General features: G+C 42.0%; 1 protein-coding gene across 6 annotated transcripts; it reads left to right on the top strand.

Annotated features, from left to right (window-relative positions):
- The first annotated feature begins 78,996 nt into the window (after positions 1-78,996).
- On the top strand, positions 78,997-123,787 carry pax2a (paired box 2a). 6 transcript variants are annotated; one of them, XM_054799472.1, is made up of 11 exons: positions 78,997-79,416; positions 80,773-80,938; positions 81,545-81,742; positions 86,232-86,317; positions 86,384-86,503; positions 88,170-88,214; positions 97,847-98,022; positions 100,907-101,027; positions 113,687-113,788; positions 121,157-121,243; positions 121,382-123,787. In XM_054799472.1, the coding sequence occupies exons 1-11, from the start codon at positions 79,374-79,376 to the stop codon at positions 121,501-121,503; spliced, it is 1,266 nt and encodes a 421-aa protein (XP_054655447.1). In that variant the 5' UTR covers positions 78,997-79,373; the 3' UTR covers positions 121,504-123,787. The 6 variants fall into 6 exon arrangements, with proteins under 6 accessions (XP_054655447.1, XP_054655445.1, XP_054655446.1 ...); XM_054799470.1 differs by having other exon boundaries at positions 121,363-123,787; XM_054799471.1 differs by having other exon boundaries at positions 80,761-80,938.
- Positions 123,788-144,179: the final 20,392 nt, after the last annotated feature.

Below are 144,179 nucleotides of genomic sequence, written 5' to 3'. Positions count from 1 at the left end.
ACAAGCTGCTAACAAAGATGTCCTGTAATAAAAAGTACATTATGTTACCAACACAGTTGGACTCACGCAGTCTTTTAGTAACGCAACAAAACGCACACCCTATTGGACGCTAACCAGGAAATGTACGCAAACGTTTGCGGAAACCACAAAATACGCTAACCAGGGCGTGTGCTAACTTTGTATTTACAGTCCCAAGGTGAAACTTGGAAATATCCAGACAGCGTGGACATACTGGACTAGCAAGCTTGCTGCTGTGTGGAGCACGGCGTCGTCACTCGATATCATTATCGGCAGAAAGATATCGATATGAGCTGATGTGTGATTTTTATGGCGATGTATTGACATCCCTACTTGTTATTCTTATTTAGAAGTGTTGGCACTCGTTGGCCCGTCACACCTTCATCCTTTTGCAGCACATGAGGATTGTGAAAGGGGAAGCACAACTCGTGTCAGCGGCCAACCCCCACCGCCGCCCCATGGGTCCTCGGGGGTGAAGAGGTCTTTAGGACCACCATAATGACTGCTAATTACGCTACCATGTGGGGGGGTTGCCTGTGTTATGTAGACACCTGTTCATTAAGGAGGTGGAAACTTGCGGTACATCCAATCACACGGGAACCACATGAAGCTACCACAAGCGCTGCAGAAAGGAGCGAGCTCTGCAGCGCTAATGATTGAGTGAACTTTGCGTGACACCTTTCCAGCTCTGGGAGGCATCGCCAAGGTTAACCAGGCCATCGGGCAGCATTAAGAGCGACGTGGGGGTGGGTAGTGGTTGGTGTTTGGAGCAGGAAGCCAATAAAAAGCTCTCAGATATCTGCTGAGGGGGAGCGCAGCCTGTCGATGGTGTGGCCCCAAAGAGGTGATCTGCCATTACTGACTCTTGCAAGACTAATGAGAGGCGTTGTGCTGCCAGCTCCTTGAATAATATGTCGATACTCATTCGGCCGCTGCTCAATGCAGCCTGTTTTACTTCTTCTTGATGGGGAAACAGTTGCCGACTCTTTCCGCTACTTTGGAGACGCTGCATTCAAGTAAACTGGGAAAGAGCGCCTCCTTGCAAACTTGGGACAAATTGATCTTTCACCCACGGAGCAGAAACAAAGCTGAAACCTTTCATGCAGAACCCAGCAAAGCAGATCCAAGCGTACCTACGCTGGTAGACCTGCAAAACACTACACGCAGCCACACTCGCTTTCAACACAACAATACAAGTGTGTGACGGGGGTTAAACCGGTGCTGGCCAAACTTTTCCAACGAGGGCCACATGGTAGGGGCACTCTGTGTGTATGCTAGCGGCCCCGCCTCCACCCACTGGGACAAAGACACTGTAAGACTGACTAAAGGGCTCACTCATACATTACAATATTTTAAAATATAATATATATTTTAAATATGTTGCCTGGAGTTATATGCCCCTGCTGGGGTCTCCCATGGCAAACAGGTCCTAGGTGAGGGGCCAGACCAAGAGTGATTTAGAAGACACTATGAGGGACACCAAGGAGAGGGAGCGCACCTCACCCTGAGGTGCGACACCGAGGCCTCACTCTGGAACCTGTGGGACCTGGCCAGGCCCAGCCGGAAGAAGCCACACAGGATCGTAGACCCACCGCCTGGGGGGGCAAGCATTAGGGTCTGAAGAAGTGTGTATCGGGTGGTGGGCAAGGGCGAGCAACTGGGTGACCTGGTCTTCGGCAGCCAAATATAGTAGAAGTCTGAGGGTGAGCAGCTCAGTCATCAGAGTAGAGCCACTGCTCCTTCACACGGAGAGGAGCTAGTTGAGGTGGCCCAACGTCCGGACGCCTCCCAGACGCCTCCCTGGTGAGGTGTTCCGGGCATGCCCGACCGGGAGAAGGCCCCAGGGCAGACCTAGGACACGCTGGAGGGATTATGTCCCACAGCTGGCCTGGGAACACCTTGGTGTCCTCCCGGTGGAACTGGAAGAGGTGGGAGACTGGGAAGTCTGGGTTTCCCTACTGAGACTGCCACCCCCACGACCCGGACCAGGATAGCAAAGAACTACAGAGTCACAAGGACGTTTTGTGATACAAATATGCAAGAACACAGTAGGACTCACGGCAACACAAGAAAACGTAACATTTTGGCGTAAAACCGAAAAACATGCGAACCGGGGCGTACACTAACCGAGGTTCTGGTTTATTGACATCAGGTGGACGTAGCCTTATTGTGGTCATCGGCCAGGTTTTTTCTGTTTGTTTGGTTGTGGTTGTTCCAAGTGGGATAATTCCAATTTCCCAGCAGTTGCAAATGCAGCATAAGGGATGAAAAAAAAGATGAAATCCATATATTTCACTTGAACATTTCTATCAAGAGATGATTGCATATTTCAGCACGGCCTCATGGCGCTCATGGGTCCATTTAGCCCGCACAGCCATCACACGCTCAACACCAATTAGGATGTTGACGGATTGATTTTGGAAGACAAATTTGGGGATGTAGAAGGCTGACGTAGCTGCTGCGTCTCTTTCAGCGTGTGCGCCGCTTCCAATTAAATGTGGGGGGTGGGGGGGGCATCCCTCCCCCTCGCTCTCTTTCACTCCAGGATCAGAGCGTCTCCCTGACGGATGAGTTGCTAATGAACACAAATCTGGCTAAATCCTCAAGAAACGTGATGAATGGAATCACGCTCGCCCCGTTCATTTGTCGTGTTCACAGATGCAACATTCATCTTGTCAACAAATTGCTTATTGTTCATGTACACGCGTTACAATTCCTTTCTATCTTAAAACCAGCAGACAAATGATAGATGCTCACTAGCTGCCCTCACCATGTGTATCTGTTATTAGACACCCAGCAGGACAGTTTAAATGACCAACTCCAACCCTAATTGGCCAGTTCTGCAGACGGCGTTTAGCGGCCGGGCTTGGGAGTAGAATCCGACAGATGGCTTTGTCTTATGACTTGTATTAACACCTTCCACGTTTAATGAAGTGCTAATTGCTTTGCTAATACATTAAAGAGTGCCGCAATGCAAGCGATAATGCAAACAGATGAGTTTGGAGACAGTCTCGTTCAATGTCACCCCTACCTAGAAACGTTCACACAAGAGGGAGGACAACAGAGGCCAAAACATGACTTTAAGAGATAATCAATGCTTTGGCTAGCAAGAAAATGAAAATATTCTGTATGTGCATGACCGATCAAAAGTTTGGAGACACTTTCTCATTGAATAGCATGAGAAAGTGTCTCCAAACCTTTGATGGTAGTGTATACACTTACAGTCGTCCCTCTTTTAGCCGTGATGAATGAATGTCCACGATACAGGATTCAATGTTTCTGAATGGAATATTTTCATAGTTATGCCATAGAAAACCTGTTCATGACTTTCTAAAGATTATTAGAGCCCACTGGACATGAAATAACACCCCTATAGTCAGCCATTATTTACTGGTTGCAACACATTCTTATGCTGCAGGGACTCTAGCAAGCTAACCAGTTAGCCATCCATTCATCCATCTTCTATGCCATTTATCCTTGCTAGGGTCACAGGTATGCTGGAGCCTATCCCAGCTGACATTGGCCGAGAGGCGAGGTACACCCTGGACTGGTCCTATCCAGTTAACGTCAAATTAATTTCTTCTAAACTTAAGAAGCCAAAAACATACCACTTCCACATGGAATGGGAGGAGAACATTTTTCCAGTCTATGATGTGGGACACGCCATGGCTGACTTCATGACTTCATGCAGTGGTAAGGTAATGGAAGGTAAGCTAATGATTGATTCTAAATTAAGGCAAACTAAGGCCCGGGGGCCACATCCGGCCCGCCAAGTGTTTGAATACGGCCCACCAGTTGCTTCCAAAGTATTTCATTTAAACTTATAACATACAAGCTTGCAACATGACTTGCAAGTAGTCAGTGTCAGTCAAACTGAGACAACCTTTTGATATTGTAAGTAGCTTTTCACATGCAGCAATCCAGACAGCTACCTCACCCACGGTGCCAAACAAACATAAGTCAACAACTATGTGACGCACAACTTAACCTACCCACTGCACTGTCTGGGAAGTAAAAAAGGAGGTACGGTCAAACCTGTCTTAGCGGCCACCTTTATAGAAGGGCCACCTGCTTATAGCAGCCACTTTTGCAGACTCCCTCTAGTGGCCGCTATAGACAAGTTTGACTGTACGTTCACATACTCTGTAATTGTCAATGTTTTATCGTTCATAGTTCATATTGTACTGTATATCACACATCCTTTATTATTATATTCCGGATGTCTTATTCAGTTTAAAAAAAAAAAAGTAAAATGTTGTTATTTGATGTGGTCTGATGGTTAAAGTGCTCCTGAAAAAAAGGGACACAAGCATATATAATAGATTGTATGACACTTTTACAGATAAAATATGACAAATAACTCCAAGTGGACTATTGGAATTATAAGCTTGAACTCGTGTGCGTGTATCAAATATATAGTCTGGCCCCCCCTAGCAAAATTTTGTTAACTCAATGCGGCCCGCGAGTCAAAAAGTTTGCCCACCCCTGTTCTAAAACATTTCTCCCCCAAAGATTGTCTCATTCACTGCTTTGACACTACTTTTAAAAATGTACCACACACCTTAGGTGAATTTGCACAGTATCGGTATCGGATCGGTATTGCCGATAACAACCTGAATTTTACTCAGTATCAGATCAGAAACAAAATCAGTGGTATCACACATAACTCCTGGAAATACTTGAACACAAAATATACCCTTGACCTTTGATTTCAAAAATAATAGTACCTCTCCAGGCAGGTGCAGCAACGTGAGCAAAACATCAGAAAAAAAGGATTTAATCCATTTAATCCATTTAATCTATTTCATCTATTTAAATCATTTAATCTAACGTGTCCACTACATGTGAAAGGCAAAGGATCCATTTTTAGATGCACGTTCTCAGAATTGACCTTATACGTAACCCCTTGGAACATACTCACATAACCTCAAATATTCCTAAAGCAGAGGTTTTTCCCTTTGAGGTGCCAGAAAACATGAAAGGAGGTGCAGCAGCTTGAGCAAAATAAAGATGAAAACCTACTCTAATGTCAACGTGTTAACATGGAATACAGTCATCCCTCGCGGTTTAATGAATGAATCATCACTGGTTTGGTGTTTGAATACCGACTCTTTTTAGTCAAAAATACGCATGTTTTAGCAAGTTTGACATATTTCTGTCCTAAATGTAGCATTTTCAAGCCTAATAACGATAAATGAAATCAAATACAAATAAAAGGAAGACGCATCCAGCGATGTTGCGATGATATGTCCTATTCCACACTGGTCACTAGGTGTCAGTAATGTTGCACTGATGAGACAATAGCTACCTCAGGAAGTACCCTACAAAACAGGAAGTAAAAAAATGAAGGACAACGAACTCTCCCAATGCTAGCATGTGTGAGTCTTTATTATGTCTTGTACTGCATGTCTTATTTTGTCTTATTATGTCTACTATATTGGGTAACAGGAGTGTAAATGTGAGTATAGGGGTGTTATTTCATGTCTAGAGAGCTCTAATAATGTTTTAGAAGGTGGTAAAGAGCTTTTTATTAGGAAAATGTTGCATTTATAAATAAGGAATCCTGCTTTGTGGAACTGTACTTATCGGGGTACGCTGCGGAACCAATTAACCGTGATAAAGGAGGGATTACTGTACTGTGATGACAACAGTTGTGTTTGTTTTAGCGGCGTGGATTCCACTGGAGCAGGCGTAATTGCTCTGCTTACTTCAGGGGAAGTACTTTATTCAATGAAGCCACCTTTAAGGTCAATATCCTTCTGTAATGACTTGTCTCTTTTGATCACGAGAGGTGAGTTCCTACCTCGCTCCTCATTCTTTTTAATGCCCGCTGCGCCGTAGCCGCGCTGTGCCGTAACGTTGGTGTTTTTATACTCCGGCTGAGACTCAAGTAATGCTTTGCATGCTTAAAAGCCATTTCCATAACTAAGTGCAACCCCCGCCCCCCAGTTTGTTCTTGTTTAATGAGGTGAAGTCTTGTTTGTGTGCTTCCCAATGTCACCGCAAAAGTCGTTCAAGCAGCCGACTGGGAATGAAATCAAACGGGAATCGCTACGCCGCCGACTTACGTGAGAATATCGGTTTAAAAGTGTTGTGCTCTGGTCACTTTTACACAAAACGTGTTTCTGTCCTCCTGTGTGGCTCGCCACGCCTTGCAAAAGTCTTGAGGGGCGCTAATGATGGAATGTGTAAATGACTTTGGGGGGTGGACGCGGCGAGGCGAGCAGTGATAGCAGGGAGGAAAGAGAAAATGACCAACATTGATTTATCCTGACTGTTCTCTTGTCTGCTCGCTGCAGTCAGAACACCTCGCTGCATCCCATTCCCTCCCATTATCTCCCCGCCATCGCCGCAGTCCAATGAGTTTCCTGCAGGGTCATAAATACTTCCCGTGGACCCCATACTGCTTGCACATCATCCTCCAGACGCCGCCTAATGACAGCCAAAGACAGACAATGCATCGTGAGTGCCAGGCTGGGCTCGCATACATTATCCAGTGGCTGGACAAGGTAGGCACGGCGGCGCCACGAGAGGGCCGGCTAGCCGCCACGTCCGCCACACTTTGCATTTAAAATGGTACATTAAGGAAACGTGTCGGGAAACATCCAACGTGATTGATGTCTGTAATGACTGTGTTTTCCTGGTGTGAAAGTCACATATGTGCTTTTTCCTCCCGCCTTTTCGCTACATTGAGAGTTTCCAGGCGAAGAAGAGGAGCGCTAGTGTGGCTACCAGCTAGGACAGCGGGGGCCATTTTTAGCCCGCATCTGTTTTATTTATTGGCCTTCTGTGGTGCAGATGACACCCTAGCTTCTACCTTCTTCAGCTTCTACCTTCTTCAGCTTCTACCTTCTCCAGCTTCTACTTTCTTCAGCTTCTACCTTCTTCAGCTTCTACCTTCTCTAGCTTCTACCTTCTTCAGCTTCTACCTTCTCCAGCTTCTACCTTCTTCAGCTTCCTCCTTATTCAGCTTCTACCTTCTTCAGCTTCTACCTTCTCTAGCTTCTACCTTCTTCAGCTTCTACCTTCTCTAGCTTCTACCTTCTCCAGCTTCTACCTTCTCCAGCTTCTACCTTTTCCAGCTTCTACCTTCTTCAGCTTCTACCTTCTCCAGCTTCTACCTTCTTCAGCTTCTACCTTCTCCAGCTTCTACCTTCTTCAGCTTCTACCTTCTTCAGCTGTTCCACAACCATTGATTTATCGATGGCAATGATTAAGCGTAACACGCCACACTTTTATTTCAGACATGTTGTGTGTTTGTAATTGTACTTCAGATCGTGATGTGTGATACCACTCATTTTGTTTCTGATCCGATACTGAGTCAAATTCAGGCTGGTATCGGCGATACCGATCCCATACAGATACTTTGTGTGTGGTAAATGTTAAAAAGTCGTGTATTTCATATCATAGCATAAAGAATCCAGACATCTAATGAATGCAGTCATTAAACAGAGCAAACCCATCACATTCATGTCAACTGTGGGAAATTCAGTGTTGATGAACTCTTTCAGTCCCAGCCATCTTTCAAAAGTAGCGGCCATGTGACACCGTTTGGACTGATGTTTCGAGGCACAGAATATTGTGTTGTATGGCGACAGAAACATGGAACCTACCAAATTCATCACAAAAATACGTTTGTTTCTACCATTTTGCGTTCTTTAGTAATCAGCAGTACACCATGGGTACGTTTCAGGAAAATAGCAGTTCCTGACTAAAAGCAGCTTTTTGTGAAAAAGATACATTTCAAGCATAACTTTCACTTTGACACGAGTATGTTTTGCTTTTGTGACAGCTGAGATATCTAAACAGCTATAACAACTGTACCAACACAAAAACATGAAAATACACGATGTCTGCAGAGCACGTCTGCCACCTTCTGATGTGTGAATACGTTGTTGGGCTCGGGCGTTCAGGTTTATAAAAACCTGTAAAAACATTGTTGGTATTAAAAGAGTTTATTGAAGGAAGGACTTGAGTGCAGTTCTTTCCTCCAACCAGCAGAGGCGCTGTTACTTGAGCATCAATGAGTTTGCTCCATCCGTGCTGAGCTGTCAATCAAGTGCGCAGGCGGTAAAAGCAGTCGGCATTGAGTGAAAGACGCCAGCAGACACAATGACTGCGATGAATTGTGGTCATTTGTTGCATCAATTAGAGAGCAGCACAATGAGCCCCCAGCATAAACAACTTCCTTTTCAGCACAAACATCCAGGCCTATTAGGGGGCAGACCACATGCATGTGGCCTTTAAAACAACAAGAGAAAAAGAACATTGAGGGAAAAAGAGTTGTTATTCATGAGGCCGGGTCAAGTGGGTCATTGAGTCATTGTGTTGCTGGCGGGTTATGTGTACAGTAAACAGCTAACGAGCAAGCGGCAGGCAAAAGCTTTTCATTTGCTCCTTTACAGCCTCAATTAATGACCTCTTTAAAAAAACACTTTTACTAAAAACTCGCCTGCGTTTGCCTTCAAAGGGACTTTTGGATGTTAAAGGCAGCGAAAAATTGAATAAGTAACAAATACAATATTATTAGCTCATAATCCAAATAGAAAAGCCAAGACAATTGAGTATGATTATCTACTAAATGCAGCTTTTCCATTCTCTTGTCTTCTTCTCCTCACATTCCAACACCTTCCGGTGAATTGAATCAATTAGAAATTTACTGAATAGACGTCAGGCAGACGCTACAGGAGTTTGAAGTCCAGGACCACAAGGCTGGCAAACAGCTTTTACCCACAGGCCATCAGGCTTCTCAATGAAGCACTCACACACACATTTTCTTGTTTTCTTTCTTTTTTTGGGAGAATGAACAATAATTTCATTGCATAGCAGAACTACCTGTTTTACTGTGCACATGACAATAAACTCTTCAATCTTGAATCTAATGTGTGTGACAATCTTTCTACTGTTGGTTTTACAAAATATTCACAAACATTGTACTCACTTTTAATGACATACTTTTTATTATGTCAAAAATACATGAACTATTTTTTATTTACTATTTTTATATGTATAAAATGTATGTACATATATACATACAGTATATGGTCATGGAACCAATGATTATACCAAACTTGTTTCTTCACTTTCTTGTTGATTTGAATGCCTGATGCAACTAAAGCCAGCTTTGTTTGGACAAATATTATGATGACAGCAAAAGTAGCTCATGAAGTTCCATTTTTTGGCAGTACAATGCTAGAGTTATCCATGTAAGAACGTACGTGATTTTTGGTTATTATCAAGAATAAGAGATTATATACAAATAGTGTATGTCAAAATCTCTTTCCTGTTGTTTAAAATTTTGTATTCACTTTTACTCCTCAACAATTTGTATTGCTCTTTATTTTATTCATGTCAAAAATACATGAAGCATTTTTGAAATGTTATGTGTGTGTATAAAGTGTGTGTGTGTGTGTGTGATAGATGGGTGAAATGTAAAAAAGAAAATGTAATAAATTGTCAATGACAAGACAGGAATATCATTGCCACGACCATTATTGCATGTGCTCGTATTAGCATATGCTGTAGCATTTGATGCACTTTATGTACATATGATGTATGTTGTTTGTCATTATTGTGAGCATGTGTTATTGTTATTGTTATGATATCTACTGTAGATAGATAGCATTTTGAGGCACATTTGATTTGTTGTCTTTAATGTGAATTATTAATATGTGTATATTTTTTACAATGTATTGATTCCATTTTGCTTCAATGTCCCCACTAGTTCCATTGAATCTGCAGGAGATGTGAACTATCATGCCAACATGTGCCCGCTCCCTTTTATAAATGCGTAACAAATGGGTGTATTGACACGTGCACCCATGTGTTATTTGGCACGCAGGGTGGAGGGACAGTGAGTTGGCCACCCACAGATCCTTTGCATTGTAAAGCTGCCACATGCTCTATTAGCCCCCACTGTTCCAACGTGCGTATATATCCAGCCAATGAGACAGCACTCGGTGCCATGAAATTACCACAGCATCCTCCTTTTGGTTCTCCATGGCGGGGGTGCCAGTCTTGGCTGCGATGCCTTTGAGTGACTGCTAGCATGTAAAGTGTAATATATGACCCGGTGATGAGCGTATTCTCTAGCGTGGGTCTCACTCGGGAGGAGACACGATTGGCTGAGCATTGCTCTATGGAGTACGCCCTCTAATAGAACGCCGTGTTCGGGCCCGTCATTGGAGGAGGCCTGCTAAATGAGCGCTTTAGCAGGCATGGCTAATGTCTGCAAACCTGCAGTGTTTAGCTTGCAGTTAAGGGTGACATTAGCGCACACACAGACGTGGGATGCCCATCCGGAGGAGCCTGAGGTCCTAACACATTGCGCCATTGTGTTTCTGCCTCATTTCATGCGCCGTAATTAAGGCTATGTGCTTCTTTCTGAAGAGATGAGCGCTAATTCTCTCCAAGTGTCATGCTGATGTGCGTCCATCACGCCTCTGACGGCAGCAGCTCATCACGACACCCACTTAGAAGTGAGACTGGGCCAAGCTGCCAACATTTGCACTGGCAAATAAGGCGCATTTTTTTAAAAAGAAGGGAAAATGAGGAAAAGTTACCACCAGAATGTCCCAAGCCACAACATTGCACCACAGATCCTTTCATTGCTTTGACTGCTTCCTCCTGCATAGACTAACCCCAAATACACGCAAGACGGGTGTTTTTTACGATACATGAACATGGATTGTCTGCTTGGTGATTCATGGATAAAAAACAAGGCAATCAAAGTAACAAATTGGAGATATGGCCCAATAAACGTTGTGGAACAGTAAAACCACAGCCTTTTTTTAAGATGCTTTCATCATCGATGTATTTTCATTTGATATGACTTGTGTTTTAGATGACACTTAGGCAGGATATCTTCTTTGTTATTTCAGTATCGTGTCCGTTGTGCTCTCATGAATTGGCTTTACTATTTGCACAAATTTTGATTTGCTTTTATTTCCAACTGTGGTTGTTTTAAACATGCTACACTAATCTCATTTGAATTGAATAGAATTTGATTTATTATTCATAATTCATTATTGAGAAATGCAACCAAAAAAGAAGGTATTGAACAGCAACTAGGCTGTACTGTACAGTTGCAATCAGCACCCATTTTAAATGACCAAAAATACATTTATTTATTATTCACAATTATCTATGAAATCATTTAAAAATATACATAAAAAAAGACAAAGTATAGAATAAGAAATATAATGTAAAGTTGCAATGAAAATTGTTTAACACGCATTTTAAATGATATTTATGTAAAAAATGTAGTAACTTTGAACAAATGGCCACTTTCAAGACCACGTTTGACGTTTGTTTCAGTAGAAGTTCATGTGGTACCTGTATGCATATACATATACATATATATATACTTGTATACATATACATATACATACCTGTATACATATACATATACCTGTATACATATATATACCTGTATACATATACATATACATATACATACCTGTATACATATACATATACCTGTATACATATACATATACATATGTATATATATGTATATATATGTATATATATATATATATATATATATATGTATATATATATATATATATATATATATATATATATATATATATATATATACACTTGTATACATATACATATACATACCTGTCTACATATACATATACATATACATATATATATATACCTGTATACATATACATATACATATACATATACATACCTGTATACATATACATATACATATATATACCTGTATACATATACATACCTGTATACATATACATACCTGTATACATATACATATACATATGCATATACATACCTGTATACATATACATATACATATACAAATACATACACATACCTGTATACATATACATACCTGTATACATACTGTATACATATACATATACATATACATACCTGTATACATATACATATACATATACATACCTGTATACATACCTGTATACATATACATATACATACCTGTATACATACAGTATACAGTACATGTACATATACATATACATATACATATACATATACATACCTCTATACATACCTGTATACATATACATACAGTATACATACCTGTATACATATACATGTACATATACATATACATATACATATACATATACATATACATATACAAACACATACACATATACATATACATATTCATATACATATACATATATACCCATACGTGTCCAGCTTCAAAAGGAGGTACCGTTTGGAATACTGCTTGCAGTTAAAGCACACACACACACACACACACACACGCACACACGCACACGCACACGCACACATGCGTGCGCTGCCACAGAAGAGAGGGGTGCTTGTAGCATGCGCAGCACAAAGTATCCCGGCCTCTTGTTTACGTGTGTGCGTGTGTGCGTGTGTGTGCGTGTGTCAGTGCGTGTGTGTGCGTGTGCGTTACTGCACAGCACTCTCCCGAGCGACAGAAACCTTGTTGTGATTTATGCAGCCCCTCGTATGAGTGCTGGTTACGCCGTAGCAAGACATCGATCTGACAAAGCAAAGCAAACAATAAAGAGGCGAGGAAGATGATGTGCCCAGTGGAGTGGAGAAATGGAGAGTGTACCTATAAGAGCTAATTATCTTCGCACATAATTCCTTCACGTTAAGACAGCGGTGGGCAGGAGGTGGGGGGTGGGGGCCAGCCACATGAGAAGAGGCCGGGCCGAGCCTCGTTTGACTCGGCCCCTGCAAGGTCGCAGACTCTGCTCCGCAAACACACATTGACTGAACAACGCCATTTGGCAGCAGATAAAACTTCCAATTGGCAGGCTAACGTATTTCAAGTCGGCTGGGATAGGCTCAAGCTTGGAAAATGAATGAATGAATTAACAGGACAAAAAAAGGTGCATGCATACGCCCCAGATGGTTGTGATATTTATCAATCTTTGGAGTAAAATCTGCCTTAAAAGTCTAAAAAAAACCCTTGGAACTCAACCTCTGACATCACATTTTGGCAAATCACACAAGACTTCAGCAAATCTCACAACACTTGACTAGAGTTCGGCTCAGCTGCCATCTAAGCAGAAATGTGTCTTTTTTCTTCATTTTTGTAGCTTTTTATCACCACGTTTTGTGATCTACATAGAGTAGATTAGAGTAGCTAATGCTAGCTGCTATTCCCCTGCTTCGTGCATCATTTGTCATCAAAGAGGAAGTGATTTATTGCTTTACGTAGCCTCCTTTTACATTTGGGAGAAGTGAAGAATGTGAAAAGAAATGTGGTGATGCGACATACCACCCCATCCCGAGAGTTATGTTGTTTTAAAGTCACTGTTGCAGCGGCTACATTGCAGTATTTCTACACTTGAGAGACAGCTACTATGGCAGACGGATAGACGCTTTGGATGACAGATGGGCGTACAAAGACAGACCAACCGACAGACCGACCTACTGACCGACAGATCGACAGACTCAATGGACAGACGGATGGACTCAAGTGACAGACCAACCGACAGCGTAAGTGACCGATCGACCGACCCTGTCAACAGATTGACAGACTCAGTTGACAGATCAACCAATGGGCTCACAGTGCCTAAGTTACTGAGATACGTTTGTCTAAAGCAGTGGTTCTTAACCTGGGCTCGATCAAACCCTAGGGGTTCGGTGAGTCGGTCCCCGGGGTTCGGCGGAGCCTTCGCCACGGATGGTTAAGACACACCGGACCCATCGTGTCAATTAGTGATGACACACCCACTTAGCCATCACTGGCTGCAGATAATCACATTACATTGCTTGCCTTGGCCAATCAGTGCTGCGAAGAATTTAGCGCGCTCATGGTGCGTTCCATTTGTACTTGGAAGTCGGAATTTCCCAGTTCCTAGCGGGAACACCCGACTGAAACGCCCCCCGAAGTCGGAATGTTCAATTTGGAAGTCAAAGCATCTACACCACCTCCGAGTCAACAATCAATAATGGCTGCCTCGTGTGTAAACAATAAATAATCAATAAATAATTTATTATTAAAAAATATTGCTATAATGTGAAGTTTTTCTGACTTGGCAACTGGAATGTTTATAACTCGGAGCTCACGTCACTCTCACTCCGACTTCCCAGTTCCGAGTACAAATAAAACGCACCATAAAGCAGTCAACGTGTGACTGATGTGGTAGCACGTCGTGTGATTTCCTTCTTAATATTTGAATCCATACTAACTACGTCGAGCAAAAAAGAAAGTGGTGGGACGAAAATGTACAGCATGGATTCACATGCATCACGGACCGTGATGGGAGGCAGCGTCCTGTCTCCGTCATTTTGTGCACCAGTAAACAAACATATAAACAAATATATACCTATAAACAAACATATGCCTATAAACAAACATATACCTATGTCTTGAATTTGAAAAAAAAATGATATTTTATTTTCACTAAAGAAGGGTTCGGTGAATGGGCATATGAAATTGATGGGGTTCGGTACCTCCAACAAGGTTGAGAACCACTGGTCTAAAGAAAGTATGACCCTTTGCATGTTTTTGACTTGGTTCCAACTGAAACATCTCCAGCGTTGTTTTAGATCAAACAGGAGGATTATGAGTTGCGGTCCGAAGGTTAAAGACCAACTCGATCTTACCAGCACAGCCGTTCCGTTTTTTCTCCAAGTCGCAATTCCCCATGCAGCCACGTTCTCCCGACCCGTGTCATTTCTTTACAAGCCGCCAGAATAATAACATTTGCAATTATTGTTTTGTGACTAGCGACCTCCTTCTCTGCTCCTGTAAGCAGAGATCTTTTAATTAGACACCAGCAGCAAAGGCAAGCAAACACTCCTCAGACCGGGGGCCACTCCGTGCTGGCTGCCATTAATAACGCCGTATAAAAGCAAAGGCAGACAGCCTCTGACAGTTTTAGTAGTCGGGGAAAACAAGATGTAATCTGTGCTCAGTGCCAGGAGCGGCCCGTGGAGAAAGAAAGAGTCAACACAAACGGTGCATGCATCAATTATGAGAGCATTATCTCTCTAGAAGGTTCTACTCACACGGACAATGGGGAAGGACACACTAGTCATTCAAAGCATATGAAAAATACTGACGGAAATGAACACAAAACCATTTTCTGGTTTGTTTTTGTTTGGTGCAGCCTTTCTGTCTGTTATATTGCAGCCTTTTTTTTTTTATCTCGGCCATGAGAGGGTGCCGAGGATGAGAGAGGCGCTCTGGTTAGTGGCACCCTTGGCACCCATCTAAGCTTGGCATAGTGCTGAGACACGCTCCGCTGGCCCTGAACATGCTGAGGTTTGAATCCAGAAATGCCTTTGTGCAGCACCGGCCCACCGGAGGAGAGGCGCTGCGTGAGCTTGCTAAGACGGGTGACTGGTGGTGGATCGCACTTCTGCTGCTAACACTAAACACGCTCATTTTAGACAAGGAAGCATAGCTTCACTTCAGGTCGAAATAATTGCTGGGTAGCTTTATTTCAACCAATCAGTGAAAAAAGCTGAGATATGAAATATCCGAAAATATCCGAATACACCGAATTGAGCGTGATAATAGTGACTGTATAATAATAAGCTGTATATTTGTGTGTATTTCTATTAGCTGGATGGTAAATATTATAGAATATTCCCAATTGAGCATGATAATAGTGACTGTATAATAATAAGCAGTATATTTGTGTGTATTTCTATTAGCTGGATGGTACGTTTGCACCAGCATGACAGTGGCTTTTTTATTAGTGCATTGGTGGACCTAGCTGGTTGCCTCTCATGCCGTGTTAGCGTTAGCATAGGTGCTAACATTACACAAATAAAACCAGCATCGTCGTGTGTGATGTCACATGGTTAGCGGCAATGGCGAAGAGGAAAAGTGTGATGCTAAACTGACACATTTATTTTAGCAAGCAGACGGTTTCCCCGTCCAGTGTTGAGTAGTTCAACTTTATTTTGGTTTTGTCACATGGTTCACATCTCCTGTAAAGGGAACAAAAAGACAAATATTCCTTACTGCAGCTTTAAAGTTATACAGAATGTCCCCCTCGCAGTGTGTCATCGTTTACGTGTGTTTGTTTGTTTAATATAAAGCATGAATTCTAATTTTGGCATCCGGGCCGCATTAAGCATGCATTGCAGTCTGGGATGGGGTCCAGCTGGAAGAATTGCACCCCACCAACAAACCAGCAATAGCTGAGTAGTTTCGTATTTCCCAAGCGGTATTTGGAATACAAATACAAACAATTACCAATTCAATGGCAAACATTTTGGAATTACATTTGAAACTTTTATTCCTGAAATCTATCAGACGAGTACGTAGCGCAGATTTAAGGGTGTTTATCTTGCATGCGCCAAGAATCACTGATGGGGGAGGGAGTGTCTCATATTTCCATTGGAACATAGCAGATATGGTAATAATTTACAAATCCTATTATGCTATCTATCTCCTCCTCTCACTTGTCCCCCCCCCCCCCCCCCCCCCCCCCTTGTAGGTTCATCTGTTAGTCTAACAGTCTAACAGGGTTGAGTTCATCTTAAGTGTGTGTGAGGGGGAGAGAGAAAGAAAAAAATACATAAGAACAGAAAAAAGCTAGAATTAAAGAATATAGAAAAACATACATAAGAATAGAAACAAAGACAGAATTAAAGGATATATATAAAAATACATAAGAAGAGAAAAAAGATGGAATGAAAGGCTATGTTATAATTGTGTGGTTTGCAGTGCAGCTAGAAAGCGAGAAGCATCAACAGGGTGAGCAGTGTAGTTGATGTAAACAATCCAACCTCCACATCAAAGGGAGCGTAGGCAACTCGCTCCAAGTTAGATTTTTTTGAAACCAGAAAATACAGGACCACCACCACCGGCTAGCATATGTTAGCAATACTGTATGTCCATAATAATGTCTGTCCATATTTTCCCAATTACAAATTACACTGCATCAAAATTGCCAGAACTGTACTTTGGGCTTGAATAAATGCTAAATGGACCTTCACTTGTACAGTTCTTTTCTACCTTTAAGGACCTTTAACTGCACATTTACTAACTGACGACACAGCATCAGGAGCAAATGGGGGTTCAGCATCTTGCCCAAGGACACTTTGATACGATCAGGGGAGGACAGAGGATCAAACCAGCAATCTTCAGGTTGGGAGACGACCACTCCCCCACCTGAGCCATGCCCTCCCCAAAGCTGTCGTACATTTCTGATAAGCGCAAACAAAATAATTGGCGTTCATTCTCAGATGCGTGCACTTGTCCGTAGTGCGTACAAGAAGCAGTCCTAGAGAAGCCACCTCCAATTTGGAGTTACTGTGTGGTTCTACATTTGATGATAGCTGACGTCAGTAGCTAAACTTTGCCAAACTGCCATTGTTAGCTTACAGCAAACTAACTAAAAGCTTAAAGCAGGAAGAGGACGTGTATGTTGGAATGTTGGCGCCCTGTAGGATACGCTTTATTTGTACGAATAGTGAAGACTCCCTGAATAAAAGTCCCATGAGTACCAAGTATAACAACACTGTGACCTGAGTGAAAAAATGACATCAGAAGGAAAAAAAAGGTTGGTTCTTTAAATGATGGAAAATGTCAATGGAGTTTTGAATGGCAGCGTATGCGCGGTAAAAGGTGATACTGCAGCTGTACACGCGGCACTAATCCTCGTTGGACTCTACAGTGTACAGTGGCCTTTCTCTCCCACTTTCATCAGAATCCCATTTCCAGCCCCCCCCAACCCCCAACCCTGGAAACTCTACCCTTCTTCTCCCCAGCATTTCAGTCGCCTCGTGACGGATGGCCGCACCTCAGGTCCTCTCAGCCTGTCCATCAAGCCCGGCGATTAAAACACTCGGAATGACCAACATTTTTCTCCGCCTCCCTCCCCTCCGGTGCCACCCCTCTCCACTCAGGGGCCACCGCAGCCCTCTGCCCCCTCACCTTTCTAACCCCTCCCTCCCACTTCAAGTGTCCCCAGAAAGCCACAATCCATCTTGTGGAGCAAAAACATCACTTATTCTGTACTTCAAGATAATTCACTTTTTCTCTCCCCTCTTTTTGTCCCTTCTCCCCCCCTTCCCTTACTACAGGAATTCTCCATTTCCCTATAAAATGAAAATTCATCTGGAATTACATCTTATGTCATCATTATGTTTATTAAGCGTGGATGATGTATATGAGGAGCTGCGGTGTGCCGCTGAGTGCTTAATGATGCATAAGATTAAGCCGAGCCTCTCAGCTGTGCTGAGACTCCCCTCTGCTTCCCAGGCTGCAGACACACGCTGGGGGAACAGGCTCCAAACGGCCATCAGGTGAACAGGGGGGAGAATTGAAAGCCGACATTCCCTTTTTGTGTCAGCACAGGAGGAGGAACATGGCGGAGAAGAGTTGCTGAAAGGAGAGGATGGGCGACTTGGCAGCAGCTTTGGGGGGAGCACAAATATTCCTTACGTGTTGTGGTGCCGCAAAAGTAACACGCGTTGGAGTTCAGTCACAATTTTATGTAAAGATGCCTCAAAATTCAAAGGAAACTTGAAAATCAGCCACCATGCACATCTTGTGAGCATCTAATCCAGCGTGGTTTGCGCTTGCTTTTGTGATGCCGCCACAGAATATATAGTTGTGATGATAACCATAGAAAAGGAAATGGAACTCAGTGTGAGATAATGCAGGAAAGGGCCTAGCTACTCACTGATAAATGAGCAACGACTTTCATTCAATATGACGCCTTCATATTCAAAAAGGCCTAGTTGCTCATTTTTACGTGACTTCTATTGTTTTTTTTGGGGGGGGGGTTGTCTTCTTGTTTTTACCTTGGCATCTGTTAGTACCACTTACGTTCTGCCCCACAAATCACACGTATTGTCATTATTAAAGATACATTTCAATTTATTTTGAAACTATTATTTGTTCATATAAAATGTCATGTAAATATGTAAAAATGGTTCAATATTTTTCACAATTACAAATTAAACCGCATAAAAATTTTTGTTAGGCAGAATTAAAATAATAATAAATGGTCCCAGGGAGAGAGGATCGAACCAGCAACCTTCAGTTGCGAGACACTGTTAGCACTTTTACCGACTGATGACGCAACATCAGGAGCAGCTGGGGGTTGAGTATCTTGCCCAAGGACACTTTCCACCTTCAGGTTGAAAGACGACCCGAGCCAGCTGGTATTCATACGTTTCAATGCTGCATACAGTCCGTTTCATGAAATGTATACATATGTATTTGTATTGTATTATTAATCATAGGATTATTGATTATCATTCCAAATATGAATTGATCATGAATGTAACCATCCTAATCACGTGCTGATGTAAATAGCGTGTAGTCTAAGCCAAGAAGGCCTCGTGGGCCTTGTAGTTTGTTTGGTTGACATAAAAGTCTCGTTATTCATGTTGTATGGCTGTTGTGGTAAAAATGTTACATTGCTTGTGAAGGTTTGAGCCTGGAACAGATGGATTTCCTTGACATGCACAAAGAAGTTGTTCCAAATGAGAGAGAAAGCATTTTTTGTCAAATATATTTTGACTGAAGCCAAAGTGTGCCAATGATGATTTGCCAGGGAGGGTTGAAGATGTCTTTCCTTGCTGTCATACATGTGACCTTACTTCACACGCGGTGGCAGATTTGCTTGCAGCTTCCTTGTAGCAGCAGCAGTCGATGACAAAAACATTATCCTTCTGGTGCTAAACAATCCAATAAACCTCTCCACGGGGAAGAACTTAACCTCTCCTCTCCTCCAGTGCTGCCTTTCACAGCACGTGACGCCTGCCACAGTAAATTCAAATCATTAGTCTTCTCGCTTTGCCGTCACACAGGGAAGAAAAAAGAGAGTGTGCCTCTATTAGTAATGGAGACCTCGTCAGAGACCTTCCACGGAGAGCCCTGCCTTCCCAATTCCCACAGGAAAAATCCCCGGCACAAAACTAATTCTACTTTTAATAATCTGTCATCAGGACCAGAGGCAGTCATAAATTATGTGGGGAGCATGTGCGGGAGCGGGCCACCAGAGGGGCGGGAGATGTGGGTCCGAATCAAAGCAGGGAATTGACAAACTTTGCTGAAGATAAATAACAAACGGGATTGGCTGGAAATTCCGGCTTCAGTGGCCCACAACTGTGTTATCTCTTTTTCTTCTTTCGTCTTCTTCCATCTTGGCTCCTATGCAGGTTCACGTGCACGAGGACTTCCAAACTTGTACTCTCTTAAGTAAATAAACACCAATCACAGACGAGCACATAAAAAGAGGAGAAAAGACGTTGATGAGCCAACATTGACTTGAGCTTTTACGCCGTGTAAGCCTGAGTGTGTATGCATGACGACATCTTTAAGCCATACATGACGTGCGTGCGTGTGTGTGCATGTGTGTGTGTGTTGGCCAATGGAGCAACCGGAATGGCAAGAAAGGAGCTGTGAGCCGTGGGGTTACTCGCTTGCTCGCTGTTTCCATGTCAATATTTGCCGGAACGATGGTCATGCTTCATAATCGGCTCTCTCGATCAAATCATGGCTACAGGCCCGCCTGCGTCAGGTAACAGTGGGCAGTCAGCTGATGATGCTACCCCCAACCCCCCATAAAGGAAGAAAGTGGCTACAAACACGAACAAGAAGATGCGACGAGGCAAATCAGGGGCGTCCAAAGTGTAATTGTTGGCCCGCGGCACCTTGTACAAATAAATGTAGACACTAAAAACACAGCAGCAAAAATAGGAAAATTGATGCTGATATTCATAACTAATAATAACACAAAACTTTGTCTTTTTAGCCTTTTTACAAAGTATTTGAAATTAATTCAAAAACCCATCCATCCAACTTCTATGCCGCTTATCCTCACCAGGGTGGCGGGGGAGTGCTGGAGCCTATGGGCGAGAGGCGGGGGTCCACCCTGGACTGGTCTAATTCGAAAATATTCAAATGTCATTAAAAAATATAACAAACTATATTTTTTGAAATGTTTGTGCACCCTTGTTTAACAGAACCAAAAAGTGCGGGCCGGGGGCCATTTGCGGCCCGCCACGTGTTTATTATTGTTTTAGAAATAAAATTAGACGCTAAAAAAAACAGTATACATAACATACATGCATAAACATATGTACTTATAAAATATATGGAAATATATTATTATTATAAAAATATATATCATATATTTTTAGCCTTTTATAAAATAAAACAAAAACACGAAAGTGGCCCCCATCATCCTTTGATTTTTCTGTAGGGAAAAAGTTGGGACACCCATGATTGACATAAGCAGAGACTATATTGTATTTGCTTCCGGGATGGAGTAGATCCACGCTCCGATACATTCCCTCATATGGGCCTGATTATTACCGTGCACCCACAATGATTTGCTTTTATTATTTTACCTTTTGAATAAATGAAAGAATGAATAAGGCATGTATTGCTCTATCACAATACTTCATTTTTGACTCATTAGCAGCAACATGGGCCTGCTGTCACCAAGGCAACCGCATCCAGCGTCGTCCATCGTCCTCGAGAGTATGAGCAAATTTACCTTTAAAAAACACGTTAGCCAAGGATGGTGGCCAAACCAACCAAAAGTTTAGAGACACTTTCTCATTCAGTGCAATGCAAAAGTGTCTCCAACCTTTTGACTGGTCGGGTACGTCTCCACAAGTGAGACGTTTTAAACAGACCCTGTGAAACGTGGCAGGCAAATCAGTCAGTGCGATTTGCATCAAGTTACTTTTAAAGAGATCCCACCAGGTTCTTGCCTTTATCGAAGAACACAAACCGCTAAACGCCGACTTCCGAACACCTCGCCGCTCGTGTCCGATCGAGCGCAACATGAAGAATCCAGCTGGAGTGTGTCCCGCCAGAAAGGCCCTGGGCAAATGCATAAGATGCAGGACGAGGGATTTCAACCCTTTGCAAAGTCAAGTGCTCAATTTTCCCCCCAGTTCTCAGGCGATACCGGAGAAGCTCAATCATCCCAGCACAGTAATATGAATCAAGGACAGCTCACTCACTCTCAATTGAGGCCCGGCCTAACTGGGACCGCCCCCCCCCCACGTAAAGCAGAAAAGCAGGTTCTCAATTCAAATGGGAGAGACAGTCGGACTTTTCCAGCACGTCTGGAGCTTGATAGATTACCTGGCGCTGTAAGGACAAAGGGAATGAAGATGACTGCTCTGCCAAAGCTGGCTACAGATGAGACATGCACGGCTCAATGACCATCGTGCACCTCAGCCATTTGTCTACGTGTTCAAGCTTTGCACAAGCCGTGACAAAGGAGGCCCTACACTTCACTATTGACATATCGTCTCCGCTTATGTACGCCCAAACATCTCCTTTTCAACTCGCGTTTGCAGGCCAGCTTGATTAATTCATCAAGTGATGCGCCGCCGTTTTCTTCTTTCTGACACATGGGGCCATAAATCAACAACAACATCGCATAAATGCTGTAATTACAGCCGCAAACAGGACGGGGCGTTCATTAATTTTAAAGCCATTATGTATATTGTGGCAACTTCCTTTGGACACTTTCCTAATGATCTGGTGTGCATGAGAAAGTGGAAAGGAAAACGCAGCTCTCTTTGCCACTATTTATGAACAAGCATGCAGAGATGAATAAAGCTGCCGGATGCCGCTGAGCACTCGTGATACTTCAAGTGCAGCTGCATCCATTAAAAACTAACAAACAACAACATCAGGAGGTTGCCCACAGCCACAGCTGCCAAGGTTTTTCAATCAGAGACCCTGCTTTTGTAGGTAGGCCGTGCACCCGACAGCTATAGAAGACTTGCTGGTTGGTTCAAAAGAGCATTTGCAGGGCATGGGATGACTTTCATTAAAGCTGCAGTAAGGAACAGCAGTACATGCATGCATGGAATGACTTTCATTAAAGCTGAAGTAAGGAACAGCAGTACACACGGCAAATACAGGAATCCCTCGCCACTGCAAAATATGTTCATTTGAAAAAGTCACTGCTGTTTTGTGGGTGAATATGGCCTATTATTACTCAAGTAATACGTATAGTTAATGGCATTTCACATAGTGTTGGCCTAAATGAAGCATTCCCAAGCATACAAAAGCATCACTGACATCAAATAGAAATATAAGGCATTCAGAAGACGCATGCAAATATGAAATGTTTAGGAGAAGAAAGTGAATAACGGTGCATGTGGCTGATTGATTTTCTCCACTTGTGCAGTGAAAGCTTATGTTCAGCGTCACACATGAAAATAATGCTTCAAGCGTGTCTATTTGCGTGAAGTTGCAGTCTGCATGAAAACCTTCTTGCATGTGTCCTTCGTCGTTTTTGCTGCACTCCTTCGCTGCGTATATAAAGTTGGAGTGTTGCATGCGGTGTGAGGACATGACCATTCTACTCGTTTTATTTCTGCATTTCACATTTTGGAGTTCCAACAATGTTTTAACTGTGATTTTAGTATCAATTGTGCTTGTTGTTGCTCATCGTAAACTGAAGCGCGTTTACTCGGCTCGACGAGCACATCAGCTCATTAGCAAACACAGAGAAAGGTGGTCCTTTCATGGGCTTTTTCCCCGATATGAAGGACAATCTCAGCAATAGGGTTTCCTGAAATAAATATTTGTACGAGTTCCACATTCGAGAACAACGCATGCATGCGGCATTTTTGCTGATTTGACATGGCTTCTAGTTCTCCATACGCATATTTGTCTTAGAGGCGGGGGCCAACAACAACCGGATGTGACCCAGCAATTAACCGCAACAAATGAGGGATTGCTGTACTACTTACAATAAACATACTCAACTTGGAATCGAAACGCCCCAAATTGGGGCTTCGTATTCTGATATGTGCTGCCAATCATTCTATTTTTTTCTCTCCTACCTTTGCACATTTGCAGAGAATGCACCCCCTTTGCGCAAAATAGGGATGGCTGGGGCCTTTGCACAGTGTGTGTTCTGTGCATAGGGACTTCCATGCACCACGGGTGTCCTGGCTGGTCCACAGAGAGCATCAGAAGGTGACACAGGGTCGCTCTAATGATTCCAAGCTAGTGTAGCATCAAACTGAGTTCAGGTACACTAAGTATATATTGTTGCTTTAAGGTATCTCATTTTGCAAGCCAGCTACTTTTTATTTTTGCACAAAGCACGTCATCCTCGGAGATTAGCCTCCGTGTTCTGGAGGCCCGGGTTCACTTGTAGCCGAGCCGCACTCGTATATTACCATGCGGCCGAGGTGGCAGCAGCAGTAACTCATTCTTTTCTCTTCTATCGCGCCTCTGCATATTCCGCAAAGCCCCCGCTGCTCCGCACTTAGAAGGTCACCCCTTTCATCAGCGATTCTATTTGCATTCCAAATCGTAGCTATACATGAAAAATGTGCCACTGGCTCCCAGCAGCAGCAGCAGCGGCCCCTTCGCAGGCAGATTAGATGGAATTTTCCGTATACGAAACTCATGCGCGCTAACCTTTGCAGATGGCCCTGCTATTGTGGAAAAATGGATTGCCTAATAAAGCATATCATCCGACATATTTGCCGCTCGGCTGCCTAAATAGAGGCTGTGTTTTTGGAGTAAATTCCCTTTGTCAAATTTGTCAGTGTTGCTGCTGCCGTTTTGGGTCGGGGGGGCCGCCTGCTAGCTCCTTAGCGTGTCAGGTTAAAGTGGGGCGGCCAATTTGGAGATGAGACCATTTTTCCACCAGACGTGTTTTATTCTACGTGTCCGTATGTCATTTGTTTGTGGCGCTCCTCTGCTGTCCAGCCTGTTAGATGTGCAATGATGGATCACACAAAGAAATGCTTTATTTGCTGCTGCATTTCTATTTAATGCTGCATTAGTCAACCCGATTGTTTTGTCAACTAGTCTGGGAGGCAATTAGGACTACAAATGTGTGCCTGTAGACCACCACAATGTACCCCCCGTTAGATTTTCCAAAGCGGGTGGAAGTACTGTATATTTGAATAAGTTACATGTATTTCCTCTGTGTAAGGGGGGTAATTCGTACATTACCATCATAAATACAGTGCAGATTTCAAGTCAAACACATGGAACATATAATTCAGGGTGACCAAACATCCTGTTTTCCCAGGACAAGTGCTGTCCTGGCCGTCCTGTTTATGATTTTTTAGAAAGTGATGAAAATGTCCCGTTATTTATTGTTCTTCAATGGGCCCTCTAGTAAGACTTGAAAAGAACTGTTATTTTCTTACTGGCCGATTTGTTCTGTGTGAAATTGCTTATGTGAATTTGTGTCTTTGGTTATAGATAGTATTTTTACGTATTATTATTATTATTATTATTATTATTATTATAATATTTGAAGTTTGTATTATTATGATTTATTTATATAAAATTAATAAAAGATTAATATATTTGGAATTCAGGAAAGCTGTTAAATTACAATGAATTAAATGATACAATGCCAATAACGCATTAGTCTCCCTTAAGCCCCTCCCCCTGCAACCTGTGCAACCTTTACATTCCAGTCCTATTCTAACAGGCGCTACCTTCCTACTTTGCTGCAAGTTCTTTCTGCTCATCTTCTTTATCAAAGTTCTGAATTCCTCAAACGCTCAGAAGTACACAGTGTGCTTGAACGCCTCATCAGTGTGTGGGGTAATGCTTGAAAGGAGGAAGAAATGAGACAGATATGGAGCTGTTCATCATTGGGTGCATTCTACGGACAAATAAACTACACACACACACACACACACACACACACAAGAACAGCCAAGTGACTCCGAGTCTGTGAAGCTTCGTGTCAAAGGAAAATCTGCTGCTAGCTCCAACATCGACAAGAGACAAGACAAGTTCTTTGAGAGTAGCGAGAAGTACAACTGAATTACACAAATCAATGCGACCTGAACAGACCGCTTCTAGAGAAAATGTCTCACTCGTTGTTCTAAAATGTTAGTTAATGTAGGCGACAACATCTGCGAAGGGAGGGGTGAGCTCCCCCATGAAGGGCAGACTCACATGCCTAGAGAACCAAGGCTATTTGAATGGGGTGATTGAATGGGACTTGTATTGACGACAAGAGGCCTGTCGCCTGGGGCTGATAATCATAGCAAGTAAGTGTGACTGAATGTGTATCTTAGCACAAATGCATAGAAGTGATAACCCAGTGTAGGAAAACAGACAAAAACCAAATCTGATGAAAACCGAGACGGGTTCCACTGTACCATAACTATAATACAGTCCAATCGTTCAACACAGAATCGATAGAATTGATATTGATAGAATTGATATTGAATTGATATTTGAGCATGACATGACTTCTACGTAGGACACCACCTGTGTTCTGACCACAACAGAAAATCCAGGACATAAAATGTCGTGCTCTATTCTTCACCCACTTCCTGTGGGCCTGCATCCTTCCAAGAGGTATCAGTGCACTCAGTGAAAGCAACAAAGCAACTCCCATAGCTTGCAAGGCCCTTTCCCCCCCGTTGGAATCTAATTTCGCCACTCAGCCCTAATTCATGGCTCCTAGAAAAAGCTCTTTCATCAAACTTTGCATATGAGCAGCCAAGTGATGCACAGCCTCTTAACGGCATGCTTGCCTCCTTCGGAGAGTTGGCCAACCAATCCATCTTCCTGCGCGCTCGGAGCCGAGGAGCGGGCAACCGATGCTCCCGTCACGCGGGTTCCTGCGGGAGATGGATTGGCGCTCCATCACCCACCTCCGGGTCCGGTACCGGCCCAGTGGCACAATCTGGACCTTTGGGCGGCGGGAGCCTGCGGCGGGGCTCGCGGTGAGGCGGAGGAGGAGCAGTCATGTAGAATCCAGATCCTCAGCTCCACAGGAGACGGATGAGGACCGCCTGTTTTGGTGCCACTGCATGTTCAGTTGCTAATGCAGCCATTTGAGCTACGACAGCATCTCGCCTGTGACGTGATCATCAGCCAAGAAAAAGGAGACTTGCTATCTTAAGGCACGTCCTTGGTCGCTATGCACCCATCTACTGTACAGTAAACGCTTGCTTTAAATCAACGCCAACAGCCGCCCTTCACATGGGGGAGGATTTTGAAAGCTTCTTTAGTCATCAAAAAGAGCTCGAGTGAGTCAAGGTCTTGCCCTGCATTCCCTGTCACGCCATGCAAAACTTTCCTTGTGAAACATGACTTTGTGTTTGTAATTAAGCAGAATCTCGGAGTGATGGCATGGAGCGTCTTTATGACCTCCATGTGCGTCCTTGTCATGTGTGCACTTATCCTACACGCTGATTCTTGCAACTGGCCAAAATATCTGGAAAAACTTCAATATATATATATATATATATATATATATATATATATATATATATATATATATATATATATATATATATATATATATATTTATATATTTATTATATTCAATGGTTTTACTTTCCAACATTTCAATGTCAGCCCTTTTTAGTCAAATGACATGGCGCCCACGACTGGTGAAAATTCATTTTCCAGTTCCATCACTGTAACATTCCACGTATTCTACTGGAGGACGTGGCTCAGGCGGTAGATTGGTCGTCTCCCAACTTGATTGTTGTTGGTTCGTTCGTCAGTCCTTGAGTAGTCATTCTCCATTTTTACATTCCAACCCTTCAAATTACGCCGTTTTTTTATCTCCAAACTACTCCCACATTTCTCAACCGCTTCAAACCATTCCGACATCAAAATGTTCATTCACGACACATTGGCTATCTATCAGAACTTTTCCAAAAATTCCCCCATTTTCCATAATTGGGAAAAAAGAATGGACAAATGAAAAGTTGCCCCCTATTGGTGGAAATTCATTGGATTTTACTTTACATCCAACATTCTGTGATTGTGTGCATGGTGGCATGGCTCAGGTCCAGAATGGCCGTGTTTCAACCGGTGGTTGCTGGTTCCATCCTCAGTCGGTGAATAGTCATTTCTAGGATATTTCAACATTCGTTCTACGTTTCAGTGCAGCTTCAGCATTCACGCGAAATTTCTACTCAGATTCTTTAATCGAGATTAGTTCCCAAATGTTTTACACTCGCGTACCCCTTTAGACATTTGACCTGAAGGCACGCACCCCTACTCATGCACATTTAAAAACATAAACCTTTCAATCTTAATTCACTTAAAATATTCAACATAATGATTAGTTCATTCATTTTCTAGTCATTCCGGGTCAAAACGAGTATCCTGCGTATCTTTTATAAATAGATAAGCCATCATCCTACATATCTTTTGTAAATAGATAAGTCATCATCCTACATCTTTTATAAATAGATAAGTCATCATCCTACATATCTTTTGTAAATAGATAAGTCATCATCCTACATATCTTTTGTAAATAGATAAGTCATCATCCTACATATCTTTTATAAATAGATAAGTCATCATCCTACATATCTTTTATAAATAGATAAGTCATCATCCTATATATCTTTTATAAAATGATAAGTCATCATCCTACATATCTTTTGTAAATAGATAAGTCATCATCCTACATATCTTTTATAAATAGATAAATCATCATCCTACATCCTTTATAAAATGATAAGTCATCATCCTACATATCTTTTATAAAAAGATAAGTCATCATCCTACATATCTTTTATAAATAGATAAGTCATCATCCTACGTATCTTTTATAAAAAGATAAGTCATCATCCTACATATCTTTTATAAATAGATGTCATCATCCTATATATCTTTTATAAAATGATAAGTCATAATCCTACGTATCTTTTATAAATAGATAAGTCATCATCCTACATATCTTTTATAAAAAGATAAGTCATCATCCTACGTATCTTTTATAAATAGATAAGTCATCATCCTACATATCTTTTGTAAATAGATAAGTCATCCTACATATCTTTTGTAAAAAGATAAGTCATCATCCTACATATCTTTTATAAATAGATAAGTCATCATCCTATATATCTTTTATAAAATGATAAGTCATCATCCTACATATATTTTATAAATAGATAAGTTGTCATCCTACATATCTTTTGTAAATAGATAAGTCATCATCCTACATATCTTTTATAAATAGATAAGCCATCATCCTACATATCTTTTGTACATAGATAAGTCATCATCCTACGTATCTTTTATAAATAGATAAGTCATCATCCGACATATCTTTTATAAATAGATAAATCATCATCCTACATCCTTTATAAAATGATAAGTCATCATCCTACATATCTTTTATAAGTAGATAAGTCATCATCCTACATATATTTTATAAATAGATAAGTCATCATCCTACGTATCTTTTATAAATAGATAAGTCATCATCCTACATATCTTTTATAAAATGATAAATCATCATCCTACGTATCTTTTATAAATAGATAAGTCATCATCCTACATCTTTTATAAAGATAAGTCATCATCCTACATATCTTTTATAAATAGATAAGTCATCATCCTACGTATCTTTTAATAAATAGATAAGTCATCATCCTACATATCTTTTATAAATAGATAAGTCATCATCCTATATATCTTTTATAAAATGATAAGTCATAATCCTACATATCTTTTATAAATAGATAAGTCATCATCCTACGTATCTTTTATAAATAGATAAGTCATCATCCTACATATCTTTTACAAAAAGATAAGTCATCATCCTACATATCTTTTATAAATAGATAAGTCATCATCCTACATATCTTTTATAAATAGATAAGCCATCATCCTACATATCTTTTATGAATAGATAAGTCATCATCCTACATATCATTTGTAAATAAATAAGTCATCATCCTACATATCTTTTGTAAATAGATAAATCACCATCCTACATATCTTTTATAAATAGATAAGTCATCATCCTACGTATCTTTTATAAATAGATAAGTCATCATCCTACATATCTTTTATAAATAGATAAGTCATCATCCTATGTATCTTTTATAAACGATAAGTCATCATCCTACATATCTTTTATAAATAGATAAGTCATTATCCTACATATCTTTTATAAAAAGATAAGTCATCATCCTACATATCTTTTATAAATAGATAAGTCATCATCCTACATATCTTTTATAAAAAGATAAGTCATCATCCTACATCTTTTATAAATAGATAAGTCATCATCCTATGTATCTTTTATAAATAGATGTCATCATCCTACATATCTTTTTAAAAAAGATAAGTCATCATCCTACGTATCTTTTATAAATAGATAAGTCATCATCCTACATATATTTTATGAATAGATAAGTCATCATCCTACATATCTTTTATAAATAGATAAGTCATCATCCTACATATCTTTTGTAAATAGATAAGTCATCATCCTACATATCTTTTATAAATAGATAAGTCATCATCCTACATATCTTTTGTAACTAGATAAGTCATCATCCTACATATCTTTTTTAAATAGATAAGTCATCATCCTACATATCTTTTGTAAATAGATAAGTCATCATCCTACATATCTTTTATAAATAGATAAGTCATCATCCTACATATCTTTTGTAACTAGATAAGTCATCATCCTACATATCTTTTATAAATAGATAAGTCGTCATTCTCCTTTGGTGAACGAGCCATATACACTAGTGGGTTTACAACAGCCCAGCGGTTCCAGTTCTTGATTAAAATTCAAGAGGTTCAATCCAATGAATGGCTTGAAATGGTACAAAGGTGGGTGGTGAAGAGGCAGAGGTTAAAAAAGGTGAGGTTACCAAAAGTGAAAAATCATGTGTATCTGAGAATGATACTGTTTCAGGAACCACACAATGGGTCAACAATTGAAAGCTGTTGCAGAAATGGCGGCTGATCAACCAACTCATTCCTACAGGAGGACTTACTACCTCCTCTGTCTGCATAAAAACAGAATGGTACCCTGGTCAACATCAGATGGACAGCATTCTACTGCAGAAAGTCATTTGTTGCTCCAAAAGAAAAAAGGCAACAATGGAAGAGAGTACCATCTCAACGCTTCCAAATGGAGCTTTTCCCTCCACAGAAACTGGAGTCTTCTTAAACTTGTGAGCGGCAGTAAACAGAAAACGTTTTTACAGATTTTTGCTGATAAAAAAAAACAAAAACATCACAAAGGCCCCCGCATATGCAATATACGCAATATGCATTCTTTACACTGGACTCTTTACTTGCGTATCTTGCTTGCTGCTGTAACAAGTGAATTTCCCCGCTGTGGGATAAATAAAGTACAAATACAATACATACTTTGAAGCAGAAAGGGAACTCCCTGCAACACAAAAAGGTTGTGGCTGCTCAGTAGTCAGTCAATGCAAACACTTATTTTATTCATCATTACACACTACACAGCCCTTACGGATGAAAGCAATTCCTATAAAATGACACTAGGTGACAGTATCATTCAAAGGCTAAGAACTTGACTTTATTTCCCCATAATGAATGACTCTTTACGCGTGTATGACTCAACAGGTTGACTAAAGTCAGCTTTCTGCAACAGGTTGACTTCAAAATGTTCATCATACTTACCTTCTTTGGCACAATAAGACAGAAGATTGTCTGTCAGCGTCTTTTCTGTCAATTATTTTTCAAGTAACACTTCGTCCCCCCCCCCCTTGCTCCTCATTCCGTCTGGTTAAAAAGTCACAGCGAAGCGGTGGCTGATCGGGGGGGTGTCTGTGTGTGTGTGTGTGTGTGTGTGTTGAGTTACGTCCTATAAAGGCTATCATGTGTCCTGCACCTCTAATGCGGCCACGGCCCCCTGATCAAAGGAGGGGGTGTTGATCTATATGGGAAGGAAGAGGACGCTGTTTCTTACGTGCACACTTCATGAGCTGCACGGTCTTTTAAGAAGATGATGATGCTAACATTTTCCAAGTAAAGGTGTTCAGGTACTGCTAGTCATGTGGCCAACTCCGAATATCACAAACTTACTGAAAAAAAACATTGAATTATGGAGTAAGTCTCAGTTGATGCACTACACTGCTGGTGGGGGTGTCACCAACTTCCTGTCAAATGATCCCAACTATCCCTTTCAACGCGTCCGCAGTACAGATGATCTGACGTGTTTCATCTTTTCCATTTAGGGCTTCTTTCTGTGCTACAAGGGGAGGGGTCCCCACTCCCGCAGGGCCATTGAAGGCCACATCCATAACCTGCCCTCTGATATTTCATTCCCATACGGACGCCGTGAACCTAAGACGTAATCGATACGCAGACATACAGGCCTTCTGTGTTATTACAAGGGTGTGTGTGAGAGGGATGGGGGGCAATGTCTGCTCAGCTTCCCGCTCCCTTACACAGTTCAGGCTTCCAATTAACCTGAGCGGATCCCCACGCCAATCACGGGGGGCGCCTCTATCGACAAGCCGCATGACAAGAATAATGTTGTTAGGATGATGTAGCTCACTGTAGGGGGGCCGCTGCCAACCCCGCCTCCTTCCCAACACACACACGCGCAGCCTTCTCTGCTGGCCAGTGCTGACAGGGATGAGTGTGGAAGTCATTTATCACATCCTCCCTGGTCACCGAGGGGCCAAATGGGGGCTGCTCACCCCCCCCCCCCCCGCCTCGTCTTTGCTTCACCGGAACAAAATCTGAATATTTCAGACATGAAAAACAGAACAAACTGCTGTGGATTTGATCACGAGTTTGTGACGGATGGAGGGATAGAAAGACGCGCACATTTGCTTCTTTACTTTTTTACTTTTCACTGCGGGACGTTAGCATGACGTTAGCATGACGTTAGCATGAGCGCATCCACACACTAGCCTCAACTGTTCTGTTTGACATCGGTCCAATTCTTACTGCACTCGCGTCCAACGTCCAAGTTCTTTACGACCATTTCCACCTTCTAATAGGATGCCAGCGTCAGGACCCTCATACTGCCCCCCCCCTGCACGTATGCTGGACTACACAGTTACTAGCGACAGTACTCCCTACAGTACTGCTAAAAGTACACTGAAACCTGCCTTGCTGTTCCTACAATACTGCACACAACAAACTAGCACACGTTCATGAACTCTCCACCTGGCCGTAAAACCAAAAAGCATTTCAAACTAAGCTAAATTCAAACAAAAAACTTAAAAGCAAAAATATGAAAAACAAAAACATGAAAGAATGTTAATATAAAATTATACAATTGTATGATTCAAAATTTTAAAAAAGTACATTTCAATTAAACAAAATAGAAAATTAAATGATATTATTATTACAAATAAAAATATATTGTTATTAAAAAAATAACAAAAACATTTAATTATGATATGAATTATTATTAACATTGTAATTAAATTTTAAACCTAAACACTAAAATAAAATAGAAGTGTGCGCTGCCTCTTCCACTCAGCTCGGTTCCACCCTGGACGGCAGAAGTGCAAGAACATGAATGACGATTCAAATCAAAGAAAAGAAATAAAAGAAGTTACTCTGCAGTCCTCACCATGACATGAAAGATCCCGCATCAGGTCAAGTTCACTTTTTAAAGATGTTCTAACAGCATTACGTGTCCCTATAGAACCTGCTTAGAACAGTATTACGTGTCCCTATAGGACCTGCTTAGAACAGTACTATGTGTCCCTATAGGACCTGCTTAGAACAGTACTATGTGTCCCTATAGAACCTGCTTAGAACAGTACTATGTGTCCCTACAGAACCTGCTTAGAACAGTATTATGTGTCCCTATAGAACCCGCTTAGAACAGCATTACGTGTCCCTGTAAAACCTGCTTAGAACAGTACTATGTGTCCCTATAGTACCTGCTTAGAACAGTACTATGTGTCCCTACAGAACCTTCTTAGAACAGTATTACGTGTCCTTATAGAACCTGCTTAGAACAGTACTATGTGTCCCTATAGAACCTGCTTAGACAGTATTACGTGTCCCTATAGACCTGCTTAGTACAGTACTATGTGTCCCTATATTACCTGCTTAGAACAGTATTACGTGTCCTTATAGACCTACTTATGAGCACCAAACAATTTGGAGTTACTTATTTGGAACTTCTATTGTTCTCCTAGCTAGATGAGCCCACCTCGTGTATACGCCCACACTTCACAGAGGGCAGCTTTGTATTTAAACAAAAAAGCCGGCTTCGCTACACATCTTAAAATAAATCCTGGTGCTCTGCCAACTATGCATCAGTCTGCGCAGATGTTTGATGATTTTGTTTATCTTCAGCAAATATGCTAACCTAGCATGATGCTGCAGATAAAATGTGAGCATAATATTAGCGCTTTGGCGTCACGTAGCTATGCTCGTGTTGCTAACGTTTGTGTTGTGCGGCGCCATGTTGTTGTATGTCTATCACATTGGACAGCGTTAGAGTGCGTATGCGCTTCTTGGACAAACGTATTAGCATGAAAGCTACAAACACAAAAGGCCGTCTTGCCAGCAGGACTTCCAGCGCCAAGTGTAAACACGTAAGGACTCTACAAACTCAACAAAATCAGCCCGCACCCTAAGATGTGATTGTGTTTGTTGTTTGCATGCGGTGACGTTTTTTTAAAATCCTCTCAAAAACAGATAAGCCGGAATCGCTGGGCCGGGGGAGGGGGCCCAGAGATCCACCCGTTAATTTTGTTCCCCTGTCTTTGAGGAAAGGAAAGCTAGAAGAGACGCTGGCTAAGCTACAGCAGCACTCAAGTGTGGCCTACAGGAAGATTTCAGGAGTGATTGAGAGCGCGTTTGGACGCTCAGGGCCAAACTCTACAAGCATTGTTACACTGACAAGGCCGACACACGCACACGCACACGCACATGCACACACACACTGGTTGTTTCTCGGGTATTGCCCCCACTGGCGATATCGATGATTTTACAAGCAAACTCAGCTGAAGGAGCAGAATCATGAAGACAAACGTAGTTCCTTTCAACGGCAAACGCACCACAGCTCACCTGCAGACTCCACATGACTCCTGAATGGAAGAAACACCTGAGGCTGAGCTCCTGGACGTGTCATGTTTGCATCTCTGAATGAATAAAAACCTTGGATTTGGATGATGTTGGCACTTCTGGTTAACGATCGGCTCCTAATGAACCAATCACAATCGAGATCGAACGTATAAAAACAATGTGGAATAGGAAACAACACATGGAAAGATGTAAAGGTTGTGTGACGCGTGTCATCCTGGCATCCGCTGGTGTGCACATGAAAACCTGACATCACCACTTCATCCACTTTGTGTGGGATTGGAGTCAAAATCAGCACAAGTTGATTTTTGTTTTGCCCAGCAGGAAAAATGCGTGTTTGAAGGGCTTCATTTTTGCTGATGAACTGAAAGGTTTCAAGAATAAATGAGAAGTAGAAACGCATTAAAACATCCTCGTCCTCTAAGAATCATCATGGAAGTCAACAGGTCATCAACATGCTCTGAATCATCCAGCACATCCTAAAAATACTTGGAATTGTCACCAACTACCATCATGCCTGGTGTCAGAGCCACGTTTTCCTTCAACTTTGAACCCTGCAGTTTACAGCGATGCGCTGCGGCTGATTTACGGCTGCGCTCTAAACTCCTCCACTTCGCAACTTCTACTCATCGTTGAAGTCGTGACTCACTGACGAAAGCACTTTGCATTTTGTCCCAGCAAAGCACTTGAAGGCTGATTGTTCACCACAAGATAACACAAACAGTATTTGATGACGTGGTCGTGTGCGCCTTATAAATGTCGTGGTAGCATCTTAAACATCGGTGCCTCCTGCACGCAGTATTTACAATGCATACACATTCAAATATAATCTAGATTATATATCATTATATTATATGTACCCAATTATTATTCCTGTTGTATTTGTTATACACAAATATATTATTACTATTATTTCTTTTTTGTATTTTCATGTATTATTAGTTATAATAGCAATATTATTATTACTGTTTTTTAAAAACTGTAGAATAATTATCATCATCACCATATTATAGCATATTTTATTTATGCTGCTATTTAAAACATATATATAATTATAATACATGTACAACTCATTATAACATACTCTACACTATTATTAGCAGTATTATTATTATTTGAAAGTATAACGGCAACAATGGTTATTTAATGTATGTATTTATTTGTTATTATTTACAAATATATAATAATACTTATTATTATCATTATTATTATGATTTTCTTTCTGATACCAGTAGCAAAATGTGTGGTGTTTCCTTTGGAAAAATCACCTACTTGTAATACCAAATGATCCATTCTGATTGAAACAACAATAATAATACTGATAATAATGATAATAATGATAATAATGATAATACTGATAATAATAATAATAGTAATGATGATAATGATAATAATACTGATAATACTGATAATAATAATGATCATTATAATGATAATGATAATAATGATAATAATAATAATAATAATACTGATAATAATGATAATAATAATAATAATAATGATAATAATACTGATAATAATGATAATAATATTAATGATAATGATAATAATGATAATTAATAATAATAATGATAATAATGATAATGTGCACGGAACGGTCATGAATGAATGAAGGCTTGAAGATGATCCATGCTTGCTGTTCAGCTCAGACAGAAGTGCGACTTGAGGATGTCATTTCAGATGGAATGCGTCCTCCATACCTTTAAAACCTTCCATTTGTTGTGTTTGGTCATCCCATTAGTTGCCATTTATTATCATTAGCGTGATAGAAGCGCCTTCCTCGCACAAGAAGAACAGAAAAAGTGCTCATTTTCACATTAGACAGAGCTTCACTGGCGCGTCAGATTAATGTTCCTCTCACAAAAACACAAAAGGTAGGCGGAAACGTCAAGCTCACGCTATGACATTATCTTGTGTGTTTATTTATTTCTTCATTCTGTTGACGGCCGTGGATAATCGCATTCATAGCACGTTTAGCGCTGACTGTTACAAAGTGGAAGTGATGAACATAACAAAGCACCAAGCAGCGTTTTAAAGGCGTCACGCTCTTCACTCACCAACAAAGACAGAAACACAGAAAGCAGAAGACGTCATGACGCGTCTTCGCTTTGCTCCGCACGCTTCACGGGCCGGGACGCCGACTCTTCAAAAACTTTTTCAAAAGTTGTGCACGACGACCACTTGCAGTTTTCCACCAGCCGTCTGTTACCGCGTGGTCGTAAATAAGATGGATGAATGACCAAGCAAAGCGATGAGGATCGTTCTGGGAGAATATACTGTATCACTCAGCGTACTCCTCACTTAGCAGTACTGCATGTTAGTACATTATACTGCACTTTAATCACAACTCCTACCTTCAGTCGTCACAAGGAGAAATAAATGAGTTTTGCATAGTTAAAAGTACTTTTTAGGTAGACGCCGTTCTCATTTGTCAATTAAAACACAAGTCAAGAGCTTTTTTAAGAAGTCAAAATGGTCTCCCAATATTACCAATCACTTCTTGGAAAATTCACCTTTTTTTCCTCCTGAGGAAGACAACAAATGAAGCCATACCCCACTTGTCCATATTACCTTATTTGCCTTGAAAAATGACAATTGTGCTTTCGAAAAATGTAAATGTTTTAGAAATATTACAGCATTTTTCTTAACAAAGTAAATATATTTCTTCTTAAAAAACTACAGTGTCTTTCTTGAAAAAATACATTTTGGTAGCACTTTACAATAAGGTACACAAAAGGAACCATCACCATCACCATCACTACTACTCATTACGTCCTCGTTACTTCTTCATTAGTTCCTCAGTAACTGCTGTATTTTTGTGCACCTCATTGAAAAGTAAGACCAATTTTTTTCTTGTACGATTACAATATTCCATCCATCCACACGTTTTCTACGCCGCTTCTCCTCATTAGGGTCGCGGGGGCATGCGGGAGCCTATCCCAGCTGACTTCGGGCGACAGGCGGGGTACACCCTGGACTGGTGTCCAGCCAATGGCAGGGCACATATAGACAAACACTCACATTCATACCTATGGACTATTTAGAGTTGCCAATTAACCTAACATGCATGTTTTTGGAATGCGGGAGGAATGTGGCCAACGTGCTAACCACTAGACCACCGTGTGGCCCAGATTACAATATTGTTTTAGAAAAATGAAATTACAGTTTTTGAAAAATTTTAAATTATTTTTTTGATTCATTACAATATTTGTCTTCTAATTTTACAAAATTCGGGGGAAGGAAATTACATCCAATATTGCATTTGAAAAATGTAAATGTTTTGAAACAATACAGTATTTTTCGTTTTTTCTTAAACATTTTTTTGAAAAATTATATTACAAAAAATTACAATATTTTGGGGGGAAATTATAACACTGCTTATGAAAAATGTAAATAGTTTTTGAAAAATTACAATATTTCTGGTGGAAATATAATATTGTTTATGTAAAATGAAGATATTGTTTTTGAAAAATTACAATATTTTTGGTGGAAATATAATATTGTTTATGTAAAATGAAGATATTGTTTTTGAAAAATTACAATATTTTTCTTGTAAGATTAGAATATTTCTTTGGGGAAAATTACAATATTGTTTTTGAAAAATGTAAATATTGTTTTAAATATTCACAGTATTCTTCTTGAAAACCTACAATATTTTGCTTGAGATTTTTTTTCAGAAAATGTTGGTTTTTTTTCCTCATAATTACTTTTGTATTCTCATATCTTATAACTTTATTTTCAAAAAATAGTATTTTCTACGTGTCAGTTTACTTCAATGCTCTAGTTGTTTTTTTTTTTTTTAATTTATTTAATGGATTATTTTTTTCCTGACTGGAGTTGTTTCTGTCAAAGTAGAAGGAAAGAAATGGTTCAGTCTAAAGTGCTTAGAGCACAGGTGTCAAACACAAGGCCCGGGGGCCAGATGTGGCCCGCCACATCATTTTATGCGGCCCGCAAAACCGTTGGAATAAATCATGTCAATAATGCACTTCACCTCTGCCCTTCTAAATGTATTTGATCTGTCATTTTGACAGAAAAGTTGTACTGCATGCGGTTCTTCTAAGCGTCAGTATCATCTAATCATGCAACAAGATATTCCAAGCATTTTTCAAAAACAAATACTTGAATGTCTGCTTGTCACCATGACATCCTCACTTCACTTCTCATTTCAAAGCAAGTTATCCATCAATTTGTTAGTAAAAATATAATAATCTAATGCATGGGCAACTGTGTAATAATATTATGAGGTTATATTTATATTTAGATTCATAAAAACTGACAGTTACAAGTGGCCCTCTGAGGGCAGCCGTAACTGCGATGTGGCCCTCAATGAAAATGAGTTTGACACCCCTGGCTTAGAGAGTCCGGTCAGGGATGGTGTCTCTAATAGTTGTGATTTTTAGGCCATCTCCAAAAAGCGCATATTAGAGCTTTGTGATGGTCTCCAATGAGGCCAGCAAGCAGCCCATCAGAGACAAAACTTTGAGGCTGTGGTGAGTGAGAGATGAAATTGGGTTCTTTGAGTCCGTGTAGCGTAACATGCAAACGCAGGACGACGAGGCGCTCATTCGTGGCTGCTCTCGAAGCTCCTCAAGCGCCATTGTGAAGGTTGTGCGAGAGGATGCAAGCTTCTGGTGCAGTGTGACGGCATGACGGCATGACGGCATGACGGCAGTGCAACAAAGTTGGAAATGAGGATTGATGTCTAACGAGTGGCGTTATGAATATATTGATGGCACTTGTCAGGCACATTACAAATAACATTGTTTTAATCCATATTAATACATTGGCTCAGGTAATTGATGGAAATCCAATGAAACTCCTTAATTTCCCTCCCTCCGATGCCATTTATCCACCATCTGCTCCATTTAGAGCTCCCCCGAGGAGAGTCGTGATGCTTCTGAAATCACTGCTGATGAGATTGGGGCGTACTTACCACACACGTTTGGCGCAGAACTTCCATCAACTGCCCTGCAAGACAACAGTTTAGCATTAAAAGGCGGAATATTCCACGTGAAGGATGATGAGGCTGTAGGGATGCAAGGAGGCGAGTAAGAACGACAGGCGTTGACGTGAAGTCAAGTGTGGCGCTCTCCTTGACCGCTTGGCCGCATCCAGGAAGGAAGACTAGCTTGGATTTATTGCTAGTTGGCCAAAGGTAACAAATACATGCAAGGGGAAGGCGGAGAATGATGCCGCTGGCGGTATCGATCTATTCCATGTGATCAAGATTCAATCTTGAATCTTGATCTTGATTTTATATCAGGCTGAAATATCTTAAGGCCAATCGTGCCGACACAATTCCTCTCCTTTGCCAAGATTGGAAAAAGTGGCACACTTGAAGCCAAGTCTTAGAATGAATGTAACGCGATCGCTCCTCACAAGGTTCTTACTGATAACGGACACATTTCATAATAGAAAGAAAATACACTAACTCAAAATAATCCAAAGGTCAAACCCACGGCACCCTCGCTCACCTGCAACTACATTGGCGTACGTCATAAGGATTGTCATTTCATTCATGCGATTGCTCCTCTTGCAAATGGATGTGTCATTTCATTCATTCGATCGCTCCTCTTGAACGTAAGCAACGACAGAGGCCAACCTGCACAAATGAAATCATTGAAACAACTTGAAACAAGACTGGAAGTAATCCACAAAGTCAGTGATGCAAGCACACATGCAGTCAAGCCAAATCTAAGAATTGCTGCAATGCGATCACTCCTCGCTTAATGATAGTGGACACATGTCATAATAGAAAGAACATTTAAAAGCTCCAAACAATGCAAAGTCCAATCCACAGCACGCCCGCTCACTCGCGTCTACGTTGGTCTGCATAACGAAGATGTGTTGTTTTGCTCCCCTCACGAGTAATTGCTAATCCACAAACTTGGGTGAAAACGGGTGAAAGTACGACAGCAAGGGAGGATCAAGCCCAAGTGTGAGTACTCCTTTAAGAAAGACAAACAGGAAGTGGCTGCAGAAAGTGACATTGGATAATGTCACCAGGAGCAGGAATTGCTAAATTCTCCTCCTTCAGTATCTCCTGATTTGTCCTGAAGTAGGAGATGAAATGGAAAAGACACCAGGACCAGGCGGTTATATCTTCATCTCATCTCGGGGTCGACGCAAAGGTTGCCTGGAGATGAGATGAGGTTACGAGAGGTCGTGTAGAACAGCTCGGCGGCGAGGACACCAGGAGGTGAAACACAAGCTTGTGCACGCATTGTTTTTGTAATCCTGTAGGACGGCGCTAAAGGAAGCCTACGTGTACATAATAGATTTTTAATGTTCCTCTTCTCCACGCCCCCGAGGCTGGGATCTTTGACATTTGGAATAATTGTTGTTGTTCACCAGGGGGGGCTTGTGAATAGCGCAGGGACAATTTGAGTAAATGACTGTGTCAGCCTGTTTATTTGTGACACGACGGCCCGCAGCACCGCCGGAGGACAGCTATTAAGACGCTCCGGCCGTAGAGAGATGGCGAGGAAAGCCCCAGCAATCACGCCGAAGTTTGCACCTAATGCGACAACTTATATGAGGCCACACCCCCCCACAGACAAAATAAGAAGAAGGAAGAACATCAAAATCACAATCAGTGAGAGGTGACACACGCACACACGCACACACACACACATATGTTGGGGCATATTGCACAAAGCTGTCTAATCCATGCCTGAGGGTAGGCGGGGGGGAAGCAGGAGGGGGCGTCCAGCTCCATATCTAATGAGATGACGCTAATATCCTCGCCTGCGGCGTTGCCACAAGTGCAAGTCAAGTGTTTCTCACTGTCGTCTGGGAAAACGCTAAATAACCACCATGGCCCCCGTGGACGGCAGATCACAGGAGGAAGCATGTCACGTACAAGACGGAGGAGGAAGCGTGTGGCGTACTAGAAGAACACGTACAAGACGGAGGCCACGTGCATGCGTGTCAGGCAGGAAGAGGGTTGCTGTTCTTGATTTTAAACTTGTATTGGTACTTGTCTTGTATATTTCTTAGCTACCTTTTGAGTGTTAAGTTGCTGTGTGATGATTTTTGCGTTATTTGTAAGATGACATTGTGAGTCAGACTGTTACGTTGACTAATGAGCGCTTGTGATTTCTAAGGGGTTGATAAGCTTCTTGTGAGTTTTCATAGCTTATGATTGGCTCCTGTTAAAAAAAGAGCTAGCGTTATGTCTTTTTATGATGTGGACACGTGGGCTTATATATATACTGTATGTACAAATATCTTTTTCCCTCTAACTTTAAACTCCTAAAATGACGGTACACATATAAAAGATTTATATTTTGATTATCCTGTCAGGTGCATCACAAAAGGACCATCACGAACGGTTTAAACGACACTAAATTTTAGCGGAATAAATGCTGAGAGTTCCTTCAGCCCCGTCATCCAAGTTCTTAGTGATGTCAGTATTGGAAAAAAAAAGTCTTCCCACAGCATCATAGGTCACCGTGGCAACTCGGGCCCGCTCAAGAATGCTTGTAATCTCTTCTGGTGGGGAACGGCTCCTGCGGTTCAGGCTGGCCAAGGCGCAGGCAGCGCTATTGTTGCAGGAAACCTCAAAGAGGGAGAGGAGGAAGACGGGAGGGCGAGCAGGAAGCGGAAAAAGACAACACTGTGAGGGAAAGTAGCATCTTTCTTTGAACCCCCTGACTCGCTCCAATAGCATCTTGCAAAAACATCTGTTTGTTTGTTGGTTAGCTTTAGGGAGCAAAAGTCATATCCCGATATATTTACATTGAACATGGATATAGAGTAGGATTTGGAGGTAGAGGTAGAGGTAGAGGTAGAGGTTGACGTACAAGTGGAGGTAGAGGTAGAGGTAGAGGTAGAGGTAGAGGTAGAAGTAGAGGTAGAGGTAGAGGTAGAGGTAGAGGTAGAGGTAGAGGTAGAAGTAGAGGTAGAGGTAGAGGTTGAGGTACAGGTGGAGGTAGAGGTAGAGGTAAAGGTAGAGGTAGAGGTAGAGGTAGAGGTAGAGGTAGAAGTAGAGGTAGAGGTAGAGGTAGAGGTAGAGGTAGAGGTAGAGGTAGAGGTAGAGGTAGAAGTAGAGGTAGAGGTAGAGGTAGAAGTGGAGGTAGAGGTAGAGGTTGAGGTACAGGTGGAGGTAGAGGTAGAGGTAAAGATAGAGGTAAAGGTAGAGGTAGAGGTAGAGGTAAAGGTAGAGGTTGAGGTACAGGTGGAGGTAGAGGTAGAGGTAGAGGTAAAGGTTGAGGTACAGGTGGAGGTAGAGGTAGAGGTAGAGGTAGAGGTAGAGGTAGAGGTAGAGGTAGAGGTTGAGGTACAGGTGGAGGTAGATGTAGAGGGAGAGGTAGCGGTAGAGGTAGAGGTAGAGGTTGAGGTACAGGTACAGGTGGAGGTAGAGGTAGAGGTAGAGGTAGAGGTACAGGTACAGGTACAGGTACAGGTACAGGTACAGGTACAGGTATAGGTATAGGTACAGGTACAGGTAGTGGTGTATTTGGTTTATTTGGAACATGCTTACCTGAGACTTGCTCACTCAACCCCTCTACCTGTCGATAGAGCCATCTGTCGCTCTATCTCAACCCAACCGTCGAGACAGGAGGCCGCCCCACAGAGCCTGGATTTTGCTGGAGGTTTCTTCCTTCTTCGAGGGGCGTTCTCCTCGCCTCTGTCGCCAAGCGCTTGCTCATGCGGGGTTCAGTTGGTTGTCTCTAATGTAGTACAAGACCTGCTCCATGTAGAAAGTCCCTTCAGATAACGTCTGTTGTGAATTTCCACTGTGCGTGTGTGTGTGTGTGTGTGTGTGTGTGAGTGTGTGTGTGTGTGCAGGGGGCAGAAGCAGGTGGGGGATCAAGGTTTTTAAAGATGGTAAATCAGAGCCAGTTGCAAGAAGGGGGTGGAGTCGGGGGCCAAGAGGATGCTGCTGCTGGAATTTCTGAGTAAATGGGCGAGAGAGAGAGAGAGAGAAAGTGCATGTGAGGGATGGAGAAGAGCAAAAACAACAAGAAAAACAAGAGGGATTTTTTTTTTTTAAAGAGTTTTTGCTGCCACGTCAGACACTTCTTCTGGCTTCTGAAGCAGATGCTGGGGCAGATGGTGGTGAATTAACACAAGATGGGCGAGGAAGGAATCAGAAAGCCTAAAACGGGCCCATGGAGAACAGACATTAAAATATTGTGTGTGTGTGTGTGTGTGTGTGTGTGTGTGTGTGTGTGCAGGTCCAAAGGAGAGGCTGTTAAACAGCATCTCAGCTGGGAGGACTAAAGAGGATGGGTGGAGGATTCTCAGTCAGAGATGGAGCTCGCGATAATAATCACAGGCGTGAAATTACAATGCTGATATTTGTCACACCCCAGGGTGTCGTGTGCTGTGCTGTGCTGGGGCAAGCGGGATCACACATTACATCACGGGCGTGCTGGCCGACGGACATCGGAAATTTAAAAAGCGGCTCCTCCCCCGTAAACCTCAACTCATTACGCCAAAACAAGTCATGTTCATTTGCTTCACCGTCATATGCGCATGAAAAGATGATGTCACAAAAATACAGGAAATGATATGAAGGCATCACCGAGAAGGTTGGAAAGGAAGTCCGTCAGCTTCTTACTATTAGTTTAGTTCACCAACAAATTAGTAGGATTTTGTACAAAAAAAATGCACTTTAATTGCGATAAATGTAAAATACTTTGGTATGTGGATGTGTTCTAGACTTGTACTAGAGCTTGGTCTTTCAAAAAATATATATGCTGTACATCTGAAACATAGTCTGAAAACCTGATACCATTTTATAAAAACTTTGCAAGATTTTGTAAACATTTTGTAAGATTTTGTAAAATGTACTTGTTTAATAATTAGCAGGATTTAGTTCAAAATGTAGTCAACTTTGTTTTAAAAAAAAGTATATATATAAACATATATACAAACAAAAAATGTGACATTCTTTTAAAATACAGTCTTCCCTCGTTTATGCCGGGGGATAAGTTCCCAAAATAGTCCGCTCTAAGTGAAAGTAGCCCACTTTATTTTTGTACAATGATTGTGTGTTTTAAGGCTATAAAAGCCCTCACCATGCATTTATACACTTTTCTCAGAAAGGCATTAACATTTTCTCACATTTCCCTCTTGTTTAAACGCTCTCAATGATGATTAAGTGACTCATGCGTATTTCACTCCTCTGACCTTGCCTTGTCCTGGCGCCATCCGGCTGTAGTGTTTTTGTATCCTTGTTAAAGCATATTGCTCCTGCGGTCGTCGTCCTCCATGTCCTACTCCTCGACAAAGATTCATTGAGCTGGTTAGCTTCTTCTTCTTCTTCTATTGTTTATTGGTGGTTAGCAAGCAGCTCATGCAGTTAGCTAGTTTACTAGCGATGGCATGAAGGATATTGATTGACAATGGTCTTCAGCCAATCAGGATGCAGAACACAAAGGGCAGGTTCTGCCTTAGCCAATAAGGACTGTTGTGGCTCTATATTTAGCCCGCAATTTGTCTACTGGGTTCCTAATAGCTCAACACATACTGAGACGTCTTCATCATGAGTATACAACACCCTCTTCTGGTAGCAGGAGTCAATACAATAACACACACGTACGACAGAGCACCCACAGATCATTCTAATACACCACAAGGACGCACAACACAATGCATGTTCATATGCTGTTAAAAAAAATATGCAAAATTGCACTTAAGAAATCCACGAAACAGCGAATCCTCGAAAGGTGAACGGCGATGTAGCGAGGGAACACGCGTAATATTTTGTAAGCTTTTTTCATATAATTTGCAGGATTTTGTAAAAATAAAAAAAAAGTAAGCTGTTCGAAGATTTGTAAAATAAAACAATACGATTTTGTTTTAAAATGTTAAGATATTGTACAATTTTGGAACACAATTAAGATTTTGTAGAAAAAAATGCAATATTTTTTTAAGAAGAGAAAGATGCATTTGTAGAAAAACATGATTTTGTAAAATGTATTTAAGAACTTGATTTTGTAAAACAAAAGAAGTGTGACATTCTGTAAAATTTTACAAGATTTTAAAAACAAATGTAAGATTTTGAAAAAAAAGGTAAAATTTTGTGGAAATTTAAGATTTTAAGTTTGTAACAAAGTTGCAAGATTTTGTGTGGAAATGTGGCATAAAAGTAAGTAGAGTATATTATTAGGCTGTACAAGTGAAAGACCATTTAGCATTTACCACACGTATATTCCTGCTGGATGCAGTCAACAATGACAATCTTTTCAACCATTTCGTAGGATTTTTGATGAAAAACCACACATTTTCATTGCTATAAAAGTTTGTTTTTCTCCATTGACTGGATGAATAAATGAATGAAAGTACATGTATCAGGCTAAACTAACCTGCTGTCAACACTGTCTCACCTCAGTAACATTTTAGTGGTTGGTAGGATTTTGTTAATTTGTTTTGCCCAATCAGATTTCAGCTTCTATGTGTTGCCATGTCAATGTCATCTGCCCAGGGCCTTCAAAGTTAGGATTGGTGGCCCATCGTGTTTTTTTACACTGATATGCCGGGTAAGAATGTCCTAAAACATTTGCTGTGCAGTTATGGCACACTTGCGTAGTGATTTAGCTTTTGCTTTTTTATATTAGGTTTCCAAATTCAAACAAATGCAAGTTTATTGAGCTTTTTCTGTGATTAATCTGACTTTAAGAGTGGATTTGATGTCCGTGATGCCTACCAACATTCTAAAAAGCAACCCAAGCTCTACTGTATCTCCTCGGCAAAGCGCCAAGCCCTGACAAGATGTGGCACCACATTTTCTTCTGTGAAAAAGCGCACGGAGAAGCTCATTTTCATGTCAGTCATCTCCTGCTCCTGCCGCTGCCTCGGTGAAGGGCCCACTCAGCCTCTCAACCCCCCCTCTATTACTGCAGCAAAAGTGAAAAGCAGATGTGTTGTCAGGCCAAAAAGTGATAATGGCAGCGGAGGGGGACACAGACTGATCCCAATTGCCCTGCTTTCAGTTGCTGCCCCCCCACCCTGCCTGCACTAAAGGGTCTGACTGACAGATGGGACGGGGGCATTGTGGGACAGAGTGATGAGTTCTCCCTATGACCCATTTTAGTGTAAGTCGAAACTCATACCTCAAGCAACACTCAAGTCAATCACTTTGTACACAGAACACATCCTAAGACATAAAACACTAAAGACAAGAACACACGAACCATGCGTCTTAGTTGTTGCTGTCACTTTCATAGGAGCAAATCATTTCACAAGCTCAAGGATGCTGGACACACCTGGCAGTCATGTGTAGGGACTTTTGTTACAGGCTGAGTCCTGGCTGTGTGTGTGTGTGTGCATGTGTGCATGTGTGCGTGTGTAATCACCTTCTGCAACTACGTGTGAAATATGTCCATTTTTAGAAAGAAAGATAAAAGACGAGAGGATGATTGGTATATGCTGTATTTGTGTGTACTAACATCCACAAATGAAGTGAAAATGTCACCAGCACTAAAAGGTGGCACACTTCAACACTAACAGACAGACTTTGAATCACACTTGAAGTGTTGTTATGAGCAATGAGGGGTTGCGTTCAAAGGCACCACGTCGTTTAAGTTGCACTTAAATGCAGCACATTGTACTTCCGCAGTACGAGTTACATATGAGAGATAATACTACGCGTTTATTGTTTTTCTTTGTTTATTTAAACGACACATGCACGCATAACAAGAAGTGATTATGGGAGTGTCCCTGAATGCACCTCGCTGTGGTCCAGCCACTGAGGAGGACTAGAAAGGGGGGGGTGCAAGAGATGCAGTACATGGTGTTGGAAATGCATAATTGCTTACCAGCTTTAGTGTGCTATTTTTGACAGACATTTAATTTGACTTTAGGTTGGGGAAACCTTGTAATAATACAATAATAAAGTCAAAATATTATAAAAATAAAGTCAAAATATTGTAAGAATAAAGTCATAATATTGTAAGAATAAAATCATGATGGTATGAGAATAACTGCAGAAGGAGAAAGTCAGTTGAAATATTTGTAAAAATAAAAGCAGTGAGCAATAACACAAAGCTGAAGCTGAAGTGCAGGCTGTGTTTTCCCTTTAATAGAAAAAAATGTCTCGGCTGGTTTAGAAGATGTAGAAGCCCCCCCCCACACCCCCCCACCCCACCCCACCCCCCCACCCCCACCCCCCCCCCCCCCCCCCCCCCCCACACACACACACACACACACCACATCTTGATTTGTTCAGCATGTGGCCCTTTGTGGAAAACGTTTGAGCACCCCTGGTTTACACCTTGCAGAACCACAGGACGCCATTTGAATAATTGTGCATGCAGCAAAGCATGTGCAAAGCATGCGACCCTGCTGCTGCCGCCACAGGAGAGACAGATGCCCGCTTCCACGGAACACAATGAGCCCCATTAGATATTAGTAATTGACCATTAATGAACTCCTTTCCATAGCTCACTGGAGAATAGGCAGGAGGGCCCTGGGGAGTGCTGAAAAAAGGGTGCGGGCCTCACGGCATTAACATACTCCCAAGGCTACAAGAGGCTTTTCAATGGCCAATCAATAAAGAGCACGAGTTCATTTTGTGTCTGCTGTGTGCGGAAAGAGACACGTGAGCATTGAGGAGCTCTTTTCTTTGGGAATGACAGATGCCAGAAAGTAAACCCAAGAGCGTAGAGCATTATTTATGAAAGAAATGATGAAGACGTGGCTATAAGGACAAAATATCACCAGCGACTACCAAAGGGTGCATCATGTAATTAGCTTCCGTGGTGCAGAATAGATCAGGGCTCTCCAATGCAGCTCAACACAACAAATATGAAACATTTATATAAAAATAGAAACTACTGTAGGACCGCTGGGAGTGTGTGTAATGTGTAATGTTCACCATTGCAATGCCAAAAGCTACAAATGAGGTGCGTGTTTACAGTATATTTGACTACAGTATAATAATGATTGTGGGTGCAGTCCAAGGTGGTGTTTTAATGTTGCGTACATTACTGATACAGGAGGTACTGAAGTGGTAACCCCTTTTGAAGTATTTGCTTCCAAAATCCTTTTCTATAGAGTACTCTTGTCGTTGTTAAACTTAAGCTAATCTTCATGATCATCGTCAATGTGTATGTAGATTGTTAATATCATATGATGCTGTTTTATCATTAAATGCTCAATATTGATTGCTAGGTTCTGTTCATGCAGGCCAAGTTTCAAGTTCCATTCAAGTTCCATTCAAGAACGGAAGTTTTGGAGGCAGAGCTGTTAGGCCACAAGCCTGATCTACGTTGGAGGGGAGCGATGTGGTAGTGCGGTAGGAGCAGATGTTTTCTTCATACGCTTACTTCCCATTCTCACCTACACTGCCACATATCCAGTTGGACTATTTTTTTTTACTTTTTGCCTTTTGTGAGGGGCTATGGGACAGTTGGTTTATATATGGCGTCCTGACATTTGACACTGTCTTCTGAATGTGCACATTGTATATATTGTAAATATATTCACCACTCTGCATACAAATACTGTGTTGTCATTCATTGTAATATTAGCCCATATTGTTATTGGAATATCTACCATTGTCGCATGCGGCATAGCACTACATGCTACACGCTGGTTTTGTAAAACGTTGTTAAAGTTGCATGTTTAGCGTTAGCATAGTTTTCATTGTTGTCCATCGTAGTAGCGCTGGTTGCCGTACCGTTGGTTGCCGATTGCTTACCTGTTACACGTTGTGCTGTCGGCACCGTGATTGTGCGTAGTCTTCTGTCAGGTGACCCCCCTCTTCATTTCACCGTGTGACAAGCTAACGCTGGCCCAATGGAAGAGCCTCTACCTTTAAGGAAGACCGGGCTGGTCACGCTGATGTCGAGTTGTGGGCCACAAAAGATTTCTCTTTGAGATGTCAAACAGAACAACGTGCAGCCCAGCTTTTATTCACCTGTGGCTTTTTTCAGCATTTTGAAGGAGGCACCAGGGCACAGCAGAGCACTCCTGTTACATGGAAGATCTTTGATGAGCATTTTTGCAGGCTGTCCTTAAAGACAGAAGAGCCCTCTTGTCAGACAGAGGATCTGTGGTTTGCATTTTTACAGTATAAAACTAAAAAGAATTTTTGCAACCAGTCCTTAAAAACACAAGAGATCTTTGATTAGCATTCTAGCAGTAGATTCCTAAAAAGCACTCTTGCCATTTAGAGGGACTTTGGCTGGCGTAGTTTTCAATCGGTCCTTAAAAACAGCAGAGCACTCCTGTCATGCATCATTTTTGCAGTAGATTCCTAAAACAGCAGAGAACTCCTATTACATAGAATGTGGCTTCCCAAAGTGGGGTACGCAAACTGTCATCCTGGGTACGTGAATAAAAATGAAAAACAGCGTGACAAACTCACTAGGAGTTACACAGTGCGCTTGAACGCTTGGTCGCAGGAGGGGCTGTGGCGCATGGGTTCATGTCAAATTTCTGAAATGTTTGGGAATCAGGGACATAGAAGATCTTTGATGAGTATTATCACATGGAATTCATGACTGATTGACTGTATGAGCACCTTGTGTTGATGTTTTATATCCTTGAGAAACAGAAAGCAGTCAAAGGTTGGGAGACACTTTCCTGGTAGTGCATCTTACGTGCGTGTCTAATGTTCCTTTCTTCACTTGTATACATTGATTTCCTTCCAATAGACTGACTGTCATGATGGCTACCCCATTCAAAAAAGCAGATCCTGCTGTGCTCCATGTTACTTTGCACAGGCAGAACAACACCAACACCGTAAAAGCAGGACAAGGGCGTCACAAATATCATGTGACATTTACACGAGTGAAGAACGCCGAGCAGTTTTATTCTTAATTTCCTCATTTGCGTTATATGGCACAATGAAAGGGATATCAGGGCGCGGAAGAGATCGTACAAATACAGGGCCGCGTGTCCTTGAAGGCGGCGTGATAATAAACGTCCTCATTGCTTGCAACCAAACGGCGAAGGCATATTTATTGCTGCTGATCTCACTTCCACGTCGCAGCAAAGTACTCGGTAAAATTTCATTGTAACTTTCAGGGAGATAAATAAATTTGCCCCCTGACCTTCAAGTACTGTATTACAGTCCCACAACCCCCCATGGCTCATACATGGGGAGCAGGCTAAAGATAGGTGTCCCACCTTCACTTGCACTTTACCTTCACCCCCCAGGATTTGTGTTGAACGTCTCTTTGTCCCCCCGAGGAAGAAAGAGGGCTGTCCAGAGTATAGCAAAGATGATAGATGGATATGTTACTGTTTATATGTCGCATTCATCGCTTACAAAAAGTCCTTTAGCTCTTTATTTTCATTTCTTTGGAAATGTTATCTATGATGTACATCATTTACGTTTTACCAAACACTACATATGCTGTTTATTGTCAAGAAAGAGACCTGCCAATTGGTACAATTGGGTAATATTTGTAGAGTAATTGTATAATAATAAATAATAAATACTTGCCAGTGTTTGTGTTGAACCTGTCATTGTCCCCCATCGAGGAAAGATGGATGTCCAGAAAATAGCATACATGATGGATGAATAATTCCATTTATTTATTCATATATTGTCTATTTTTATCTTTATTATGACATCATTTGTTTATTTTATAATCATTTTGTTGATCTATTATGGATGAACTTTTTGATGAACATCTTGGTTATCCTTTCTTGCATCAATACTTATGCTATTTGGGATCGTTTTCGTACACACGCTCACACAATGGATAGTGGTTTTTTTTTTTATTTGGGACATTATAGACAGATTCTGGCCAGGGAACCCTTGAATCATCTTGTGTGGGTGGTTGAGTGGCTCATGGAATGCACACATAACAATGAACAACTCGGTTACTGTGTCCTTTCCTCCTCTTATTTAGGCCCTGATGAGACGTTCAAGTGCACTGCGTATTTGAGAGTTGTGTGCTTTAAAAAAAAAAAAAAGCCACCATGATGGAAATAAAATGCCATAAGTTTGATAAAGAAGGTGAGAAAGACTCCTGAATTCAAAAAAGCAGAAAGGTAGCGTCTGTTACACGAGGATGTAAAAGTTCCTAGTCAACACTGGTTGCAGGGGGAATGCTTTAAGGAAGACACACAACAGCAGGTGAGCTGTGCCGGCGTGTATCATGATGCTGAAGTTTCCACATCGACTGTCCACTGTTTAAAGTTAGCTTTGGAACGGAGCAGGAAGAAGACAATCAAGGTAAAAAGGGTCCATTACATGTCAAACTAGAATGCTTCTCTATGGAACGTGTGATTTGTTCATATTTCTGGGTGTCTTCGTTGGATTTGGATTTGATTTCTTGTGGGGAAAAATTGCTTCAGTTTTTGTGCATTTCAATTTTTGTCCCACAAAAAGCACCGCACAGCGCTAGCAGAGATGTGCGTCCTCCTGTTTTAAAAACAAAAACGTGTGAATGGCGCAGACTTGAATTGAAATTTACAGCGTGCTAAACGAGAAGCACTTTAATAAACACTTTAATAACCCTAGCCAGTGATGACTTCAATTACGTTTTATGAATATTTTCCTTGAGGAGCGCCGTCATCAGCGGAGAAGGGATTTAAAAAAGATCATTTAGTATCTCCATGCCATTATTCTTGGAAATGAGGAGTTATTTTTACTGTGATTAGCTCCCGAGGTAAATGACCATCTACTGCAATGTCTGCCATTTGATGGAGAATACAATTAGTCTTGGGGGAGGTGCTCCTTTATTGACATCTATTGCGTAACTGTATGTCAGCGAAGTGATACGTGAGACAGAGTCGCAGCTTTTACACTCCAGAAACTGCTTTTTACGCCACAAAGCTATTAAACAAGTCATCCCGACTCCACTTTGTGGAGGGTGAATGTGGGAGTGCAGCAGAGTGTAATGGCTTTAATCTGCCTGTTGTTTGTCTCATGGGCATTAAACACCATCTTGATATGAGCCAGACTACAGTGAACACAGGAGGGGGTCCTCATAATATTTAATAGGTCATCAAAAGGAATGAGGGCTAGACTGCTGACATTTGCCAGGATAGTTAGGAGAAACCCCGGGAGTTGTCATATGAGTCATTAGTGGAGCACGCTTGCATCATCGTTCAAAGAGGCAGGGAAGTCATCATGTGACAATCTCAAACAGCCCCATTAGCTGGCATGAGATTTGATTTGTGATTCCACCCTGAAAATAGACAATCATGGCTTCATAAAACGCCATTACTGACATTGCGAGTGAGCTGTTGGCTAGATTGATACCGATGGATTACGTTTTGGTACAAGTTGTTGGCCTCGTCTTCGGTTAAAAAAAGGCTAAAAACTGGAACTAATCTCAAGATGCAAGGACACAAAGTAAGCCTTAAAGGAAAAGTGCACTTTTCGGGGAATGTTGCACGTCTTTCTCTTTTCTGTGCGTTCTAAAGATATAAAAACAGATAAAAAGACAACACTAAGAATACACACATTTTCCACCTATAAAGACTTCTGAAAAGACTCCAAAAAGCGGCAAAAAGGCTCCATTTCCATAATGTGACCTGCATGTTAACCAAGCTACAGCGACATTGCTATTATTATTATGAACATTGTGTTACTGGCATACTGACGCCTTCCCACACCACACCAGCTAGCTACTAGCCGGCTGACAACTAGCTTCACCGCACACTCACCCGCGGCGCGCCACAAAGCCTCAGGTGACTATGAAGGGTTTTTCTTTTTGAGTTGTAAAAGTTAGCACAAGGTGTAGCGTTAATTTCTATCAAACTGAAATGACACAGAAAAGAGGAAGATGTGTGTTCATGTCAGGCTTCACATAAGGATTGTGGATGATGGGCAACATTCCAAAAAAGTGCACTTTTCCTTTAAAGAGCTCATGACACCAAAACACACGTCCACGTATTATTTTATATTATTTATTGCCATGAAACCTGACATTCAAAGGCATATTTCCTATGTTAGATGTGTGCTTGAATGTTGACTTTTGAAAAGCTTTCATCACTAAAAACAGTTTCTTTCCAGATTTGGAGCAGAAAGAGCAAGAGACACCACACTCGGGACACCCTCTCCATTGTTTGAATTGTTTTCGTGTTGTGGTGGCCCATTTTTTGTTGAAGTTCTGTCGTTGTTCTACATGTTTTTTGACATGATGTCTGAGCGAGGCATTTCAGGCTTTTGCCCAAACACTCAAGCGGAAGGAGTAAGCTTGTTCACCTTTCCAAGTGCAACAAACACGAGCAAAGCGGACACCATCAGAGTCGTGCGTATTGGGTACACTTGGAGGATCATTGTTTTCATACTAATCCTCAGATAAAGGAGTTTGGGAGTGAGCGTGTATTGCCGGAGGGTTCCTCTACCATCAGCTGTCCCGACCATCTTTGAGTGAGTGCAAACAAGTACCGACGCAGGCGACAATACAAAAAGTCAAAAAGCCAGAAGACGTTCAAGCATGGAAAAGCATGCCAAGGTGGTAGTAAGGACATCCACATCTTTGTGCTAGATATATTCTACCAAACTTAGAATAATATGTCCTTTCTTGTCAAATTCCAAGGCTAGCTGCTAGGCGGGGTTCCAAAATGGTGTCAAAATAACCCCTTCATTTCACTCCTATTTGATTGTGTTTTTTCTCCATGACAGCAGTATGACACAGAAGTGAGTACATTCATTTAGTTTTTGTTTTTGGTGTCATGAGCACTTGAGGCGCACCTCGCTGTGCAAAGGTGACTTTTTAATGATCTTCCAAAATGATGACAACCAAAGAAATAGGGGTGTCACGAGACACCCAACTCACCAGGCAAGGCAATGCACGGGACTGTGCCAATTGAACGAAACCAGACCAGATTTTAACATCATTTGGAAGAAAAGTACAATGAAAAAACTGTTTTAACTGAGTTTTAACCGAGTCACAAAACAATGCAGGTGCCTTTCAAAAGCTTATTGTCGCAAATGCTTCTCAGCATTCACAAATAACGACATGCACAATCATTCATTTCGGACTAGTTTGATGAGCAGGTATTGTACCAAAGTCCAGGCAGAATTTTAGAGAGAAAGTTGAAAGACTGTACACCTGCTTTATATTCACAGTCACGATACAAATCAAGTTGGCGGGGTGACGATTTGATTCCCAACTTAAAGAAGATGCAAAGAAAGCATTGGCATGAATTTCAGAGGAGAATTCAACTGTCACATTCGAGACCTCTCAGAGTTTAGACAGCCAACGAAAACACCACAGCGCCGACGTGCCCCTCACACATTGATTCCCCTCCCGAGGGCCCCGACCAATTTCTCTTGTTTTCAGCCTCTCTGTCTGCGTGAACCTGCACTGGCCGTCATAGACATCATCCATCCAGCCCGTATGACCATGACTGATCTGGCCACCAAACCATCAATTTGTATCCCCTGCCTTTCCTCCTCTCCCTCTCTCTCTCTCTCTCTCTCTCTCTCTCTCTCTCTCATCACTTCATTCTGGTGCTGTTTTCTTGATGCGGAGAATATGATGAAAAAGTGGTCGGCACGCGAGAGTAACAATCCTATCAGCGCTTGACCTTGGAGAAGAGCTAATTCCGATGTCCATCTATCTGTGCGTCTGACACATTCAACTTTTCACTTCAGTGCGAGCCCGCGACGAGCATTCATGCTAAAAACATACAATGGCTTTTTCCCCCTCTGTGATCTTTAAAAAGGACGGCCTTTTTCCACCTTTGTTTGTGTTGCTGTTCCGTGACATGCATGGCAAAACAATCAAGTTCAATTAGCAATTTTCACACTTTTGTGGTACAATCAGAGGCGGGACGGCGCCTGTGTAGCCCCTTTCATAATTGCCATTTAGCACAGTCATGGAAAAGTCAACCCGGCATTTTTACACCTTTTTTCTGTGTTGCGTTTCTGTATAAACAGCACTGACACAGAATGGAGGGAGGAAGTCAATTTGCAATTTTCTGACTTCAGAGGTGGCATCTGAGCGGTACCAGAGGAGGGATGGCACATGTGTGGTATGTTACACACTGCCTGTGAAAGTGGGGTTGCTGTTCAGTATAAACATGAAATGCGTATGTGATGCCGTCTTTGCAGACCCTTTCTTTCACACTGCAGACTTTTTCCCATAGCTGTTCTGTATAAAAGGGCATGACACTGAATCGGTGCACAAAGTCAACGCAACAACACGATACAGAATCGGGGCATGCTAAAGTCGGCCTGACAATTTTCTGAGCTGTATCAGAGGTGGAACAGCCGTGGCCCCTTTCACACTGCCAGTGGAAGTCGGGTTGTTCCTGTGTCGCTTTTTTGTTGAAACGGCATTGACACTGAATTGTGGTATGGAGTCAACCTGGCAATTTTCCACCTTCAAAACATTCAAAATCGGACCAGAGTGGAGACAATCCCTGTGCTTTGCAGGATGTCTGTGTGAAAGGGGCTACTTTCAATGAATCTGTATCGGAGCCTTGAGTTCATCGTGCGTGTTGTTCCTTCATTCATTTAGCTGTAATTGGACACAATGCTCATTGTGGAGTGCAGCACGCGATGATTCCTCCAAGGCATGCGAGGTGATGATGGCGGCGTCGTTGCTAATCCGTGCTGTGATTGCGTCGAGCAGACGGCAGGGCTGCGTCTGGGAGAAGGCCGTGCAAAAACATTAGTCACCAGACGTGAACAATAGCAGGCATGACACGTGTATGTTGGTGTGTGTGTGTGTGTGCGTTTCCCTTTCAGACAATTTGTAAGGCCGGCTGTTGAAGACAGGCCGAAGACCGCGGAACAGCTGGAGTCCCTCCGTGATTGATAAACGCAGCGTCAAGAACTTCATCTCCCCCTGAATGAAGACAAAGACTCCACAATGCTCAGCCAGTGTGTTACGCCCGCGTGTCGTTAAGCGCGGGCGGCGGACCTGCCCGGGTCCTCAGCTGGGGGAGTCGAGGTGCCAAGAGGGAGGTCAGGACCCAAACTAATTACCATTTTATGACAAAACGCTTCTTTTGTGGTTGTTTTATAATTGATTTACCTTTCAGGGGGAGATCATTATGAAGTGGCTTGGGGAGGCTGGGACTGCTGGGGGGGACAAAAAGGGGATCAGCGCCATTTGTACTTGTTGTCAATGACACAGAGGTGAGAGCAAGCACACGTGTCTGCAAATATGAATATAATCCCCGGGAAAATCAATAACCATTAAGTGGAAATATTTGTTGACAGGCTGAGCAGAAATTAAAAAACAGAAGAAATCGCTGACCCAAAGCAACCAGCGCTTGTGTGCATCCGACATGCAAAAGGCTACGCAAATGGGCGGCCGGCGCTCATGATTAAATACACATTAGGATACGGTATCGATCCGCGCAGATATGACAGATTTTGAACACACGTGTTCATAAGGCTCATTGCGTCTGTGTCGTAAACTTTTGTTTAGTTTGTGACCCATGCAGGACCAGGTCACCGAGTCCCATCAGGACCAGTTCTGTCACAGTCGCCACGGGGCGATCACGGCTGTTGGGAGATATGACCAAGCCTGACCCAGAGATGCAACACACTTCTGGAATTGATTTTGGTTGCGTTTTGTTGTTTGTTAAACTGTCAGATGACGTTATGTTGTCGGCTTTTCTAGCTGCTGAACCAATGTTCTCCAAACCTGGTGGAGGGGTGACGGTTGGCCCAATGATGGCAATGATTCCATTTAGGTGTGAATCCCCAAAAAGGAGCCCACTACCCGGGATGTGTCCCTTATATCGTCTCGGTGCTCTACTGAGTGCCACTCCAGCGCTATTGGATTAGATTTTGTAGCTCACGGTGTTATTTTCCACACACAAGCTTTTAATTCAAGCATTTCCTCTTTTGTGAAGCCAATAATGATTTTCCTTCGCTCCCAACTTCCTTTCTTTGAGCGAACCGAGCTTGGACATATCCATCCTTGACGTATTTAATGGCTGGGTTCCGCTGACACAAATTGAAAAGTTTTCAGTCGCTAAGTCAAATATACGCTCTGCCCTCCAATCCAGGAGACCAAAAAAGTGGAGTATTGTTCCATTTTAATTCCAGACTGAACCCCCAGACATCCTCTTTCATGCGACAAAGTGGATTTGAGGCTCATCCATCGCGTCGAGCTTGTTCACATTTCATCTGCCAGGACGGACGATGAATGAGTGAATTTTGACAATAAAAGATGCACACTAGCTATTTCATTCAGAGGAGGTGCAAAAGAGGAGGCTCCCCTTGGGCTCCCCTGGGAGTCAGAAGACATTTTTCAAGTTCAGAAGGAGATATCCATCTCACTTGGAGACTGCGGGCCTTCATTTGTTTGAGAGCACGAGCAGCACTAACACGGCGGCTCCGCTTCTCACACAAAGGCTACGCAGGAACGATTTGCTCCACCTTTTCCTTCTTTTCAGCTTTTTGGTGGGGAAATGTGCCTGTCATCTGTGGGCTGGATTAAATACCATCATCTCCTTCCTACTCCTTTTCAGACGTATTGAATCGTGCACATGTGTCATGTGACGCGCTACCATGCACCTTTGACAAGTGTGTTTGAAAGAAACGAAATGACGATTTTCATAATAAACAACATCCACAAGCAATTGACACATTTCATCTTACACTTCAGGTTGCAAGTTACATTTCATTTTGTGCTGTTTCAGGTTACAACATTTTGGGTTACAACATTTTGTTCAAACGTTTTGTGTGGTGGTATTTCATGTTACAGTGTTGTATCATGGTATTTCATGTTACCATGTCGTATCATGGTATTTCGTGTTACAGTGTTGTATCATGGTATTTCGTGCTACAGTGTTGTATCATGGTATTTCATGTTACAGTGTTGTATCATGGTATTTCGTGTTACATTGTTGTATCATGGTATTTCATGTTACAATGTTGTATCATGGTATTTCATGTTACCATGCTGTATCATGGTATTTCATGTTACAGTGTTGTATCATGGTATTTTGTGTTACCATGTTGTATCATGGTATTTCATGTTATAGTGTTGTATCATGGTATGCCATGTTACCATGTCGTATCATGGTATTTCGTGTTACCATGTTGTATCATGGTATTTTATGTTACAATGTTGTATCATGGTATTTCATGTTACAGTGTTGTATCATGGTATTTCGTGTTACCATGTTGTATCATGGTATTTCATGTTACAGTGTTGTAACATGGTATTTCATGTTACCATGTTGTATCATGGTATTTCATGTTACAGTGTTGTATCATGGTATTTCATGTTACCATGTCGTATCATGGTATTTCATGTTACCATGTTGAATCATGGTATTTCGTGTTACCATGTCGTATCATGGTATTTCATGTTACAGTGTTGTATCATGGTATTTCGTGTTACCATGGTGTATCATGGTATTTCATGTTACCATGTCGTATCATGGTATTTCATGTTACCATGTTGTAACATGGTATTTCATGTTACCATGTTGTATCATGGTATTTCATGTTACAGTGTTGTATCATGGTATTTCGTGTTACCATGTTGTATCATGGTATTTCATGTTACAGTGTTGTATCATGGTATTTCATGTTACCATGTTGTAACATGGTATTTCATGTTACCGTGTTGTATCATGGTATTTCGTGTTACCATGTTGTATCATGATATTTCATGTTATAGTGTTGTATCATGGTATGTCATGTTACCATGCTGTAACATGGTATTTCATGTTACCATGTTGTATCATGGTATTTCATATTACAGTGTTGTATCATGGTATTTCATGTTACCATGTTGTATCATGGTATTTCATGTTACCATGTTGTAACATGGTATTTCATGTTACCATGTTGTATCATGGTATTTCATGTTACCATGTTGTGTCATGGTATTTCATGTTACAGTGTTGTATCATGGTATTTCGTGTTACCATGTTGTATCATGGTATTTCATGTTACAGTGTTGTATCATGGTATTTCATGTTACCATGTTGTAACATGGTATTTCATGTTACCATGTTGTATCATGGTATTTCATATTACAGTGTTGTATCATGGTATTTCATGTTACCATGTTGTATCATGGTATTTCATGTTACCATGTTGTAACATGGTATTTCATGTTACCATGTTGTATCATGGTATTTCATGTTACCATGTTGTGTCATGGTATTTCATGTTATAGTGTTGTATCATGGTATGTCATGTTACCATGTCGTATCATGGTATTTCGTGTTACCATGTTGTATCATGGTATTTCATGTTACAATGTTGTATCATGGTATTTCATGTTACAGTGTTGTATCATGGTATTTCGTGTTACCATGTTGTATCATGGTATTTCATGTTACAGTGTTGTATCATGGTATTTCGTGTTACCATGTTATATCATGGTATTTCATGTTACCATGTTGTATCATGGTATTTCATGTTACAGTGTTGTATCATGGTATTTCGTGTTACCATGTTATATCATGGTATTTCATGTTACCATGTTGTATCATGGTATTTCATGTTACCATGTCGTATCATGGTATTTCATGTTACAGTGTTGTATCATGGTATTTCGTGTTACCATGTCGTATCATGGTATTTCATGTTACCATGTTGTATCATGGTATTTCATGTTACCATGTTTTAACATGGTATTTCATGTTACCATGTTGTATCATGGTATTTCATGTTACCATATTGTATCATGGTATTTCATGTTACAGTGTTGTATCATGGTATTTCGTGTTACCATGTTGTATCATGGTATTTCATGTTATAGTGTTGTATCATGGTATGTCATGTTACCATGTTGTAACATGGTATTTCATGTTACCATGTTGTATCATGGTATTTCATATTACAGTGTTGTATCATGGTATTTCATGTTACCATGTTGTATCATGGTATTTCATGTTACCATGTTGTAACATGGTATTTCATGTTACAATGTTGTATCATGGTATTTCATGTTACAGTGTTGTATCATGGTATTTCATGTTACAGTGTTGTATCATGGTATTTCATGTTACAGTGTTGTATCATGGTATTTCGTGTTACCATGTTATATCATGGTATTTCATGTTACCATGTTGTATCATGGTATTTTGTGTTACCATGTTGTAACATGGTATTTCATGTTACCATGTTGTAACATGGTATTTCATGTTACCATGTTGTATCATGGTATTTCATGTTACAGTGTTGTATCATGGTATTTCGTGTTACCATGTTGTATCATGGTATTTCATGTTATAGTGTTGTATCATGGTATGTCATGTTACCATGTTGTAACATGGTATTTCATGTTACCATGTTGTATCATGATATTTCATATTACAGTGTTGTATCATGGTATTTCATGTTACCATGTTGTATCATGGTATTTCATGTTACCATGTTGTAACATGGTATTTCATGTTACCATGTTGTATCATGGTATTTCATGTTACAATGTTGTATCATGGTATTTCATGTTACAGTGTTGTATTATGGTATTTCATGTTACAATGTTGTATCATGGTATTTCGTGTTACCATGTTGTATCATGGTATTTCATGTTACAGTGCTGTATCATGGTATTTCATGTTACAATGTTGTATCATGGTATTTCGTGTTACCATGTCGTATCATGGTATTTCATGTTACCATGTTGTAACATGGTATTTCATGTTACCATTTTGTATCATGGTATTTCATGTTACATTGTTGTATCATGGTATTTCATGTTACAGTGTTGTATCATGGTATTTCGTGTTACCATATTGTATCATGGTATTTCATGTTACAGTGTTGTATCATGGTATTTCGTGTCACCATGTTATATCATGGTATTTCATGTTATAGTGTTGTATCATGGTATGCCATGTTACCATGTCGTATCATGGTATTTCGTGTTACCATGTTGTATCATGGTATTTCATGTTACAATGTTGTATCATGGTATTTCATGTTACAGTGTTGTATCATGGTATTTTGTGTTACCATGTTGTATCATGGTATTTCATGTTACAGTGTTGTATCATGGTATTTCGTGTTACCATGTTGTATCATGGTATTTCATGTTATAGTGTTGTATCATGGTATGTCATGTTACCATGTTGTAACATGGTATTTCATGTTACCATGTTGTATCATGATATTTCATATTACAGTGTTGTATCATGGTATTTCATGTTACCATGTTGTATCATGGTATTTCATGTTACCATGTTGTAACATGGTATTTCATGTTACCATGTTGTATCATGGTATTTCATGTTACAATGTTGTATCATGGTATTTCATGTTACAGTGTTGTATTATGGTATTTCATGTTACAATGTTGTATCATGGTATTTCGTGTTACCATGTTGTATCATGGTATTTCATGTTACAGTGCTGTATCATGGTATTTCATGTTACAATGTTGTATCATGGTATTTCGTGTTACCATGTCGTATCATGGTATTTCATGTTACCATGTTGTAACATGGTATTTCATGTTACCATTTTGTATCATGGTATTTCATGTTACATTGTTGTATCATGGTATTTCATGTTACAGTGTTGTATCATGGTATTTCGTGTTACCATATTGTATCATGGTATTTCATGTTACAGTGTTGTATCATGGTATTTTGTGTCACCATGTTATATCATGGTATTTCATGTTATAGTGTTGTATCATGGTATGCCATGTTACCATGTCGTATCATGGTATTTCGTGTTACCATGTTGTATCATGGTATTTCATGTTACAATGTTGTATCATGGTATTTCATGTTACAGTGTTGTATCATGGTATTTTGTGTTACCATGTTGTATCATGGTATTTCATGTTACAGTGTTGTATCATGGTATTTCGTGTTACCATGTTATATCATGGTATTTCATGTTACCATGTTGTATCATGGTATTTCATTTTACCATGTCGTATCATGGTATTTCATGTTACCATGTTGTAACATGGTATTTCATGTTACCATGTTGTATCATGGTATTTCATGTTACAGTGTTGTATCATGGTATTTCGTGTTACCATGTTGTATCATGGTATTTCATGTTACAGTGTTGTATCATGTTATTTCGTGTTACCATGTTATATCATGGTATTTCATGTTACCATGTTGTATCATGGTATTTCATTTTACCATGTCGTATCATGGTATTTCATATTACCATGTTGTATCATGGTATTTCATGTTACAGTGTTGTATCATGGTATTTCGTGTTACCATGTTGTATCATGGTATTTCATGTTACAGTGTTGTATCATGGTATTTCGTGTTACCATGTTATATCATGGTATTTCATGTTACCATGTTGTATCATGGTATTTCATGTTACAGTGTTGTATCATGGTATTTCGTGTTACCATGTTATATCATGGTATTTCATGTTACCATGTTGTATCATGGTATTTCATGTTACCGTGTCGTATCATGGTATTTCATGTTACAGTGTTGTATCATGGTATTTCGTGTTACCATGTCGTATCATGGTATTTCATGTTACCATGTTGTATCATGGCCGCACGGTGGTCTAGTGGTTAGCACGTTGGCCAACACAGTAACAGCTTGGAGATCGGGAAGACCTGGGTTCGATTCTCCCCTGAGCATATCTGTGTGGAGTTTGCATGTTCTCCCCGTGTGCGTGTGGGTTTTCTCCGGGTACTCCGGCTTCCTCCCACATTCCAAAAACATGCATGTTAGGTTAATTGGCGACTCTAAATTGTCCATAGGTATGACTGTGAGTGTGAATGGTTGTTTGTCTATATGTGCCCTGCGATTGGCTGGCGACCAGTCCAGGGTGTACCCCGCCTGTCGCCCAAAGTCAGCTGGGATAGGCTCCAGCATGCCCCCGCGACCCTAATGAGGAAGAAGCGGTATAGAAAATGGATGGATGGATGGATGGATGGATGTTGTATCATGGTATTTCATGTTACCATGTTGTAACATGGTATTTCATGTTACCATGTTGTATCATGGTATTTCATGTTACCATATTGTATCATGGTATTTCATGTTACAGTGTTGTATCATGGTATTTCGTGTTACCATGTTGTATCATGGTAATTCATGTTATAGTGTTGTATCATGGTATGTCATGTTACCATGTTGTAACATGGTATTTCATGTTACCATGTTGTATCATGGTATTTCATATTACAGTGTTGTATCATGGTATTTCATGTTACCATGTTGTATCATGGTATTTCATGTTACCATGTTGTAACATGGTATTTCATGTTACAATGTTGTATCATGGTATTTCATGTTACAGTGTTGTATCATGGTATTTCATGTTACAGTGTTGTATCATGGTATTTCATGTTACAGTGTTGTATCATGGTATTTCATGTTACCATGTTGTATCATGGTATTTCATGTTACCATGTCGTATCATGGTATTTCATGTTACCATGTTGTATCATGGTATTTTGTGTTACCATGTTGTAACATGGTATTTCATGTTACCATGTTGTAACATGGTATTTCATGTTACCATGTTGTATCATGGTATTTCATGTTACAGTGTTGTATCATGGTATTTCGTGTTACCATGTTGTATCATGGTATTTCATGTTATAGTGTTGTATCATGGTATGTCATGTTACCATGTTGTAACATGGTATTTCATGTTACCATGTTGTATCATGATATTTCATATTACAGTGTTGTATCATGGTATTTCATGTTACCATGTTGTATCATGGTATTTCATGTTACAGTGTTGTATCATGGTATTTCATGTTACAATGTTGTATCATGGTATTTCGTGTTACCATGTCGTATCATGGTATTTCATGTTACCATGTTGTATCATGGTATTTCATGTTACATTGTTGTATCATGGTATTTCATGTTACAGTGTTGTATCATGGTATTTCGTGTTACCATATTGTATCATGGTATTTCATGTTACAGTGTTGTATCATGGTATTTTGTGTCACCATGTTATATCATGGTATTTCATGTTATAGTGTTGTATCATGGTATGCCATGTTACCATGTCGTATCATGGTATTTCGTGTTACCATGTTGTATCATGGTATTTCATGTTACAATGTTGTATCATGGTATTTCATGTTACAGTGTTGTATCATGGTATTTTGTGTTACCATGTTGTATCATGGTATTTCATGTTACAGTGTTGTATCATGGTATTTCGTGTTACCATGTTATATCATGGTATTTCATGTTACCATGTTGTATCATGGTATTTCATTTTACCATGTCGTATCATGGTATTTCATGTTACCATGTTGTAACATGGTATTTCATGTTACCATGTTGTATCATGGTATTTCATGTTACAGTGTTGTATCATGGTATTTCGTGTTACCATGTTGTATCATGGTATTTCATGTTACAGTGTTGTATCATGTTATTTCGTGTTACCATGTTATATCATGGTATTTCATGTTACCATGTTGTATCATGGTATTTCATTTTACCATGTCGTATCATGGTATTTCATATTACCATGTTGTATTATGGTATTTCATGTTACAGTGTTGTATCATGGTATTTCGTGTTACCATGTTGTATCATGGTATTTCATGTTACAGTGTTGTATCATGGTATTTCGTGTTACCATGTTGTATCATGGTATTTCATGTTACAGTGTTGTATCATGGTATTTCGTGTTACCATGTTATATCATGGTATTTCATGTTACCATGTTGTAACATGGTATTTCATGTTACCATGTTGTATCATGGTATTTCATGTTACAGTGTTGTATCATGGTATTTCGTGTTACATTGTTGTATCATGGTATTTCATGTAACAATGTTGTATCATGGTATTTCATGTTACCATGCTGTATCATGTTATTTCATGTTACCATGCTGTATCATGTTATTTCATGTTACCATGTTGTAACATGGTCTTTCATGTTACCATGTTGTATCATGGTTTTTCATGTTACAGTGTTACAAAGAAGTGTGTTACAAAGAAACCCAAAAGCCCACAGAAGCAAAAAGGAGAGGAGTGGTAGTCCCTTATGTAGCGGGGGTCTCCGAAAAAACTCCAGAGGATCTTATGGTAACACAAAATTCCTACCTATTTTAAACCAGTAAATACCCTGAGACAAAAATGAGTGCATCCTAAAGACAAGGCTCCAAACCAAAAACAGAGCAATGTGGTCTATTCCATCCACTGTAAAGATGAGGAATGCAAAGAGCACTACATTTGGGAAACTAAGCAAATGCTCCAAAAAAGGCTTTATCAACATTGCAGGGACAATTCTAGTGGTCCTCAATCAGCAGTACATCTACACCTTAAAGCAACCAATCACTCTTTTGAGGACAGCGAGGTAAAGATTTTGGCCAAAGAAAACAGATGGTTTGAAAGAGGAGTAAAGGAAGCTATTTTTGTCAAACAACAGAACCCATCATTGAATCGGAATGGTGGTTTGAGGTTTAATTTGGACCCTGTGTTCAGCAGGTTACTGAGACCGAAACCCACAGCTCTTAGTCTTGCAAATGAGGTGGAGCCAGGGCCGAGCCAGAACAGTAGATGCTAACGAGCCAGTATCAGAGTCATTCATACCCAACTCAGGGAGCGACACTTCCCTTTTATCGGAGGTGCTAATGGCAGGAGAGGATTAGACCACTACTCCGCCCAGGCGTAGTGTAAGGAACCAATAGGAGGAGGGTGTTGGCACACCAATTCCGCCACTCTTACTGTACTTAAGGCCTAGGCTACCAGCACTCATTAGTTCGCTGACGAAGCTCTTCGGATGAGGAGCGAAACGTCCCACACCTTCTTTACAGAAGTACAGATGACGTCTCAAGAAGCCTTTCCCTCGATACAGTGTTTTGTGTTACGTTTGGTGTTATCGTGTGTCTTACGTAATTACTCCTAGCGAACACAAAGAAAAGGAACTTTCTGCTGCTGTGTCTCTGGAGCCTCCGATGTCAAAGAAGTGCTTCAAAGAAAAGGAAAGTGAAAAAGTGAAGTGAGATGAGACAAGTTCAAATGCAGAAAGAGTAGACAAAGGCCATCAACATTGGCTGCGTGCTCACTACGTGCCGTGCAAACGTGGCCACCGTCATGAGGGATAAAGATGCTATCTTATGAACGTGTGAAAGGATGTGTTCCTATGAAATGGAAAGTGATAACTAAGCAGTGTATGGTCTCATGATTGAGACTCCCTCCTTTGCAACACAAGTAAAAGTACGCTATCACTGTTATTTCATTGATTTGGGAAAGGTTTGGGGGGAGATTATTAGTACCCCCCAGTCTCACTGGACAATATTAACAAAAACAAGCTTTTGCAGCGGGCGCCACAACCCTCCCCCCCCGGTCATCAAGTCAACACGTGATCACGTTCATATCGGCCACTTGTTCGTAAAACATATCAGCTTTCTTTCATTCCAGTCAAAGTAAATGGAGGCCATGAAAGTGTTGATGTGCCTGACTGGGCTATGCTGGAGCCTATCCCAGCTGACTTTGGTGGCAGGCGGGGTACACCCTGGACTGGTCGCCAGCCAATCGCAGGTCACTTTTAATTTAGTTCACTTTTCTTGACTTGACTTTATGTTCATTTTATTTTTTTAACATTTTTAATTACAATTTCTTTATGTTTGTATTTTTTATTTATTGATTTAATTTTTAAAAATACAAGAAAAACTAATTTGAAAAAAATACAGACAACTACAGAAATGAGACAGAAGAGCCAAAAGGTTTAATTAATTTACAATTTTACAATTTTTAGCAGTGTTTTTAAACGTATTTTATGTTGGTTATATACGTGACATACAATATATTTAGCTTTGCTCTTTTAATGTTATTGTTTTTTTTATTAATTTATTCTACTTCATAATGAACTTTCTTTTTTTAACGGTGCTTATTTAAAATGGTGTCTATATTATTTGAATGTCTAAATAGTTCTTTGTCTAGTTCTGTAAAAGAAATAAGGAGCGTACTGTGGAGATAAATAATCAATATTAAGATTAATATTAATATTAATTATATTAATATTAATATTAGAATTAATATTAGTATTAGTATTAGTATTAGTATAATACTATGCTTACTTACTACTTAATACTAATACTAGTATTAATACTAATACTAATATTAGTATTAATATTAATATTAATATTAATATTAATATTAATATTAATATTAGACAAATAAAAATACATAAACACAGATTCATTGATGAATTAACAAGTAAATAAAAACATGAAATACAATTGAATTCATTTGAAAGTGAAGATTCCACTCATGTCCATGCAGCCATCATGTGCAGCAGTGGACTAGCGGCGGGGGGGGGTCAAACGTGTTAAAAAGGAAGCAATTGATTCATTTTCAGGTTGTTGTTTTTTCTCCTTTGGTTGCCGTCCCCCCCCCCCCCCCCCCAATGGCATCAACGTGGCTTTGCTTTGGTTTTAGCAAGCCAATGGGCCATGTAGGCCTTTTCTCCCCCTCCCCCCCAGTGGAGTGTCTGCCCTTACATGTGTTCAGTTGGGCCTACTTTACCCACACTATTGATTGCAGGTGATGTTCTGGTGTGGCTCCAGCTGACCTTGAAGAGGACTTAGATACATCATCGTCTGTGCACGGAACCTCCCGAGACCGGAGGGAAGAGGAGCACATGTTTGGCCCGCTTGGCTTCCAATCTGTCCACAAACACAGCACTTTGGACGGATCAGCCTGGCACATGCCAGGCCCACGCTGCAGCACGTGCCCTATATTCCCCAACTTCCTCGCCTTTTCCTCCTGCTTGGCGCTAATGAGAAATCTTAATGCGCAATCATGTTAACATTGGCTCTAATTTGCAGGCGGTGCATCTTTGTTTCCTCACACACCTCACAGCAATTGATGGATATCCAATGAGACGCCGCCTTGCTGCCAAAGGGAGTTAGGCTGCGCCGCTTGTGACACATTGCCGAAGCTGGCGGGAAGTACGCCTTAAATTAATTAACATCGGACCCTCTTGTAGCTGCTCACTCCTGTAAACAAACATTTTAATATGCAGTAATTAATTGAATCTGCCAAGCTTCTCTGCCCCTCCCATAGATCTTCCTTCACTGTTACTTTCCCCATCTTGTTAAAGAGTTTATTGTGTGCAAAGTGGGACGAGGGAAGGCCCCATCGCGCCAAACAGATGCATCCACATTGGGGGAATGGACCAATAAAAGGCACTTTGCACTTGCTAATGGTTTCATTCATCTTCCTAACCCGAACCCGAACCCAAATGACACTGGAGCACACGTCCAAAAAGGAGTAGGAAGAAGGAAAGCTTATTGAATCCCTTTCACATCAGTTGCAATGCACCTCCTGTATTCCAAACATACTTCCTGCCTTTTGTAAGTACTCGGTTGGTGACAAGGAAAGTGATGGTGGCTAACACGCTAACTAACCAACTTAACTAAAGCAAGCAAGTTCACTCTCGCACAATTCAACATGTCCGAAAAGGAGTAGGAAGAAGTTGATCTTGTTTCATTCAGTGAAGCATGTTCACTTCCTGCATTGAAGTGGGAGAAAAAAAGACCAAAATATATTTTTCACTTAGCAAAAATGGGTAAATGTATGCTAAACATGTCAGCTCTGTTATTAGTACCATCTCGTTACGTTACACCTTACCTGCTCTTTTTCTCACTTTTGTGTTTTGTTTGTTTTTTTTTTTGCATATTTTTAAATGTTAACTTTTATAGTATTTTGAAAAATTAAATAAATGAATAAATAATCAAATAAATTTAAAAACTTAATTAAAAATTGTAAATTAAAAAAAAAACCTTTGGCTTTTTTGTCTCATTTCTGTAGTCGTCTGGATTTTTTTTAAAATTACGTTTTCTCGTATTTTAAAAAATTAATTAAATGAATAAAAAATGCATACATAAAGACATTTTAATGAAATAAAAAAAAACATTAATATAAAGTCAAGTCAAGAAAAGGGAACTAAACTAAAAGTGAACTGCAATTGGCTGGCGACTAGTCCAGCCAGGGTGTACCCCACCTGTCACCGAAGTCAGCTGGGATAGGCTCCAGCATACCCCAGCGACCATAGCGGCATAGAAAATGAATGACAGCGTATAAACTAAGTACCTAGCTTATTCAATACAAATGACAAATGAATGAAATCAGGACAAATGATTCATGAACGCAAAGTTTGGAAATGTGTGTGTTTCTCTGTTGAAACGATGTTTCTTGACAACTTTTCCCTTTTTAGTCACGCTCCATTTGCAAGGAACAAGCTGTTTTTATGATGTGTGCTTTGGTGGATTAGATAATAACTTTCAAAACATTTGCTGGCTTCAAAGAATCACACGCAGCCACAACAGCCTGGCGCTTCCCTTATGCTAGTCACACACTGCTGTGGGGTGCCAATTCGGTGAGGCTGGTCACTCAGCATGCCTAAGATGATCCAACAGTTGGGTTGAGGCCAGGGCTGATGACAGGCCACTCCATTCTTTCTCCTACTATGTTGTGGGATGTATTCTCTGACTAACACCACCCTGTGGAGGCGACTGTTAAGGATGGAATCAAATTCCAAACTCTGGAGACACGGGATTGCCTCCGATGGTGGATGGAGATGGCGCTCCACACCATAAAACAATAACAATGCACCAGGTGGAGGAGGGGAATACCATCCCACAGCAGTGTGTGACCAAGCCGGTGACTAACTGGAGTTTTTGTTTTTTGTATAATTGCATGTCTTCAGTCATTTCTACCTTGTTCCTGATAAAAGTTCAATCATCCGGCAGAGAACACCATGCAAAAGTCCAATTTACAGCACGTATCCATTATAAGCTTAGCATTTTTAAACTGTGCTTTTCTTTTGAAACTTTGTTCAAGACGATTCAAAAAAGGTCTTTTTCCATGATTAAAAAAAGGGAATAATGGGACAAATAAGGTGCAAAGCGTTAAATTGAGTTTACTGTACAGTAAGTACAGCATCAGTTCAACTAGATTAAAGACATGCAGAATCCGTATATGCTAATACAATAAAAAGGCATTTATTGAGTCAAATCTGCAGGCGGGGGGACTAAAACATTGCCAAATGGATTAAGATTTATTTGCTGAGATTTCTTATTCAAGATAAATACATTGGAAGGCTCCAAATAAATCCCTCAAATTATCTACAGTGGGTAGTTTTGCATTTATCACACATGCAGCAGGAGGGGGGGTGCATGGCTTTATGGAAATCCACACATCAGCGGGAGGAGTAAATGTGGACTCAAGGGGCATCGCTGCACAGGTAAGCTGCTTTTGGAGGCTTCATGTAAATCCTAAAAGTCCAAAAGTCAATTACTGGGCCATCTCAAGCGTGTGTTACTGAAAGACTCTGATGTTTTATTGAAGAGACGCTTTAATTCAACGGGGGCTTCTCAGCCTCCCCTTTCATGCAGCTTGGAGAGCCTGAGAGCAATGCACCTCCTTCATGTGGCCGGTGTCATGTATCTCACACACACACACACGGATAGAGGGAGGGGAAACACACGCTAATGCCCAACTCTCAGGTGGTCTGCTTCACTCCACTGGCCACCCTCATGTCCACACGCACGCACACGCACACACACACACGCACACACACACACACACACACACACACACCCACACAACACCTTCTTCATCAGACCACACACATCAAACTAGAAATCTGAGGCAACGTCTCTTCCTCTGCCCGACCCTCTCAGACTGTTTGAAGAGCCTTTCAGGGGAGGCACAGCAGCTTGAAAAAATAGGGAAAATAGCTAGCTAACTCTTCTACTCCTTAACACAAAAGGGTAAAAATGCGTCAAAGCAAACTTCATGTGTTGCCGATCCATCCATCTTCTTGTCCTCAATAGGCTATGCTGGAGCCTATCCCAGAGAGGCGGGGTACACCCTGGACTGGTGTCCAGCCAATGGCAGGGCACATATAGACAACCAATCAAATTTATACCTATGGACAATGTAGAGTCTCCAATGAAGCTAACATGCATGTTTTTGGAATGTGGGAGGAAACCGGAGTACCCAGAAAACCCACACACGCACGGGGAGAACATGCCAACCCCACACAGAGATCTCCTGCCTGTGTGAGCAACATGCTAACCACTCGGCCACCGTGTGTTATGACTTTTCAAATAAATAGACCACATGGTGGCGCTGTTAGTCTGACCCATAAGACGAAAACCCGAGTGTCTTTGACTCACTGATGTTTGACAAAGACTCCAGTTTCACTGACTCACGGGTACTGGAGGGTTCCAGTTTCACAGAGGGTGCTGGAAAAGGGGGGGAGTTTCACTAACTCACAGGTGCTCGCCGAGCATCAACAGCTCGGCTGCTGAACTTGTTGTGCAACGAGCGCGTTTCTGTGCATGTGCAGTGTGGCGGGTGACTCAAGCGAACGCAGTGACCGATTCACTTGAGTGAGTGACTCCTAAGAAGTGGCGTAACAATAATAAGAATAATCATAGAACGTCATGTGCTTCTATTTCATGGCCTGCATGTTAACTACGTTGGTAACTCACACTTCAATGTGTGCTAAAATATAACCAAGAAGGGGTTAGGATTAAATAAGCTTTGCTTCTTCCTGCTCCTTTTCGGCCTGGCTGAAGCGTGCACGTATAAACGTGTGATGTACTTTGATGTTGTTCTGCTAAAAGGAAAGTCAGCCATTACTTGGACCATCATAATAATCCTCATTGTGTTGTCTCCTGTAGCTAATGATGGACTTTAATAACCTCACATCTCACTCTCTGATGGGGGGTTATGAATAAACCAACACTGGCCTGTCCCACCACAATAAAACACGTCTCTAACGTCTCCACAGCAGCACATGGCGGTGCTGCCCACAGTGAAGGCGGCTTATTTCTGTCTCTTCTCTGATGTGATTAGCCAAACCGTGCTGCTCATACACAAATGGAAATGGGATGTGCGTGCATGAGCGTCCCCCTCAACGCCCCCCTTCCCCTCTCACTCCCATCTGTCAAGACAATAGATGTGAATCTTTAATCCATGAGCAGTCACTGAGGAGTCGCAAATTACAAATTACAGATGTTTTACTGTGCCCTCACCTCCCCGCCTGAAGCGGGGGTTAAAAGTCACATGTTGACTTGTGTGGCGTTTTGCAAACAAAGGTGTGAAGACAGCAACACAGTCTGGGGGGCAGGGGCAGGCGGGACTTTCAATATCAGTGCTCTGTCAGTTATGACTTACGTAAGACACAAAGCATTTCATAAAGTTTATTTTGGAAATCCCATACACGTGCTACCAATTAGCATTAGCAATTTTAAACACATCTAACTCATCTAAATGTATGTTCCAGATCCAGAACAAGCAGAACATACTTCCAGGCAAACATTTTCTGGGGCTCAACAAGAGACAGTACTGCCTCACTGCACATCCCAAAGGCAGCAGGTACTTCCTGACGACGAAAACACTCAGAGGACAAACAAAACAGAAATGCATACTCTATCATCTGAGCAATATTGTTGCAAATTTGGCACCAAAAATCCAAACGTTTAAAAAGTCATAAACCTCTTTGAAAAGCAATAAGCCCATGAAGCAGACAAGTGACATAAACCTAACCCTAACTCCAACCCCCAACCTCCTAACCCTAACTCCAACCCCCAACCTCCTAACCCTAACGCCAACCCCCAAACTCCTAACCCTAACTCCAACCCCCAACCTCCTAACACTAACTCCAACCCCCTAACCCCCTAACCCTGACTCCAACCCCCAACCTCCTAACCCTAACTCCAACCTTCTAACCTCCTGACCCTAACTCCAACCCTCTAACCTCCTAACCCTAACCCCAATCCCCAACCTCCTAACCCTAACTCCAACCCCCTAACCTCCTAACCCTAACTCCAACCCCCAACCTCCTAACCCTAACCCCAACCCCCTAACCTGCTGACCCTAACCCCTAAACTAACCCCTAACACGGTAACCGCTAACCCCCTAACCCTAACTGTGACCACCTGAAGCCGTTATCCTAACCCCTGAAATCTAAGTGCTCACCCTAACCCTGTTTTAAAAGTTTGGAACGTTGTATAAAGTGTCAAGTGTATAAAAATGCACATCCTGTGAACGATTTGCACTTTCTGTGTGCCGACTAATAAGTACATTTGATCTGTCCCCTGGGGGAGGTATCACAGAAATTAATTGCAAACCGCTGCTTGCATCAAATCAAGACTTTCTCACCCGCCTTGCAAATGTGCAAAAGGGTTCATTCCACCTGGGGGGACTCTTGATGGGTAAAGGTTTCTTCCCGGGTTGCAGCCTATTGCTGTTGTTAGGCCATCCTGGCCCTGCAAAGACAACATCAGGCTGCCAGAAGAGAAAAGCAAGCTCAAAGTCAGCAGCTGCATGTTTGTTCAAAGAAAGGTTCATTGAGCCCAAGTGTTCAAGGATGGGAAGGATGGCTTGGAAAAGGGAAGGAGGCATATCTCACCCCGATGTTGCTGTTTGCAAGTTCATGCGTCCATTCACTCGATGTACTGAAGATCATGTTCATCTGCAGCATGAAAACTCAAACACGTTATTTGGGATGGTGATAGATGACGGGCACGCAGCCTGGTGCGCACGGTGGCCTCCGAGGGAGGCGGTGCCAGGGCGAGATACCAGAGGAAGCAGGGTGTGGTGAGGGGGCTTAGTCAAAGTTCAGGCAAGGACAGGTGAGAGATGACAGCAAGAAATCGTTTGCAGGTTGGCCAACATTAGCCTGACTCCCCAACACACACACACACACACACACACACACTCCTGTTCAGCCCCCAGGCTTGGACATCACAGCAGGCTAATGGACAACACCACCACTAACCTCCCCTCGGTTGCCTTTCCTGCAACGCTAAAATCACTCCCCTGCCTGACTTTCACTGCAAACGTTATCAAAAGCTGTAAAAAGATGTGCGAGGCTCAGGGAAGAGCTTAGCTTCCGTTACAGGCCGCCCACACGGGACCTTCAAGCCCCTCCAGTTGGGTTCCTCCCTCCCTGTTGGGCTGCTCCTGCAGACCCCCACAGTGTTGGGAATTACAAAACTATCAGCTCTCTCTGCACGTCTTAAAAGTGCTCATGTTGGCATATTCTCAAAAAATCATTTGTTTTTTAAGATCATGATTTTTTCCAGAAGAGGTTAAGATTCCCTGAAATATCATCAAATAAGACGCTAAATACACAAATATATTCCCATAGTGGTGGATCATTTGAGCAAAAACATTCTTCCTTTGAAGGATTTTACAAAATAAAGCTGTTTCATTACTTTTGTTTGAGCTTTTTGAACTTTAAAGCATAAACAACACTTCCTCCACTTGAATGTCCTGTGAATAACAATGTTCACATGCCATAAAGGATTTGATGTCTGAAAAAGTATCACACTCTTCACTTTTTATGTCTTATTTTTAGTCCAACGGAAGAATATTTAGGTGTAAAGTTTGCCACCGTTATCCATTACCGATCTCCTGGTCCAGTGGCGGCCTTATTGCCACTGCTGAACTTCAAGCATTATAAAGAATCTTTTAAGACAAAATGTTTGTTAAATCGCCGCTAGAGAAGCTATCATCTTTTAATGTTGGATTATATGGCTTTCGCACGCTTCGCCGTTCCTGTGGACACTGTAATATTGCATTTTTTACTGGTTACTCATCTGTTAATGTTCCACTTACTGGGGTTTATCTTCTTCCTTGCCACAATTTTGTCTTTCTTCCCACCCCCCTTCACACACACGCACACTCACGCATGCACACACACGCACACACACACACACACACACAGAAAGTTTCCTTTCAGCATCTTTGAGGCACGTGATCAGCGGAGCTGCACTTCTATCCACTTACAGTTCATCCAATGATCTTATTGATGGATTCGATGATTGGAATGCATCGACGTCCAATCGTACGTGATTTACTTGGTTGCTTTTATTCCCTGGTTCATTTCTTTGTAGCTACTATTGTTATTTTAGTCTTTTATGATGTATGCTGTCATAAATGGTATTTATTTATTTATACTATATTTGCACTATTTTAAACTTGAGTTCACTTTTGTACAGCACTTTGGTCAGCTGGGGATATTTTAAATGTGTTATATAAATAAACTTGAACGCAAATGAATTACATGTATTACTTTTTGTTACTAATCATTTATTTATACAATTCATTATAATAATAAATAATGAAATAATTGCTTCAGGCACAGAAAATATGAAAGATCACAAAACTTATGGGGGGTGGTTATGTTATGTTATGTTATCTTATGTTATGTTATGTTTTAATGTTAATGAATGAATGAATTATGGAAAAAAAATGCACTTTTGTTATTTAATAATTCCACCTATACAATAAGAAGAAGAAGAAGAAGAATCTAACCTATACAATAATAATAATAATAATAATAATAATAATAATCCAATATATACAACAATAATAATAATAATAATAATAATAATAATAATAATAATAATAATAATAATAATAATAATAATAATAATAATAATCTCACCTAACAATGTAACAGTAAGAATCTCATCCGGCATTAAATGCAGTCTCTTCATGTTGTTTGATTTTTTTTTTTTTTTTTGCCCAAACTTAAAAAACTCCTAGTTCAGTGGAGCAGACTTGGTTTGACACACCCCCCCCCCCCCCCCACCACACACACACACACACAGACTTTTTTTTTTTTTTTAGCGGGAGGGGGGACTAAACCGTTTAGTTGTGGATGATCGCTTCAAAAAAAAGAGGCTCGGTGCAGACAACCAGCTAGGAGAAGCATGACGCCGATGCATGCCGGGGCGGCAGCGCGGGAGGCCGGGCAGATGTAGCGGGCTGCATCGGGGAGACGCACCATTAGACAGGAGAGCCGCACGCCTCACGACAGCGCCGCTCGATCAGGTAAGAAAACGGTGCCTCTTAGTCATGCTGGTACACTTGACCATGCTGCATTATGATATTACTCACGTGTTTACTTTTTATATTGATTACATTTCTGTGGATATTTGTGCAAAGGATGGCCTATAAAGTGCAACATGTGTGCAGCATAAATACTATTACTTTTTTATCCAACATTCGATTAAACAAATAAGAAATGTGACTTTATTGAGACTTTATACGTGTCCGATGATTATTTGAATTGAAAAGCATAGATCACACTCTTAATTTGGCCTCCTCCTTGTGGGTATCGATGGAAAGATCAATGCTTGTAATGATGTCATTAATTATGGTAAAATTAAAAGCAAGTAGAAAATCAATCTGCTCTGATGTCGAGGATATGGACTCCAGTTGATATCCATCTGCTCCCGCGGTTAAAGATGAAGATGCACGTGCGTGAGCAATCTAAGGACACAGCTGATGGAGGAGATGCCGTTTGGACCGACACCGGGGTCTTATGGGACTATTATTTGGTACATCACATATGAGTCGTAATGATGCGAACGTGCAATGATGGCTCAACTGCAACACCAAAGGCCTTTTTAGCTGCCCCAAAAGACTAAAGACTTTATCAACTAACGAAATGTTAGACATGCCTCTCGGTGTCATACGCCACCGCAAACTAGTCAGCAAATTGTTCAATCTATAACCCTCTACCGAAATCAATCAACGTCCGCATTATTAGCTTTGCTTTGCACGTGCAGGAGTACCTAATGTTGTGGCCTGCAGTCATCGTCGAACGTCTCCCTCAATGCACGTGAAGGCATCGTCCCATAGCAGCAATGTAAAAGAAAAACAAAACGAAAACAAAAACAACTGTAATGTCCGTTGGCTGTCACAGGTCACGTGTTTGCTTAAAAAGGAAGATTGGTTGCAGCCTCTGCCTTTTATGGCATCTCATTTAAAGGAAAGAAAGAAAGAAAGAAAGAAAGAAAGAAAGAAAGAAAGAAAGAAAGAAAGAAAGAAAGAAAGAAAGAAAGAAAGAAAGAAAGAAAAAGGATGAAACGGAATAAACGTTCATGTTGTGAGGTATTCACACTTGTCATTTAGTAGAAGTCTGGGATACTTGTTCATTATGAGGACTTAGGTCCGCTGTGGAGGTGGGGTGGCATTGCAGCCAACTGGGGGGGGGGGGGGCACATATCGGGGTGTCATGGGGGAGGGGCGGAGGTGGGGGGCAATAGCAGCAGCTTTAAGGCAAAAGTGCAGTGACGTGTGAAATTACAGCCCATGGTGCTACATATTGTACCACAAGCTCTTTATACACCAACACCCCCCCAAAATACCAGAAACAAAAAAGAGGAACCTTACAAGTATTATCATTATCATTATCATTATCATTATCATTATCATTATCATTATCATTATCATTATCATTATTATTATTATTATTATTATTATTATTATTATTATTATTATTATTATTATTATTATTATTACTGGCATCTGTATTGTTAATATTGATATGAATGTATTGGTAGTGATATCATGCTCTATAATTCATAATATTGTTTGATATCATGTTTATTGTATTTCTCTACTAACAGTAAATAATACACAAGGAAGGAGGTGAGGTTTGTGTGATAAAAAAATGACAACTGGTTCTAATTGTATGATGATATATTTTGTAGTGTGCATATGAAAATGTGTGGATTCATGATAACTATTATTGTTATTATTATTATTATTATTATTATTATTATTATTATTAACTATAATTAGTGTTTGACTATTGTTTTTACTGTGCACCACTGAGCTGCAATATGCACCACTTATTTCCACGATCTCTGCTGTTCTGCAAACATGTAACTTCTAAAATGGCCTTCAGAACAAATCTCTTATTGCATGTTGTTGTTGTCTATCTCTTTGTATTGTGACGGATGAAGTCCGATACCGGAAGAGATTATTCAGTTACAGTAGCTTTACTCACGAACTTTGACCCGGCCTTCCCTCCCTCGCGCTGCTCGACTTGCCTGCTGTGTGAGCGCCATCTAACGAGCACGGGGGGGTATAGACGGTGCAGGTGACGGTGGAGTTAAGCCAAGACAGAAAGATGTTTGACTTCATTCTGATCAGTATTTCATTCTACTGAGTATTGTAAAGATGGAGAAGGCGTGCAAACACACACAGCGGTTGGTTGAAAAAGAGAAAAAGTCTCATCGTTTCCATTTCCGTCTCCCTCCCGCTTCCCGACTGCCGGATGCTCCTCGTTGGAGTTTGATTTTCTTGTGTTGTTGTTGTGTGGGCGACTCACAAAGTGCTGGAATCCATTGCCTTTGTCTGACAAGTCATCCATCTCCATGCGAGGAGGAGGAGGAGGACGAAGAAAAGGTGGGACTTTTAGAAAGAGACACACGAGGAGAGGTGCTTCATTCTCAGCCAAAGCTCGGCTCAGGCAGGCGCAGCCCATCCTGGATGAGAGAGAGAGAGAGAGAGAGAGAGAGAGAGAGAGAGTGACGGGGACCCGCTTCTTGTCATCTTCACCACCCCCTCCCCCCCCGCTTTTTTTGGCCAACCTCACCGGGGGCACACCGCTGCCCTCCACGCCGACCGCAGTGAGGATTTGTCGGCTGGCAAAGCGAGCGGACCCGTGGAAAGTCCAGCATCCTTCCTTTGCATGAAGTGCTCCAGAACCTTCACGCTGCACCTGCGAGATCTGCTGCACGCGCACGGGTCATGCTGTGCTCCTGACGGAAGATTTATTTCTTTTCCTTTACGACTAGAAATAATCAAATAAATAGAAATAAGTCAAGCAAACGTTTCGAGCTGCAAAAGTTGCTCCACAGTCCCCAGGCGGCCCCGGGACTCCACACGCGCGCACACTCACACGGACACCATTCGAGAGCGTTGTTGGCATTTTCCTTTCTTAGCGCGGCTGCACCATCGAGGCGAGACGGCGACCTCAGTCGATTACCTTTCTTTGCTCTGCTATCCCATGGATATCCACTGCAAGGCGGACCCCTTCTCGGCCATGCACCGTGAGTCCACCACATGACTTGCAATCTCGCTCCCGTTCTCATGGACTGTTTAGTGCACCGATTCCAAAGGCGCATGTTATTTGTAAGCCAAACGTGGCAGCAAAAACACACTCTTCCTGAGGATTGTAGGAGGAAAAGCACGTTTATTCTTCCAGATGATTTCACTGTGAAATAGGACAGCAATAAGATTCTTACTTGACATTCCGGGAGGGGAAATGTTGCATTTAGTGCAAGTTCCAAGTTACTGAAATGGTTCTTATAATTCTTAGCAAAATGTGACTTTGAGAAAGATTCTTATTGAGGATCATGGGAGTTTGTTGTGCATTTAGTGTAAAATAGTTCTGATTTTTAAGCCAAATGTGACAGCAAAAAATATTCTTACTCCGAAACCTGAGAGGAAAAACATCACGCATTTCATGCATTTCGTGTATGAATGCCAAATGATTTAAATCCAAAAAATATGACTGAGAATTGTAGGAGGAAAAACACGTTTGTGTGTATTTAGTGTAGGAATTTCAGGTTACTTCAATGCAAGCCAAGTAAGACTATTATTGAGAATTTGTGGAGAAAAATCATGGTTTTGTGTGAATTCAGTGCAGGAATTCCAAGTGATTGAAATGTTCCTCATTTCTAAGCCAAATGTGACGGCAAAAAAAGATTAGAACTGATCATTCTCGGAGAAAAAAAACACGCTGTTTAACCCAAACCCTGGAACCTTTTTAAAGAAGGAATTTCAAGTCATTGAAATGCAAACGTGCAATTGTATTATTACACAAACAACACTGTTTCCATATTCTTTTTGCAGTATTGGTTTTAAAAGAAATTGTCCTAATAATCCACCTAAATTGCAACAAGTCATATTTGATGATTTTGAATTGAAATGTGAGCTTTTCTACCTTCTTTGCAAAGTCTCACCTCCGTTTGAATACAAAGCTTTTATTCGATGAGCTGTGAAATGACAACAATATGTCACACTTGTGTGCAAATGTGACGCCAAACGTGTCAATTTATTAGCAAAGACTAAATCAACATGTGTATTATGTATTTGCATGGGACGCATGCATTATTTAGAGGCGTTTGTAATACGAGTTATCAAAGGTCATTTGAATTATTTACAATAATCGCGCAGGGCAAATGAAACAGGTTGAAAGGTAATATGTGGAGGAGGTGATCCTGGGAAATATGACCTATTAAGCGGGCCTGCGTGGGCTTTAGTTGTATTTTCAATAACTTGACATTATTTCATGACTTTTTGCATTTGTGTGAGGGAAAAGGATGTGAAGGAGAAGGTGACGTGCAGTCCTCTGCAGGTATGTAATGTTATGCTCCCCCGTTGTGCTGTTGTATCCCACGCAGGGCACGGCGGCGTGAACCAGCTCGGTGGGGTGTTTGTGAACGGCAGACCCCTCCCGGACGTGGTGCGGCAACGGATCGTGGAGCTGGCCCACCAAGGGGTCCGGCCCTGTGACATCTCCAGACAGCTACGGGTCAGTCACGGCTGTGTCAGCAAAATTCTCGGCAGGTAAAGAAAAAAAAAGCAGTCCAACATCAATCTTGTAGATATTCGCACCCTGCAGCTTTTCATTTTTATGATTAGTTTTTTTTGCTTGCACACTGCATTTTTGCTATTTTTCCCTGACATTCATCACTCAAAGCTTCGCAGAAAATAATTAATTTTGAGGGCACTTTGGTGCACAAGATTAATGATTTTTGGAAACAGCCCATATTATTGCGATCATTTGTCCCAATGCAGCCGTGAAAAGGCCTGATAATAATAATAATAATGATAATGATAATGATAATAATAACAACAATAATGCTTGAGTACAGCAACACTTCAGAGCATATAGTGCTGTGAGATAATATTTGAAATATATTTTTTCCCAGCTATCAGAAGGCATTTCAGAGGTATTTCAATGCACACACACTGAATGTTTGTCAGCTGTTTAGGACTAAAAGGTGGCATGACGTGCATGCTGCTTTATACGTCAATGAGGTGCTTTTCTATTTTGATTTTGAATACAGTGCTTTGTTCAATACCACTCACTTAAAAGCAAACGTCCGTGCACTAACTGCAAAATGACTTTATGGTGGGCGTGTAAGGCATTGAACGTCTCGTTGTGTGCAGGTACTATGAAACCGGCAGTATTAAACCGGGGGTCATCGGTGGCTCCAAACCAAAGGTTGCCACCCCGAAAGTGGTCGATAAGATTGCAGAGTACAAGCGCCAGAACCCGACCATGTTCGCCTGGGAGATCCGGGACCGACTGCTGGCGGAGGGCGTGTGCGACAACGACACGGTGCCCAGCGTTTCTTCCATCAACAGGTACTTTGTTTCCTTGCATGCAAACACCAAATAAATGAATGCATGTCGTGCACCCGGGGGGTCTCTGCAGGGGCAATTCAATCCCCTCCGCCGCCCTCTAGAAGACAGACTTTTTTTTAAAGCACATCTGTCTCGATAAAAAGCGATCGATAGCCTGTAAGCAGGTTTGCAGGCGGCGGGAAATACCCAACAAAATGCTTCAATACGCGGACCACACCGGGACACACAGTCACGTGTCCCTTACGGTCCACCAATTTCCTTGTTTTATTTCGAACACAATTATTATTATTATTATTATTATTACATTTGAAATAATGAATGATTATTACATTTTGTATTTTTGATGTAATCTTCATTCAATTCAAGGCAAAGTCAATGGAGCCTCGTGTCTTTAGGTTGGTGGAAACACAAGTGAACTTTGGTTAGGAGGCGCCGTTCCAGAGAGCTGCTCATCAGCTTCACATTTTAATGACCTTCACGGCTCACGACAACTAAAGATGGAAGAAGCTGGAGGTCAACACCAACACAAAGACATGTTGGGGGGGAGTGGAAATGTTGAGCCGTGTGTGTGTGTGTGTGTGTGTGTGTGCGTGCGTGCGTGTTCGTGGCTAAAATAAGCTTCAGTGTTAATAATTGACATTTTCTAACTTGGCCTAAAGAATCTTGCATTGTTTCCCCAGCATGCACGTGGAAGGGGGTCCGTGGGTTCGCGATGAGGGAAAGTGTGCTTTGGGTCTTTGTGGTTTTGTGGTTTGTGTGTGTGTGTGAGGGGGGGTGACCTCTGCTCTCTGGCCTAAAGAGGATGTCCCGTCTTTAAACACATTTTACCCGGTCTGAATTATTAAAAATGACGGGTTGGGCGAGCGGGGGGTGGTGGTGGTGGTGTGTGTGTGTGTGTGTGTGTGTGGGGGGGGGGGGGGGGGGGGGGGGGCGCTTGCTCGTATCGATCCACATTTTAATATTTCTTCAGGGAGTTTAATTCCCAACGCAAAAGCCGAGTCGGAATTGTTTATCCGATAGCAGCTACACAGACGCAAAACAAAAACTCCTTGGATTTATGAGCCCCCCACTCCAACCACCCGGAGCCATGAGGGTCAGATAACTGTTGTGGTGAGATGTTAGAAATTCAAATCAAATATTGATGTGTGTTTTCTGAAGGGCCGTTTGTGGGCCCGCCTGAAGCGAGGAGGGGAAGAGAAAGACTCGTGTACGTTTCTTTCTCCCCCCTCCCACTCCTACAACCACCCCCGGGGAAGTTAACCCCTCAATGCCAGACCCTCATCGTGCACCCTGTAATTGTCTTTTGTCACACCTGCTCGGGACCTACCTCGGCGCGGGACTCCCGTGTGACGCTGACTCTTATTCAATGATCTCATGTTCGGCTGTCAATCAAAAGATTAGCGCGGTCACGGTGTGCTGGAATGCCATTAGGGCTCTTGCAAATGCCGCCATAATGTGTGTTTTTCTTAAACAATTACAGCAGTCGTCATATTTACCAAAGGGGAAGTGATGTCTGTGCTTCGGAGCTGAGGGCATGTGGGGTAAGGGTCAAAGAATATTCGTTTCAACTTGGAGTATTTTTACAATGTTCCATTTATGCTTCTGTTCAATGACAAATTAATGGTGGTGTTGCAAGACCTGGCATGATGAAAATTTGTCATTCTTGGGAGGGGCTGGGACCATACCTTCATGAAATGAATGGAGAATGAATGAAAACAGGAAGGGAGTTCACTATGTGCATTGCTTTCAGCACCTTGGCACATTTGCTCCATAAACAATGGCATGAACAGAGTGAGACCTTTTGTCAGTCATACAGTGGGTGGAGGCGGGGCCCCGAGCATACACACAGTGCAGAAGAGTGTAACGTAGTAGAAATGAAATGGGTAGATTGCAATATACTGTCACATCTTTTCATTGTACCTTTCTTAAAAGTAAAGTTAAACTTTCATCTCATCTTGTTCTCTTAAACCCAATCTTGTGTATCGTCTCATCTCGTGAGCAGAATGTCTCGTGACACCCCTACGAATGACCACAAAACTGCTGCTTTGTAAATAACTTCGAAAAGAAATGTTGCCAGTCATACAAATAAAAGACAATTAGATCACCTCCTTGTTTGATGTCAAAGTGCGGTACAGTCAAAAGTTGGGAGACACCTTGTCACTTGATCACATAAGAAAGCGTCTCTAAACTTTTGACTGGTAGTGATATACAGTAGCTTTAATTAAAAAAACCCTGTTTTGGGGTTCCTAAATCTTTTTGTTATGTTTTTTTTGTTGTCTTTCCAACTTTCTTGTAAACACGCCGGTTCTTGATTCAGTGAAAATGTACTAAAAAATATTAGATTAAATATATACAGTATATGTACTGTATATAAATGTAACGTACAGCCAATGTATGACTTAAAAAAAACTCAAAAACTCAAAACTTTTGATCAGCATTTTCTTTCTATGCTAATTTTGTGGCGTTATTTAGTGCATTTTTGATATTTACTTCGATAGCGTTCAATATTTTCATCATTATCTTAATAACGTGCCGTACAAATGTTTCACCTTCAAAAAGGATCTTGAAGCAGCAACCTGCTTTTAATGAAGTTACACAAAAAAACCAAAATGTAAATATAGGCCATTTACATTACAACAATATAAATATATATCAATGTAAATACACGTTATTTACATTACATCAATGTAAATCTACAATGTAAATATACATCAATGTAAAAATGCATCAATGTAAATATGTATCAATGTAAATATGAAACAATGTAAATATGTATCAATGTAAATCCACATCAATGTAAATATACATCAATGTAAATACAGGTTATTTACATTACATCAATGTAAATCTACAATGTAAATCTACATCAATGTAAATATACATCAATGTAAGTATGTATCAATGTAAATATACATCAATGTAAATATGTATCAATGTAAATATACATCAATGTAAATACACATCAGTGTAAATACAGGTTATTTACATTACATCAATGTAAATTTACAATGTAAATATGCATCTATGTAAATATACATCAATGTAAATATGCATCAATGTAAATACAGGCTATTTAAATTTTGTTGTTTTGTGTAAGCTCATTAAAAGGGGGTTGCCGCTTAATGACGATGGGAAAATGTGAATTGCAGGTTGGCAGCGGGTGCCTTAAACTTGGGTGTGATGTTTTGTGTATCATGAATTATTGTTATAAAAATAGGATATTATATCACATGACTCCATGTATGCGTCCATGTGACTCCCTTCATATGCTGTTTATTTTATAATGGATAGAAATTATTATGGGCTGATGGGTGAAGGGAGAAGAAGGCGCGCATGTGTGTGTGCACGCGTGTGTGTGTGTGCATGGCTGTCCAGAACAGGAAGTTAGGAGAAAGCCAACCTGCAACCCTTTACAAAGCAACGCCCTAGCATGAATGTTTCGTTTTTGAAATGACATCGTATCTCTTGTTTTTGTCAAAGAGCTTTTCCAGTCTCTTGTCTATTTCATTGTTTTTTCCTGTGCATAAAACACATGACATATACCATTGTGGGGGGTTAGACTTCATGACAAGGGGAAAATGCGAGAACCACGTTGGAGTAAACTTGTAGAGCTGCAAGAATGAATGGATGATTCATCCGTGATCCAATGAATGGACAGCTATTTGGGTATGTTGTCTGTTTTGGCGTATTGATTTGGTGCGTCTCAATGAAAACAAGCTTGAGATGAACGGACTAAGAAAATAAGCGTGAGTTGTTGTTTGGTGCAATATTCCTTCATGCGTATGTATGCGTACGATGGCAATACATGATGCTTTTTAAGTAAGTGGGGGTTTTTGAAGCTGAAAAAGCAAGAAGCACAAACACGTATCATCAGCATCCCCCCCACCATCAAAACACACACCAAGGCCACGGAGAAATGCAACAGTTTGTCACACAAAAAGCAGTCTGCCGAGTAGCTATGAGAGAAATGGATGAGGGTGGGAGTGGGCGAGAGGAACCGGAGGAAAAGGGGGGTGCCGGGGGAGGGAGATTATTAGAGTTGGCCAGGTAGAGTCAGTGAAGCCGATCATTGAGGTGAATTGATGTGATTTCATGCTTTGTTTGCAAGATCATTCAGACCAAAGTGCAATGAAGACTTTCCCGCCACATCACATCTTACGCCGGTATTGCTGGTGGTTGGGGGTTTTGGGGCCGGGGGGGGGGGGACTTTATCATATTTCTAACCACAGAAATCCAGCTAGATTGAAAGCACAATCTTAGGGGGGCGGCTCCCATTCAAGGTTCACCATCCAAACCCAGAAATTGCCTATTTGGGACGCGGGCTTGAGTGTGAGGATATGAGCCGCGTGGCGGCGGCGTGCTTGCACATGCACGGGGCCTAAGTGGACATGATGAGCTGTGTTTAAAGCGTCCCGGGGAGGCTGCCGGGCCTGCGGTGAAATTTCCACTCTTTCATTGATCTTTACGTGTGTGTTGTTCACCCTACCAGGATTATCCGCACCAAAGTCCAGCAGCAGTTCCACCCGTCCCCCGACGGATCCGTCACGCCACTCTCCACGCCGGGACACACCATCGGTGAGTTTTCCTATGAGTTTTTTGCAAGATGGAACACAAAGTTAATAACCCAACTTTGCTCGTCAGTACCCAGCACGGCATCCCCGCCTGTGACCAGCGCCTCCAATGACCCCGTGGGATCCTACTCCATCAACGGCATCCTGGGCATCCCCCGCTCCAACGGCGAGAAGAGGAAACGAGACGATGGTGAGAAAGGATGGCATCCTGTTCTTTTTTGCTGCAACTTACCATTATTTCTTTCTTTAGTTTTCTTTCTTTTCTTGGGAGAATGAACAGAATAAGATTTTCATTGCATGGTATAACTGCTGTTTTACCATGCACATGACAATAAAACTCTCTTGAATCTTGAATCTTGAATCTTATTTTCTTGGCGGATTAACCTGAAGCTTGCTGTTTCAATGAATCTAGTATTTGGTTAGGCCAGGTGCCCAAACGTTTGCCAGACAATGAAAAATAGAAGCATGCCACTTTGCACTTTGATATTTTGTAAAGCAACGCATGTACACATGCAACAAGGTCAATCTCTGCTTTGTCATCGAGCTGGAAAAGCTTTTTATTAATATCAACTTTACTCCTTTTTTCCCATTTTTGATGTTTTTTTCATTTTCCGAATATTTCAACTTTCCTGTTAAATAATCTTCATACATTTTTTATGTAATGTTATGACTTTATTCCAAGAATATTTTAACTTTATTCTCATAACAATGCTTTTTCCCCAGTGACAGCTTTATTTTTTTTTTTATTTGTTTCTGCCAATATCATGACTTAAAAAAACAACAACATTTCTGTAGTATTTCAACTTTATGCTACTAAAGTTACATATTTCAATTTGAAGTTTATTCTGGTAAAATTGCAACATGTTTTCTCATTAGAATACAACTTTTTTCTCTTAATGTTTTAAATTGATTCTCTATTATTTCTGCTGTTGTTGTTTTTTAATTGTACAACTACTTCACCTTGCTTCTTGTAAATGTTTTTGTCATAATATTGGGACTTTATAACATTATAATATAATATAATATTGGTAACATTATAACTTTTTTTGCAACCTAATTTTCCAAAAATTCCAACTTTTTTTTCGTTCTTATTTTAAAATATATAATATTTCAACTTAATGCTACTAAAATGATATTGTTTTCCTCATAATATTCCAACGTTATTCTCATAAAATTATGATTTTTTTTCTTGTTAGACTACAATGTTTTTCTCTTAATGAATAGTTTAAATTTTTCCATTTTTCCCTTCTTAAATAATATTTTTAGAATGTGGGTTAGGGTAGGACAATGAAAATTTGGACACCCCTTGGTTATATATACTTTATTTTTAAATAAAAAAAGAATGAATCAAATAGCAAAATAGTTGTTAATCGGATAATGGATGAATTGTTGCGTATCAGGTGCAAGGGGCCACAGAGTGGCTGTTTGATGCCTCACACGTGTCTATTTGAATGAAATACAGCCAATTCATCACAGTATTTTTGATACACAGTCTGCGGAGACTGTACTTCCTGGCTGGCAAACAAACAGGCCGCACAGATACATTCAAAGATTAAGCGAAATCCAGTCCAAGCCAGATTTTTCTCATTCCAAAGCCAGAGAAAGAGAGCGAGCGAGAGAGAGTGGGCACACACTGCCCGAGGGCTAATAGATTATTGGATGTGCAAACAATTGGCTTTTTTAATGCCTAGGAATTAACATGTCCCCAGTGGAGACCTGAACAGGTGTAGGAACAGACCGCTCGAGTCAGTGTGTGTGTGTGTGTGTGTGTGTGTGTTGGCTGATGGGATGATGTGGTTGTCCGTTTTCATCTTAAAGAGCATTTTCATCCTTCTTTTGTGTTTCTGTCTCTTTAGTTCTCTGGAGTGGCAACCACTTGGATGGGAGGAAAATAGGACATTGTAAGTTGAAGCCTGCCTATCGTTTGCTAAAGCTTGTTTGTGTTGGTTGAACTGCAAGTAGCACCTCATACAAGTCAGCGACAGTGAATAGAAAGGGTGTGTTTTACACATAACGCCGTGCACTCTGACATCATCATTTAGAGTGGCTAAACAAGCAAATGATGGGAAATGATGCACGATGCAGTGCTTGGGATTGGAGTTGCCCTCAAACCTCAGAAATGTACCGTGCACATTTGCAGTCATTTTCCTTTCAATTTGTGCACTCCAGTGCCAGAAGATCGTATTATTTGACTAATTGCACAAGATTATGTTCATGCCATGTGATGCCAGTACAGCAGAACCTCGGTTTTTGTTATGAAGTCATTGAAAAAGGTCAGACGAAAACTGAAACAAGGCAATTTTTCCCTGAAGGAAATAATGTAAATCCAATGAATCCGTTCCAGACACCTAAAAATATGAACAAAAAATGCATTTTAAAGAATACTTCTAGTTTAATGCAGAAAACAATGCAAAATAATTCTAAATGATGAATGGATTGATGTGGACTTCCTGTACTTTTCCTTTCCTAACACGTTTGTGCCAACAAGACACTCAAAGCGCTTTGACGCTGTTAGCACATCCACCTACTGACGACACAGCATCAGGACCTACTGGGTGTTCAGTATCTTGGGTGGGGAGATGACCACTCTACCACCTGAGCCATGCCGCTTCAATCTTGGCAAAATTGTATGAGGCTGCTTTGTTGGGCATTCAATTTCATAAAACAACGCACGACAGGGTGTTTTTAATCGATTGTTACACGAAAACCAAGAGACCGTGCAAACATTTTGGATGAAAACGGAATGATGTGAAAACTGAGGCGTAGAAAGGCGAGGTTTGATTGTGTAAGGGTGACAAAGTGCACACACGGCAAGGCTGAGGTGCCAAAGGAGTCATGACTGCATCCTTTCAAGTGCTATTGCTAATTAAAAGTAGCATTTTTGGATTTGCACCTGCAGACAAACACACCTTCATGCGCTGAAATGTGCGTCTTTGTGCAAGCACCCCCCCCCCCACACACACACATACACACACAGCAGACACGATGACATTTAAAGGAATTTGCAATTCTGCAGAGAGAAAGCTATTAATTCACAAATTAACCCCCCCCCCCCGCTCGCTCTATTTTGGATGTTCGAGCTATCGAAAAGACAAAAGAAATAGCCTTAAGGGGAGTAAAAAGAAAAGCCTATCTGTGGAGAGATTGGTTTGCATGTCTGCAAGCAGCGATGCCAATTACGACAGCGCTGGGAAGAAGGTGTTCTTTAGCCTCCGCCGCCGCTAGCATCGCCACCCCGCTCCAAATCTCCAAAACCATAGCCAAGTTTATTTGTGTATCTCATTACACGAAATGGAATGGTTCTCCCGACAAATGCATTAAAAGTGAAGTAAGGAAATTAGCCACCGTTGTACGACGCGCTCTCACTCAGTCATTGAAACCCGCGCCGGTGTGGATGCCAAGAGGATTAGGTGACAACTGCTGTGCCATCGTCACATGTGTTCCTGCCGTGGTGCCATTCCAGGTGCTCAGTTAAAGAAGAAAAGGAAAAAAAGTTGAGGATAATTAAAATGTGAGACGCCTTGGAGAGAGCAGCCTCCGTCTTGGAATGCAGCAAGTTGAAGATTTCCAAACTAATAAGGTCAAGCGTGTTATTTATTCTACAGCCCATTATGAACTATTTTACCAGTCTAAAGGTAGAAAACCACCACTAAAGTAAATAAAAATACAGTCAAACCTTTCGTATGATTCAGTTTTGTCTAAAAATTTGCCTCGGTTTTCGTACAATATTGCACGTAACAAATCCGCTTCCGCTGTACAGCATTGTTCAGTGTAGAGGTTGGGGTGGCATGGCTCAGGTGGTAGAGCGGTCGTCTTCCCAACCCACAGCTTGCTGCTTCAATCCCTGATCCTCAGTCCTCCTGTGGCTGTCAAAGTATGCTTGTTTTTGTACAATATTGCAAGTAACAAACTAGTCCATTCGCCCTTTTCTGTATCGTTCCACAAAATCGAGTGCGGCGATTGGGGCGGCATGGCTCGGGTGGTAGAGCGGTCGTCTCCCCAACCCACTGCAGTGTGTGGTGAAGCTAGCCGGCTACTAGCTAGACGGTGTGGTGTGGTGAGGTGTCACTACGCCAGTCACGTAGTTCTTGGGTGTAACAATGTTAATAATAATAATAACAAATAACAATGTTAATAACAATAATAATAAAAACAATGTAGTTCATATGCAGCTCACATTATGGAAATGGAGCCTTGTTCGCGCTTGTTGGAGGTTTTTCAGAAGGCTTTCTCGACACAATAGGTGCGTCCCATCACGTGCATTGTTTACCTGCCTCTTTTTATGTGTTTTTATATGTTTAGAAGGCGCAGAAAAGAGAAAGACGTGTGTCCATGTCTCACGTAAGGATTGTGGATGATGGGCAACATTCTAAAGAAGTGCACTTTTCCTTTAAAGGCAAAATGAATTGATTTTTTGTTCCTATGTACAGTCTGGGGTGAGCTCCAAAAATATCCTTTTTTTTTGGGGGGGGGGGGGGAATGCCCCAACAGTTTTATATACACTCTCTGAGGCAAGGCTCGCTGGGTCGCACTTTGAAAACCTCCGGGCTATGTAATTGGTATTTAATTAATTGTATTGCTCAGCTGCCACGCAGAGCAGTTTCTATGTCACAGTGTGTTTTCATTCCGGCTCTATGGTCTCCCATGACTAGTGCACTTCTAGAAGGCTTCCTACTTCCAAGACAGGCCTGTTATGAACGATTCACAGCTTTCCCTTGCTTCTGGAGCCAGGCGGGTTGTTGTGACCTCATGTTTGGCTCACTGCATCCTCAATGGAGACCAGTGGAGCTCTCGGGAGGACAAGTAGCGATAAATCAGATGGAGAACAAAGGTCACAACTTGTGATTGTAACACGGGTGTAGAAGAAGCTGATGAGTGCAGAAAATAACGGCCTCGCGGGTCAAGTCGTGACATAAAAGAACATACACAGCAGCTTGAGCTGAACCGAATATGTTCTGTTTTGATTTGCTCCCATTTGATATTCGGCCCCGTTGTAGAGATTGTGTGGCGAGCGCAGCTTTTAACACACGTGACCCGTTGGTGGAGTTTAAATCAGTTAGCGTGCGGCTTTTAACCCGGGCCTATCGCTGCTTGGTTAGCCAAGCCCATCCGTGACAATGAGTCAATAGCAGATCGCTTTGGAAAATAAATGCACCCACGGCCAAAGAGAAATAAATAGCATCATGGTGGCGCTGATGGAGGACAGAGAGGGGAGGGTGGGAGAGAGAAAAGCCCAGGTATATGAGAGGGTCCGCAGAGCGTAACATGGAGACAGGAAGCAGGGAGAGCCACAGCGATAGCAGAGTAGCGTACAAAAGGATCCGCCTTCATCCTTATCAACAGTTTTTGTGGGCTTGCCATTTGCATTCAGCGATACGCCTTCCGTAGCGACCTGGCGTGCGGCTGTAAACAATGGCGTCCTTAACAACAACAAATATGCAGAGAGGCAGGATGGAGAGGAATCGTGTCAAGGAAAAGCCAATTATGGGCAGCAATGCTGAGAATTAATGGAGCGACGCGTTACTCAGCTTGAGGAGGAAGAAAAGGCAAAGAGGAGGGATAATTGTGTTTCCACAAAAAACTCCAAAATGCTAAGCGGCAGGAAAGCGCAGGAAAGGAACCGTGATATAAAAGCAGGCCAGGGTGCATAAATGTCTTTTGAAATTCCATCCATCCATTTTCAATGCCGCTTGTCCTCACTAGGCTATGCTGGAGCCTATCCCATCTGACTTTGAGCGAGAGAACTGGTGTCCAGCCAATGGCAGGGCACATGTAGACAAACAAGCATTCACACTCACATTCATACCATCATCACTTTTAATCACATAAAATATTTTAATGCAATTAACCCACCACTAAATACATTTTAAAAGAGGCTGTCAAACCGTTTTACAACCATTTTAATCAGATTAATCTCAGGGTTGCTGTGGATTAATTTCAATCTCGATTACATGTCATTCATTTTGAATCTATTTTAATTATGTTTCATTCAGAGACTCACGAAGGCCAAAGTGCTAGCAGGATCCCTGACAATGCTTTGTGTTAATGTGGTATTTTAGATTAACTGATGCTAATGTAAATAGCCATTTATTTAGGACAGTCAAAATGGACATGTTAATGTGGATTAATCCAAATGTTAAAAATGTTAAAAGTAATTAACCCATCTGCAGCCCGATGTGTAGTGACTCAAAATCAATTAAAAAATAATGCGTCATTCCGAACACATCAAACCCGAGCAATCCGTCATGGTTTTTGTTTGCCCTTAAATTTCCCATGGAGATGACCGACATGCTCTTTCGCGTCTCCCACACCGAGTTGTTTGGTTCTGCCCATTTACGCATGCGCGACATTAACTCTCCTTGGACAGACGGCCCCAACTATGTTTCAGTCCAAGTAGAGTCATTCTGCACTGCAGATGGGTTCATTGCTGTAAAATTTTGAATCAGATTAATCAAAGTGTTGCTGTGGATTAATTTTGGTTAATCACGATTAAATGCCATTACTTTCTCATGTACATTTACCGTGTTTTATTTTGTATGAGCAAATAGACTCCAAAAAGAACGTGGGTGGAAACGGTCAGTTCATTTTAAGTCATTCTGCGCTGCTGATGGGTTAGTTGAGTTAAACATTTGAATCAGACGAATAATGATGGATGAATCCACATTAATGTGTCAATTTTGGTAGCCCTAATAAAAATGAATATTTAATTGGGGTAAATCCAAATTAATCCACAGAAACGCTGTGATTAATCTGATTGAAAGTTAAGAAACATCACACGTTCACACTTGCATGATTGTGAAAAGGAGTAGGAAGAAGCAGAGCTTGTTTATTTGTTAACGATGTCAGCGTAAAGAATAGACTGTGTAACAATAGATGACTCATGCAGTCATGTAGCCTTGCAGAATGTCAATAATGTCGCTTTTACTGATGTAACACATTTTCTTCTATTGACATTAACGTGCAAGAACTCAATTCCCAGAGTTCAAATTAATCGGGGGAAAAAAACGGAGCAACGGGGCTTGAAAAAGCAGCCCCCGTGCTTATGCGAGTGCAAGCAGCATCTCAACGTCAGTAAAGTGGATGATGGTGCTCAATTGAATGAATAAAGCTCTTAAACACGATGTAACATAACAGCATCCTAACAGCCAAGGCAGTGTTGCCACCTCTCTCTCTTTCTCACTACAGCCTCGCCCTCCCCCACTCGTACCCGCCGCTCTCATTTCCGCATCAGAGGTTTCATAAATATAGCTAGCTTACAGAGAAACAGTGTTCACCCTCTGGGTATACCCGTTTGTTTGTGCTTCCCCCTCAGCATAAATGCATGAAAAAAAGAAAAAAACAACAAATGATGCGCAATTTGTGGGATTCCAGCGAGCAGCAGGAGAGGACGGACGAGTAAAAGGCCTGCGATGAGGCAGTGCAGCGTGGAGGAATTCATTTGCCTTTCAAACAAGCTTATCTTATCACAGAAACGTGGAGATGAAAGAAGGACATAAGAGTGCCGCCGTGCCACCGCAGGACATTTACACCCCTCCCACAGGGAAAACAAAGCAAAACAGAGCGGCGGTCTGATAGTGCCGTCACCGCCTCGGTTAGCCCCGGATCGATGCCTGTGCACATTTAAAGCGCACCAGCTAATTGTTTTCAGCATCTCTGATTTCTTGTTGGGGTTTGCAACGTTTGTTATCAGTGTCCATCTTCTGGCGCTGCTTTTGGTGTCAAAGTCAGTGTGGACGTGCCTCGTTGTTGTCTTTACTTATCTCCTCACACGGTGGTGGTAAAACTATGAAACAGTCAGCTGGTGCTGGGGGGGGGGGTTGCACGAATACCTGCTGAGGCACCCAAAGGGATTGTGTGTGTGTGGGTTGCGGAGGGGACTGAAAATGAAACAAGGCAGTCAATGAGACCCACACACTGACAGTTGGGCTTCACACTCGGCTTGACACGCTGACTGTCAGGATGAATCTGATTTATTGCAGCCATCTTGTGATGTATGTCAGACATCAGGCTCTAATGGGGAATTCGCAAAATTCATGATTTACTTTTATTTCCATTCAAAGACCTAGCCCGTATTTTTTTGTCTTTGTTACGCTATAAATTTGCAATGTATTTGCAGGCATAATTGGTGAAACAGGTGAAAAAAACGATCCCCTTTTCCCTCTGGATACTTATGGCGCAACAATTATGGATCAGGCAAGAACACAGCAGCTTTGTTGTACCAATATTATGTTTTCTTTGGTAGTCGGAGGGTGTGGTTATGTAAGGGGGGTAGGCAACCACTAGCTATCGATTTGCCTCTTACCCCAGCGGATGTGAGGAAATGAATTACAGTATTAAACCTTGCTTTCCGTTATTCGCTCCAAAAGGTGTAAAAAACATACAAAAGCTAAAAAAATACATTTTATAGAGAATAATTGTGGTTTCACATGCACAAAACAACGCAAAATTATTCTACATGACAAATGAAACAAACACCATTTATACCTTCATTGAAGACACGTTAGCAAAGACAGCGAGGAGCAGAAAGAGAGGCCATCTTCTTCTTTCTAGAATTTAACAGTTACTCTCACCTTCTTCAACAAATTGCTGGCACTCGCAACTTTCTTTGGCCTGACAACAGGTTATTTTGCAGCTGTACGCAATAAAAAAATGCACGGAGAGTGAGTCAGCAACACGTAGGGTGCTTTGTTTGGGCACTCGGTTACGCTGAATGATACCCCACAGGGAAAACAGACCAGTTTGTAACGTGCGATATCGTATGAATACCAAGGCAAAATGTGGGCAAAAACCCAATCATACGAAAACCAGAAGTTTGACTACCCAATTTGGGGATGATCCACAGAGCCGCATCAGAGCAGTAGAAGCGAAGCGCTTTCACACAGTGACTCGGCATCCATTAATCAGGTCTTTAGACACGCAATGACAATAAAATGCAGTCAAATCTTAGTTTTCGTTGTATGTTTTGGTTTTTCTTGAAGATTTGTACCCTTTTGGCACACTGTCTCGGTTTTCATAGAATTGTACGCGTAACAAACGAGTCCGTTTGACCTGTACTGTACGCTTCTGTGGAATCGAGTGCCCAAACAAACTGACTCACTGTCCGTGCATCCATGAATCATTTTGCATGACTGCTCACACAACAGGACGGGTATTTTTTGGGTTAAAAACACGTCATCTTGAGCTGGTTGCATGCAGTCCCTTTAAGGTCACTAAAAAGGTTCTTTCACAGCTCCAACCCTGTCTGTCTGCTCAGGTTCACGGAAATTGGTTCATCATATTTTTGCATCATTCTACAAACAAATAAGAGTGCAAAGAGAAATCGGTTAAAAAAAGCATTCCACCAAGCACAGGTCAATCTAGTGTATTTTGCGGGTAAAACACAGCCATCACACGCTCTATTCCGTCCACACACACGCACACACACACACGCGCCCCAATTGCCGTTCTCTATTCCATTCTCCCCGTGGATCTATTTCTCGGTGCGAGTCAGGTTCATCCTCTGGCCTCAGCCATTGAAAAAAGGTCAAGCTGCCGAGTGGAATGGCAATAACGCCCCTGAAATGGTACCATCAGTGGAACATGATTGATCAATTGAATTCCATAGCACAGAAAAATGTGGGATTAAGTAGAGTATTATACGCACAATGAGTTGAGGCATGGTGTTCATTCCAAGTTCATTTCGCCTCCCTCCTCCGCTGGCAGATCAGGCAATCAATAGCGGCCTTGCATATCATATATCACCGCCAGCTCGCCCGGGAGAGAACATAATCTGCTGCAAATTTAGAATGACAGATTTGTACGGGAGCTAAAGCCCTCATCCGCTGTTGGCGGCGCGAAAGCGGAGGGGGGTCCCTGGAATGCTGGCTAGAGGTTTTCCCTGCAGATCTTTTTTACCCTCTTCCAGACTTGATGAGTGTGCCACGGTGGCTCCCTGGCTGGGGTGATGGGGTCAGAGATCGGGAGAGCCGCAGAAGCATGGGCTCATTTGTTTATAAGGTGTGACTGTGCCAGGAAATGCATACGGTTGCCCTCGCCGCCCCGTCCTCCCTCAACCCACCGAGTATCATCCTCACTCCATTCTGCTTTCCAGAGGACAGGCAATATGTGTGGGGGGTAGTAGCCGGAGAAAGAGGAAAAGAGAAGGGTAATACATTGAGGAGGAAATAGTAGCGTTAAATAATGGCTCTCCATTTCCCCGCCGGCAGAATGAGAAGCTCTGTACGTAATCGTCGGGCCCACTTTCTCCCCGTGCGCTCTCCTTTACAAGTATATATTTGCACTGAAGGTAATCCATCAATTACCACACACCTATCACATGATGACCGCGCTGATGGTGGAGGACGCCGAGTGTATGACGGGGTGAGAGTAAAGAGAGGTAGATCAAAAAGGCAGACATGCCGGTTGTTCCCTTGCAGTTTAGTGCTGCTGCTCCTCGTGCCGTCACTCTTAAAAACACAAAGCCTCCTGGGATACGGCCAGCTCAAAGCTTGGAGTCTCAGTAAAAAAATACAAAAAAGTTAACCTTGTGGATTTGATGGCTTGTCACTGCAGTGATGCCTTCAAGGTCCATCTTTGGAACACACACAAGCATCGCTGTCACTGCTGTTTGCTCATTTGCTTCCCTCGGCCTAACCAAACACACGTCGATCAGGAGAGATCAGGAGGTTCTGAAATGGTCATTTAAGTTTTTATTTTGACTTTTATTTAAGCCATTTTAATACAAATTTATTTTTCATATACTTTTATTCAAATCATTTTATTTGTATTTATTTTTCATATACTTTTTCAAGTCATTTTTATTTATATAATTTTTTATATACTTTGAAGTGATTTTTATTTTGATTAATTTATTTTTATATACATATAATAGTTTTGATTTGTTTATACGTTCATTGAAGTCAAACCAAGCAAATGCCATCTTTTGAAACACATCTTAATTAGAGGGATGTATTATTTCCTCAAGGAAATGAGGAAGAACATGATGACTGCATGCATGCAAATTGTAAAATAATGATACAATCACATGAAATATAAAAGTTGTGATGAATAAGACCACTAAATGTGATATTCCACTGCACAGTGACTATCAGACATCATTTATGACCCACACGGAACGAGGCCCACGCGTTGAGAACGGCTGAACTGGAAGATATATTGCAAGCCGGGCATTCATTCATCCATTCATTTGTCATATCTTCATTGAATTCCTAAAGATGCACTCCCACTACAAACCTTGTAGAAAGTGCAGGGGAGGACCGGAAGCTCCTCTGCAAAGAGGGGGGGAGATCGGTTCCTGGAGGACTAATGAAATGGTGCCGTATGTGGCTCATTGAAATTTCTGGATAGTTCCTTTCAAGTTGAATCCAAAATGACGGAACAATGAACTTGTTGTTGAAGTGGTTTTAGTGCTGTAATACGGACGCTACCAACCACATTTGAAGTAGCTACTGCCACATGTCGCTTGAATTTTGCTTTCTTGTCTCGCTATTGTATTTTAAAGTTGGGTTTTTTGGTTCTCTCCAACTGTCTTTAGGCGGCTCGGATGGTTCAGGACCAGGCAGCGATTCTCAGGGCAGCGTGGAGAGTTTAAGGAAGCACCTGCGAGCGGACGCCTTCACCCAGCAGCAGCTGGAAGCCCTGGACCGCGTGTTTGAGCGCCCATCCTACCCAGATGTCTTCCCCACGTCCGAACACATCAAACCCGAACAGGTAGGAAGCGGATACGCGTCCTAACTGCAGATTTTTAGTACAATCACGAATAAGATAAAACCTCTAGCCTATTACAGCGGGTAATCTTTATTTACATGAATCCCTGAGTTAAACAACAAGAGAAGATTAATTTTGCGTGTGAACTCTATGCGGGTGTCCTAATTGAGTTCATTTTCATCTCTGCGCGATCGCTGGGAATTACAGCAGCGATAAATCAGAGGGACAGCGCCGCAAGCCCCACTACGCACTCCCTAATGCAGCTAATTACCAAAAGTGATTTCTACGGCAAGATCAATACCAAAACGAATTGGAAATGACTTGCAATCACAAAAAGCAGAGGAGAAGGTATTAAAAAGGCAACGTGGGGGGGGACTACCGAAAAGTGGTCCAGGAAAATCTGTTTTAATTGAAGGCAATATTAATCAGGTTGCTTTTGTGCTCACCCTCCTCCTTTTCCTTTCCTCCTTGTCTTGCGCTGGTGAAAAGGTGGGGTTCGCTTGCTATTGGGGGCTTGTCTGGTGTCTGCGTCAGAGCATTAAAAAGCCATTTTGAAGAGGCCGGGCCTCAATAGGCCTCATCCCTCCCACACTTCTGGCAGCCATGTGGTCGAGGTCATTCTGTGCTCGCCACTCGCCCCCGTCCGCCCGGCCCACAGCTCATCTGCATGACAAAATGGCTCTCATGCTGCGGAGGCCCAGTGGAATAGAGAGGAACATCCAGCCTAGTGCCACGGAACAGTTGTAAGCAGACAATTAGAGTTTATCTGGGATAGAGGCGGACAAGACTGGGGTCACCAGCTCACCCCTGAGGGACCCCCCCCATCCCATTGAGACAAACAGATGCCCTCTGATACAAGCACTCTCAGGGCACACACTTATCCCCTTGAAGGAGGTGTCATCACATGAAAGCAACTAATATAAGCATCCTTAAAGTGGATCAATGCAATTCGCCAACAGAGCACCAAATAAAATCCATGTGCCCTAAAACGCAGCAATGAAAGATGAGAAGACGCAAAACATGATGTATTGATTGATCATCCTCTAGGTAAAGCACAATGGTGGAGTTTTCTTTTTCGGGGGCTTGTACGCTCCTTTAAAAACCACAAGCACATGTCTCTCCTGTAACAAAGCCCTGAATGTCTCCTCCCTTGACTGGTCACAGGGATGACTGCAGTGGAGCACAAAGCGCCAGCTGACACCCCGTCCTTTCACTCTTCTCCCAATCTCGCTCTCATCCTGCCTTCTCCACAGACAAGGCCCTAATGCGTGCATACATCATCCAGTCTCGCAACGGCACAGGAGCTATCCGAAAGGAATCCCATTGGGAGATATCATTATGAACGCACAGCAGAACACAGTGGTACCGCAATGGTTTGACCAAAACCCAAACGTACGAAAGCTGAGGCAATTTTTCCCAATGGGTAATAATGTAAATCCAATGACTCCATTCCAGACACCCAAAAATATTATTAGTGTGCTTTGTTTGGGTGCTCCATTTCGCAGAACGATAGACCACAGGGCAAATGGACTAGTTTGTTACGTGAAATACTTGGGTCGTCACAAGATCTCACGAGATTCAAACGTGATGATACACATTATCAGTCAAAAGTTTTTAAACAGACTAATTTTTCTAGTTCTTGATTGAAATTCAAGAGGTTCAAGTCCAGTGAGTGGCTTGAAATGGTACAAAGGTAAGTGGTGAAGTGGCAGAGGTTAAAAGAAAGGTAAGGTTAGTTTCAGAATGATACTGTTTCAGGAACCACAAAATGGGTCAACAATTTAAAGCTGTTGTGCAGAAATGGAGGTTGATCAACCAACTCATTCCTACAGGAGGACTTACTATCTCCTCTGTCTGCATAAAAACACACTGTGATACTATACCCTGGTCAACATCAGTTGAACAGCATTCTACTGGAGAAAGTCATTTGTTGCTCCAAAAATGGCAAAAAAAAAAAGGGAATGACCAATGGAAGAGAGACAGACCATCTTAACACTTCAAAATGGAGCTTTTTCCTCCACAGAAATTGGGGTGTTCTAAAACTTTTGAGCAGTAGCATATCTCATTTTGAGCAAAGCTATCTCGCGAGAAGAGTGCAGCCAGATATCTATCAGACTGTGAACTACAGCATCGCTACTGTGAATGAAAATAAGCATAATATGCACATAGTACACGAGGGCAGGATTGTAACCACATAAACCTTGTAATCCTACCGCCACTCGGCATTCCCAGCGTCACTTGCTCATGACATTTGACTGCTGCGGTATTAATGTCCACGCAAAAGCTATAGTAATTCTACATTTGATCAAACTTACTTAAGATTTGTCAGATCAAAACACCATCGCTGCATATGACTTCAATCAAAAGGTGATAGTAGAGTCTAAATCTTACTTCCCGGTACAGCACTCATTGAAAATGTAGTTCTTTTAGTGTAAACATGAAGTATGTATCATGACACCCCTGTGTAATAAAGAACTGTATGCAAAAACGGGGGCTAAGCTTTGAATTTCTGCATTTTGCCTTGCTTGATAAAGTATAGGCATAAAATACGTACAGTTAAACACTTTGTAAGGCTCAACAAGATGTAGGACTGGCACATTCAACATCTTAATGGCAGTAGACTACCAAGGTTGCTGGTCTTCTAATATTAGTTATTGTTATGCGCTAACATACGTGTGTATGCACTTCTGCTAATACACAAGCTATCACACTATTGCATTGACACGTTGCAGCAAGACAAGTTCTCCTTACCAACGTGCATCGTCGTCATCAGAAGCTACTTTTAGAAAGGACCAAGTTGGACTGTATCTACATCAATGTCATCAATCAGTCCAAAGTACCAAATATCCCGTTGGTTAATTGTATTTATTTTGCATTTTGCACGCAGGCCAACGAGTACTCCCTCCCATCCCTGAACACCGGCCTGGAAGACGTGAAGCCGAGCCTCTCCAGCAGCGGCAGTTCCGAGCTGGCCTCAAGCGTTTCCCAGAGCTACTCGGTTGTGACAGGTACGGTCCAAACTGGCGCCAGCTAGACTACCCCAAAGTAAAGTGCAACAACTTCATGTTACCCTGACACCTCGCCCCTCTGAAATGACCTTTCCATCATCAAACCGTACCCTTTTTTACACGTTTTCCCACTCACACTCCGACTCATTCCACTTTCCATTAGCGTGCGCTATGCAGGTAGTAACAACTGATGACTACAAATACCCCCCCACCCTGGTTTACGGCTTCCAATAACACAGTATGATAATTAGCCATATTCTGCCACGTTAGAGATTCTAGTTTAGAACTTCACGTACATTCATGGGAAATACCTACTTTTATCATCCTTCCCATTCACTGCTTGCTTGGGACAAATTTTTACATTTTCTAAAGGGTACAGAGGGCGAGGTGATAGACATTATCATCTGCAGGGGTGTCCAAACTTTTTCCACCGAAGGCCACATGCTGAAAAATGAAAGGATGCAAGGGTTTTGTAAAGCAACACACGTAGAAAAGCTTAGAAGTTCTTTTTCGTTCAAGAAAATACTGCATGTCAGCTTTTTCATACAGGTGAAAAAGACCATTTTTACCAAAACATTAATATTCTACTATTAGTATCAACTTCACTCTTTGTTCTTTTTTCCACATTTTTGCTGTTTTTTTAATTTTGCAAATATTTCAACTTTCTTAAATATTTGACATTATTCCCCTAATATATGACTTTATTTCCATAAAATTTAACTTTATTCCCCTAATATTTGACTTTATTTCTATAATATTTAACTTTATTCCCCTAATATTTGACTTTATCCCCCTAATATTTGACTTTATTTCCATAATATTTAACTCTATTCCCCTAATATTTGACTTTATTTTCATAATATTCAGACTTTGTTCACGTAACATTAGAACTTTTCCTCAACCTAATAAAAAAAAATACAACTTTATTTGTTGCTTTGTTTCTTATAATATTACGACTTAAAAAAAACGTACCTTTTCTTTAATATTTCAACTTTATACTACTAAAATGCCATTTTTTTCTAATGAACTGATTCCGACTGAATTCCGACTCTCTCATTAGATTACAACTTTTTTCTGTTATTATTTTGACTTTATTCTTGTAAAATTACTGCAGATTTTTTCATTTTTGCTTATTTTTTCTGAGTAGTTTTCTTGTTAAATTATATTTTTAGCACATGCCACGGCCAATAAAACAGCTGCGGGCCACACTTTGGACACCCCTGATCTAAAGCGATAAAATCCTACCCGGCCCGTTAGCATGCTCCTGTGCTAGAGCCAGATCAGCCCGCTAACAGATTGAGAGGGAACACTTGTCGTAAGACAGCTGCTGCTCTGGCCGTCGTCATCAAAGGCGATGATGGCCTGCTGATTGACAGCGCCTGGCTGCCCACCTCGTTGCAGAAGAAGGGACGGAACCGCTAAAATAAGACATGTGCGAAGCAGCAGGTAACGGTGCAGGTGCGGTGTAATAAATAGCTCTAATAACCGGGCTCTGGACTGCACGGAGGCTGCTGGTTAATTGAAATATTGCTTCATTGTGGCGGTTGAGGTTTACTGAGAACAACATGCCAGCCTTTTTAATAAAAGTCCCATAATTGTGCAGCGGACGTGTGTGTTTAAGAGAAGGAAAGACGAGGACAGCATGATTGAAAACTGCACTGGCCCTTCTCAAATGATCCCTGCAGCCCCCACCTTCCCCTATCAGAAAAGAAAGACCCTCTTTTTCCTCCCTGAGTATGTGGGAGGTGGATTTGCCCAGAAAGTTGGGCCTCAAGAGAAGAAAGGTGTGCTTTTTTTTTCTTTCTCTTTTCTGCCGGACTCCTCCTATATGAAAGCCGTCTCGCTCTGGGGAACACATGCAGAACAGGTGGCCTCCGAGCCACCTGGGGGGCCGGGGGCCACCGAACACGATGCATGCAAGAACCGTCGCAGGATAACAAAAACAACTTTCATTTCAGATTGCTTTTATGGCTTCATTTTTGCAGCCATGCAAAGACGGATGAGATGTAGGCTGTTGGTCCACGACATCAGCAAATAAGACGAAATGACCTCCCTCACTTAGGCTGCCATCCAATTATCAATAAATTATTCTCTCTTACTGGAGCGGCAGCGAGGAGATGATATTCATTCTTGAAATCTTTTCAGCTCCAAATTAAAATTCACACAGTTATTGATCTTGTTGATTTTTATGTCCTGAAATTTGCATAAACTATTAAAGATGAATGATTAATGAAGAGCTTAGGTTGGTGTTCCAAGGTTGCAGTCGCTATGGTGTCCTCTGTTTACCTGAACAAATGAAAGAAACGGCTGGCGAGGAAAGACAATTTAGTCAGGCAGTGGTTCTCAAATAATTTGGCAGCAGTTTTTCTACTCGAAAATCTTATATTTAATGAGAAGACAGTACAGTATGAGGTACAGTAGTCCCTCGTCTATCGTGGCTAATCGGTTCCAGAACCGACCATGATAAAATGAATATCCGCACAGCAGGATTCCTTATTTATAAATGTAATATTTTCGTAGGAGAGCACTGAAAACCTGTTGATGACCTCCTAAATGTGTTTTATTAGAGCCCTCTAGACATGAAATAACACCCCTATTACCCAATATAGTAGACTACAGTAGTAGCAAACCTTGTTGCTCTTCTTCTATGGCAGATAGAGATGCTCCGATTAGGGTTCTATGCTGCCGATCATCCAAGAGTGTGATCTATATTTGTCAATTTATGATGGGTGCTATTGGCCAGGGCCACCATTAGAAAATTCACAACAAGGGCCCCTGGCAAATACTGTAGATAATTATTCAAAAATACACTTTTGGGCGGATAGTTTTTTTGGTTTTTGCCTTTAGTGTTGGGAAAGGATTTTTGTACTATTTGACACAAACCTGAATTTAATTTGATGCATGTTTCAGAGTAATGCCAACAGATGGGAAATAAATTGTTCAGTCATGTATTTTTTAGTTCAAGATGACAAAATGAACAGAGTGAAATAATAGAAGTAAATATCTTTATGAAATGAAATGCACAGCGCATAGAGCTAGAACGCAAGAAAAGGGGAAGATCAATGGTTTTGATTGGCATGGATCGGAGCTGTCAAACTGAAGCCGTTGAGGTACAGACTAGCGTTGATTCTCGCGGCAATACGAGACCAAGTGCGTCCCTGGTCGGCTCAAAACGGGCGTTGGCAACCACGTGACAGCACGCATCACGTTCATGTCATGTTTGTGTTGTTATAACACGAACATGTCGCCACCGCACGGCTGTCGGTTTTTGTGATCCACTTTGAAAGGCATTCATCAGCACATGCCAATCATGTGATGTTTAGGAAAATCGGACGATACTAATCGGTGGCCGATGGATCAGAGCGTCCCTCATGACAGGCTTTCAAATAGCACCACAGAGCATTGTCGCCGCATACAGGAGTATGAATAGACGGCACCCTGCTGACTCTCGGTTGAGAATGACTGCTGACAGGCTAGCGTTGTAAAGTTGACACTGTGTGTATACCGATCGGCCCGGCCCGCTCCACGGACCTACTGACCCACTAACGGCATGACTCCTAGGCCATGTAGCGATGGGGAAATATAGTGTTTTTGTTTTGTACAAAGTGTCGTGCTTCCTGCTTATTTCAGGTGTGGGCTGTGTTGGTTTGTGTCCGTATGACACTCGCAGCGGTGCCAGAACGTCTGACCCTTTCTTTGTGTGCTTGGAGATGAATGTTTATATCGCCCCCATCGCCCCCGCTCCACGGCAGTACATTAACCTTTGAATACACTTTTCATGCCGAATACATCTGCAAATGAGGAATTAAATCTGTTTGAGCATTTTGAAAGCAGATGCCAGAAAAGTGGTTTGTTCACCAAAGTTCCTTGGAGTGTGTTTAAGGATATAATGCCCACTTGTGAGAAGACTACAGTAGTTTGAACACATCACTCAGAAGGGCCGCGGTTGGTTCTTAACAGTCCATTTCTATGGTTGATGGGGTCTGCGGACACGGCGTCGGCTTGCGGAGCGGCAGACAGACGTTAAGAGAACTCTATAGCGTCTCCAGTCTCTTTCGGAGACATGTTTGCTGCGAGAGAAGGGTCCCAACGGACTGCACAAGTTTATCTTCCATCTCCATCATCAGGGCCGGTGATTTGACAGGCTCCCTTTTTACCCGGGGCTCAGTCTCGTCTCCAGGACAATAAGCAACACAGTGTCTGATTAGTTTCAGAGTTCACTGGTCTTGAACGAAGCGTTGGTACCGGTAAGTTGTTGCGCGGTCCAACCGCTGTCTGTCTGACAACAGTTGCTCGGGTGTTGAGAAAACAGAAGGCCTGTTGAGGTAGTACAACAGCATGATTGGCAACCTTCAGTTTTGGATTCCCATGCAATGTTTTGCAATGACCTCAATAATTCGGGCCCAAATTGGATGTTACATGTCTATGATGTTTGACACAAACATGAGTGAGTACACACCTCACATTTCAGCAACAATGTGTATTCAAGTAAGCACAGTCAAACCTCGCTTTTTGTGTGATTCAAATATTGTTGGAAATGTTGGCCTCATTTTTTGTACACTTTGTACACTGGATTTTGTACAGTATCCCGTGTAACAAACTAGTCCGCTAGCGTTACACATCCAACGCCTTGTTGACTCACTCATCATGCATTTTTTTCATTGAGCGCGACTGTCAACAGCATCAAACTGTTGTCATCAGAAAATAAATGTATTTTTAACTGTACAGGCCATATTTTAGGTACCATTGTGACATTACTAAGTGTTCTACACGTATAGAGATAAGTAAAGCACTACTAAATAGAACAAAAGAGAAACGGAATTGAATTCAATCTCGCCGGATGCATAGGAAGTCTGCATCAACAATCCAAGATTCAAGATTCAAGAGAGTTTTATTGTCATGTGCATGGTAAAACAGCAGTTATACCATGCAATGAAAATCTTATTCTGTTCATTCTCCCACGAAAAGAAAGAAAACACAAGAAAGAATAAGAACATAAGAAACATAAACATAAACATATATATCAATAAATTAAGCAACAAAAACAGAAGAGACATTAATACAAATAAATAATACAAATAAATAAATAAATAAATAAATAAAGTGCTATGAGTGTGTGCGTGTGTTGCGTGCGGCGTGTGTGAGTGCTTTGTTGAGAAGCCTGATGGCCTGTGGGTAAAAGCTGTTTGCCAGCCTTGTGGTCCTGGACTTCAAACTCCTGTAGCGTCTGCCTGACGGTAGGAGTGTGAATAATGAGTGTTGTGGATGTGTGCTGTCCTTGATGAGGTTGTGTGTTCTGCGTAGGACTCTAGATTTATAAATGTCTTGCAGTGAGGGGAGGGCTGCCCTAACAATGTTCTATGAGGTCTTGATCACCCGCTGGAGTGCCTTCCTATCACGTGTTGTACAGTTACCGTACCAAACAGTGATGGAGGCGGTAAGGACACTTTCCATAGTGCATCTGTAGAAGCAACTCAGGATTGTGGTGGACATGCCAAATTTCCTCAGTCTTCTCAGGAAGTACAGTCTCCTTTGGGACTTCTTCAGAATTTGTTGGGTGTTGTGAGACCAGGTGAGGTCCTCGCTGATGTGTGTGCCAAGGAACTTGAAGGTTTTCACCCTCTCCACCTCAGTCTCATCAATAAACAGGGGTCTATGCGGCTCCTTTTCCCTTGTTCTTGGGTCGATGATCATCTCTTTGGTCTTATCTGTATTGAGAAGGAGATTGTTATCACGACACCAAGCTAAGAGGTCCGCCACCTCTCTTCTGTATGATGTTTCAACACCACCAGTGATCAGTCCGATGACTGTAGTGTCATCCGCAAATTTAATGATGCTGGTGTTGTTCTGGGAGGCCACGCAATCGTAGGTGAAGAGCGTGTAGAGGAGCGGACTCAGCACACACCCCTGTGGGGTCCCAGTGCTCACAATTCTTGAGCTGGATGTGCGGTTGTGGACTCTGACTGACTGGGGTCTGCCTGTGAGAAAGTTAAACACCCAGTTACAGAGGGAGGGTGACAAGCCAAGTGTGAGGAGCTTATTTGTGAGTTTGTGGGGGCTGACTGTATTAAAAGCAGAGCTATAGTCTATAAATAGCATTCTGACATATGTGTCCTGGCCCTGTAGGTGAGAAAGGGCTGTGTGGATGGCAGTGTTGACTGCATCATCCGTGGACCGGTTCTGGCGATATGCAAACTGTAGAGGGTCCACAGTTGCCGCCGGGATGCTCTTTTTGATGTGGGTCATGACTATTCTTTCAAAGCACTTCATAACAATAGGAGTGAGTGCTATAGGGCGATAGTCATTCAAGCAGGTCACGTTGCTCTTCTTGGGTACGGGCACTATGGTAGTGGAGTTAAAGCAGGTCGGTACAGATGCTTGTGCAAGCGACAGGTTATATATGTCAGCAAGCACATCAGCTAGCTCTGATGAGCAAACCCGAAGTGCACGTCCTGAGATGTTGTCTGGGCCTGCTGCTTTTCGTGGGTTTGTTTTGTTTAGAACCCTGCGCACATCAGCTGATGTCACCATGAGAGGTGAGTCCTGTGTGCTCCCCAAGTCCAGCCACCCTCTCTGCTCATCAGGAGTTTGGGAGTCAAAGCGGGCATAGAACTTGTTCAGCTCATCAGGAAGTGTGGTATGACTGGACGTGGCTACGCTACTCCGCTGTCGATAGTCTGTGATGTGCTGGAGCCCCGCCCACATGCGCCCCATGTGCCCCAATGAGTCCCATCCATTCATCATTTACAGTTATTTCATATTTTTTTCTGCATGTAAAACTATAATTAGTCAAATAAAATGTATATTTTGTAAATATTTTTGGGTGTCTGGAATGGATGAATTGCAACATTACAGTTCTTGCCCCTTTATGGCGGTGAATTGGTTCCAGAACCGACAATAAAGGATTCCATGTTAATAAATGGAAAATGTTCATAGTTAGAGCATAGAAAACCTGCTTACCGTTTTCTAAATATGCCTTTTAACATTATTAGAACCCAGTAGACATGCAATAACACGCCTATGTCACCTTTACACTCCTATTGTTCATGATTACATCACATTGTGCAACTCTTATGCTGCAGGGGTTTTCGACGGCTAGCAAGCTAACCAGTTAGCCTCAAATTTATTTCTTCTAACTTTAAGAAGCCAAAAACTTACCACTTCCACACAGAATGGGAGAACTTTTTTTCATTCTATCAACGTGCGACATGCCATGGCTGACTTCATGACTTCATGCAGTGTTATGGTAAAGTCGTGTAAGCTAATGTCTCAATGTTTTGTGTCATTACTGCCACCTTGTGACCACAATTTACATAATAATTACATTGACATGTTTGGACTAACAACAGACCATAGTCTACCACCACATTTCTGAAAAACAGCAATATATCGAGTATTATATCACTGTATTTCGTATGGGAAAAATTGCCTCGGTTTTTCTACATTTCAAAACATAGACTAGAAGTAACACCCCTATAGTCACCTTTACACCTTTACCCAATATTGTAGACATAAATAAAAATAAGACATTTTTAATATAGACTCACACATTAGCATTGGGAGAGTTCCGTACAAGTAAATGAATTTATATGAATTTATTTACAGCTCTTTCACATTGGAATAGAAAAACGTGTTGATTGTGTTTGATCATTCTGACCGTGCTGCACAGGTAACTTTAGTTCCGTTTTGTAATGTTGCAGCGTCCTCAAAAATCAAAACATTTAAGAGCTAGACTGATGTTCATGCCTTTGTTTTAAATAAAAAGTGTGTTCATACGGTACGTTTTTAAGATTTTGAAAATAAGTGTATGCATTTTAGATTCTAATTATTGGGTTTTAGACTATAACATGTTTTAAGAAAAAAATTAAAAAATTCAAATTATATAATCTAATTATATTATAATTACATTTGAATGAAAATAATAAAATAGGAATACATTTTTAATAATAAATAGAAAGAAATTTGAATAAGTGGAGATGATAAATTTGACAAATAATCAAAAACATTGCGGATAAATAGAAAAATACTTGAGTAAATAAAGTCACTGAATGACACAATTTATATATACAATGTATATATTGAGCAATAACTTATTGGTGATCATCAATAAAGGAATATTGTTGAATTTGACACGGTCCATGTTATTGTAAAGTAGTTAGCATCAAGTCTTTGTGAGTTTAATTCATCTTGAAGTTCATCTTCAAGTAGCAGACTCTTCCAGGGGAGAGAGAGTATTATTGCAAGCGTCTTCTTTTACTTGTGCCGCAAATGTGACAAACTTCAGCCAATTAAATGTGGCGTTCACTTAATATAATCCTTTAACTCATATTCATGCTGGCCACGCTCTAATTATTTGTTCAGGAAAAAACGAGCGTATGGGCTAGAAAAATATGACATGTTGAAAAATCCACCTTTATTGGGAAACGAGGAGGCTGGATGAGATTTGGAAAGCCTACTCTATGGGAAAGCAGTCGGTTAGACTGGCAGATTCCCTGGCATTGGCTTCATAGTGCTGACAGGGCCGATTCCACCCCCTCCCTCTGCATAGGGCAGCCCTTATCTTAATGAGGAATCGCAACACACAGTCTTGTTGTAAAACAACAATGATGTGGGGAAGCAGCTAATGAGCCTATCATGGTGTCGCGTAAGAGCCATCCCTCCCCGCGCGGGCCCCAGCCGAGAAAGCGGGCTCAGCGGCAGACGTAGAAAAGGTTTGTTTCTCCAAGTCCATTCTTTTCCTTATTTGTCCAGGTGATGGTGTTTGTTTGTCGCCCCCCCTCCCAAAAAAAATCCTTCGGGGGATGTCTTTTATGTGTTGTATGTTGATTGATCAGGCGTGATGTGTTGTTGCAACGGTTTACTGGTGCACGTTGGAGGAATTACATATTACATCATTGCCAGCCATGTAAATTACACATCACGCCGCAAGCTCGGCTTGTTTGGACTCCAAAGTCATGAGCGCATGAGTGGTCCTCACCGCGTGACGACTGTTTGAATCCCCATGTTGGTTTTGGTTGTTTAGCAATTCATACAGAACCACCATCGTAGCATGCATCTGCTTTGCAACTTGAGCTCCAGCCATAAAATGTAACAACATCCAATACAAGTTAATTGGCACTGCAAGGAAGGTATTCATTGAGTCCAGGAGTTTTCACTTCCAGATTCTGTTTACTCTCTGAGGTTTGCAGGTTTGAAAAACATATTTGTCATTATTTTTCTGAAGCTGCTGCAGGAGGAGGTCGTCCTCACACAAAACCGCCAGTCTAGCAATTTGTAGTGGGGTAATTACTCACTTTATGCGAATTATTAAACAGTGGTGCCTCTTATGGCTGCCACTAAATATTTTCTTTTTTTTCCTTCTTAGTCGTGTTAGGAATGGAATATTTTGAAGTGGGGTACATATTCACTTTACACTAATTATTATACAGTGGTACCTCTTAGGGCTGCCACTAACAATTTTCTTAGTTTTTTTTCTTAGTCGTGTTAGGAATGGAATATGTTACCTCTGCTTTGAGCATGACATGTTGAAGGTTTGTTGATAGCAGAAGCAAGGCACAAGATCATGGGACCTTTTTGACCGATATAAATCCATTTAACTGTTCTCATAGCTATCTTGCACACACACACATAGTTTGTAGATATGCCACCATTTTAATTTCTGTCTGAGGAGCCATTAGCTGTCCATGTGAGACCAGCTGGTGATTTTACACCCATTGTACCACCTCTCTGACAGAAGTCATAAAAGAAAGCAGAACAGGGTTCCTCTTTGGAGATTGATTGGACTTTGCTAAACCTTCGTTTAATCACTCTCTCCAGTGCTGGCATTACAATTGTTTGTATCTCCTCCTGTTTTCATTCAATTGAAATCTGTCCCTCAGACTCTGAGGCTGAGCTGTTAGAATAATACGATCTGGGGGGACTTTCGTCCTGAAAGAGCCCAACAATCGATTATTTTCTAAATCTGAAGCTTGTTTCGATTGATAGAGTAATCGGTTAGGCCCTAGATGGACCAAATCAATACGAAGCAAACAAAGCAACAGTTACTGCTTTGGTTCACAACATAGCAGAAAAGAAGCAAAAATGTCCAAAGCTGCTGTGTGTAAATATCTTGCTTTGCCCAAAACACAAAGATAATAGGTCTGCTTTCATGGATGACTGAGAACATTAAAAAATATTCACGTTTGAAATCAGAGGATGTTTACATAAAAAAAAAACATGAATGAAATACCAAAATAGTTGGTGATTAATTGAAAAATCAATTAATCCTTGATTGATTGATTGATTAACTGCTGCAACTCTTGTACCCTGGTTTTCATTATTAATTCATTCCGAAAGGTCAGACGAAAACTTAAATGTACAAAAACAGAGGCAGTTTTTCCCCATAGAAATACTGCAAATCCGATTAATTCCTTCCAGGCAACCAAACACACAAAAATTGCATTTTACAGAGAAGAATTCTAGTTTTCTATGCAGAAAACAATGCAAAATTAATTGGAAATGACAAATGAAATGAACATTTTTGAAGATTCTTGATGGCAAAGATGTTGAGGACCAGAGAGAGAGGAGGGGACGGGGCGCCATCTTCACACTTTGCGATGAGTTCTTCCTTGAATTCAACAGCGTTTCTCACCTTCTTAATCATTTTTTGACCCCTTTGTGTAGGCACTTGATTGTGCGGAATGATGCAGTACAGGGCAAAAGGATTACTTTGTTAATGTGGGCAAACTGAGGCAACTTTTGGCCGAAAACTGAATCACATGAAAAGTGGGGCTTTGGAAAACCTTGGACTGTATTAGTGTTGTAGTGTTGTTGTATGATTATACTAGGGGGTGTTTGTCTGCTAGAAGTGCTTCTCAGTGTAACACAGAGAAGCTCTACACAACCACTAACGCTACAATTGTTGACTTTGGATCTCCTTAGGTTGTGCAGGTGTTCCTTATGAACTGTCGAGTGAGCGTCTATGTGCCCATGCATGTCCACATCTGGAAAATGGTTTCCCTTGTCTCTCCACCCAGCAGACGTTCACCCATCCCATCCACCCTCCATGTGCGTAAAGCGGGAGCCCCATGAGGCATCCTTTGCCCCCTTCACCCCCTCCTCTGTCGGGGACTCGGCTCTGGCTGACATCTTGTCCCACCAGTCGAGCCTCTCTGTAGATGCCTCCACTGCCCATGGCGCTTGCTACAGCCACTATGCCGGCCAGCAATTTATAGCAGGTACTGCTTTCACGCACGGCCCTGTGTAACCCCTTCCAATTTGCACTTAATGATAATAACTAACTCGTCTGAGATTTAAATGTGTCTTCCTAGGGAGAAGACTCAATCCCTTCCTGCTTTTTGTTGATACACAAGCAAAACTGCTTCCCGCTCATTAACACTAACAACTCTCTCCCCCCGTCTCACCCCGCTTTTCTCCCGCTATGACCTCTCCTGCTTGTCTCTTGGGTTAACAATGGGCCTCCTGGACCTCCTTGCCTCGTGACAGGCCCAAAGTCTGAAGGGGCGACAGGAGGCCATATTGGGGAGGAGGTTGTGGTGGCGCATAAGAGGTATAAGACTAGCTTTGGACCTGTAGCCCTCTGTCCTGTGTGCCCTTTCATCAAGCCAGACCTGCTGCTGTCACATTTCATTACGGGGCTGAATGTGGAGTGCAGATCAGAGAGCGCTCTCGGTGGCCTGCTGTCAACTGTTAAAGCCGCTTTAGAATGTCGGCTTATTAATGTGGTTGATGAGAACATGTCATCGTTTTAAAAACGCTCTTCAAAAGTCACGTGTACCGGTGCTATTGGATATGCTGACGATCTGTCCGAAGCAGGAGTCTCCAACCTTTTTCACCACGACAGCAACGTCACCAAAATAAAAAGAGGACAGAGACAATCGACTTTTGACAACGTCATCATCTCCCATCTTAACAAAAAACACCTGCAAGCAAACAACAGCAAGCTAACGTCATTTACTGACACAACTCTCTGTCCGATATCATCAATCATTCCATTACACTTACCGATATCAAGCAATACCGATATCGGCAGCAGCTCTTCTCTCAAACTCATGTTGTGAGGGATGCTCCATGTTGGCTTTCTTATCGATATCCGATATCCTCCAGCACTTCATTACCCATACCGATCTCACCAGTAGCTCTTCTCTCAAAGTAATGTCGACAAAGATGCTGCAAATTGGCTTTCTTACTGATATCCAATATCATCAATCATTCCATTACACTTACCGATATCAAGCAATACCGATATCGGCTGCAGCTCTTCTCTCAAACTAATGTCGAGAGAGATGCTCCCTATTGGCGTTCTTACCGATATCGCTATCGTCCAGCACTTCATTACCCATACCAATATCAGCTGCAGCTCTTCTCTCAAACTAATGTCGAGAGAGATGTTCCATATCGGCTTTCTTACCAATGTCTGATATCGTCCAGCACTTTATTTCCGACACCGATATCAACTGATACCGATATCGGCAGCAGCTCTTCTCTCAAGCTGATGTTGAGAGAGATGCTCAATGTTAGCTTTCTTACCCATAGTCGATATCGTCCTTCATTACCGGTACCAACATCAAGCGAGGCAATATCGGCAGCACCAGTACATGGAGTCTCTCCATTCAGTGGTTTGTCATGTGTGACCTTTTACCTTGTGGGTACGTGTGCAGGTCGAGATATGGCGAGCACCACCTTGCCGGGCTACCCGCCTCATGTACCCCCAACGGGACAAGGCAGCTACCCCACCTCAACACTGGCTGGAATGGTTCCAGGTGGGTGACACATCATTCATTTGATTTTTAATGAGGAGTATCCTTCAAAAGGAGCCTTGTAATGCATCCTTGTTGCTGTGACATGAAAAAAACCCTCCCTCCTCGCATGTTCACTAATGCGAGACTAGACGCGGAATCAAGGCATGCTTGTTATAGCCGTGTTAGATTGCGGTTTGCGTCTGCCGACGAGCACATTAGATGAACTCAATAGGCGATCACCACAATCAGTGGCCATGAGATAGGACAGTTCCTCTCAGTTACACTCCAGCTCCCAGCGCTCATTACCCTCACCGTGTCCGCGCGGCGCACGCTCACCAGCCCCTGTCGATAAACACCGCGTTTGCTCCTCTCTTCGCCTCCCCGGACACCCGGGGCTGTAGAGCGTATCTCTTTCCCCTCTATTTAACCTGCAGTTCAGGTTCATAGCAAACAGTTAAGGGTCAAAACACAGAGGCGTGGAGGGGCCTGTAAATATTTAAATCACTATCTCTCTCAGGGATGAGGTCTGGTTACACGACAAGCAGGGCGGATGTTGTACACAACATTGGGCGTACAGTAGATCGCTGCGTCAAACAATGAAAGCCGAGCTCCTTTGTGAGCTTGTGTCAAAGTCTAATCTGCATATTGACATGGCAATCCTCGGTTTTCATAACTCAGGTCTTCGAAGACGGCGTCTGCGCAGCCAGTCTTGTACGGTGGCTGAGAAGTACAAAACACAAAAAGCGAAACAAATTACAAAGACACCAGCAGGGAATGGAATGTACCAAATCTCAGAGTTATAGGAAGTGATAATGTTTGGACCAATGAGATCCGAGGAGTTGTTACATTCCTTTTCCGGTTAATGTTGGCAGCCCGAGAAGTGCAAAACACTTTCTAAAAGGAAAACAAATTACAGTTACACCACTCGGACGGGGATTGTACCCCTGTTATACCCCCATTAAAATATTTGATGGACTCCTGTAGTACATCTGTTCCTTCTGCCTGGTAAGTACCATTTAACAACTCCAACAACTGACATCAGGGGTTCCGAACCTTTTTGGGAACAAAGATGCCTTACAAATGTTCCAAGAACCCCCCCTTATAATACTCCAAAAATAAATTCTGCCATTTGTACTTGAAGGCATAGCAATTACAGTCAAACCTCCGTTTTCGTACACTGTCGTACACAGTTTTTGTACAATACTGTAGTCAAACTACTCAGTTTACCCTGTACTGTATCAATCCACCAAATCAAGCGCCCCAAACAATATATATACAGGTATGTATATACAGTATAATGTGTGTGTGGATATGTATATATATATATATATATATATATATATATATATATATATATATATATATATTTTATATATATATATATATATTTTATATATATATATATATATATTTTATATATATATATACACTGCTCAAAAAAATTAAAGGAACACTTCGAAAACACATCAGATCTAAAATTGGGGGAAAAATGATCTTGAATATCTTTCCAGATAATAATTGGTTGATGTATTAGTAACAAAATGATGCCACATCATTTGATAGAAATGAAAATGATCACCCTATAGAGGGGGGAAATCAAAGACACCCCAAAAATGAAAGTGAAAAAATGATGCAGCACACTGGTCCATTTTGCCAAAATGTCATTGTAGTAACTCAAAATGATTCTCAGTAGTTTGTGTGGCCCCCACGTGCTTGTACGCATGCCTGACAACGTCGGGGCATGCTCCTAATGAAACTACGGATGGTGTCCTGGGGGATCTCCTCCCAGATCTGGACCAGGGCATCACTGCGGTACCTGGACGCATGGAGGAGATTCCAGGAGACAGGTAGTTACTCCAGGAGAGCTGGACAGGGCCGTAGAAGGTCCTTCAACCCTCAGCAGGATCAGTATCTGCTCCTTTGTGCAAGGAGGAACAGGATGAGCACTGCCAGAGCCCTACAAAATGACCTCCAGCAGGCCACTGGTGTGAATGTTTCTGACCAAACAATCACAAACAGGCTCCATGAGGGTGGCCTGAGGGCCCAACGTCCTGTAGTGGGCCCTGTGCTCACTGCCCAGCACCGTAGAGCTCGATTGGCATTTGCCATAGACCACCAGAATTGGCAACTACACCACTGGTGCCCTGTGCTCTTCACTGATGAGAGCAAGTTCAACCTGAGCACATGTGACAGACGTGAAAGGGTCTGGAGATGTCGTGGAGAACATTATGCTGCCTGCAACATCATTCAGCATGACCGGTTTGGTGGTGGGTCAGTGATGGTCTGGGGAGGCATATCCCTGGAAGGATGCACAGACCTCTACAGGTTAGATAATGGCACCCTGACTGCTATTAGGTATCGGGATGAAATCCTTGGACCCATTGTCAGAACCTACGCTGGTGCAGTGGGACCTGGGTTCCTCCTGATCCACGACAATGCCCAACCTCATGTGGCTAGTGTATGCAGGTAGTTCCTGGAGGATGAAGGAATTGATACCATTGACTGGCCCCCACGTTCACCTGACCTAAACCCAATAGAACACCTCTGGGACATTATGTTATGGTGTTTAGGTGTATTATGTTTAGGTCCATCCGGCGCCGCCAGGTTGCTCCTCAGACTGTCCAGGAGCTCATTGATGCCCTGGTCCAGATCTGGGAGGAGATGCCCCAGGACACCATCCGTAGTCTCGTTAGGAGCATGCCCCGACGTTGTCAGGCATGCGTACAAGCACGTGGGGGCCACACAAACTACTGAGAATCATTTTGAGTTGCTACAATGACATTTTGGCAAAATGGACCAGTCTGCTGCATAATTTTTTCACTTTCATTTTTGGGTAGTCTTTGATTTCCCCCCTCTACAGGGTGATCATTTTCATTTCTATCAAATGATGTGGCATCATTTTGTTACTAATACATCACCCACTTATTATCAGGAAAGATATTCAACATCATTTTTCCCCCAGTTTAGATCTGATGTGTTTTCGAAGTGTTCCTTTAATTTTTTTGAGCAGTATATACAGACCCTTTCCAAAAAATTAGAATGTCATGGAAAAGTTGTTTAATTTCCATAATTCCATTCAAAAAGTTAAACTTTCATAGATTATAGATTCAGGGCCCACAATTCAAACAATTTCAAGTATTTATTTGTTTATTTTTACATAATTTGAGCTTCCAGCTCATAAAACCCACGAAAACAGGAATTCAAAAAATTTGAATACTATGAAGAAATCAGCCCAAATTTTGCAGGGCATGAATGTTTTAAACTGAGTGTCACACACTAATCATCTACTAAAGTCAAATCACCTGCACAGGCTTCCCCAGGTGTCGTTAAATTGCTTCAGTTTGGTTCAATTGTCTCAGTTGGGTTCAATATGGGGAAGACTGCAGACATGACAACTGGCCAGAAGACCATCATTGATACCCTCCATAGGATGGGTAAGCCACAAAAGTTCATAGCTAAGGAGGCTGGTTGTTCACAGAGTGCTGTGTCCAAGCATATCAATGGAAAGTCTAGAGGAAGGGCAAAATGTGGCAGGAGAAGATGCACCAGCAAAAGAGATGACCGTGGGCTTCAGCAGATTATCAAACAGGGAAGATTCAAGAATCTGGCAGAGATCCAGAAAGAGTGGAATGAGGCGGGTGTCACAGCTTCAAAAACCACCACATTGACAGCAAGCATCAAGGAAATCTGGGCTTCCATAACTCCCAGGCAATGCCACAGGCTGATTGCTTCAATGCCACGTCGCATCGAGGCAGTGATTAAGGCAAAGGGATTCCCAACCAAGTATTGAAGATTGACATATCGTTTTGAAAGTACCATATTTTGATTGATTTGATGTGATCCTAATTTCTTTCTTTTTTTTTTGCAAAAACCGAGAAGTAAATGGTGATTTCTTCACAGTATTCCAATTTTCTGAATTCCTGTTTTCGTGGGTTTTATGACCTGGACGCCCAAATTACGTAAAAATAAACAAATAAACACTTGAAATCGTTTAAATTGTGGGCCCTGAATCTATAATCTATGAAAGTTTAACTTTTTGAATGGAATTATGGAAATTAAACAACTTTTGTACAGTCAATCCTGTTTTAGCGGCCACCTTTATAGAAGGGCCACCTGCCTATAGCAGCCACTGAAAAATCCCCCCCAGCAAATGTACATGTTATAGACCCTGTGTATAGCAGTCACCTGTCCAACGCAGCCAGCAGCCACCCATTGTCTCCCTTGGTCAATATCTGACTGCATATAGCAGCCAAATTACCAACTCAAGTAGAAGCTTCATGCACGAAAAAGTTTTGTTTTTCAATCAATGAAGGCGTCGTGTGTAGACTTTAATTACTGAGTCCTAGCTCAGTCACAATCATTCACAAGATCCACACAAACTGTCAGTTGTTCCACATAAAAAAGCCGTCTTCTTTTGAGCTTGCTATTTCCTGGTCAAACATGTAACTTTAAGAGCATTTGCACCAAAACATGACCGCAAAGTAGGCTGGGAACAGGACGTGCTCCCAGCGACGCTACAATGAAAAAAAAAAACATATGCTAACATGCATGCGGCAGCGGGAGCAAAACTGAATTCGGTTGTACTTAACTGAATTATTTTATCAGTTATCAGTTATTATTAAGCCTCTAGCTTCCTTTTAGTAAGTAAAAACCTTGGCTATGATTGCACTACATTGTCATGTAGACCTACAAAGTCCACTTGGAAGAACAAGAGGTGAATAAATGTATTGCAACTGATGTGAAACTGATGAGGGGTAGGATTAAATAAGCTTTGCTTCTTCATACTCCTTTTTGGACATGCAAAATTGTGAATTGTACTATGTGATGTGCTACTGTTTGACTCATGCATGTTCAGGATTAAAACCATGAACCATGATAATAACAAGCCTAGTAGTGCTGTACAACTTTTATCAGCAGTCCGCAGTGCCATCTACTAGTCAACATTATTATTATTATTTTTTCCCTTTTTGTTTTTTTTCCTCTACTGGTCAACATTCAAACTGGACGCCAACCTGTCTATAGAGGCCACCTGTCTATAGCGGCCACTTTTGCAGACTCCCTCTAGTGGCCGCTATAGACAAGTTTGACTGTATATGTGCATGGCTCAGATCAAGGGTACCTAAGTGTTACATTTTGGGTAAAATTTCAAACTCGTGGATAGACCTTGGTAATGTTATAAACACAAACTTCAAACATTGCAAAACACACACCCAACATACCAGAGCTCGAGACATCTTCCATTTCCCATAGCAAACCTCCAAAGTTCACTCTTTGTTAAATGTAATGCACATAACTCGGTGTGCGCTTTATGCTGTTATCTCTGCATCAATTTGACTTTTGTAAGAAAAGTAACTTATATTTGAGAGAGTATCATAAAGTAAATAAAAACAAGTGACAAATCTAGATCTTGAGTTAAAGCTCTGAAAATATTGACCTTCAGTCCTTACCATGCCATTGTTGTATCATTTGTATTATTGTACAAAGACTACAAATCCCATCAGCCGTTCTTAAGACTGTAATGACATAAACTTTGACCTATCAACTCCACAATACAAGATAATCATTGCAGCACTGTGGCAACATGAGCCAGGATTCAGTGAAATGCACTGAGTGAGTGGTTCTTGAATTATCATGCTAAAGACAAAATTACAAGGCAATCTTTGACCTCCCATGAGGGACACGCTGATCGCTTCCGGGTTAAATACGTAGCCATTTATCGACCTACGAGAGGTAAAAACAACGGCTGTCAAAACGAGTTACACTGCTCGATAAACACAAAATTTGTAACTCACCCGACGAAAAAAATTATTTCAAAGTGCATAAAGATCTTCTCCAATATATATAAAAATGAAAAAATCTTACCTTAGACTTGACAATGTTTGCTTGATGCTGCCGAAGTCGTGACTGAACGTACATTACGCTAACACAAAATGGCGGATACAACGAAACATTCCCCTGCTGAACGTGTATTTGACGAATAACCGGCAGAAGGACACAAGTTTTGTTTGGACCAAGAAGGCACTTTTTATTTTCAAATTCAATATTTACTAGCAATACACAATTTACGCTGTGAGCTCGAAGTGTACGTACATTATTGGCCGGACGCGAAATTTGTGTGTTTTAGACTTTTTTTCAAATAATCTTTTTTTACTCTTTTATACACCAAAAATCACTTTAGTTGCAGAGTTGATTAATTATTGATTATTAATTATGAATATTTACCATTGTAATCATCATGGGGTTTGTTTTTCCATGGAATTATGTTCTTCAAAATTTTCAGCGGCAGGCGGACACAAAGGTAATGTACTTTTCACTAATGATTACACGACAGTTATTTTTTTTTACACTGAGAATATTTGAATAAAACATATTAGAAACCAATTTCAGACATCATTCTTTAATTCTAAGTAGAAATCATGACAAAATGATCAGAGAAAATATTGTTTATTTCACAACAAAAGTAGACATGCTTTACATGAAACATTTCAATGTCCAAATATAGACACTTTTTTAGAACATAGCCGTGCTAGCGCAAAATAAAAACATGAACAGGCTTAATTTATGGTTTGGTAAGCTTCCTGACTCTATAAACGTCAGAGTGATAGGGATAGTACACATTGTTAGAACAACAATTTCAAATACTACTCAAGTGAAGTTGAAGACAGCAAAGGGTACCCTTGATCTGAGCCATGCACATACAGTGTATAGATGTCTATAATAGAATAATAATAGATGTCCTGTAAAAAAATGCAAGGACAACAAGTCAGTTGTTATATATTATGTTACATATTTTCTTGTTCATTTGAATGCCTGATGCAACTGTTTGGACAAATATAACAACGACAACAAAAATAGCTCATAAGTGTTACATTTTTGGGCAGTACAATGCTATAGCTATTCATACAAGAACTCAAGGGATTTTGGTTATTATGAAGAAAAGCATGGAAGTTGCTAGATATCAGTTCTTATGAGCTATATTTGCTATTGTCATTGCATTTGTCCATACAAATGTACCTTTAGTTGTACCAGGCATTCACATGGGTCATTAACTGAAGAAACAAGGGTGATCTCATCATTTTTTCCAAGACTATATATATATATTCCCATTCCCATCAATGTCAGAAAGCTATGGACAACTTGTTGAATCTATGGACCCTTTTCACCAGAAATAGTCTCATACCGGTTTACATCCAATGTGTATCATGGAGCTTATTTATTGAGATGTTACTATCTCACTCTGTTTTATGCCAAAAGTGAGGGCTACTCATCATAAACAGGATCAATCAACATAGCGATTGATCGCCAATCAACCCATGTTCAACTCAGTAACCCATTTTGCAGAGACTTCTATCCGTCAACGTTTGCCCCCACTGATTTTTCATTCTGTAGGTGGCGACTTTTCCGGAAACCCTTATTCTCATCCACAATACACCACTTATAACGAAGCCTGGCGGTTCAGCAATCCAGCATTACTAAGTAAGTGGCTCTTTATGTGCAGTATTTGGAGTAGTAAATTCCATCCAGAGTATACACGTCTTCCGCAATGTTTGATACGAACGTGGTTTCCAACGGCTCGTTCTTCTGTTAACTTCCAGGTTCCCCTTATTATTATAGTGCCGCATCCCGTGGCTCCGCACCTTCCGCTGCTGCCGCTGCCTACGACCGCCACTAGTTACCACGGAGACCAGCTCAAACTGCACGGCCAGGGCTTCGGCCTCCACATTGTCCCCGTCTGAGAAAACACAAAGGGAATTGCGAGGAGGGATTCCACGAGAAAAGCCACCGGGTCAACAGCTTGGTTTTAGACGAAGGCTGGCAATGCACCGAGCGCCGCTTCACACTTTGGGCCATAGGAGTCATGGGCAGCCCCCCCGTCCCCATTACAACCATCACGCCTGAACATTTCCAAAATGACTTTGCAGAGATTATATAAATATATATATTATGAAATATAAATTGAAAAAATGTGAAGATTTCATGCAGGAAAACATGGGCTTCTATTTTTGCCTCTTTGTTGCTGTTGTTGGGTGTTGTTCTTTTACTCATGCATCCTTGCATTCCGTAATCTTCTGGTATGACAATAAACAGGAAAGGTGAGAATGGATGAAATGGCGGTAAGGGGCCCTTTCAGATGAAATAACGTCCTGGCTCAGTGTGGTCGGTACGCCCTTAAAGCCTGAATTATTTTCCAGCGCCACACTGCCGCTGTAAGAGACGTGCACCTCCAAAAAAGTCCAACTTCTCACTTCTCCCAGCAGTGTGGACCGCAGGCTGTGATAGGTCAGCTTTTTTTCTTACACCATTTACGGTTCTTCCGGAAGTTGGCAACTATGAACTCCCATCTAATACCTGTCTTTGAAAACACCCGAAGCTAAATAGCTAGTCCAGGAGAACAGAGTTGTGGTTACTCACTCTTAGGAAAACACTGCCCCCAACGTATTGGTGGAGAATTGCACGTCAGGACTTTGTAGCACTGTAACATAATTCAGCCTCGACTTTGGTGCTTCTGCTTCGCCATCAATAGCAACTCCTATCTCGTGAGCCCCGCCTACAAATAAATGGCAACAGGTGGCAAACAATCAGATGTAAAAATATATACATATATATGTTAATTGTTTTAAAAAAAATTATCATGGCGACCTTATACTTAAAATTGCTTTACTGGAATTTTAATTGTTAAGTTATTTTTTCGCCTCTGTCATAAATTTTAATGTATAAAAATGCATAAAATTTTGAAAGTAGTTGTCACACTTACAAATATTTCTTTTTTTGTTTGCACTATATCTGCTTATTGGACTTATTCTTCAAATTATTGCGTAAGAAAAACAACGGAGGCGGGCCGAGCTGGCGTGCGTAGACATCGGTAGAAGCAACAGACTTTGTAAGCCATAGCTCCTTGGCTACATGAAGACTCCTATTCAGCTACTTAGTCATACCACTAGATGCCTACAGTTGCGCATACCAACTGTAAATAAGCTTCAACGTATGCCTTATAAACACCATGACATTGATTTGCCTTTACCAAGTCATAAACACCACATCGAACTCTCCCCTGTGGACTGAAAGAAAATCCTGTCTTGTTTCTTTTGCGAATATTTTGTGAATGTACTTTGAACTACATTTGCCAAAGACTTAGTTTGATATTTAATATTTTATTTACAGTGTACGTGTGCATCAATGAAGCAGTATTATCTTCCAAAACAAGTAGTCAACACTGATGCGATGCATACAAAACGGTGGACAAACACGTTACTTTGTAAAAGGATTATGTGAATATTGTGAAGACAATTCTTCTTTGTAAATATTGTCATACACTACTGAACCGGCTTCCCTTTGTAGATAAACGGGGTGATGCATTTACGTGTGTGTCTTTATTGTCACGTTGTGCTGTTAGAGGAAGGCGCGACCGCTGTGTAACCCGAGGCGGCGTACACGCCCTTTTGTAGCAGGCTAACATCGCAAAACTGTAAGTTGTCCTTGTCATTTTCTCCTCATGATAATGCCATGATGATGTTTTTTTATGTCACTATGCAACAAAGTTAAATGGCTTTCTGTATCATCTTTTGTCGCTGGGCTTGGACTAATGCTTCTGCAGGAGAGGGGAGGACGTTCATTTCATAAAGGGGTAGTCCTCGGCTACAATCACTACTGTCCCATCAGCCGTTCATAGATGTTGCGACTTACCAGCCCTAATGTATAGACACATCAATCTCATCCCCTCCCTATTAGTATACGCCTTGACGTCATCTGGCACAATGACGATGTCAGAGAAACAGGCCGTCCTCTACAAGTTGCACTTCTCTCCGCACGCCGCTCGACATGTAAGAAAAGGAGGACAGAGAAAGTGAGATGGACGGAGTCTTAGCTGTGCTAAGTGGAACGCCTCTGAAGGAAATTTGAAAAGATGATCCAGGAGATGTGTCATGGACATTAAAAAAAAAGATTTCAGAGGAAAAAGTTTTTATGGAACAAGCCCTGTGGCCTCAATCATTGCTTTGTTTCTGTTCTGTTCCAATTCCTTTTGTGCACATGAGAAATAAATTCTTTTATATGTGACCCCTTAACTCATCGTCTCCTTGCTAGGAACCTCATCGAGTGAAAACCAGATTGAGATTCAAGGAATTCCAGGTGCATGAACTTGAGAACGATGCCCCAAATTCATACACTCTGGTTAAAAATTTTAAGACCAGCCGAAAAATGTCAAGAATGTACATTTTGCACTGGTCAATGTTAAGGATGTTCTAAGCAAGGCTTCCAAATGGAAAAAGAAGAAATGGGAATCAGACAAAAACATTTTGAGTGAACAATTTATGGCAAAGAAGCATTCAAGTCAAATAGGATGTTCATCAAAAGTTGAGAGCACAGCCTTTAAAAGGCAAAATGTTGGCAAAAATGTAGGTTGAATGTGATTTATTGTCAGGTATTCACACTGTCATGATCTCTTGATGGCAAAGGCAAAACAGCTTTCTCTCTTTGAAGGCGGTGGGATTGTTGAGCTGCATAAGCAAGGCCTCTCTCTGGCAGCCACCATTGTTGCTGAGGTTGGACACAGGAAGACACTCATCCCAAACTTCTGAAATACACCCTGAGGCTCATGGAACAAAAAAGTCAAGTGGTAGACCCAAAAAAATGAGCCGAAGGATCCCATTGGCTGTCCGTCCAGACACGGGACCATCCTCGGTCCAAATGAAGGTTGTTACTGGTGCCGAGTGCAGTCCGATAACCGTCAGACACCATCTGCCAGAGAAGGCTTTCAAGAAGAACAAACATTTTCAAAGGCCTCGTCTCCTTCAACGCCACAAGATTGTCCATTTGGAATTTGCAGGAGAACACCAAACATGTGACAATGAAAAGTGGAAGAAAGTTTTATTCTCCCTTGACGGTCCTGATGGCTTCCAACATTACTGGCATGACAAGGAGATCCCACCTGAGATGTTTTCCACACGGCACAGTGGAGGGGGCCCCATCGTGATCATTCAGTGGAGCAATGGAGATGCAAGTTGTGCAGGGGCGTCAAACGGCAGCCGGCTATGTGGAGATGTTGCAGGGAGCATCCCTCATGACTGAAGGCCCTCGTCTGTGTGGTGATGACTGGCTTTTTCAACAGGACAACGCTGCACTTCACAAAGAGGAATACGCTGACTCTTTCGGACCATTCCGCGTGTTTCCCTCATCTAAATCCAATGGAGAACATTTGGGTGGATGGCAAGAGAAGTTCATCAGTTCCAGACAGTGGATGCCCTCCGTGAAGCCATCTTCACCACCTGGAGCAACATTCCCACTAACCTCCTGGAAACACTGGCATCAAGCGCTCCAGAAGCCATTTTTGAGGTGATTAACAGGAATGGTGTAGCTACTCATTACTCACTCCTTTTGTATACATTTAGGGGTTTTTAGGGGGTTCATCTATTTTAGCGGTTTTTGAGCTATGGTCTTCAACTTTTGATCACTTGTATACTTCTTTGCAATAAATTGCTTTTTTCTCACTCCCAGTTCTTCTTTTTGCATTTGAAGTTCTATTTAGAACCTCCTTAGATCCAACAGTGAAAAACGTACATTCTTGCCCTTTTTCAACTGGTCTTTTGATCGGGAGTGTATTTATTTTCTGTGACGTGAGTTCAGACTTGAGTGAGTCATTGTGCTTTGTCTCCTAGTTTCACATTGCCACGTTGTATGAGTGCCACAGTTTCTGAGCATATAACAGCTTTGAGGGAAGAATGAAAATCAACCAGTGTGTCCATTGTGGGTTGAAAGCACTGACCACGTTTCTCTTCTTTGAGCGCCATGTGTATTTATTTTTCTGTTGTCTCCGGCTCATTGCTTTCTGTCTTCTTTGCCTGTATCTCTCAGTCGTTCTAAGTCACTCACTTCGCTTCTCTTCTTTTTTATGCAATGCACAGATTTGATTGGCTGAGTGGCATCACATAGGCCGATTTAACTGGCATGCAATTGGTCAGTGGATTTCATGAACTGATCAACCAGTACTGAAAAGTCTTAAGAAAAAAAGATGTGCCGGTCAAAATAGAAGCGCCCCATCAAAACATAAAACACTTCAATCATCTGTCAGCTTTGGGTCAGACGGGGTCTGCGTCCCGACTCGGACCGCGGTCTGCCAGTTAGGGAGCCCTGATATGTGTCATGCCAAATCCAACAATATGAAGCAACACATTTCATTTATTAACTTATGGTATTTATACCAGTATTTATTGCCAATGTGGGGACATTACATGTCTTTGTTTAATGTTTGCCCTTATGGTAATGGTAATGGTTTCATTTGATGTGAACATGCGTACAAGTCACAGTGGAATACATCACATAGTACATACACATGTCCAACACAGTGGAATACATCACATAGTACATACACATGTCCATCACATAGCACATACACATGTCCAACACAGTGGAATACATCACATAGTACATACACATGTCCATCACATAGTACATACACATGTCCAACACAGTGGAATACATCACATAGTACATACACATGTCCATCACATAGTACATACACATGTCCAACACAGTGGAATACATCACATAGTACATACACATGTCCAACACATAGTACATACACATGTCCAACACAGTGGAATACATCACATAGTACATACACATGTCGATCACATAGTACATACACATGTCCAACACAGTGGAATACATCACATAGTACATACACATGTCCATCACATAGTACATACACATGTCCAACACAGTGGAATACATCACATAGTACATACACATGTCCATCACATAGTACATACACATGTCCAACACAGTGGAATACATCACATAGTATATACACATGTCCATCACATAGTACATACACATGTCCAACACAGTGGAATACATCACATAGTACATACACATGTCCATCACATAGTACATACACATGTCCAACACAGTGGAATACATCACATAGTACATACACATGTCCATCACATAGTACATACACATGTCCAACACAGTGGAATACATCACATAGTACATACACATGTCCAACACAGTGGAATACATCACATAGTACATACACATGTCCATCACATAGTACATACACATGTCCAACACAGTGGAATACATCACATAGTACATACACATGTCCAACAGCAGTAGGAAGAAGCAAAGCTTTTTAAATCTACACCCCGTCCGTTTCACATAAATTTTGACATTTCTTCACTTCCTGTGTTTGATATGTGTCTTTTTTGTACATAGAAAGTGATAAGGTAATGTGTAACGTAATAGTAACATAATTGTCAAGGTTTTTCCAAAATCATAATTCATAATAATCATATATAATAATCAGTACAATATATTGTTTCTTGAAATGGCTCATCTCGGTGCCTTGTTTGAGTTCCTTTCTCAGTCCGTTCCCTCATTTCATTCCACATACTGAAATGCTTTGGGATATTAGCTTTGTTCATATTTCTCCTGTCTTGTAAAGTATGATATGACATTTTTGGGCAGCAGGTTATTCTTTGCTTTATGCATCATTTTAGCTATTTGAAAATGTACTTAATCAGCAAATTTTAATATGTGTCATTTTGATTGATTGATTTGAACATTTTTTTTCTCACATTCTTTCACATTAGTTTACCTCTCATATCACAATTCCAAATGTCCAAAAGGAGCAGGAAGAAGCTCTTTGTTTCAATACATGTCACAATGACTAATACATTTCACATCAATTGCTAATACATGTGTTCATTTCCCATTCAACTAGTTGTGAATAACAGGAGAACATCGTAAAGCAATATAACAATGTGTTACAATGAAGGTGAGCTTTGTAAATGTGCCTGGACAAACCGCTGCAGGTGTCGTATATATATATCGTATACGTATATACAGTATATATCTCTCTTTGGTTCATGATTCTTCTTCCTTATATGTTCTAAACACCAACTGCTTGTAGTGTCTTTTGAATTGGGGCATTTTTGTGCATTGTTTGAGTTCTTCACTCAACCTGTTCCATACTTTGATTGCACATCCAGATATGCTATATATGATATAAGGTTTTTATGTGTTTTAAGTCCGATTTTTTTCCCAAGATCATATTTCCTCTCTTGATGAAAAGAATCGTATTACATTTCTGGATAGCTCGTTATTTTTTGCTTTGTAATTTTAATAATTTTAGCTGTTTGAAAGTTTACCAGATCAAATTTTAGTAGTTGTGATTTTAACAATCGGGGGTTTGTATGTTCTCTATAAGCGGCCTTATGGATGACCCTGTGGTGCCAGGAAGAAGGAGTCGCAGGCGGAGTTATTGGAACAGCAACTGGGAACACTTATTTCCCTGCTCCTCTCGAGCTTACAACCTGAAAGAGCAAAATGCACATGTCTCTCTACTGGAAAAACAAGGGTCCCTCAACCATATGGGCCCAGGTGAAACTGCAACTGACATAAAGTTCCTATGGGTGAATTATGTCCAACATGCGCCACACAAGCCCCCCCAGAATTCACCCATACGCAAAATCAGCATAGGTAGGAGGCACTACCACCCGACCCCGACGCATACGCCGTGGGGAGGCGGCAGGTGCGGGAGGTCGGGGGGAAGAGACCCGCGGCGGCCCCAAGGCGGAGGGAGAGGGAACCGACGAATCCGTTAACTCCTCCCGACGCCGACCAGGGGGACGACCCCGGCGGGGAGGTACTGCAACCTCTGACGGCAGAAAAGGGTCCAAACACGCAGGTTTAACTCTGTCCAGTGAGACAGTTTCCCTCCGGCCCCCAATGTCCAACACCAAACATTTGTCCCTGTGCTCCAGAATCCTATACGGGCCGTCATAAGGTGGCCGCAAGGGCCTGCGATGCGCATCGTGCCGGAGAAAAACAAATTTCGCCGAACGCAAGGAAGCCGGAACGCACACATCGGGCACGCAGTGCCGCGAGGTCGGGACCGGGGCAAACCTGCCGGCAAACTCCAACAGGTCAGCCCTCTGATTCGCGGCCGACCATGGAACGGTCGCTTCCGACACAAAATCTGCGGGGACACACAACACCTGGCCGTAAACCAACTCTGCGGAAGACGCCCGCAGATCTTCCTTGGGTGTGCACCTGAGACCTAGCAGCACTCATGGAAGCCGATCTACCCAGTCCCCGTCACATAAAGACGCACGAAGTGAAGCTTTCATGGAGCGGTGAAAACGTTCGCACAGCCTATTCGCCTGCGGGTGATAAGAGGTGGTGCGGTGCAGTTTAACTCCCAAGCTGCCGGCAACAGCGCCCCAAAGCTCGGACGTAAACTGCACGCCTCTGTCTGACGAAAGGTCAGAAGGTGTTCCAAAACGCGCCGCCCACGTACCAATAAACGCCCGCGCTACGTCCGCCGTGGACGTGGACGACAGTGGAACGGCCTCGGGCCAACGTGTGGTCCTATCAACCATGGTGAGCAGATGCGTGAACCCCTGTGACTCGGGCAGCGGCCCAACCAAGTCAATATTGACGTGGTCGAAACGGCGCTCAGGTACCTGAAAGGTTTCGAGGGGCATCTTGATGTGGCACTGCACCTCGGCTCATTGGCAAGCAATGCAGGAATCAGACCACGCCAGCACGTCCTTCTTGAGACCACGCCACACAAACTTTTGGGACACCAGTCTTGCGGACGGTTTACGACCCGGGTGGGAAAGACCATGTACCGCATCGAACACCTTGCGCCGCCAGCATGCAGGGATTAAAGGGCGAGCAACACCGGAAGAAACGTCGCACCATAAAACGGCACCCGAGTCGCCAACTGGAACGCGCTGCACGTGTAGGCCAGAGGTTGCAGAACGGAGAGCACGCACGCTGTCATCATGCTCTTGATCCCGTGCCATGGCGGCATAGTCCAAACCTAGCTGGACCGTGCTAGCGATCACCCTGGACAGACAGTCAGCCACTATGTTGGCCTTCCCCGAGACGTGTCTGATGTCGGTGGTAAACTCCGAAATATACGAAAGTTGTCGCTGTTGCCGCGCAGACCACGGTTCCGCCGTGCGCGACATCGCGGTGAAGTCACGGCCCTCCAAAAGAAAACGGAAATGACGCACCGCTAACCAAAGGGCCAATAACTCTCTATCGAAAGCGCTATACTTGCGCTCACGAGGCGCCAATTGGCGACTAAAAAAGGCAAGTGGCTGCCAGGCACCGTCAACCCACTGCTCAAGGACCGCCCCACTGCGTAATCAGATGCGTCGGCAGTGAGGGCCACGGGTGCGTTGGGCCGAGGATGTGCCAGCAACACCGCCTGTCCGAGTGCAGCTTTGGTAGCCTCGAACGCCGCCAACCTGTCCGCCGACCATTCAATGACCTGACTGGGAGACGTACCTCTGAGTGCTTCGTACAGCGGGCGCATGACGTGCGCCGCGTGACGCATGAAACGGTGGTAGTAAGCCACCATCCCCAAAAATTCCCTGAGTCCCCGCGCCAACCGTGGACGTGCGAAACCGGTGACGGCCTCTACTTTGGAGGGGAGCGGAACCACGCCGTCTTTGTCCACAAGATGGCCGAGGAACTGTACAGACTCGACCCCAAAAACGCACTTCGCGGGGTTCACGATAAGACCGTGGGCGTTCAGTCTCTCAAACAAGTCCCTCAGATGCTGTAAGTGTTCCTGAACGCCCTCGCTGGCAACAAGAATGTCGTCCAGGTAGACGAACACGGACGGCATGTCCCGTAGAACTGAGTCCATTAACCACTGGAAAGACTGCACAGCGTTTTTCAACCCGAACGGCATCCTCAAAAACTCAAAAAGCCCGAACGGCGTAATGACGGCCGTTTTGGGAACATCGGTGGGGTGAACAGGCACTTGATGATAGCCGCGCACTAGGTCGATCTTGGAGAACACGACGCAACCGGCGAGGTGCGCCGAAAAGTCCTGCACGTGAGGCACAGGGTATCGGTCGGGCATGGTGACGTCGTTAAGACGACGATAATCCCCGCACGGCCTCCACCCTCCGTCGTGCTTGGGCACAATGTGTAGCGGAGACGACCAGGGGCTGCTGGAGCGTCTAAAAATCCCCAGCCGCTCCATGTTCTCGAATTCGGCCCGAGCCACAGACAGTTTAGCTGGATCGAGGCGACGCACGCGGGCATGCACTGGTGCGCCAGATGTGACAATGCGGTGAACGACACTGTGTTTAGCGGAGACGGCGGAGAAGGTAGGGCGGGTGAGGTCTGGGTACTCACGTAACAACCGGCAAAACACATTGTCCTCCGCGAGCGAGTTGGAAAGGCAAATAAGTCCGGCCGCACCCCTGACCCCGGGAATGGAAAGGAATGTCCGAGCGTCCACCAAGCGTCCATTAACAACGTCCACCAGCAGGTTGTGCGCACAAAGGAAGTCCGCCCCAAGGAGGGGAAAGGCGACGTCCGCGACGACAAACTCCCACACGAACCGCTGACTGCCAAAACGCAAATCCAAAGTCTTTAGTCCATACGTCCGTATAGGCGTATCATCCGCTGAACGGAGTGCTGGACCGGGTGAAGCATCATCCTGCTCCCCAGGCGCTGCCGGTATCACGTTCCTCTGCGCGCCGGTGTCGCACAGAAACTTGCGACCGGAGAGAGAATCCACCACAAAAAGCAGCTGGTTGGGAGTGCCCGCCACCCCGGCCACTACAGGGGGCGGGCACCGGCGTTTCCCGCCGCTGAGTAAGTGCATGGCGGCCGGCATGCCCTCGCCTTGGCCCCGAAGCGGGCGTGGTAAAAACACCAGCCTTCTCGATGGTCGCGCTCCCGTTGACTCCCCCGCTGGTCGGCTGATGCGCGCATCTCGCGCGCAGGGGCCAGGTACTCGGAAGGTGCTTGCACCGGCGCCACTTGCTCGTGCGCCGTATGAGGGGTCGCAGTAAAATAGGCTTCTGCCTCCTCTGCGAGAGCGCGCGGGTCCGAGACGTCGGAGTCGCCGAGGGCGGTGCGCACTTGCACGGGGAGTTGTCGCAGGAACAGCTCCCTGAAAAGCGAACCCGGCTCCTCGTCGCCCAAGAGGTTCAGCATATGGTCCATTAGTTGAGTCGGTGAGCGTCCGCCAAGGCCGCTAATGTCCAGTAGCCGACGAGCCCGCTCACGCCGGGACAGGCTGTGCACCCTGAGTAGGTGTTCCTTCAGCGCGCCGAATTTATCCCGGGCCGGCGGCGAGGTGATGAGGCGGACCACCTGGGACGCGGTCCTGCTGTTTAGCGCCGTAACGACATGCCAGAACTTCTTCTCGTCGTCTTCAATGCCGCGAAGACCGAACTGCGCCTCGGCCTGCGCAAACCACGCTTCAGGTGCCGACTCCCAGTACTCTGGCAACTTAAGTGTGGCGTTGTCCGCCACTGTGTTCGCCGTGGTCCCGGAGACTACAGGTCCACTGTCGGGATCACCAATGTGGTGCCAGGAAGAAGGAGTCGCAGGCGGAGTTATTGGAACAGCAACTGGGAACATTTATTTCCCTGCTCCTCTCGAGCTTACAACCTGACAGAGCAAAATGCACATGTCTCTCTACTGGAAAAACAAGGGTCCCTCAACCATAAGGGCCCAGGTGAAACTGCAACTGACATAAAGTTCCTATGGGTGAATTATGTCCAACATGCGCCACAACCCTAATTAATCTTTTTGGTAGTACAGTTAGTGAGCTAAGTCTGCTTTTGTAGTTATTTCCCCATATCTCCGCACAATAAGTTACTGTAGATATGGTAATACTAGACAACAACAGAGAGCATGGAGTGTTTTTTGGCCAGAACAAATGTTGCCTTATTGAGTATAGAAATGTTTCTTGCCACTTTATGTTGTATATTTTAAATGTGGGATTTCCACCTCATTTTGTCATCTATTATAACACCTAGAAAGTTATTTTCATTCACTTTGTCAATTTCCACGCCATCTATTTGTATTTGCACACAAGTATCTTTTCTGCTGTGACCAAAGAGCATTATTTTAGTTTTACTTCGGTTCAGGGATAATCTATTTTTATCAAACCATCTTTTTAGTATCGTCATTTCATCTCTGATCATTTTTATTAGCCTTTGTGTGATATCTTCATAACAGAATGCGGTTGTGTCATCTGCAAATAATACTTATACAAATTACACATCATTTTAGAAATAAAAGATTTGTATGTTCTCTATACGCGGCATTATGGATTACCCCCACTGAACTTTTTTGCAGTACCTTTAGCGAGTAAAGATGGCTCATTTTTTCATCTATTATGATTCCCCAACATCTATTTTTGTTCACCTTTTGAATGTCCACACTGTGAATTTGTATTTGCGTATGCGTATCCTTCCAGCTGTTACCAAGTAGCATTATTTTAGTTTTACCTAGGTTCAAGGATAATCTATTTTTATCAAACCATCTTTTTAGTATGGCCATTTCCTCTGTGATTTTTTCATCAACTCTTGTGTGCTTTCTAAGGGCTAATTGTTATTGTAAATGCTATTTATTATTAAAAATGTATTCATATTTTATTTGTTTTATAAACATTTTGATTTGATTTTGATCCTTATTTGTAACATTTTTATTTCTGTGTAGTGCATGCAGCGAGTGGCACCAGCTGCCTAGAGGGCGCCAACATTTGAACGCATGCAAGCATTATATGGAGCCTCTTCCTGCTTTGGTTCTGTGTAAAAGGCAAAGGCCAACACATGGCGGATGGACTGTTACAGCTCTGTGTCAAACAGGCTAAGGGCTTAGACAGGAGGCGGAGGAATAGTCTTTTATTCCAATTTCTCGCCTTCCTCTGCCTATTGTTTATTTCATGGATCCCCTGTGAAGCATCAAAAGCTGCTGTTTCTGTCAGCCCCTAACCGTCCAACGTGTTTGTCATTCAGGCCTTGTTAAAGATGAAAAAAGGGGGAGAGAGAGAGAGAAAGAGAGAAACACCCCCAAAGAGAAACACACAAATGCACACCAACACTCCCTCTTCTCCCAGCTGAGAATTCCCAGTGGTAAAATTATTCCATTTAGATGGGAACTTTTTGTCACTACCCCATCTAAATTGGCATATCTGGCTCTCTCGTAGAAACCAATAAACTGTGAACCCCGGATGCATCTGTCAGTCAAGCTCATCTTTACTTTGGTGGGCCAGATGACAACAGCGGCAGCAGAGAGGCGCACGCCGGCTGAATCGGGGCGCACTGATTGGCTCTCATCAGTTAGGCATTACGGAAAGCACCTGTCATCCTCGGGGCTTCTCAAACCCCAATTGCGGGGCCCCGCCAGAGGGGCCGGTAGGGCTCGCATGAGATTTACTGAAACACTTCACCCTCGTTGTCGGCCTCTCTGGCGTGATTCATGCCCGTCACGAGTGATATATACACAGGAATGAGACCATACTAAAGGGATGCGAGTGCAGTAGGTTGGGCAGATGTGGACATCCTGTTCAAACACTGGATGAATCATCAGGTATACCTGCACATTTTCTAGAAGAATACAAGAAAAACTGCATTTACGAATATAACACAGTCAAACCTCGGGTTTTGTATGGTCTGGTTTGCGTAGGATTTTTTTGCAAAAATTCTGCCTCAGTCTTCGTACAACATTGCATGTAAAATCACACTGATACAACATAAGCTGTGCCACCACACATGTGACAAACTAACCCAGTACGGTATTGTTCTGCGAAATTGAGTGCCCAAACAGAGCACCCTACGCGTTGCAGACTCACTCTCTGTTCATGTTTTATTGAGTATGACCGCTAAGTAACTCCGTCAAGCTAAAATCTGCTGCTAGTTCTAAAATAGACAAGTTCTTTGAAAATAAAGGGAGGTACAAATTAATAAAACCTGCATGCAAGGAGACCAATCTATACAACCTGAAAATTCCACATTCCAAACAGCTGGCAAGTTCAAAATGATCGGTCTAAACGGGAGGCAAATCACTGAAATGAAGAACTCTGATGTCACGCAACAAGTGTGTTGCCCCCATCCAAGGATAATAGAAAGCTTTTTTATCAGTTGTACTAGGTATCTATAGTACAATTAAAGCATTACAAGTATTAAAGTAAGTATTAAAGTTAAACTTACTAAGGAAGTAAGTATGTATTACAGAAAGTATTCAAATCTATTAATAGATTTTATCAAAGCTTTTTCTGAAAAGAATGTATAGATCTCGTTTTATGTACGTTTTACGATGATTCTGTTATTGTAGAACATTTTCACCCAAATTTTGCCTTCGTTTTTGTACACTAAGGTTTTGTACAGTATTTCACATAAACTAGAGTAATCCCTCGCCATGCCGCCCTTTGAATTTCACGACTTCACTCTGCCATGTTTTTTAAAAAATATATGAATGAATAAATCATGCTTTTTTGTTGAATATGGCCTACTATTATTCCAAAAATGTCCATATTTAATCAAACTTGATGGATTTTTTTGCCTAATGAGGCATTTTCAAGCATACAAACGGCTAAATGACTTAAAATACAAATATAAGGCAGTCAGACACGTTCAAAGATGTTGCGATGATATGTAGTATTCCACTCTGGTCACTAGGTGTCAGTAATGTTAACTTGCTGAGACAATAGCCACCACAGGAAGTACTGTACAGAACAGAAAATAAAAGAACAAGAAAATCTCCCAATGCTAACATGTGAGTGTATTTTATGTTGAGTTTTATGTCTATATTGGGTAAAAGCAGTGTAAAGGTGACTAAAGGGGTGTTAGTTCATGTCTAGAGGGCTCTAATAATGTTAAAAAGCATATTTAGAAGGTCATTAATGTGTTATTTTGTCTTATTATGTCTACTATATTGGGTAAGAGGAGTATAAAGGTGACTATAGGAGTGTTATTTCATGTCTAGAGAGCTCTAATGGTGTTTAAAACCATATTTTAGAAGGTTGTAAACAGGTTTTCTATGTTTTAACTAGGAAAATATTCCATTTATAAATAAGGAATTCTACTACGTGAAAATTCGCTTATAGGTCTGGAACCAATTAGCCATGATTAACGAGGAATTACTGTAGTATGTTTGCCCTGTACTATTATGTTCCGCGAAATTCCAAAAAACTCAAGCATCGAAATGTACTGAAAATCTGCATCAACAATAAGTTCCAGACATTTGTCATTTTCAATTATTTTTGCATTATTTTCTGCATGTAAAACTGTAATTATTCGCCACAAAATGTATTTGTTGTTCATATTTTCAGTGTCTGGGACAGATTACCTGGATTTTATGGGAAAAATTACCTTGGTTTTGGTCGGTTTTGGTTTTTGTCGGTCCTTCCTGGAACGAATTCATAATGAAAACCAAGGTACCACTGTATTATGAAGATGCTGTATGACGCTATATCCACTCCGTATGAAGTATTTTCCTAAGATGTAAAATAAAAATAAGGGAACCAGGCATCAAAAATGAAAAATGTTTGTCACCATACCACCTACTTTTCGGCATAACTGACAAAAATGTACCTTTAACGGTAAACATCAGTGTAATATTTTCTACTTTTGAGCAGTCTAAAATGCAACATAATAAAAACTATTCAGTCTTACTTATTTAAGCGTCCATAAAATGACCACACAGCAAGACACAAGGTGTCACATTGTTTTGGGATGAGTGGTGGCGGTGGCCGTGCACGACGTCCTGTCATCTCTCTGCATGGGAGCCTGTCATCAGCCTCATCATGTGGCTGTCATAGTTGATGTTGGCAAGGGGAAGAGGCTAACTCCGCTGTGTCAATCAATGAGCCCTCATTAGAAGAGGCTTTAATTAGTGGCGGCGGTATTGTTGCAAAAGATGCCTTCGTTAGCTCTGTTAATCCCAAATGGATTGGTCGAGGAGAGGCGACAGAGGAGTGTTGCGGTACAATGAAGTGACTCAGAGTGTGTGTGTGTGCGTGTGTGTGTGTGTCATTTGTTGAAATGAAAGCTTTTTTTGTTGGCGTTGCTGTTTATGTCAAGTAAGTATAAAGCTATTGGCTGCATTATTAGGGACACCAAGAGCTGCATTAATAATGATGAAAATGCTGACTTTTGAGAGGTGTTCATTTAATATAGTTTATTATTGTGGTGAGGTTTGTCATCATGTAGTGTAGTCTGTACTGTACTGTACTGTAATCTGTACTGTAGTCATGTACTGCAGCCTATAAAGTATTAATTAAGCATTAGAGTGCCTTTTTTATGATTTTTAAAAATATATTCTGTAGTTTTTTGTCGATTTTACTGTATAGTGGATTCCCGGTTTTTGTCATTAATAACCTTCATACTTGAGTTATTTCTTGAATTGAATAGGATTTGTCACATTCTTTATCAAAGTTCTGGCACTTACATCTTTCTTTGGTGTCATTGTGGATTATTTTGCAAAAGAAAAGCACACAGCACACTCAAAAATACACAGTGCGCTTGAACGCCTCATCAGTGCAGGGGGCACAGTCGGAAGTAGAAAGGAGACAGGAGTTGTTCATCATTCAATGAACAAATAAAGCAGCCCCTACCCCGTAGACGTTTTTTATTGGACATTGTTTGGCCATATGCTAACTGAGGCAGTGTTTGAAAATCTTACATGCATACTTTTGCCAATAATTTTAATCGAAAACCAAATCCCTGTGAAAACAATTTTACTAGTATGCATTTTTGATGTTTTTTTGATGTAACTTCAATATAACTTTGGGAAGCATGGTGGAAACAAACCGATATTAAACATAACATAATAAACATAAGTAGGACAATATTTCAGCAACATTTCTTCTGTTTTATTCATTCTTACTATGAGATGTGGGGGCATACATTCTTGTAGGTTTATAGTGGGCATGTATTCAGTGGTACCTCGGTTTTTGTTAATTTGTTCCAAAAGGTCAGACGAAAAACGAACGTACAAAAATCGAGGCAATTTTTCCTAGAGGAAATTAAGGAAATCCAATTAATCTGTTCCAGACACCCAAAAATATGAACAAAAAATTACATTTTATAAATATATTGTACATGCAGACGGTGGTCTAGTGGTTAGCATGTTGGCCACACAGTCACAGTCTGGAGATGGGGAAGACCTGGGTTCCATTCTCCCTTGGGCATTTCTGCTTGGCGTTTACATGTTCTTCCCGTGCGTGTGTGAGTTTTCTCCGGGTACTCCAGTTTCCTCCCACATTCCAAAAACATGTATGTTAGCTTCATTGGAGACTCTAAATTGTCCATAGGTATGAATGTGAGTGTGAATGGTTGTTTGTCTATATGCCATTGGCTGGCCACCAGTCCAGGGTGTACCCCGCCTGTTGCCCGCAGTCAGCTGGGATAGGCTCCAGGATTCCCCCGCGACCCTAATGAGGATAAGCGGCATAGAAAATGGATGGATCGATGGATGTACATGCAGAAGACAATGCGAAATGATGACAAATGACGGATAGAACTTATTGTTGACGCAGGCTTCCCGTACATCCTGACGGGATGGAATTTAATAGTGTTTCACGGAATTTCGATACAATACAGGGCAAATGCATGAGCTTTTTACGTGAAATACTGAATGAAAACTGAGATACAGTAATCCCTCGTTTATCACGGTTTATTTGGTTCCAGACCCGACCGTGCTCAGTGAATTTCTGCAAAGTAGCATTCCTTACTTATAAATCAAATATTTTTGTAGTTAGAGCATAAAAACCCTGTTTGGGACCTTTTAAATACATTTTATTCACTTTATTAGAGCCCTCTAGGCATGAAATAACACCCCTATAGTCACCTTTACACTCCTATTATCCAATTTAGTTGACATAATAAGAGTAAATAAGACTTTTAAGTATTAGCTTAGAGAGGATTACGGCTGCAATAGTAACCCATGTTATTATATATTATTATTATTACTACCTGCTGCACATATCACTGCTACACCTGGAGGACAGCGGGAGCGCTGTGAGGGTCATGTTTTTTTACTTCTCCAGTGCCTTTAACACCATCCAGCCGTCACTACTCAGAGTGAAGATGGAGAGTGTGGGAGTAGACCAACACCTGACTGCATGGGTTATAGACTACCTCACCAACAGACCACAGTATGTGAGACTCCGTCACTGTGTGTCTGACATGGTACTCTGCAGCACAGGTGCCCCTCAGGGTACGGTGCTCTCCCCTTTCCTCTTCACCCTCTACACCTCAGACTTCACACACAACTCCACACAGTGTCACATCCAGAAGTTCTCCGACGACACAGCCTTTGTGGGTTGTGTTTCAGAGGGGAATGATCTGGAATACAGGACGGTCATCAGGGACTTTGTCAGCTGGAGTCGGCTTAACCAGCTGCAACTCAACACCAGCAAGACAAAGGAGATGATCATTAACTTCCAGAGGAAAACATCCCACTTCACACCGATGAACATCCAGGGAGCGGACATAGAGTTTGTAGACAGATACAAATTCCTGGGTGTTCACCTTAACAACAAACTGGACTGGTCCGTCAACACCCACGCCCTCTACAAGAAGGGCCAGAGTCACCTCCACCTGCTGAAGAGACTGAGGTCCTTTGGTGTGTGCAGGACTCTTTTACGGATTTTTTATGACTCTGTGGTGGCCTCAGCCATCTTCTATGCTGTGGGCTGCTGGAGAGGGGGCAGCACGGACAGGGACAGGAGCAGGATCAATAGGCTGATCAGGAGAGCGAGCTCTGTCCTGGACAGTCCTCTGGACTCCGTGGAGGAAGTGGAGGAGAGAAGGATGTTGGCTAAGCTGACGTCCATCATGGACAACACCTCTCACCCGCTACATGACACTGTGGGTTCCCTTAGCAGCTCTTTCAGCAGCAGACTGTTACACCCACGGTGTAAGAAGGAGAGGTTCCGCAGGTCCTTCATACCGACCGCTGTCAGGCTCTACAACACCTGCACCACCTGAACCATGTTGTAGTCACTATGTATTCTTTACTTGTGTATCTCGCTTGCTGCTGTAACAAGTGAATTTCCCCACTGTGGGATAAATAAAGTACAAATACAAATACAAAAATGATTATTATTATGATTATTATGCTATTAGTATTCAAGATTCAAGAGTTTTATTATCATATGCACGGTAAAACAGGTAGTTCTGCTATGCAATGTAATTCTTGTTCTGTTCATTCTCCCAAAAAAAGAAAGAAAACACAAGAAAATGAAGAAGAACATCAGAAACATTAATACTAATAAATTAAGCAACAACAACAGAAGAGACATTAATACAAATAAATAAATAATTAAATAAAGTGTTATGAGTGTGTGCGTGTGTTGCGTGTGGCGTGTGTGAGTGCTTCGTTCAGAAGCCTGATGGCCTGTGGGTAAAAGCTGTTTGCCAGCCTTGTGGTCCTGGACTTCAAACTCCTGTAGCGTCTGCCTAATGGTAGGAGTGTGAATAATGAGTGTTGTGGATGTGTGCTGTCCTTGATGAGGTTGTGTGTTCTTCGTAGGACTCTAGTTTTATAAATGTGTTGCAGTGAGGGGAGGGCTGCCCCAACAATGTTCTGTGAGGTCTTGATCACCCGCTGGAGTGTCTTCCTATCTCGTGTTGTAGGTGGTAAGGACACTTTCCATAGTGCATCTGTAGAAGCAACTAAGGATTGTGGTGGACATGCCAAATTTCCTCAGTCTCATCAATAAACAGGGCTTTATGCGGCTCCTTTTCCCTTGTTCTTGGGTCAGTGATCATCTCTTTGGTCTTCTCTGTACTGAGATGGAGATTGTTATCATGACACCAAGCTATGAGGTCCGCCACCTCTCTTCTGTATGATGTTTCAACACCACCAGTGATCAGTCCGATGACTGTAGTGTCATCCGCAAATTTAATGATGCTGATGTTGTTCTGGGAGGCCACGCAATCATGGGTGAAGAGCGTGTAGAAGAGCGGACTCAGCACACACCCCTGTGGGGTCCCAGTGCTCACAATTCTTGAGCTGGATGTGCGATTGTGGACTCTGACTGACTGGGGCCTGCCTGTGAGAAAGTTAAACACCCAGTTACAGAGGGAGGGTGACAGGGCAAGTGTGAGGAGCTTATCTGTGAGTTTGTGGGGGCTGACTGTATTAAAAGCAGAGCTATAGTCTATAAATAGCATTGTGACATATGTGTCCTGGCCCTGTAGGTGCGAAAGGGCTGTGTGGATGGCAGTGTTGACTGCATCATCAGTGGACCTGTTCTGGCGGTATGCAAACTGTAGAGGGTCCACAGTGTCCGGGATGCTCTTTTTGATGTGGGTCATGACTATCCTTTCAAAGCACTTCATTACAATGAGAGTGAGTGCTATAGGGCGATAGTCATTTTAGCAGGTCACAATGCTCTTTTTGGGTACGGGCACTATGGTGGTGGACAGTGGTGGTGGATTGTACCTGTTGTGAGCGAATTCAAAACTGCAATAAGTCTGGTGCTTGTGTGTCTCACTCAACATTACTGACACCTACTGACCAGTGTAGAATACCAATGTCTTTGAATCTGAATGCCTTATATTTGTATTTTACTTCACTTTAGCCATTTGTATGCTCAGGGGCGGCATGGCTCAGGTGGTGGAGTGGTCATCTCCCAACCTGAAGGTTGCATCTTCGATCTTCCGTCCTCCCGTGATCATGTGGAAGTATCCTTAGGCAACATACTGAACCCCCAGTTCCTCCTGATGCTGCGTCATCAGTAGGTAAACATGCTAACAGTGTCAATGTGCTTTGAGTGCCTTGGAGGTGGAAAAACACTATGCAAGTGAAAGACCATTTACCAAAATGCTTCATTTAGGCAAGAAAATACATACATTTTGCTTAAATATGTACTTTTTTTAATAATAGGCCATATTCAACCACAAAGCATGATTTATTAATGAATATATTTTTGAAAAACCGTGATAGAGTGAACCTGCAAAATTTGAACCGCGATGTGGCGAGGGACGACTGTAGTGAAAAAAAATTGGGCAAATATTTTGGCGAAAATGTCAGACAAAAACCGAATCATGCAAAAACTGGGGTTTACAAAAACCAAGATTTGACTGTGTGAAGTTCTGACTTTGAATATCAGACAGGCAGTGTTTGCATGTGTTGAAATGACTGCTATGATGGAAACAATTTATTCTGAATGCTCCAGAGCAGAAAACTCAACATCTATAAAAACATACATGACAACGGTACCTCCAAATTAGGATTATCTCCACGCAGAATAGAGAGGCATGGAGTCCCAGTTCAGGCTGATGATCCCGATGCTGACAGGATGATGATTATTGGGTCATTTTCACTGTCGGCGTGCGAGACCATCCAGGCGACAAGAACATGACTTTGTGATGTTTGTAATGAGTGAGCATTGATTGATTCAACACAGCCTGAAGAGCTTTTTCCCCCTCCGTGTTCGGGCTGTATGGACACTCAAGCTCTGTGTGCATACCCCCCCACCCCCATACTGCAGCACACACGACAATTAGAATAATGAGCAGTCGGAGGGGCTTGTGTGCAGAAATGTGCACTTGGTGTGTTTCTCCAGCGAACCTGCGCTGCCAACTACGTTCTATTACACCGCTCCCATCCCTGCTGGATCAGTCAGCAGTGTGGCGCAGTTTCCCTTCAGGAGCTAAATTATCCCTTTGAATGGCCATTGTGCAACACATTGTGTAATTAAGTACTAAATATGCCTCGCTACCTGATTATATCGCTCCACAAACGGAGTTGTGGGGGGAGAGATGTAGTCACGGTGAGCAATAAGCAATGGGGAGGGATTAGAGGTCGTACAGGAAGTGTGTAAGGACATAACAAAAGAACAAAATGGGGAAAACGGGGGCGGGACCCTGCTAGTGCCCCCGTTCAAGCTGAGAGAGGCTCATCCGGGGGGGGGGGCACAAAACTGTGCTGAGACGAAAGCTTTTTCACACTGCCGGTAAAAGCTGGCTTTTTTCTGTCCTGTGTGAACAGCACTGACGAAGAATGAGGATGAATTCAGCCCAGAGACTGGCTTTTTTTCCCCCCAATGTTGCTGTTTTGTATGAACGGAACTGACGTGGAATGTGAGCCCTGCCAATTTTCCGGCTTTTGAGGTATAGTACCGCAAGCCCCTTTCATTCACGGCAAGTCAGCAATTGCACACATTTTTCATCAGTCACTGTTAAGTGTGAACGGCACCAACCCACAAATTTGTCATCTCTGGCAGTAGTACCAGAGGTGAAACTGAGACGGGATGGTGACAGTATGACAGCGAATGGGGGTGAGACTCACAATGTCAAACTTTGCTGGGTTCTGCGTGGGAGACACAATTTTGTGAAATCTCTGTGTGAAAGAAACTAGAGTTGCCACAACGCCGGTGTGAGAAGGGTGCGAGGTTTGTACCCTGGTCACACTACAGGTAGAATGAGCCAGAATTCCATCAGAATGAAAATTCATGCTTTATTGCTGGATATTCGAAGTGCATTCTGAGTGCATTCCAAATATTGAATGTTTTGAGCGTGTTAACAACTTTTGAGGTGGAAAGGTATTCTAACTGCACTCCGACTGCATTCTAAATATTCTTACACTATTCCAGTGGCATTCCAAACATTCTGATCACATTTGGAAAAAAAACTCAGCAAGCTGCTGCTGAAACATCACTGTGAAGCATTGCCTTTTTCCCATTGCTTCATATGCCCAAGAAAAAAGGAGCCACTACTCCACCAGTGGCCGCCGGCGTGGAGTTTGCAGGTGCTAGAAAGAGGTGCTGAAACCCAAGAAGCCCGCCAAAACATCCCTCACCATTGACGCGTCACCAATTCCCATCACGTCATGCCGCTAAGGAAAAAAGGAGCCAAGCTTACGAATTTCAAATCCTCTCCCCAAAGTGGCACAAATTTGTAAACTTTTTCATTGGTTTCATTGGTTCTGTTTGGTACGTGCTGACTTGTGCTTAGTGTGACGGGGCTTTAACACCCAAAACTTGCTGTCACTGTCCAACAAGGAGCAGACTCATGAATGGGCCGGTCGTCGAAGTAACCGTGGCATTAACCCATTTTGTTGGGTTCTGTGTAAAAGACAGTCAGTAAGAAAGACAGCGATCTCAGTGTGACTGGCTGAGCTGTAACAGAGATTCCACGGCGCCTGTGCAAAAAGGCTGTGATGTCAACACCCAAAACTTGCAATCCTACAAGTATTACTTCACAGGTGTCACACCAGACATAGGGACGGGCCCGTCATGGTCGTAACCGTGGCAGTAACCTGTTTGCTGGGTTCTGTGTAAAAGACGCAATTTCGTGCAATCTCTGTGTAACTGGCTAGAGCTGTGACAGCTCGTCCAACAAGTATTTTATACATCACACCAGAAGCAGGCATAGGCGCACATTTGGGGTGGGACCTCGTTTTTCTTGGTTCTGTGAAAAAGGCTCATTACATGATGTTCTTCTATGGCTCTGATGCAGCATTTTTCTGGATCTCTGTGTAAAAGAGGCTAAAGAGGGCAGAAATACAAGTGTGAGTCCACACTCATCAACCCCCACCACCTCCAACTAGCTCCCCACATTGCCTCACCCTCCGCACACACGCACACACACACTTTCCCCAATCCTTCTACCCCCTCCTCTACACAACA

Source organism: Dunckerocampus dactyliophorus, chromosome 14, assembly GCF_027744805.1.
Source record: "Dunckerocampus dactyliophorus isolate RoL2022-P2 chromosome 14, RoL_Ddac_1.1, whole genome shotgun sequence".
NCBI lineage: Eukaryota > Metazoa > Chordata > Actinopteri > Syngnathiformes > Syngnathidae > Dunckerocampus > Dunckerocampus dactyliophorus.
Note: the sequence above shows the minus strand (reverse complement) of the source record. Positions and strands in the feature narration are given on the sequence as shown.

Bases quoted from the DNA above. Each gene is read 5' to 3' on its own strand.
- pax2a (XM_054799467.1), top strand. From the start codon at position 79,374: ATGGATATCCACTGCAAGGCGGACCCCTTCTCGGCCATGCACC. The intron at 79,417-80,760 runs GTGAGTCCACCA...GTTGTGCTGTTG, and splicing joins CCCCTTCTCGGCCATGCACC to TATCCCACGCAGGGCACGGC. The intron at 101,028-113,686 runs GTACGGTCCAAA...GTACGTGTGCAG, and splicing joins GAGCTACTCGGTTGTGACAG to GTCGAGATATGGCGAGCACC.